This window comes from Syngnathus acus, chromosome 1, assembly GCF_901709675.1.
Source record: "Syngnathus acus chromosome 1, fSynAcu1.2, whole genome shotgun sequence".
Taxonomy (NCBI): Eukaryota; Metazoa; Chordata; class Actinopteri; order Syngnathiformes; family Syngnathidae; genus Syngnathus; species Syngnathus acus.
In genome coordinates this window covers 12,405,290-12,549,468 of record NC_051087.1, presented here as the reverse complement: position 1 = coordinate 12,549,468, position 144,179 = coordinate 12,405,290, and the positions used below count along the sequence as shown (strand labels likewise).

Sequence of the window (144,179 nt, the reverse complement as noted above, 5' to 3'; positions counted from 1 at the left end):
ATTGATTCTTAAAGATATTCTCTATTGTACACAGGTGGATGATGTCTTGTTTTATGGGTGTTTGTTTAGTGCTGGTCACTGAATTAGAAACGTTTGCAAAATAGCAGTTGTTACATTTTTTAACGCATTTTCATTGTACAAAAAGCAAGTCAGGTAGTGTTCACTGCCTTTGTCCTACTTGTGAGAGGTCATTACCTTTAAAAAAAGGCCCATTTAAGCAATTTAACTGTCACACTGTTTCATTGAATTACAATAATGGAGAAACTGTTTCAATGAATTAGAATTAAATGCATTATAACTAGAATAAACATTTTCTCAGTATTTTGAGGCTGCCTTCTTGGCTCGTATGAATGCCTGAAGTCTCCGCGACATCGATATGACCAGCAGGTCGCAAGTTTCTGTGCTCACAGCTTCCCAGGCAGTGGCAATGTCCTGCTTGAGTTGGTTCAGAGTACTAGTCGGCTTACTGTGACGAATTTTCTACTTGAAGATGGCCCAAAGGTATTCAATGACATTGAGGTCAGGCAAGTTGGTCATCCATGCCAAAACTTCAAGCTGTCTTTTGGCAAAACAGTCTTTGGCTATTAGCTAGTTCATAGAGAGATAGATAGAGAGATAGAGAGATAGAGAGATAGAGAGATAGATAGATAGATAGATAGATAGATAGATAGATAGATAGATAGATAGATAGATAGATAGATAGATAGATAGATAGATAGATAGATAGATAGATAGATAGATAGATAGATAGATAGATAGATATTTTTTGGGAAGGGGCCGGGTAGTGGGGTTGCGAATCATGATGCAGAATCATGAATAAAAGATGATTGCTGAATGAAACAAATGTTCAAAATTAATTCACATTTCAATGAAAAAAATTTCTCCCCAAATACACTCATTTTGCATTTCCCAATTTAATTATACTCGTTCATCTCATTGTGAAACAAAGGCAACTTAATACTGTATATCAAACTGATATGTTTGTTTGATTCATCATCGTTTCACTTCACTTAATATGCAACTACTTGCTGTGGCGATATCAAATGTATTTATCAATGATCAAAATAGAACAGTAGGAGGTTCAATGGTCATGACTGTTTAGGACTTCATAGAGTTTATGTTAATCTTGCTGAAAACGACCAGCGCCCACAACAATAAAAATAACAATCAAATAGTAAATAAATACATATACAAATCAATTAACAGATACATACATATAATCAATAAGTTTACTTGTTTTTGTTTGTCTTTTCCATACAATCCACAACTAATTCTGTATTGAATGGGAAGAGAATGACTCCTCCACAGCTTTGACGTAAACATGTAAGAATGGAGACAGAAATGCAGAAAGTTCAAAGTGCAACAGGAAGTGAGAGCCAAGGGGGTGGGATGACTGGTAGTAGGCAGCTCCGGGGAATAGCAAAGACTCTTAATCATGATACAAGCTAATGAGGACCAGCGACATTCCGTAGACACTATACGCTTTAATTGCATAATTTTATTCTGACCTCTCCACCAAAGTCAAGGTGATAAATGAAGTATTTTCTTGTGATAATCGGCATAAGAAAAGCAACCCCATGTGAGGAGATGGTGCCATCTACTTTGACGCGTCCCCAAACATCAGTCTTTAGGGGGGCACATGAAATCCATTATAATTATGACCCTACAAACAACTGTGCGTGCGTGCATGTTTGCGTGCATGGCTTGACTGCGGCAAATTCTTTGAGGGGAAACACTATAATATTAATCATGTCTGTCTTCAGATAGGACCGCTCATAATTTTTGTAAGCACGACAAGCTTAACTATTCACTGTCTGGTTTCAGAGTCTCTTTTTTCCAATCTAAAATGCCTAAAAATAATAGCACAAGATTCGTTATTCTTTGGCCAATGAATCTGCCAAATTGTGTTTGTCATTGGCTAGCTTCAGTTACTGTACCTCAAACATCATGAAGTGAGCTTTGTTTTTGGTTTTAGAATTCAAGTCATTAAAAATTAGTTGTACATGCAGTTTCAAGCAGGGAAAACCTATATCGTTGATTATGATATTAATCACCAGAATAGTGACCAATCATTTCAATAGGGCCTACTGAAAAAATCAATTCCAAAATCTACTGTCATATTTCAAATCTGAATGTTTCAACTGCACTCAAACGCTATCTCTTGGCAACGTCTCAAGCTTTACAAATGAGTTGCTGATTACATTTATCCATGGGGCGGACTTGCTAATACTTTGCCGTTTTTATTGATAAAGGAAAATTGCATGATTTTGTCTGATTGAAGGGAACATAATCTGTAACAGACCATCATGCTGCAAAGTAGGCTTGAAGTGTGTTGGCAATGCTCATGTCCTGCTGACCCCTCTAATGCTGTTTAGATTTGCTGTAAGGGCTGAACCATTTATCATTTTTAAAATTGATCATATCTAGATACTTTTGTTAAGATATTAATATGCCATGCAACAATGTGTTACAGATCCAACACTTGCTACATTGCATGCTGTACGATCTTAATTATTAGATTTCTCTTGTTATCATAAAATTAAAAAGAACATTAAAAAGAAAAGCCCATGAGAGAAAGATGTAGGGTGAGAACTGGTATTTCTATATACAGTATCTCCCTAATTAAGCCAAGTGCTGGGGGAGAACTGGTTTAAATTCATGGACATTCCCAAGCTTGGCTCGTTTGACGCACCTCGACAGACCTTGTGATAGAAACAGCATGCAGCAGGAAATTGAATGCAGCTGCATCCCTGTTGTTTGTTTCAGAAGATTTTCTTCCCTGCGCTTTTTTTTGCTCCCACACACTTGAAATGGAGACAAGGTCAAAGCATCAAGACTTTATACCCAGAAACATCACAAGCCTCATGTAAATCTCTGCATTTTCATGGCGTCATCTTCTCCACAGTGAGGAATGTCTTGGTCAGCCATTGCTGGGAAACAGGGACTTTCACTGTGGAAGTGGACAGTGGTTCCTGGAAGCCAGTCAGTGGTACTTAGTGTGACGTTCTGAGGCAGTTTACGGGGATGTATTTCATTATTTTAGTCATTATATTCTCATGTGACGTTTGCTTTGACATTCCTTACTCAACTATTACACATCGTCTGTTGTTTGACATTAAAATGAGATTAGATAACTTGAAAGAAATTTGCAGTAATGTTACATGCACGCACGCACACACGCACGCACGCACACACACACACACACACACACACACACACACACACGGTTCTGCTCAACAGTACGCCTAGAAAACCTAGAAAAAAATAATTCCTTCTACCACATGTCAGCCTGAGACAGAGGGTGCCATCACACCAAGACCTCCATAATTTCATTTTTAGCTGTCATGCTCATGACCTCTTTTGACTTTGACTTCAGTGTTTTTGTTTATATTGCCGAATAGAGAATAGGATAAAGTGAATGGGAGAAAAACAAGGTCAGTATACAGGATTAATATATTGAAATATCACAAATTTCATTGAACTTGCAAATTGGCACCTGAATAATGCATTCATAAAAGATATGCTGTACATCATTCTATATACAGCCATCTATTTTCTGTACTGCTTCTCCTCCCACTGACTTCGGGCAGTAGGGAGGGGACACCCTGAACTGGTTGCCAGCCAATTGCAGGGCACACAGTAAATTGTAGTTTCTCAACAATAACAATTATCTATTATGTGCCCCCCCAATCACCCTTCAAAAGCTGCTTTTCCTCTACCCTCAAATATATGCTTACCCGATTTGCTAATAGCGGTGTTTACATTTTTGTAGTATTGGTTTGTAGTATCAGGTGCTGTGCCGGCTAGAAACAGACAATCAACTAGATTATCAGCAAGCATAGATTTTACCATTTACCTGCCATTTATTTTCATGCACAGACCCCAGTGAGTCTATTTCTGTTGCTGCATGGTGTACGTGTGCGCACTGCGGCTCTGACCGCCCTGATGTTGATGCAAATGAGGGATGCCGCAAGGATTCGCCTGGAAAATACTACTTTTTACACCCGTCTTAGCAAAATACCAAAAAGAAGGAAACTCCATCCACGTGGACAGCTAAACTTTGTTTTGCACTAGACTTGCGCTTTGAATGGAAATGGGACCCTCAGAGTGCTCTCAGGGCTGCTACGACCATGAAGGTGGACTTCAAAATAGTACAACTGAGAACCACCCGCTGACCTGGCTGATCAGTGTGTTTTGAGTGTTTGCTAGGTGGCCATGAGGTCGCTGGGCAACACCATGGAGGAACAAAAAGCTGCCGTGGCCGCCCCAGAGTGCACTGTGGCCTGTGCATTGTTCTACAACTGACAGTCTGAATTTCAACAAAGCCAACACAATTAAGAAATACAATGGCCACAAGATGGCCACATATTAACAACTATGAGATTGGAACAAAGCTTAAATCAATATCATCTCAGGCATTTAAAATAAACCAAAATAGCTTGAAAATGGCATCGTGGCTATTTCCAACCCAAATCATCTTGCAAACTCTGAAAAGTTTTCAAAATAACTTTTTTCAGGCAACAATTAAAAAAATGACAACTATTTACATTGTGTACAACGGGGCCAGAACACACACTATTCCTTTTTATGATAACCTAATTTCAACTTTTCTTCATATGAACACCTGTATAAATTGGGTTTACATAAATAACTCCTCTTGCATTGCAGTGATTGTAGTCTCTTCCAAACAGGTAGTATCGCGCTCTCTATTGGAACTGTACCTCAACTGCCTGTGAGTCACTGTAACCAATGCAGCCTTATGTTGCACCTAATGCATTGTGCCATTCAGTCATTTTGTGGCCGTGCAGACTGAGCAGTTTCACCTTGCTTGACTATTCAGAGACAGAGGAGGGTGAGCTGACATGGTCGCTACACTGAAATGCTGATAGGAAAATCCCATTAGCTGCGCTCCCACGAAGGCAATGCAAACACAAATAAGGGATGCCAGAGCAGTTGGGTGGGTGGTCTGTCACTTTCACTGTGCACATTGGTAGACGAAGCTTGTGCACCCACACTACTCTACACAAAAAGCTGTAGAAGTACCGGTGGATCACTGTCACTCAGTGTGTGTGTGTGTGTGTGTGTGTGTGTACGCAAATGTGTTTGTGTGAGTGTGTGTTTGTGAGTGCGTGTGTGTGTGTGTCTATACACTGAATCCGATTTGGTCAATTATTACATGACACGTGATGGCATTAAATTCAAATTTCATCATACGGAACATATTTGCATTGGTCAACTACTTTTAGTGGAAACGTGGTGAAAATACACAGAGAAACAAAATGAGGGAAAGATAAAAAGAAAAGAAAACTCATCAAAATTGAGACAAAAGCAATGTCTACTCCAACGTGGCCATGAATTTGACATGGTTTTTGGTTGGAGGAAATGGCAAAAGCAAATGCCCAAATTAGAGCTCTTCCAGTTATGTTTTAGGAAACAGCTATCCTCACTGTTTAAGCATTCCGAACAGTAAGGCATGGGACAGAAAACACCCAGACAATATTTGATTCAGCCAAGATGGAAGGACCTGCTTTCTTGCAGAACCCAAAAAGCCACAGGATACTTGGCAGATGTCTGCTGGGAAAGTATTGATCATAGTCTGGACTGCATGTTGTCAAACATGACAACACTTACAATAGTGAAACATTACATTATTCCCAGTGTTAAATATATTCTATATGTGATACAAATTTAAGCAAAAGGGCATGGACCTCAACACACTGTAATCAGTGGTGTCTCTTTGTTGGTTTGAGCACTTCACTTGTTATCTTGGGCTTTTTTCTGTAAGTGATGCTCATGCCGGCAAAAAGTACTTCAGTCAAACCTCACTTCACGAAAGCCTTGAGTCGTGCCAGGAGGTGGCCAGGAGGTTGATTTTTGGCCTGCCGGTTAGAACAACTCAACTCCCATTCCAATTTGGGATGGTGGTTGCATTGTTTTGAGCAGGGCCAGACTGGATGGCCACTGTCACAGGAGCAAAACTGCCCAGAGCCAATCGCATATCACTGACGCTGAGTGGAATCCATGTCCCTCCAAAATCATTATTTTTCAAGAGACCAAATATGGGTCGGTACTATAGATGTGGAAAAAAATTTACAAAATTTCGACATAGTAGCCAGCCATATACAGTACAGGTTTACTGTTAAAATGTTGAGAACATTTTTCTTTTGGACATTATTATTATTTTCAGGCACTTAATCAAATGTTGCCGGTCTGTGCTCTGTCCATCGTCAGTTTGTCCATATTATAATCATCTGTCTATTCTGGTAATATTAATAGCACTTCCGTCATCGCTTCTGTCACTAGTCCGTCCGTTTGTCAGTCCACCATCGGCCATTTGCGGTATCCTAAACCAAAGCAGACGTTCTCTCAGAGGCAAACAACTTTAATCTTTTTGCCATGCGCAACGGTGTGCATAAAAGAGCTGGACCAGCGTGTCCGGACCAGTGTTGAAACAAACCCTGGTCTGTTTAAAGCGGACAAAACAGTGTGCAGGTGTGAATACACCCTAAGATTGTACAGCAGGGGTCTCAAACTCAGTTTACCTGGGGGCCACTGGAGGTAGAGTCTGGGGTGAGGCTGGGCCGCATTGGGTCTTTTTTGGCTCAGATAACTTTAAACGGTTATCAAATATAAGAAAAATAATTATCAAACAGTAATAAATAAATAAATTGATAATAATGAAAATAATAATAATACAGCAGATATAGAAAATTGAAGAAACCACATATACTCACTGACTGGAGAAATGTATTATTATTCACATTCACGTGTCTGTATTAATAGTTCTTCAACCCTGGAAGGAACATTGTTCTGGCTTCTGCCTACTTCTTGCTGCTAGCTGAGCCACATTTGGCGTGAGAGAGGAAGCAGTTGCGACCCTCAGTAGGGTTTGAAGATGCTCCTCAATAAGTCTGGACCTGTACTTGGACCTATTGAAGTTCAAGGTAGAATAGTGCTTTTCGCACAAGTATATATGTGCGCCCAATTGTTAACTTTTGAATCGGGTGTGTTGTAGGACAGGCCTACTAAAACAGGTCTACTACAGCTAAACTATAGTTTTTACAGTTAATATGATGATATAAGACAGGCCTACTAAAACAGGCCTACTATAGCTACCCTACAGTTTTTACAGTTAATCTGCTGAGATGAACTGCTCTGGTTTAGCACATGAACATATTGTATATATTAGTGGAAAATGCCTTTATTTGCAAGGCGAGAGTGAGCTCATCCAGATGGAATGAGATTTAAACCAAAGCCAGATCAAAGGAACAATAGCACAAAAGAAAAGGCAGACAGCTCTTGGAAAATGAAAATTATATCTGCATCACAATCAAAAGATTCCATGAGACTAAAGACTAACTACTGTCAGCTCTGCGCTGGTTTCCCGTCAAGGCTCATGTGTATAGATAGATGCATGTACACACATAGTTCACACACAGTTTATTTTCCAAATGACAATCACCACTTTAAACAGTCGATCAGAACAAAAACCACAACAAGCTCCTCTCCTGATAGGTCTGACAAGGAAGGTCATTGTCAAGGTCAAGCATCATGTAATGAGACCAACTTGCCAAAGACATTTAACAGTGTATGAGTCAGCCAGAAAAAAAACAACTTCCACCGGAATGAACCAAATCGTTGTGCTGTTTACCACTACGGGGCCTTGATTTGCCTGCGGAAAGGAACGAGCACTAGTTGTAGGGATGGGAGGGGCATGCTCATGTTATCTATTAGGCTTTGCCGGCACATTACAAGTCTCACATCACTCATCTCATGGTAAGTGTGCTGGAACAGATTATACATGGCTGCTACAAAATAACATGGGAAAGAAGCAGCAGTGACTTCATCTGGGTTTGTAGTCAAAAGATGAGCAGCAAAGTGAGCGCGCTACAAATTCCTATTTATTTACACACCTACATTATCAAAAGATTTATTCACAAACTTATTGATTTAGCACATCTATCATCAATGTATTACTAAATATGAAATTTAATATCACTCATTTAAAGTGGGAAATGATGTAACACCACACACAGCACACGCAAACACACACACACACACACACACACACGCAAACACACACACACACACACACACACTACTGAGTTTAATTGAAGAAAATCACAGATTTTGGCCAAGCCTATAATTTTTAGGTTTCTGAATCCAGTCCTCAATGGATGACTAACTAAAATTACAAAATATCATTAATAAAGCTTGATTGATAAACAAAATACAGTGGCATCTTCAGATACATACGCCTGATTTTTCGGCTGCATTTTCCCCACTTGATTTCTTTTAGTATTCCCTAAAGCAAAGAAGTTGGCATTTGAAATGACCAGTTTTGTGATTTGCTTTTTTTTTTAAACAACTGAATGAATATACTCTGAGACTGGTGATCCCATAATTTTTGCTAGTGATGTCCATCAATCACAAAACAATAATTTTGTTGAACATAAGCTATCAACCATGTGTTTGAATGATCATGTGATCAGTATGTAGCTTCACTACTCTTTTTGTGCAGCCAGCTGTTTCTCACCATGCACCTCCAAAATGCACATCTGAAACCATTTAAATCAAAAGCAGTCACAGTCTCCACAGCATTCCAGCATGGCCTTTCTCTTTATGCTGCAGCCTCTCTCAGCATGGACATACGGGTATGAAGGGCAGCACAAATATGTCACCCACAGTGCATTCCCCGCAGGAATACTAAAGAAGGAAAAGACCAACAAAAGGAAGGGTGCTGGCAAGCTGAATAACCTGTGAGCTCCTTGGGCTTCAATATTTTGCTGCTTCAAATAAGAACCTACAAGCAGACAAAAAGTGAGATCACATTTACAGTAGTCCCAATCCTTGAATATTATCACTACTAGTTCTACTACTACTTATTATCATCCATTATCCGAACCGTTTTATTGTACTCGTAAGGGTCGCAGGCATGCTGGAGCCTAGCCTAGCAGTCTTTGGGCAGTGCCCCTTATCATCATCATCATCATCATCATCAGACACAAACACAGCTTCTTCCCCCGGGCTGTCCCTCTGATGAACTCACACCACTCATAGAGACTCACAGACATCACTGTGCAATAACGTCCTGCTCTCGCCACTTAAATGTTGTTAGTTGCCTGAATGTTGTCAGTCACTTAAATGTAAACAGAGGCTGAGATCAACCGGAGTCAAATTCCCTGTTTGGCATGCCAAACTTGGTCAATGAAGCTGATTCTGATCATCATTATTATTATTTTTTGGGCAGCACGGTGGACCACTGGTTAGCACGTCGGAGCACTGGTTAGCATGTCCGTCTCACAGTTCAGAGATGGAAGTTTCGATTCCGTCTCCGGCGTTCTTGTGTGGAGTTTGCAAGTTCGTCCCGCGCCTACGTGGATTTTCTGCGGGTACTCCAATTTCCTCCCACATTCCAAAATCATGCGTGGCCGGCCGATTCCGACTCCAAATTGTCCGTAGTGAGTGTAAATGGTTGTTGGGGTAAATATTGGATCGAGGTAAATATTGAATCGATTAAAATAGGGAATACATTTTTTTTTTAACTATAGGATCTCTAGTTTATGTAATAACAGAAGAAGAAAAAGAAACAAAGACGTGTATGTAAATAAAACAAGATGGATTTGTTACAAGTTTTGAAAACCCATGGCTAGAATGTTGAGAAAAAACAGCATTGGTCCTCTTAATTCCTACTATGCTAGCTTTCTGTTTGCAGTTATTAATAGAACTGCTCCACTGGGAGCTGCACACACCTCTCACCTGCACAAACTAGTTATGTAGCTGCAGATGACTCCGATTGTAATACACTGGCAAGTCACTACAGCTAATCATGAGAAATTTGCTTATCTGGTAAACAGGTGCAAACCTTGACGTGCTAACAAATAACTGAGTGCAATATTGGAATCCTTCCATCTATCCATCATCTGTACTGCTTGTCCCCAATGGGTTCGCGGACGTGCTGGAGCCTAGCCTAGCAGTCATCGGGCAGCAGTCGGGGGACACCTTGAACTCGTTGCCAGCCAATCGTAGAGCACACAGAGATGAACAACCACCCACACTCGCACTCACATCTATGGGCAATTCGGAGTGCTCAATCGGCCTACCGTGCATGTTTCTGGGATGTGGGAAGAAACCGAAGTATCCGGAGAAAGACCACGCAGGCATGGGGAGAACATGCAAACTCAACTTAGGGAGGGCCGGAGGTGGGAGCGAACCCACAACCTCTGAACTGTGAGGTGGACGTGCTACCCAGTGCGACACTGCATACCATATTTTTTTTAGTTTAGTTGGCCCCTCTATTTTTTCCCCAGTTAAAGGAAACAATAGTACAAGACATTGTGCATGTTTTTTTCCCCATTTACTACAGACATACGCATTTAAAATATCCGTATCTTTATGCCAACATCAAATAGTGAAGTATGTGAAAAACATACATGCATCACCTGAAATTTTCCAGTCGGCTCAGACTCATTTCGATCAGTACTTGCTTCTATTCTTGTTTGTTTGATTGTTTGTTTTTCAGCGGGGAATTTCAAGTCATTTACACATAAAGAGGTTCTATTGGTATGAAATCACACTAGACAAGTGTTAAATATATACACGTACACATACGCTGACAAACAAACATGCAAAAAAACTCCCTTGCCTCCACCTGCTGACAGTGTGGAGAAGAGATAAGGCTACATCAAATGTGCAATGCGGTATTGATTTCCATGCCAACCAATCTCACCCAATCAAAAAAGGTCACACTGTGTAGAAATCAAAAGGAAGCCTCTTTGTTTTGGAATTGCATACTGGATAGCCTTAGGCACGTACACTTAGTTTGAAGCGTAACGGTTTTCATCTGTGGCTAACCACCTTTTGCAAAGGACAAAATTGGAAAACAACATCACTATATGACCAATGTAATGGTGTAAATACTACAATGAAAAACATTTTTTTCCTTGTCTTTTAAGTCTGTGCTATCATTCTTACACACAAAATAAGACAAGTACACACGTTACATACTGCCATTGGATAGCACCATGGCTTCCAAACTCAATCTCCAGCCTTTGTCCAATTCCGCAGTTCCAGGAAACAAGAAAATCAAGGTATCATTTCAAATCTTTGGGTTTCTGAGAAGGTTTCACAGCTAATGTTATGTTGGTCTTGATACCATAGTTGATGTGTTGTTTTGTTCAGGGAAAGGTCACCACTGGCATGCATTAATGAACTGATGCAGCATTTAATGTTGGCCGTCAATTATCCTTTTGAGCTCAACCCCGTGTTGTCCTTACCTCACCCCTTCACAAATACTCCATTGCCAGACATTATCAGCCTTTGCAAACAAAATTATGAACACTTGCCTTAATGCCAGAGAAAAGGCTGGACTTCTGGTCTAAGGCTAGTTTCACTCTGCAAGCAAATTCGACCCATATTGGATTATTTCTTTTGTCCATATATGACCTGTATCAGAAAGGCTTACTTGCTATGTTATCAAATCTGACCTGGGCCACGTTGACTGCAGGTTAATTCGGATAGTTTGTGTGGAAACTTTCCCATCATTTTTCATCAAAATGGGCGTCTGTCAATGACTGATTGACCGATCTTCCGTCTGTCAGGATGGAATGCTCACCCTATTGCGCGTAAGACATCCTAACTTCATTGGTACCAACAAAGGACAACATGTTACTGGATATGTTATGCATGCCTAATGTTTGTGTGTAGGCAGGAAATATAGGATGACAGCTATGAGAAACCAAAATGAGAAGTAATCAACAAACAAATGTTTCCCCCCCCCTCCCTTTTTTGTGTTTTCCTCGTCAATCGCAAAGTTCCCTAAACCTTCCACGCCCCCATTTTGTTAAGGGAGCCAGGACAGCCTTCCAAATGCACAATTGCTTTCCTCTGTGTGCTCTCCTTTTCTCGATATGCCAATTTTCTGTGTTCATCAGAAGGACACTAGGGATAAAAGTGTTGTGATTGAAGCACTGTAGTTTTTATGTTGTTGCCATAGTAACATGCAAAAAAGAAAAACAATGGAGATTAATACTTCTCATATTGCACCACCCCTGTCCTTCATGCTTGGTACACGCTTCCCTTAAAACCACCCAATCATGTATTGATATGCAATTTATAATTTTTAAAGCTCTTTTACCATCTTTAAAATGTGTTGATCTTTTCTTTAACACCCTCATGTTTACCTACCACTCTCTACCCTTCACTTGAAATGCCCCCTGCATCCTCTTGACTCTCCTTTGAAGCTTCCATGGTTATAGAGCAAAGATTGCGCAATTCAAGTTGCCTGCAGAGGCAACATCACTACAGCTGAACAATTTTCATGGCGAAAACATGAATGCATGTCTTCATTTGATATATATTATAAACCCTTTATTAAAAGACAAGATTTGGCCATTTAGTTTCATATAAACAAACAAGTTGATAGAACAGGTCAACAAACCCAAGCCAATTAAAATCTCTTTGCTGTTGGTAATTACCAATCCATAAATTCTGCAGCATTAAAGACTCCATTTGTCTCCTGTGATGTGTGCTTTTAATGGTTTTAAGCAATTATATGACTTGGAGACAATTTTATGCATTGCTGGTATGATATCTTGTTTATATGTACATAAAATTCATATTATTTATCCGTTGAAATGCAAATTTCCCCTGGGCTGTCCATAATGAATCCATTTGGGAGTTTTCATTTTTGAAAGAAAAAAAAAACAACACTTTACCCAGAGCTGTAATTGTTTTTCATAGGTTATGTAACCAAAAAGATAATTCAAACATTAACTGTAAACTAACTACCATAAATGCATAACGGTAATTGGGGAATATAGTATTTTCGATAATTTTGTGGCAGGTGGACCTTTAGTGAGTGCTTATTATCAAAATATCAAATTGCTTCGAAGTTTACTATATACGCCAGATTTACTGATTTAGAGCCATCCAAGTCAAGTGAAAAAATGACAACAGTGGTCCCTTTCGCAACATTCTTACTTTCTGGAGGGAACAAGGGCCAAGTCGATTTAGCCTACTGTCATCAGTGTATTATAAGTCATCAGTGTATTATTATAAATCTGTCAATAATAATTGTGAGTCAACAATTGTGAGTGGTGACTTGGAACGACTAAAATGAATGTTATAATTTATGAAAATGTAATTGTGATGACTGCTTCTAAATTTGTAGGCCTATTTCCAAATTAGAACAACATACGTAGCAATTTATTGAAACATGGTTCTAAATACATTGAAAATACAAGTTGAGGTTTGCTTATTGGCTTGGTCCTCAGCTAGCATTCTAGTTTCTTATTTGGCCCTTTTGAAACACGAATTCCCCATGTTGTTGACCCAATTACAACTTTTTTCCCAGTTAGACCAATAAGAACAGAAGCCTACTTCATAAAATACATCATAGCACAATAACAGTTTTAGCAACAGAAACATACAATTACATTTCAACATATTTCAATCCTGTATTTGATTTTCAAGCAATTAGGTGATTCACACCTACTCCGCTTTGTAACATTGACGATATTCCACTTTAATTAGCTACTCAACTTTGCATGTTCACCTCCTGCTTGCGTGGGTTAAATCCAGGTAAGTCGGTTCCTCCCACACCAAAACAGCATACATCGAGGTCGGTTCAAATTTGTCAAAAGACAAGAATCTGCGAGGGTTAATGATTGTTTGTATTTGCCACTGGTATGGGTTGGTGACCCTGTAAGTGTAAGCTGTCTCTCGCATTGTCAGCTGGGATAGGTGCTGGTAAATTCGCAGCCCCATTGAGTACAGGCAATACAGAAAATGGATGGATGGACAGATGAATCTGCACATTTTGTGAATGACGAATATAATATACAAATACTTATACTGCTGTTTTGATTCATCTCCTTTGCCTACTTGCCCCTGTAGAGATTCTACACGTCTTCATCAGCCATGTGATAGACATCTTTGGTACTTGTGCATAATTTTTGTTTTTTTCCTCCCAGAATCTAATTCACAGCCACACAAGATGAGAGAAGCCTGCGGCGTCACAGCCAGCCAGAAGAAGAATGGTGAAAAGAGCAATGCAAATACAAAATAAACAGATTTCAAAGCACTTTTATATCAAGACATCAAACGTCCCAAGTGATGAAACAACATGCTGCAGCTCTCATTAATTGACACACTGACAACCTCAAAATCAAACTTATGAGAGAGAGAGGGACAGCCCAACTAGGATGGAAGACGAGGAGGGGGGACAGAGATAAGAAAGACAAATCAGCCTGAAGTAACAATAATAATGCAGTGACAGAAGATCTTAATTTTGGCTGACAGACGGTGCTTTAATCAAATTGTATTCCTTGAACTAAACTTTGATTAATTATTTAATAAGGCGGCCTGCTCTTCAGCTCTGACTCTCATTTGATGCATCCACAAATTGTCACGTGCCCGCACCACCTGCCACCCAGCCGGTAACTTTGCCTGACGCACATCGCTCACAGCCACGCCCCTGCAATAATGCTAATCACCGTCCGTCGCCTGCTCCCAGCTAGTTAACTTCCCTGGACCGCCAGTTACACCATGTCAGCTCGTCCTGTTATCATGCCCGTGTTGCTCTCAGTTCCTGCTAGACCTAATTTTGTTTTGCGGATTTGCAATGATGTGCAAGACAAGCATACTCCTTCAAAAATATGAAAATTGCTTACTACCAGTACAGCATGAACACAATATATTAAGATTTGATATAAAAACAAAAGGAAAATGTACAAAATTAGTTCTTGCACTTAATTTTGCTTTCTTGTTCAGCAGTTGTGTACTGTCTTTGAATGATTTATTCAGTGAGGCTGAAAATATTCTTATTTCCTTCCAGAGCAGTTTTGCGAATCAGTGATCTCATTTGAGGAGCAACTTTCTAATTTCATCGAGCTGTTTTTTTTAGGTTCATCCAAGCAATGGAATGGAATGGTGTTTAACAAGAATACTATAAAAATATAATGAATGAGATTTTTTTTTCTTTTTTATTTATTCAGAAGTTCATATTTTTTTAGATGCACATTGTGTATATCAGCAAACTGTACTTTATCGTCTAAGAAAAGCTAAACTGATTTAAAAAAATATAAGATCTACTATTTTATAATTTGAGAACATTTATTGTGCAGACCTCAAATGTGAAAATCAAACACCCTTCTCATTCACCTCAAACTTTTCTTGTTCCAGAAAGCAAATAAAAGCAAGCTGAGATAAACAAGTCATCTCTTAAGCAAAGACTTTGATGCAGTTTTAACTAGATTTTTTTTTTTTTTGGGGTAAGTCCAGTTCGTGGCTGCTTCGCACAATAGCTAATTGTGAAGAGAACTAAAGAGAACTGGAAATGATCTAATCAACGCTCTCTCAGAAGTCTGATCGAGATGATGAAGAAGAAACATAGCAGAACAAAAATCTGTCACTTTTGATGTCAAAACAGATGCTGGCTTTGCCTTATCTGATATATGGTCCAAATTACTATGCCCAACTAAAATGAACACATCAAACAAGATGACTGAATTGTTTTAATTGCATTGCACACCCCCACTCCACTTTATTCTACAAGCAGACCTCTTACATCTGTTCAAATATACACACAGGCATTTTGAAGAACACACTACATGGGCGACTGAAGCCTCAATTACCAACAGCCATAACGATGCACCATTCAAGAACAAAGCAGTCTTCACTGATGTATATTTTGGTATTCTTGCACACAATCAGCTAGGATGAGCTCTAGTCCACTTGCAATCCGAACGAAAATAAGCAATATGGAAAATTGCACACGAGATAACTTTGGGTTGTGAAAAATAGGGAGATTTTTTGTTTCATGTGTTTAGGCCCTAGATTTTTTGTGCTAAAGTTCCAAGTTTTTTGCCTTATATTTATCACATACATTCAATAAATGACAAAAATCGATAAATGAGCAGTTATTTTATGAAATGAGTCCCGGATAAGGCTAAATAAAAAGGATACACTGCACTGCATTTATTACCCAGTATTTATTGCACATCAAATTAACATTAACTGACAGATTTGGTGACGACCAAGCCAGTTGGCTTTAGCACTAGTACGAAGATTGTCATTTGGACCGTTCTCAAACTTTGATGTGTTATTACTCTGTTTAGCTAGATAAATGAGGTTTCTTGCATTTTGAATTTTTCTGTCTCTGTATACATGTTCTCATGCTTCATTTTCATCGCATTAAAACATCTAAAAATATTTGTGCCATTACTGCTTCAACTACTTGCAGCCGTCAATTTAACAACTCTATTCATTTCAATGTAAATCTTTTGCACTGCTCGGCTGTCGCCGCCAGGCTTTCATAGCAACCAACGGCGGCTGATTTTTAAGAAAAGCTGTGGGTAATCTTCTTCAAAATGTTAATGAGGTTGTGTTAGAGGATGAGAGGTTGTTGGGTGTGTTAGCAGACAGTGAGTCCAACTGAGCTGTCTCCCCATTAGGGAAGATGAGCTGTGCCCATCCATCCATCCATCCATCCATCCATCCATCCATCCATCCATCCATCCATCCATCCATCCGTCTTCTACCAGTTTATCTGGGGTCGGGTTGCGGTGGCAGCAGCTTTAGGAGGGAAGCCCAGACGTCCCTCTCCCCAGCCACTTCATCCAGCTCATCCCGGGGGATCCCAAGACGTTCCCAGTCCAGACATAGTCTCTATGTCTATATATATGGTTCAACCCTGTCAATATGCAGAGTTGGTGGAGGAGGCATCCCTGTAAGGCCTAATGAATATTTGCCTTATGAACACATTATTTCAGTCTGAGGCTCAATGACTAGTACAGTAAATGTACTGCACTGTACACAATTAAAATTAAAATAATAATAATTAAAACAAAACATGTACCTGGTTAGGAAGAAAACCAATGATTTCTTATCATCAGCAAGCCTGCAAAACTTGCTCCATTATAGTAAGAGTTCAGATATCAGGCACAGTTTCAAAGACAAAGCTATGTGCAGAGACTGACTCATGACATCCTCCGACAGTATCTAAGGAACTATAAAAAGAAGATTCTCAAATGCCACTGTGTGATTTTTTTAAGAACTAATCCATTCTATTTAATGTAGTTCAGAAGGGCCCCCAACTGCACAGTGAAGACACGAGGCAGGATTAGTCCTCATTCAGTGGTAGGAAGATGAAAAGATATAAACCACTTACCGTGGTTCTTGGATGACTTTATATATTTCTTTCTTTCGTCTATTCCCAACTGTTGAAAAGGGATTTAGCAGAAACGACACTTAAGACTCTAGAAATGGATATTTTTTTCACTCTCATTTAAATAAGTTTTTTTTTTCTCTCCTTGTAGGGTCTTATAAACATTTAACAGTAGCTCAGGAAGGATTAAAATCCTGCACTGAACAACATTTGAAATGTTTATTTTAACTGTCATGACAGCAGATTGGGCAGATTATATAATCCAGAGAATACCTTTTCTGTTCCTTAATTTCTAAATGGAGTTATAACATTGATACAGATTTTCTGCCCTAGTAAATTTCTTGTCTCTACATGTTTATGACTTTAGAACTTTTGCATACAGACAATAACATTGTAAAAATAATGTACATTCACTAACACGTACACACAACTAACTACAATCACTGGCAGGGCACCCCTAGACAACAATCTACACTCAGTCACTCTAAAGCACAATTTAAAGAAACTATTGGACCTAGCTTTTGAAAGTAAATATTATAGCCCACTTGTGAATGTCACGTTTGCTGTTCAAACCCCCACCATGATTGTTTTCAAAAACTCTGTCTGAGACCCTTTTCTCCAAAGATTATATGCACAAACAAAGGACCAAAACAAACTTTTTTTTGTCTGCTTTTGGGTAAAACAGTCTCGTGTAAACTATTCCTGTGTCCACTAGCCTTCAAGTGTGTCAGAGAATCTGACCCATCTACTCTCAAGTGTCTTCCCACTGCTCTCTTGACTCAGGAGACCCTATGCTTCCAGTCAAGTCCACTGAGGGGGGGCGACCCCAGGATTTGCCCTCTGCACTTCAAAGACTCCTCATGGAGGATGTTAATATTTGCACAGGTGCATATTGTGGGTCTCCCTCTATGAGCAGAGGCTGCTGTAACATACAAATATATCAAAGGCCAATAGGACGTCTGGCCACGCAGAGACAGACAGAGAGAGAGAGAGACAGCCAGAGAGACAGAGACAGAGAGAGAGAGATGACAGCATTTACTGTCGCAAAAATCATTCACAGACAGCCTTCAGCCATTTTCAAGTCTGTAGCCTGCATTTGAACTTGCTCACCTTTGTCTTCTCTCTCTTTTATGTGGCCGTCTGACCTGGTGCTAACCCTTGGTCGGTGGGTGGGGATGACAAGCCCAGGACAGCTGGGCACAACAGAACCCCTATCCTCAGCAAATCACCCCCTGACCTCTGACTTTTCTATCCCATGACGCTTTTATCGCCTTTGAACTGCGGCCTGACTTGCAGGCAAGATATTCCTCCCGTGATGCAGACTGTTTATTCAAACAATGAGTAACAAACCCCAAAACTGTGTTTAAAACAGAAGATCTGCAGCTCTTATCTGTGCTGATTCCATCTTGGTATTGCTGATTGTAAAACTGCAGCGCTATTCAAATGCTAATTCAGATGGGCCAAATTTTCAAATCAAGAAATTTAGCCGGGTCATACATTAGGCACACAATATTAAAGTGACTGGGTTAAAGGGAAATTCGAATCTTATCCAGTCTGAAAATGAATTTCCAGAGGCTTGCAAGAAAATCCATTGTGTACATTTTAAGTTTTAATCATTGTGAGTAATAAATAGTCAAATGAAAAGACTATTGTAAAGATAGTTTGGGGCGAAATCCCATCTTTAAATAGACAATTTCCATTGTCAATTTGACATTTCAAATTAGAAACTGACATGTTTTATTTCCCTCTCAGTACCTTACCACAACTCCTGTTATTAGCGCCGCTAGCCACACTTCGAAACAACACCATCAGCAACGTGGGTAGGCGCCGCGAGTGTTTTTGAATTTTGAACTCTCCCAAACCTAGATACCCTTTGCATCTCTTAAAAGCATTTCAATTCAGGCAGGCTGGACCAAAGTTTTAGTTCCATACCGCTATATATCTATTTCAGATTGTTCCTTGGATTTGGTTGACTTGGCTCACTGTGACTGGCTTGTTTATGCTGAGCTGTACAAATTAGATCTAACACTCAGCAGTCTGTGCTGTCAGCCAACACAGATAGATAAGACGTGGAATCTAGAAATTCCAGAATGACACCAAAGAGACTGGAAGGCAGTCAGGATCTATGGAAAGAACAGTCTGACTGTGAGATGGATATGTTTCAAAACTGGCTCACTGACAGCAGATATATAAATGGATCTGGTTAAAATACAACGCATCTGGAGTTTGGATCTTTTGCAACAGAAGTCCAGGTGCTGTCTTCTGGGTAAACTCTATTACTGTAGGTTGATGAACATTTTGATGATGATTTTTTTTTTATTTTGCCTTTATACACCATCACACTGGATTAAAAAAGAATATATATCAGGATGTGCCTGAATTAGGGATGTTGGACACCACTTTTTTTTAGGTCGATTCCAGTATAAATACACAAATCTTGAGTAGCCATCGATACCAAGTAAAGATACCACTGGTACTTTTGATATATAATATTTAACCCCCAAAACAACAATCAATAATTTTAAAGAAAGCCCTACAAAGCATTATTCCTTCAAATTGCATGAAATTAATGGCAACTGTCTTTTCTAATTTCAACTTTTTTTTACCTGATCGTAAAACTGCCATAAGAGGGCAGCTGATACTAGTATCTAGTACTAATATACACTTATAGTATACTGAAGACCCCCTAAAAAAATTAAAATGGCTGCAGTAAACTTTTTCTTTTGACTTTTAATAACTTTCCACTGTTATTAATCATTATTGTATTTGTGAAATTATACCTGCGACCCTAAGAATTATAGTAATTAGCATATATTGGTACAGTATATAAATTGATGATGATGTCGATGATGATAATTATTATTAAGAATGTTACCACTCAGAAATAGATCCTCTTATCAAACATCTCACCAATACAGGCTGCAGAAAATCAATTCGTGCTGTTATCATTGTCAATGTGGAAATGCTGAAAAAATCATTTGCAATTACTTTTCTATCGAAACACAGCCTCAGTCCAAGGACATGTGCAGAAGGAAATGTCATTCTCTGATACCATTTTTCATGCTCCCAGAGAATGATGATAAAATTGCCAAATAAAATCAATCCAGTACTGTTAAATATTCAGCACTATTGAGCATCAGTTCTTATCAGTAATCCCCAGGACTTTGACTTTCTGTGTCCTTATTACTTGTGGAAATAATTTATATCACAATGATGTCATAGGAAGGATTCAGACAGGTAATATAAAAAACAATTTGCATACTAAATCATCTTCAAATCTTGTCAGTTATTTAGATAAGACTGGGTGAATCAATTATGTACCTCAAAAAGTGAAGTTTAATCTATGTTATGGTAACCTTCTTTGTCTGTTAGAAATGGTCAACACCAATGATCCTTGACCCACAAACACGTGGTTCATTGGTCATTCTGAATGTGAATCTTACCTCTCTGCCTGCAAATCAATTGCTCAGCCTATAGCAGGCAACAAGAGGACAGAAGTGCCACTTTCTGACCTACACTTTATCAGTTAAATTCAAAATAGCATTCAGGCCAGTTGTAAAAGTCACTGACACAAACTCACACTACAACCCATGAATTCGAGATTTGTTACTATTAATGGTCTGATCTAGTTTGCCCTTACAGTCTTCATCCCACTTCATAAGTTTTCATTGTTTACCCACCACAAAAAAACAGTACAGCTGTATCTGTTCTCAAGTCACATTTCTACTGGGTGACGTCCATCACATCTTGTGCCTCAGAACAATTCTGGAAAGAATTTACACAGTTTTACTACTTCTTTTACATGTTGGCAAACTTTACCCCAAGCAGATCACACATAGCATAATCACAAAACATATAACTGCTTAAGTCCTATTTCAATATTTCGGCAAAACAAGCAATCACATTGGTATTTTTTTTGTTTACTTGTTCACTCATCTGACTGAAGTTTTTAATTAAAAAAGACATACCATGGTACCTCTACTTACGAACGCCTAACTTTTCGAGATACGAACCAGAGCCTCACGTTTTTTTTGCATCTACTTACTAACCAATTTTCGACTCTCGAACCTACCACCCACATCTCCCCCGCCTTGTCTCGTTTGTTATGCCATTCCCTGTTCATCTCGGCGCATTTGTGGTATAAAAAACAAGTAGTATAGTCAAGTATGTCTTCAAAGACGATCAATATGAAACACAAAATGATAAAGGAGCATCGCAAAGGCATGCATATCATCGAACTCGCGACGGAGTATGTACTATCCCCTGCTGCAGGAGCGCCCACGCATTGAGTGAAAGGCAGAAGCTGTTGCCGGTTGGCAGACAGTACCAGCTTGTTTTCAATAATAACATGAAGAACACAACTTTTTGTTTGTCAATTTTCATCTTTGGAAGCTAGGTTCCTTTTCTTTAATTTCTTGTTTTAAGTTCTAACTCGCGTTCTTTTGAAGGTACTTTCAATGACCACTCACACAGTCGGAAAAGTCATTAATCCGGGTTATCATATTGCCTTTGAGCAAGATATTGAACTTTATTTTGCTCCCAGTAGGGCCTGGTAGCACCGTTTATGGCGGGCATCGCTTTACTGTCTCTGTGTGTTTCCACCAAGTGTAGCAAATTTGAATAGGTGCCTCCCTCTCCAAGCAAAGTTACAGGAGTACTCATTCTAACAGCAGCCTTTTTAGAATAAGTCAACCCGTGAGAATATCCCATTTTCAAACTGATTCCAGGCCATCAACCGTTTTAGCCAATAGTGATTCCTGATTGTCGTAGAGTGAGTCTCACAATTTATAAGTGGTGGATTCAATTTTTAAATGCACCAAAAAGTAATGACGAGTATATAAGCAAAAATAAAACAGTCATTTTGATTCTCTGTATGTTTTTCATGGAAAACGAGGGCAAAATGTGTGTTCGGCACACATTATTTGCTTTTACATTGATTCCTATGAGAAACGTTGCTTCTACTTACAAACATTTCTACTTACAAACCTGATCGCGGAACCAATTAAGTTTGTAAGTAGAGGTACCACTGTCAATGAATTACGCATTTTCAATGATATTGCACACTAGTGTTGCAGAAGAGAGATAATTGAGTCGTCCTAAATGCTGGTTGGGGGCTTGTCGTGCCTCGTCTACCTGAAAGAAGACAGAGAAGAAAAGGAAGAAGGCAAAGAAGAAGACGAAGAAGAAAAAGCCAACAGCTAGGTTGGGTCTGTTCATTATAACTCATTGGATTTTGTGATTTTGACGCGGATCGGGTTGTTATGAACAGACGTGCAGGTATGATCCAAGCAAACGACAAAGAAACAATTGCAGGAAAGGCTCTATGCATTGAAACAAAAGCTAAAGAAATACCTCCCTGACATATTACATATGATTAAAAACTCTTTGTCAAATATTTATCACCTCTCCTTTTTCTTCTTTGTTTAATTCAGACATCCAGAGCAATAAATGCATTATGGCATTAATCAATAAAAGGAAAAATCCAACAGGCTCTCAGGGGATGGATGGAAATCTTGGCAATTTTCATGTGGGTGCTCAAGAAGAATCAATTAAAATGTAGAGGTGTCATATTTATTATTCATATACGCATCTTTTTTTTATTCTTACATGGAAAAAGTCAAGTAGGTTACGACTACAGCAAAGAGGGAGACGAGAGATACCTTCTTGCCTGCAGGATTTTCAAACCTGTCAGGTCAATGAAGTAGTGGTCAGTTTATTCAAGCATGTAATTCACACCTTTGAAAATGATCTTTTCATATATGTATTTTTTCTCAATTTGAAACTGTTTAAATAAAATATAAACTATTAATAAAATATTGTTGACATTTTTCTGTCAAAACATAGAAAAGATAAAGGATTTGAGCACACGTAACATTCACTTGCATAATAATTCAAATTATCTTTTTTTTTGATGGAGGGAGCGCTGTCTCATGCAAGTGCAGAGTAGAGCTTACATGATGAGCATGTGCGGTGAAGCACCTGACTTTTAGTTACTTTTCCATCTCTCCTACTCTAAGTGACTAGCAACACGTCTAGCAACTTTTTGTGGTGTTATTGGTGATTACTGGTGACTTTGAGACTCCGTCCAGAGCAGAAGCTGTTAACTCCTTTCCAACTCAACCCCCTCCCTATGCATGCCTGTAAATAGAGTTCCCATAAAGATTTGATTGCTTATTTACTCCTAAAGGCACCAATGTAAATTAATGTAATTCAGTAGTCCTCAACCCTTTTACTTTTAATAGAGCAGCGTACGGTTGGTTGGGGATCCCTGGTGTCGATGGCTCAATATTCAAATACAATAAAATTTAGGCTTTAAGAAAAAGACTTTTGCCCTTGGCTTTCACCCTTGCTAATTAAAAAAACTGCACTTTAATTGTGGATTTTCATGCCTGGATGACGCTAGGTGTACGAAAGAGGTGTAGCCAGTGAATTAAACGATGGACAGAAAAAAGCCAGGTGGGGCTGAAAAAGCTCCGATACGTAAAAGAAAGGCTTTACAGGATGATGCTGCCAAGTGTGCAAAGCTCACAAATATGTTTTTAAGAAGACCAACCAAAGAGGAAAACGGTAAAGAGCCAGGGTTAGGGGCTTAGGGCAGAACACGGGCTAATATCAGGCACAACACTAATTAGTATGCTAATATCAGGCTTGGATGCTCTGCTAGCTATTCATCTTGCATTTTAGAATATACGTATACTGCATATTTTAATAATGGGAGATAATGATAATGCAACATAAAACATAATTCAAATGCCACAGTAGCTGTTAGGAAAATGTATATATATGTTATCATGCGTTCTCTAATCAATGCTTTACCGCAATATTACTGCAATATATGCTTGCTGTTTTGCCTTGCTGTTTTTATGATGTACCACAGAAGAGAAAAGGTACGGCTGGGCCAGGAGAGAGGTCAGACAGGACGCAGCTGACAACTCAGCAAAAAGAAGACATCTACCGAGACAGTTCCTTCTTAACAAAGACCACTTTGTTAGACAACATGCCTCATTGCTGTCTTGCACTTCAGATGAACCTACAAGTGACCATCAAAGTCTGGGTTTTCCAAGCTATCTTGATCGTTAGATTATGTTTGTGCGTATCCAGTAATTAATAACCTAGCTTGTCTCATCCTACACAAGGTCGTAAAACCTCCCTTGCTAGAGCTCAAGGACTTTCTCTTCTCAACTCAAACTCCTTTTTCTCACGTTCTTATTATTTTGCTTACGAGGCAAAGCCCACGTGCTCCCCCCTTCCTTTAGGGGCTTTCGTCTCATAATTGTGGGCAGGGCAAATCCAAATAAAAAGAGCGGGAGTGTACACAGATATTTAGTGTTGTGAGATTGTTGTAAACTATCTGTACTGCACTCCTCGCGAGAAAAGACTTGATATTCTGTCTCACTTGTGGTTTGTTTGCTGATGCTCTTCTCTTAATAGTTGTTCAGTCAGCGATTTAAACCTGACAGTAGCCTACTTACAATCTTAATTATGTGTTTTATTATATATTTTTTATTTTATTATCTATATATTATGTAATCTTTTATTTTCTGTTATAGTCACCCATTGTCAGCACTTAAATAGTGGAGTCAAGTGACATAGCGGTAGGGATAACAGAGGTATTCTATTATTCTGTGCGCCTACCATTGGGCCGGTTGGATTTGAAACTTCCAGGCTGAAAAACAGTCCCAGCACGCCACTGCATCCATCCATCCATCCATGAAATTTGGGAGTCTCCCACGTGATCAAGAAAGTTGGCAAGTATGAAATGGATGGATATTTTCACTTAGTAACTGAGTTTATTTGAGTGTGATTTAGGGAAATAAGAGCATTCACCCAGCGTGGAAAAGACTGCAGCCAAGGCTGACCACTTCTGTCTTATATGTCATAATCATGCAATTATTTAGTCCACAACTCAAACTCAAGGCCCGGGGGCCAGATGTGGCCCGCCACATCATTTTATGTGGCCCGCAAAGACAAAATGTGCATCAAATTGTCTTCACCTTTAAAACTCATCTTTTTAAAATGTTTGAACAGTTTATTAGTCTGATTTGAAAATTAGTTATTTGTCAGTTTGTTTTGTAGCTTACACGATTATATCATATGAGGAGTTCATACATTTATTTAGGTTGACAGTCATAATGGCCCTTCGAAAGAAACTATGACTACAATGTGGCCCGCGGCAAAAATGAGTTTGACACCCCTGATTTATTCCATCCATCAATCAATCATTGAAAAGCAATTCTATCTATTTTCTGGAGCAATTTTTCCTACTAACAAATAATCTAAAAGGTGATCCCTGATGATCGTGGATTGATCACAAGTCAATTGCAATGAGCATATGAACAGTCGAGCATCCACTCACACTCATGCCTGATTGTGTGGTGTACCTACTGATAGGAACATTGTGAAATTGGAGACCCTGAGGTTCAGGTTAGAAATTTATGTTTATATATTGAAGCTTTGCTATGTAGTCACGTCACTTGCATTTTGTTTAGAGGAGCCAAAGGCGGACCTACACACATACAATTGAAGTGAGTCAAGGCTATCTGAGATCACAAATTCGTATGTGGGCGTTTCATCTTCTTAGATCCAAGAATGTTCAAAAATGCTTTTGAAAAAGTTTCTTGCCAAGCAAGCACATTGGTAAAGGCCGACTTCTGAGAAGAGCAGCCAAGTAACACACACATGCCTCATGTTTCACCTCCATAAAAAGATATCCTTCCACCTCCAATCACAGTTATTTAAGTATCAATCTGTGCAATATTTTTCAGATATCTATTCTGGGGAAGGGCGGCTCGGTGAGCACTGGGTAGCACGTCCGCCTCACAGCTAGGAGGGTGCGGGTTCGATTCCACCTCCGGCCCTCCCTGTGCGGAGTTTGCATGTTCTCCCCGGGCCCGCGTGGGTTTTCTCCGGGCACTCCGGTTTCCTCCCACATCCCAAAAACATGCTTGGTAGGCCGATTGAAGACTCCAAATTGTCCCTAGGTGTGAGTGCGAGTGCAAATGGTTGTTTGTCTCTGTGTGCCCTGCGATTGGCTGGCAACCGGTTCAGGGTGTCCCCCGCCTACTGCCCGATGATGGCTGGGATAGGCTCCAGCACTCCCGCGACCCCCGTGGGGACTAAGCGGTTCAGAAGATGGATGGATGGATATTCTGGGGAAAACCTGTGGACCCTTATGGGGGATCAGTCAAAGCAAATTACTCATACTCTGTTGCGGGGGTGAAACGTATAGTTGAGCAGATGTTTCATTTAAAGAATATACGTATTTGTGTGAAGCGATGTTTCTGGATGTGTTGAGGTGCAGTTTATTACAGATTCCAGGTGCAACCCTGTTCCTGAGTTCCTTCAGGCAGAAAGCTTCAGAGGAAGTGCTGTTTTATTACAGTGACTGATAGATAGCAGTGCTTAAGGTGAGCTCACACCTTGGCTACGCTTCTAGCTATTAAATATTTGCCTTAACTTGATGATGGTGTCCATATCTTAGCCCATCTGTTATTCTGCATACGTATTCCTTTTATCTGTGGGAATTAAGTGTTGTGATGATCCCAGATCAAAAGTGGAGGATGGGGAATATCAAAAATCTTGTTTTGACAATGAGTTCATCCCCTTTTTCTGTGGTAGAAGCTGCTAATGTTTAGACTTTATACCCCTAGAGGGCGCATTCTCAACAGATGCTCGATTTCTTTGGATGCAGCTGGATCACAGAAGACTTTCACAAGTAAAGCTTTGCAGTTTTCACTTTAACAAAGTAGAAAAGGTAAGAACCTGAATTATTCTCTTAGTCAAGAGGTATAAAATGGTAAAAAAGATTACCCGAAATCTCAGAAGCAGTAACATTATGGCGACAAGGCTGCAAGAAAAACCGGAGCAAAAACAGACAATGATCTGCTGAAACATATCTGACAATTCGTTCTGGCTCTTTGCCACACATTTCAAGCTTCTTCTCACTTTTATTTATTTCTGTTCTGGCAGTACAACAGAAGTTTTTTTGAAGGTTAGAGATATTGAGGGTTACTGTATCCACGCACACACACATGCACACACACACACACACACACGAGCTTTATCTGGTTTGTTAAAAGCACATCCTAGACAAAGGGGGAGAACTTGGATGTTTCTAAAAGCACTGCTTTACAGAGATAGCCTGAAAGGTATGAGCAGGAAAAGAAGATGTGACTTTTGACCTCAAAGAAGGTGTTTATTCAAGTTCCCAAGGAGGTTTTGGAAATATGGCCATAACCAGCACTGAAACACCCTTTAAACGTACTATGTACGTGTAATATGAAACTACAGTGATCCCTCGCTACTTCGCGTTTCGTTTATCGCGGCTTCACTACATCGCGGATTTTTTTTCCACATTAAAAAAAACATTTAAAAGTCAAAATAAAACTTCTAAATTGAGCAAACATGTGTCTAACCTTTAGGACAATGTAGTATTTCTCCAAATGTTCGTTTACATTCCTTTAGAAGTCTGCTTTCGCGTGTTAGCACGATCGCGAATTAGCATCTTTCCGCCAACTCGTTAGCCTGCCCAGTACTTCTTGTTGGTGACCGTACTTCGCGGATTTCACTTATCACAGGTGGTTTTTGGAACCAATTATCCACGATAAACGAGGGATTACTGTATATGTTAACCAAAAATAAATGTGTTAACCATTTCACAAAGCTGCCAATGTAAACTGGAAAGTGTAACATTGTCACCCAAGGATATTCACACATAAATATTCCCACACACTCACAATCACAAGAGAGCACACAAACGCGTACATGCCCACTCAGACTTCCAGCAGCAATTACAGGGGTATTTAGAAAATTGTGCCCTCTTTGACCTATTTTCTTTTAATAGTATCACTCAAAGACTGTAAAGTTGAGAAAAGAAGACTTTCTCTCTCATTTTCTCGTCTGTATCACTCTGTGTCCTGCCCTTGACAAAGACAAGGACAGGCTCAGACAGCCTGGGAACGGCCAAGTACTAAAAGATCCGAGCAACACAACTTCAAAGGCCAACCCTTTTGCACAGCAGCTTAAACACACCCACACATACACAAACTGCGGCTTACATATTTGGGGTTACTTCCTCTGAAGTTCATTACGAGTGACAGAGCTATTAATCTCTTTGACGGCATGCATTTGCGTCAACTACAAAGGGAACAGATCAGTGCATAAATAGCTACCCAACAAGTTCAAAAATATATATATTTTTTAAAGACCTCGAGTTTTAAAACACAGTTTCAAAGAAGGGTTTAAAAAGTGAAAGGTGTCACCGTGGGTTGGTGAGTTGCACCCCTGGCTTTGGATGTGGGTGGGAGTGGGCACTGAGACTCAGATATAAGTTTTGAACTTAATTTTGTAACAACTGTTAAAAATGGGATGCATTCCAAAAACACCCGCAATAAACAAAAATCTGCAAAGTAGGAACGGTTTTATTGATGTAATATTAACGCTTTATAACAACCCCCTCCCCCATAGTTTTATGCTACATAAACCTTTCCCATTCCGTTAATAACTATTCCTTCCCACACTGTTCTGTGCGTGTATAGTACCTTTGCAGTACAAATAAAAGAACAATCACAAACTGTCATACTTTATTGTCAAACAATACAGTACAGAACAATAACTGTAATTGTATAACATTTCTTTACAGTTAGAATTAATATTAGTACAGAAGTCCCTCGTTTATCGCGGATAATTGGTTCCAAAAACCACCCGCGATAAGTGAAATCCGCGAAGTACGGTCACCAACAAGAAGTACTGGGCAGGCTAACGAGTTAGCGGAAAGATGCTAATTCGCTATCGTACTAACACGCGAAAACGGACTTTAAAAGGAATGTAAACGAACATTTGGAGCAATACTACATTGTCCTATAGGTTAGACACGTTTCCTCAATTTAGAAGTTTTATTTTGACTTTTAAATTGTTTTTTAATTTGGGAAAAAAAATCCGCAATGTAGTGAAGCCGCGATAAACGAAACGCAAAGTAGCGAGGGATCACTGTAATATGTTTTAATACATTGGGCTTTTTTCATGTAAATACACCGTAAATACGTAGTACTACATGCACTATTTACGTACTGTAATTCATATTAATTTTACTAATAAATATCTTTATTATTTGAATTGATTTTGGTAAAATACTTTTATACACTGGGCTTTCTTCATGTAAAATAATAATGAATAAAATATGTATTTTCCATTGCTGGAATTTCACAGAAAATCCGCAAAGAAGCGTTCCATCCATCCATCCATCCATCTTCTTCCGCTTATCCGGGATCGGGTCGCGGGGGCAGCAGCTTCAGGAGGGACTCCCAGACTTCCCTCTCCCCAGCCACTTCATCTAGCTCATTCCGGGGGATCCCAAGGCGTTCCCAGGCCAGCCGAGAGACATAGTCTCTCCAGCGCGTCCTGGGTCGTCCCCGGGGTCTCCTACCGGTGGGACATGCCCGGAACACCTCCCCAGGGAGGCGTCCAGGAGGCATCCTGAAGAGATGCCCGAGCCACCTCATCTGGCTCCTCTCAACGTGGAGGAGCAGCGACTCTACTCCGAGTCTCTCCCGGATGGCCGAACTTCTCACCCTATCTCTAAGGGAGAGCCCGGACATCCTGCAGAGAAAACTCATTTCGGCCGCTTGTATCCGGGATCTCGTTCTTTCGGTCACGACCCATAGCTCGTGACCATAGGTGAGGGTAGGAGCGTAAATCGACCAGTAAATTGAGAGCTTTGCCTTTTGGCTCAGCTCTCTCTTTACCACGACGGACCGGTACAGAGTCCGCATTACTGCCGACGCTGCACCGATCCGCCTGTCGATCTCGCGCTCCATCCTCCCCTCACTCGTGAACAAGACCCCAAGATACTTAAACTCCTCCACTTGGGGCAGGATCTCATCCCCGATCCGGAGAGGGCATTCCACCCTTTTCCGATCGAGGACCATGGACTCGGATTTGGAGGTGCTAACCCTCATCCCGACCGCTTCACACTCGGCTGCGAACCGCTCCAGTGAGAGCTGGAGATCACGGCCTGAAGAAGCCAACAGCACAACGTCGTCTGCAAAAAGCAGAGACGCAATGCTGAGGTCCCCAAACCGGACACCCTCAACGCCTCGGCTGCACCTAGAAATTCTGTCCATACAAATTATGAACAGAATCGGTGACAAAGGGCAGCCTTGGCGGAGTCCAACCCTCACTGGGAACGAATCCGACTTACTGCCGGAAATGCGGACCAAACTCTGGCATCGGTGATACAGGGACCGAACCGCCCTTATCAGTTGGCTCGGTACCCCGTACTCCCGAAGCACCCCCCACAGAACCTCCCGAGGGACACGGTCGAACGCCTTCTCCAAGTCCACAAAACACATGTGGACTGGTTGGGCGAACTCCCATGCACCCTCGAGGATCCTGTTGAGGGTGAAGAGCTGGTCCACTGTTCCACGGCCAGGACGAAAGCCACACTGTTCCTCCTGAATCCGAGGTTCGACCTCCCGACGGACCCTCCTCTCCAGCACCCCTGAATAGACCTTACCAGGGAGGCTGAGGAGTGTAATTCCCCTGTAATTGGAACACACCCTCCGGTCCCCCTTCTTAAAGAGGGGAACCACCACCCCAGTCTGCCAATCCAGAGGCACTGTCCCCGATGTCCACGCGATGCTGTAGAGACGTGTCAGCCATGACAGCCCCACAACATCCAGAGCCCTTAAGAAATCCGGGCGGATCTCATCCACCCCCGGGGCCTTGCCACCGAGGAGTTTTTTAACTACCTCAGTGACTTCGACCCCAGAGATTGGAGAGTCCGCCTCAGAGTCCCCAGGCCCTGCTTCCACAATGGAAGGCGTGTCGGTGGAATTGAGGAGGTCTTCGAAGTATTCTCCCCACCGACACACGACGTCCCGAGTCGAGGTCAGCAGCACGCCATCTCCACTGTAAACAGTGTTGACGTTGCACTGCTTTCCCCTCCTGAGACGCCGGACGGTGGACCAGAATTTCCTCGAAGCCGTCCGGAAGTCATTCTCCATGGCCTCGCCAAACTCCTCCCACGCCCGGGTTTTTGCCTCAGCAACCGCCGAAGCTGCGTTCCGCTTGGCCACCCGGTACCTGTCAGCTGCCTCCGGAGTCCCGCAGGCCAAAACGGCCCGATAGGACTCCTTCTTCAGCTTGACGGCATCCCTTACCGCCGGTGTCCACCAGCGGGTTCGGGGATTGCCGCCACGACAGGCACCAATGACCTTACGGCCACAGCTCCGGTCGGCCGCCTCAACAATGGAGGCGCGGAACAAGGTCCACTCGGACTCAATGTCCCCCGCCTCCCCCGGGACGTGGGAAAAGCTCTGCCGGAGGTGGGAGTTGAAGCTCTTCCTGACAGGGGATTCCGCCAGACGTTCCCAGCAGACCCTCACAGAACGTTTGGGTCTGCCAGGTCGGACCGGCATCTTCCCCCACCATCGGAGCCAACCCACCACCAGGTGGTGATCAGTTGACAGCTCCGCCCCTCTCTTCGCCCGAGTGTCCAAAACATGCGGCCGCAAATCCGATGACACGACTACAAAGTCGATCATCGAACTGCAACCTAGGGTGTCCTGGTGCCAAGTGCACACATGGACACCCTTATGTTTGAACATGGTGTTCATTATAGAAAATCCGTGTCGAGCACAGAAGTCCAATAATAGAACACCGCTCGGGTTCAGATCGGGGGGGCCGTTCCTCCCAATCACGCCCTTCCAGGTCTCACTGTCATTGCCCACGTGAGCATTGAAGTCACCCAGTAGAACGATGGAGTCCCCAGAAGGAGCGCCCTCCAGCACTTCCTCCAGGGACTCCAAAAAGGGTGGGTACTCTGAGCTGCCGTTTGGTGCATAGACACAAACAACAGTCAGGACCCGTCCCCCCACCCGAAGGCGGAGGGAGGCTACCCTCTCGTTCACCGGGGTGAACCCCAATGTGCAGGCGCCCAGCCGGGGGGCAATAAGTATACCCACACCTGCTCGACGCCTCTCACCGTGGGCAACTCCAGAGTGGAAGAGAGTCCAGCCCCTCTCGAGAGGGCTTGTACCGGAACCCAAACTGTGCGTGGAGGCAAGTCCGACTATATCTAGTCGGAACTTTTCTGCCTCGCACACCAGCTCGGGCTCCTTTCCAGCCAGAGAGGTGACATTCCATGTCCCAAGAGCCAGCTTCTGCAGCCGGGGATCAGACCGCCAAGGTCCCTGCCTTTGGCCGCCGCCCAGCTTGCAATGCACCCGACCCCTTTGGCCCCTCCCACAGGTGGTGAGCCCATGGGAAGGGGGACCCACGTTTCCTTTTTGGGCTGAGCCCGGCCGGGCCCCATGGGCGAAGGCCCGGCCACCAGACGCTCGCCTTCGAGCCCCGCCTCCAGGCCTGGCTCCAGAGGGGGGCCCCGGTGACCCGCGTCCGGGCGAGGGAAAACGTGATCCATTAATTTTTTTCATCATAAGGGGCTGATGAGCCGTGCTTTGTCTGGCCCCTCACCTAGGACCCGTTTGCCATGGGTGACCCTACCAGGGGCATAAAGCCCCAGACAACATGGCTCCTAGAATCATAGGGGCACGCAAACCCCTCCACCACGATAAGGTGACGACTCACGGAGGGGCAAAGAAGCGTTGATCCACAAATTATTTTTCACATTAATTTCTAATAAAAAAACAACGATGTAGCTAATCCACAAAAGGTGAAGCGTGACGTGGCAAGAGATCACTGTATTTGAATTTTAATACATTTTAAAACCACTGTTAAAAAGGACCCTGCATGAAAGCCAAATACTCCTTTAAAGGGGACTTTTTCAAAACCAGAGGTCACTCATTTGAGCGTTTTTAACTCGAGCTGGTTGGTGGAAGAAAATAGAAAGAATTGATGGATTAGTGGACATCACCTCCCACTTTCTCTGATCTTTCACAGTCGTCTCATGAGAAGGACGCCTCCCTCCACAGTCATCTAGTACACTTAATCTTAAGTGGCAATATTAGAAGCATGAGCTTGTGCCAAAACAAATGTGGCTCGCACACACAACTGTTCCCAAAGGATAAAGAGTACAGGCCTGATTCTCACAGTGCAGGAGAGTGCAAATGAGTGAGGCAAAAAATGGCCAGAATAACGTGAGAATAGAGGAGGAGAGTATCATGTGTGGGAGGGACAAATGATGGATACAAGATGTGTGAAGATCCTTGAGCACGATGAAAGAGTTAGAGAGGTTATTTTGAGTTATTGGAACAAGACTTGGAGCAATGTGAGAATAACAGCTTTAGCAAGGCAGCGTAGGTCACTGTGACATTAAAACAGGGATACATGTGAAGCTACACCTTGAAAGCAATGGTGGAATTGCCCTTCAAGATGCCTGTGGCACTGACAGTAAGCGAGTAAGTGCAGATCTGGTTAAAACATGATAATTGAGCAATGATTGGTCAGGATCAGTGCTGTGGTGGTTGAAACGTTCCCTTTTATACAAACTAAGTAGAGTTAGCATTCCAGTATCAATGGTCACTATATGCACGTCATCTTACAACATGTGGAAAGCATTATATACCGTCATGTTGGAATGACCCCAGCCTAAAATTAGTCCCACAGATGATATTCTGATAGAATCAGGGAAGGTACTACGCTAAAATGCAAAATCAAGACTTGATCAAGATTTTACTGTTATAAAGGTAATCATATAAATGCAGCCAAGGGTGGGGCTGGAGGAGCTGCGTGAACTCTGCCCACCCCAGGAAGCTGGCCCGTTCAATGCCATGCAGTGCCTAGGGTCTGCCCGTCAAGGGTCGTCCCCATTAATTCAAAAACTCTTGAAGATGATCAATAAATATAAAAAAAATCATCATGTTACTTGGTGTTAATTTATGTAGTGAGTCATTCAAAGGCAAAGTGATATAGCAACACAAGTTTCCTCCAAACAGGTTGGCAGGCAGCCTTTTTTGTCAAATATTCAAAAAGCAACATTAGTAAGCTCATCAATCAGTAATTTATTTAACTAATTGTTGCATTATTGTACTTTCTTCAGGTTCTCAAAAATAAACCTCTTGTGAAAACTCTAAAAATCTAAAAGTAAAAATACTGGTTAAAACATCCCTTTGAGTAACTCAGTAAATTTCACAAACAGTAAAAAAAAAAAAAAAAAAAAAGAAAGAAATGAAAGAACAGAGAAGTTCATACAATTTGTCAAAAAATAACTTCTCCTTCATTGTTGTTGTTGAGAAACGGAATTGGTAATTTAATCGTCGCACCACAATCGGAACCGGAATCGGACAAATTCAAACGATGCCCAACCCTAGTAATACAATTCCTCAATCAACAATGAAACTGGGGCCAACTCCTATGGAGACTACTTATGTTATGATTATGTCGTCATTTGAGGGCGTCGGAAGCTGCGGAAATTGGAGCGTCTACATGCAGACTATAGGCTGAAACGGGTTCTCTTGGTTGCTCACTAAATGGAGCAACACATTGTGGTTCCCCAAGGCCATAGGTGTCAAACTCAAGGCCCGGGGGCCAGATACGGCCCGCCACACCATTTTATGTGACCCACAAAGACAAATTGTGCATCTACCTCATGTGTCAATACAAAAATTGCTAATTGTCTTTAATTGTCTTTTTCAAAATCTTACCAGTTTTTACTCGTCTCTGTTTTCAAAAATGAATCCGTTTGTTGTGTAACCTACACTATATACTATAAGGCATTGACAATCATAATGCCCCTTCGAAGGAAACTACGACTACAATGCGGCCGTGACAAAAATTAGTTTGACACTCCTGTCCAAGGCTGACCTGAGCACAAAAAGGGATAGCGAAAGCTATGTAGCAGTTGCTGGGGACAGGTGGATAAGGGTTTCTCATTGTACATAATGTGTCAAGAACAGAAAGAGCATTTCACATGTCATAGAAGGATTAAGTAGCCATAGAGCTATGACCGCAGGCATGTGTAGGATGCAACTACATAAAACAGTCAGCAGCAGCAAAGGTTCTGTCAGAGGTTTTCCAGTAACCCAAGTTGCGTGTACAGTATGCTTGGTTATAAAGCTGAAGAACTGAGCCACACAAGGATTAAAAGCCAAGCAACATTAAAGGTGTTAACCACCTGTTTCAAGCCTCTGAGGCCTGAATGGGACCACAGGGAGATTCTCTTCCTCAAGCACACCACCTGCTACCGCTACTTCCTCTTTAATGTTGGACAAGAATTAAAGGGTCTAACAATGGCACTTTATAAAACTAGCATTTGCAAAATCACAAACAAGCTTTGTGTTGATATCTGTGGACCAAGGGTGTCAAACTCATTTTCTTTTGCGGTCCGCATTGTAGTCGTAGCTTCTTTCGGAGGGCCATTATGACTGTCAACCCAAATAAATGTATGAGCACTAGGGGTGTAACGATTCATCGATACACATCGATTAATCGATATAATGCTCTACGATTTGTTGGCATCGATGCTAAACGTAAACATCGATCTATATCGCCCGTTTTTGACCTCGGACATTAGACGCGACTTTATTTTGAAATCCAGTTCATTGTTGCTTGCTTCCTCTTTCCGGGAGCAGTGCGCGGCGTGTTGTGTTGTGAGCAGAGCAGGCACGTGAAAGGGGAGCCGACAAATACGCGGCTCATGGGCTGGTGCTATGGCTAGTGTCCAAGAAGACGAGGAAATTCGCTCCCCTTTGGGCTTCAAGTCATTCGTTTGGAAGCACTTTGGATACCAAAGAAAAGATGGCTCAACGGACAAGACACGTGCAGTTTGTAAATCCTGCCATGCGGTGATCAAATATTCAGGGAACACCACAAATCTCGCCGCACATTTAAAGAAAAAATGGTATTACAAAAAAAGAAAGAATATTCATTTTTCTTTACTTACTTATATGAGAAAAAATATAGGAATTTGATAAAGTTCAGTGTTAAAATAAGCACTTTGTATAAAACAATACTCTTGTAATTTCCTAAATAAAGAGTTTGCAGTCCCTTGTTGATTTTGCGTATGAATTGTTATAAATCAGGATATTGTTCTATATCTTCAGCACCCCCCTTCGGAACTGGCTGCTAGACTTCCTCACCAACAGACCTCAGTCAGTCCGGGTCGGACAGAACACCTCCGATGTCATCACCCTCAGCACAGGCTCCCCTCAGGGCTGCGTCCTGAGCCCCCTGCTGTTCACCCTGATGACACACGACTGCGCCCCCAGGTTCACCACCAATCACATCGTGAAGTTTGCAGACGACACAACGGTGGTGGGCCTCATCAGGGACAACAACGACCTGGACTACAGAGAGGAGGTGGAGCAGTTGGTGGGCTGGTGCAGAGAAAATAGCCTGATCCTGAATGTGGAGAAGACGAAGGAGATCATCGTCGACTTCAGGAAGAACCAGCCTCACCACGCTCCACTGATCATCAACAGCTCAGCTGTGGAGGTGGTCAGCAGCACTAAATTCCTGGGAGTCCACATCACAGACGACCTCACCTGGACTGTGAACACCACAACACTGGTCAAGAGGGCACAGAAGCGCTTGTACTTCCTGCGGAGGATGAGGAGAGCCCACCTGCCCCCACCCATCATGAGGACGTTCTACCGAAGCACCATAGAGAGCATTCTGACAAGCTGTCTCTCGGTGTGGTGTGGAGGTTGCAGCGCCTCCGATTGGAAGAACCTGAGGAGAGTGGTGAGGACAGCAGAGAGGATCATCGGGGCTCCTCTTCCCTCCATTCAGGACTTGTCATCCCAGCGCTGCGTGTCCCGAGCCCGAAATATTATCAGTGACCCATCACACCCCCACCATGGTCTGTTCTCCCTGCTGCCCTCTGGGAAGAGGTTTCGCAGCATCCGCTGCAGGTCCACCAGGTTCTGCAATAGTTTTTTCCCTGCTGTCGTCAGACTGCTGAACATTCAAACGTAGCATTCCTCTGCACACTTGTAAATACTGTTTTTGTCTCCTGCACTGTTCACATACTTTATCACTGCTGCACTTTGTACTTTATAATTATCTTATCTCATATTTTTATATAGAATGTCACTTTTTTTAACCAGCCGAAATACCTCTACATTGCTGAAAGCCGTATGCAACGAAATTTCGTTTTGTACACACCTAGTGTTGACAAAATGACAATAAAGTTCTGTCTAAGTCTAAGTCTAAGTCTATATCGATCGTAGAGCACTATATCGTGATGTATCGTGAATGAATCACAGCAGGCTTTAAGATATCGGCAAATATCGTATCGCGGTTCTTTGTATCGATATGATATCGTATCGTGACAAAACCCGCGATTTACACCCCTAATGAGCACCGCATATTATATACAGTAAAAGCTACAAAACAAACTGACAAATAACTCGTTTTCAAATCAGACGAGTAAAAACTGGTCAAATATTTTTAAAAAAATGATATTAAAAGTGAAGACAATTTGCAATTCTAGTCATGACACAAATTTGATGCACAATTTGTCTTCGCGGGCCACATAAAATGATGTGGTGGGCCGTATCTGGCCCCCCGGGCCTTGAGTTTGACACGTGCTGTGGACAGTTCTTCAAATTTGCCTCTCTATTGCGCTTGCTGTAATATTCAGTTTTATAATCTGAGCTTCACATGTTGCTTCTCTACAATATTTATGTTGAATAGATTGAGGGATATCAATAATATTTGTCAAGTGCCGGTTCGTGAAGCACTTTGAGACTTTTCTATGAATAAAAACAAGACAAGACAAATATGCTTGATTTGACTTGAATAGGCAAACATCAATAATGTGTAACTAAATACTAGGCCAGAAAGTCCATTGAAAATTAGAGGCTATGTTAATGTATTAGTGATAAGTTGTTCAAGTTGTAGCTTTTGGTAGCTGATATTGCTGTGGATCAATGGTAGCACCGTCTTTTGTATAAATTAGAGGAAAAGACAAAAACGGTTCCATTAAAAATGAAAATGTATTTGAGATTACACACGTTTTTTGCAAGACATCAATTTTCTTCTTGACAATAGATTATAACAATGATTTTCATCCAAAATGAAGTATATAGCAAAGTTGCATTTATCCATTGAAAGAAATTAAGTGTAGCCAACCCAACAAAACAGTGTTAATAATAAAAAAACAGAAGGGTAACTGAATCTATGCCAATGTACAAATCAGTGGGTTTCGCAACTTTAAAGACCACATTTTGCTGCTCTATCTCTATTTCTACCTGATCATTAAAACTGGCCATACGTTGCATTTTGACTGATTTGTGTAAAGAAAAATATTCTAGACCACTCACTGGCATGTAGGTCAGTGTCAGTGAATCAGATGTAACATATATTAAGAGGAACAAATACAAATCTGGAGCCAGACTAAGGCTGGCCATCTGGCTGTTTTGGCACAAAAATTAAAAGCCAGTCGACTTTACAAGAGATGATGAATTGTAAAACAGTTCACAAAGACTATGAGAATCCCATACTGTATTTGTGCCAACCTTCTGCCAAAGTGAATAACAAAGCCCAGAATGACTTTTTTCCACTTCAGATAGATTGTTAGTTGGCTCCTAAATGACTGGTTATTAATATTGTTCTGTATATATTACATAGGGCGGCTCGGTGGTGCACTGGGTAGCACGTCCGCCTCACAGTTGGGAGGGTATATTACATAAATAGTGGCCTCTACTCTAAAAGGTGCCCTATCTCAATTTGTCAATGCATGTGTTGCCCAATTGAGTAAATAAACATTCCCTGATTCTGCAAAAACAACAGGTGGTTGCTTTAATTTACAGTACAGCTACGGTACAGAAAGGTACAGGTTGGCTTGATATGCTAAAACGTAATTTTACTAGCATGGGTGTGTAGCTGAAGTCGGATCAACACAGCGGCAAGAGCTATGTTAAAACTGTGAAGAACAAGTAAACAAACCCTCTTACAGGGTCGCCTAGAATGACTATAATTCGACTAAATAAATTCACTCTATCCAATAGTCATTATTTTGTTTATATTAGATTTATTTAGGTTTTACAAAGATATATACGTATATATATGTACTATGTAAAATGATCTGCTTTGCAAAATAATTTTTAAAAACACCCAAAAAAGAAGGAATGGGAGAGAAACAGTAGAGCATACTGAATAATCAAGTACTTCTGCCTTTCTGTTCTGTATTTTATTTCAAGCACCAAACTAAACTAGTCCAAATCAAACCTCGGTGCGACACAAAGTTTTCATCTGTGCTAACATAAAGCTTAGTTTGATCTGAGATATTCTGCTTGATTTATCAAAGGTTATTTGATCATTTTTAGGCTCTCTGCTGAGATTAATCACTGACATGCACGATAATGACCAAGACGTGCAGAACCATTGATCCAGTGCTGCCAGAAATTTGACACAAAGGACGTGACCGGCATTTTCAGATTTCAGTTTCCTTTTAATGTGATTGGTGTGTCCAGCCAGCTTCTCTCGGGAGACGCCAACTTGACACCATGGCCTGATTTGGGAGCAGCAAACAAACTATTTCGGGGCCTTTATCCAACTCTGGTGGGCTCCATCTACTTTATCACCCTCATTGAAATAGAGTGTTAGGTTCAGAGTATGGCAATTTATTAGGGGTGTAACGATTCATCGATACACATCGATTAATCGATATAATGCTCTACGATTTATTGGCATCGATGCTAAACGTAAACATCGATTTATATCGCCGTGTTTGACCTCGGACATTAGACGCGACTTTATTTTGAAATCCAGTTCATTGTTGCTTGCTTCCTCTTTCCGGGAGCAGTACGCGGCGTGTTGCGAGCAGAGCAGAGCAGGCACGTGAAAGGGGAGCCGACAACTACGCGGCTCCTGGGCTGGTGCTATGGCTAGTGTCCAAGAAGACGAGGAAATTCGCTCCCCTTTGGGCTTCAAGTCATTCGTTTGGAAGCACTTTGGATTCCAAAGAAAAGATGGCTCAACGGACAATTAAAATTATTGTAAATAAATAGTTCAGTAATGCACTTTAAAGTTAATGGTATTACAAAAAAAGAAAGAATATTCATTTTTCTTTACTTATATGAGAAAAAATATAGGAATTTGATAAAGTTCAGTGTTAAAATAAGCACTTTGTATACTACAATACTCTTGTAATTTCCTAAATAAAGAGTTTGCAGTACCTTGTTGATTTTGCGTATGAATTGTTATAAATCAGGATATTGTTCTATATTTTTTATTTAAAAAAAAAAAAGAAAAAAAAAAAAAATCGATCGTGGAGCACTATATCGTGAATGAATCACAGCAAGCTTTAAGATATCGGCAAATATCGTATCGTGGGTCTTTGTATCGATATGATATCGAATCGTGACAAAACCCGCGATTTACACCCCTACAATTTATGTATTATAATCACTTAAAAGGTATGTCACTCACATGGTCATGGATGTTCAGGGTACAGAATCAAATGTACGAGTGTCGTCTGAGCAGAATCTCCTCACAGGGGTATGAATGGTTTTAAGGTCATTACAGTAGATCTGGGCAACATCCGAAGGCCCACTGAGCCCTCTATAGTTTATTTATCTCTATCCCATTGTCAAATGCAAGTATGTCTGCATTTCCTCTTAAACTTGGTCATATCCCACGCAAGGCTGTGTGGGGAGTTGCAAAGCCTCACGTCTGCAGCCGATTAGGAAGTGAGATTAAGGACTGCCAGGAGAAACCGGGCCATGGTGGAGGTGTGGGTACTGGAGGTGATGGAATGAATAAAAGACAAGTTGGAACCAAATCAGACTTGCTGCGCTTATCCGCCATCTACTGCACAGTGTTTGGACTTCCTTGATCAAGATACAAGGAATCAAGTTTGGGTTGGTTTTAAAGACCCACCTGCCATCCAAATCTCATGCAAAATACTTCCTGCCCTTTTATTCGCATCTTCAATGTCAGGGACCCAATGATTCTAGACTCTAGAGCAGAGGTCGGGAACCTTTTCGACTAAGAGAGCCATAAAAGCAAAATATTTGGAAATTTGTTTCAGTGAGAGCCATATAGTAATATATTTTAAAAGTAAATTCAACTAAATGTCAGTATAATAAGCCTCTGAATTTTTTTATTTATTTTTTTTTAAATAATGTTATAATACTCACCATTAATGAGACTTCTGGTGCTGCATGGATTTGCTGATGTCTTTGTGGTCTGGTTGGTACTTGGTGAGGTTAAGCTTCATGCAAGCGTTGAGACTTTCATCCATTAAACGTGACCGTAGATTGTTCTTGATGTTTTTAAGATGTGAGAATGACTGCTCACATGCAGATCCAAACAACACCAGTACTCACACGCTGCAGTGTGCGGTATGTGACAGGAAGCGCGTTCCAAGTTTGGAGAATCAGCTGGTCTTTGGGTTGAAGTTTTTTCATTTCTGTCCACAGGTACTTGCTCGCCAACTCTGCTTTCTGTCGTGCGATTCTTTCCAAATCTTCATGAAATCTTCATTTCTTTCTGCTGTCTCCCGCAGGTTATTTTGATGCAAAGGTAGCATGGCGCGTATCGGAGTGCCGCTTTACATTCGTCCGTTTCATCGATGCAATTTTGTCATTGCAAATTAGACACACAACCTGCTCTCTCCACAAAGGCGAATTCCTCAGTCCATTCAGTCTGAAATGTACGATACTCGTTATCTTTTATTCTTTTCGCCATCTTCTTTGTCGAAGGGGAAGCAGACTGATTCAAAAAGGGGCGCTTACCTGTACGATTATCCAATTAAAACAATGGACAGTTGCTCCTCAGCTCCTGAGCTAATGACCGAGCAAACTAATTCTAAAGGGGGCGTTTACCTGTATGCTATTATCCAATTACAACAATGGACAGTTGCTCCTGCAGCCAACTGCAGCCCTCAACAGGATTTAGCCGCGGAAATTCGATGGCTGGATTAAAACAAGTGGTTTTATCTGAAGAGCCGAAATCTCCAAGCCAGATGCAATCAGACAATTTGGACTGGTCAGTCATGCATGTCTTTGGAATGTGGGAGGAAACTGGAGTACCTGGAGGAAACCCATGCAGGCATGGGGAGAACATGCAAACGCCAGACAGGAAGATCGGAATCGAATCCTGCACCTCTGATCTGTGATCTGCTATAACCAGTGCTGCCCTAAATTGAATATATACTAGTCAGTTAGTAAAGACACAATTATTCGGTGGAGTTGTCAAAGATGATTAACAGAAAAAAAATCATTTGCACTTTTAGAAAGTACTGCTGTTTTACATTTAAGTGCTTGGTTCGTGTGGAGTTTGCATGTTCTCCCCGTGCCTGCGTGGGTTTTCTTCGGGCACTCCGGTTTCCTCCCACTTCCCAAAAACATGCTTGGTAGGCCAATTGAGCACTTCAAATTGCCCCTAGGTGTGAGTGCGGGTGCGGATGGTTGTTCATCTCTGTGTGCCCTGCGATTGACTGGCAACCAGTTCAGGGTGTCCCTCACCTACTGCCCGATAACGGCTGGGATAGGCTCCAGCACGCCCGCGACCCCTGTGGGGACAAGCAGTACAGAAAATAGTTGGATAGATGAAAAAATACAAATTATAATTGTAACAAATGTTTTCTACTTGTATGACCTTTCTGACACTAACTACAGTTTCAGCAATGGGATTAGCCCTTGGACATCCAAGAACTCCTCATGATACAGCAATTGTATTTTGCGAAATGTTAGCTGAATTTTTCTTGTTCCACACATGACTTTACCACTGTGCCTAGATACAGTTAAGCATCATACCGGTATGATGACTTATTTACTTGTGCTTTATTTCAGTCAAAACTTGTACTCTCTTTCTTTGCAGTCTATTTGTATCAACTACTATGTAAATATTTGTTTTCCGTTTGAATAGATTGGATAGCTTATGGATGTGTAGGTAAAACACTATTACACACATCTGAAAATAATATATATATTTTTTTGCTGTCAGTTCCTCTTACACTTCTGCCTGGTTCTACCATCTAGTGGTGAGAACTGAGGAGTATTGGCTGTCTTCATTTTCAACCACTTTCATTGGTAGTACCACAGTCTCCAACACAGAAAATGAAAAAGTACTCATGTTGCTTCTATGGTAACACAAATAACTGGAAGCCAGTCATTTGAAGTTCATCCATACTGCACTAATGAAGCTAATAAGGCTAATGACAGAGGATCCTCTGTTCTCCTTTCATGTCAGCCATGAAACAAAAATATCTGCCCTCCTTAGGACCGAATTGAAAGACAAATTTTAGCTTCTCGGGTCGATCGGTTAGCTTTGAAAATCGAGAGGTTTTTTATCATGAGAGGAAGCTCTTGGAGCAGGCCAAAGAAGCGGGAGGGGGTTGTTTGGCACCGCCTGATGTCTCAAGTCATTAAGGACAAACTCTTCAATCAAATCAACACGTCTAATATATATATATCCAGGAAAATGATCTGACATGTTTGTAGGTTTAATAAAATGCAAATAAGTTAAAGAAACAAAAAAGGTTTCTTTTATTTTATTTATACCCCCGTGGCCGCGTGGGTTTTCTCCAGCAGTACAGAAATTGCATGGATGGATGGATGAATTCTGTTAGGGAAATTGGGGGACCACAATGTAGATGTAGATGGGAATGTTAGACCGAAGATGTGGATTGGCATGAAGACCAAGTAGGATTTAAAACTGGATGGCGGTATTGTTGTAATTTAATTTTAGTATTAATAAAGAGGAGATTGATGGTTGAGACCTTATTGAAAGCCGCATATGACCGTCTCAGCAAACGAGAAAGGACATGAACGGGGTCAGACAAAACTGGGAGATGGCAATGTTTTCTTTGTGCAACTCTGACATCTTGTGGCTGATCAAGACATCACAGTTATAATATAACCTGTGCAAAAAAACACGAGCATCTCTGAAAGCACATGAGCAAACGGTAGGAATTAAATACATTTGTGTTTTCTTTTATAACACCATTGGTATGTTTTTCCACATTGTAGTGTGAATAAAATGTTCAAAGACAGAGTTTAATGTCTATCTAATGTAAGAACTTATGAGGATATATTGAAAATTGTGGCGGGTAATTGTGAACGTGTTGAGAAATGCTCGCACCCAAACTCCTCATCGAAATGTTCCATGAACTGACATATGTTGCATGTAAGTGAATTGGTTCCTTATGCAGTGAATGAACGAACGGATGAATGAATGAATGAATGGATGAATCGGTTAATTAATTAATTAATGATCCTTAAATCTGTCTGTAAGTAAAGCCAAAAGGAAGCTCAACAAAAACATTTCATCAGGGGGCTGATGGCTTTTAAAAACCTCTTATTCTAGTTTTGTTTTAATTAATTTTCAGAGCTCTTTTCTTTGTTCTCATTATTTTGATGTTGTGCATCTATATTTGTACAATAAACCTGGGAAAAAATATTTAAATAGGTTTTGATTTTTGGTTGTATGACAGACAATGTAACTATTTTAAAGGCGTATGATGATTTTCTATGGGCACTATAAGTGGACAACAATAATCCTTGCGTCCTCACACAATGGGCAGTAACAATTTATCTCACGTTCTTAAATATATTACAATCAAAGCTAAATCGCTACAATTGTGTTTTGTTTGCTTCCACTGTCGGTAATGAAGTTGTTTGGTATTTTATGTCAATTATTTAATGAAACATGTATTTACTTATCCATCCTCTGGTGTTTGATTTGGGGAGGGAGTGTAGCCTCCACCCACCACCGTAAGAGAGAGCGAGAGCGAGGGGCGGACAAAGCCAGAGAGAGAGACAGAGAGAAAGAGCCGGGGAGAGAGAGAGAGAGAGAGAGAGAGAGAGAGGATTGTGTAGCGTGCATGTGCGGCGCGTCTCACCTTTCAGTATCACGCGCGCTCCCCAGCTCTGGATAACGTGCGTCATTTGCATTAACATGGAGGGCTGCATCCGCTGAGAATCAGTGTTGTTGTTTTTTTTATTTTTTTTATTTGTCTTTATTTTGTGGACGCTTTAATTCCACGTCCGGGACAGTGTGAACTCCGCCCCGCCACCACCTCCACCCCAAACCTCTCTGGAGGGGATTAGAAACACAAACCCGCTCGGTAAGGTCTTTAACTCTCATTAACAAGACTGAATAACAACTACACTGTAGGAAATTGCAATACACTGTTAAAAATAAAATAAAAATTATTGCGCGGTTGTTCTTAAATTCTGCCAAATTTCCGTCTCGCCTTGAGGTATACAGTAGTACACGTTAAACGGAGCTGATTGCTAAGAAAAAAGGTACAATACAAATTAAACAGTAATGCATTTGACATTTTATTATGTTGTTTCCTAAATCTTAAAAGTGCAAGGCGAGAGGAGCATACTCCTTTGAGGGTACTCCAGCACAGCAGCCAACTCTCTGACAATCCATTAAATATGTCAATAAACCATATGCCTTCCACCAATGTGTGCAATGGATGCTGTATATTCCTCAAAAGTAGTTACATAACGGACAGCTAATCTACCTCAGACCTACCCGAATCAAAAACAACAGTACCATCAAAGTTGTAAATAGTGATTAAGTAGCTACACCTCCACTCATAGGTAACACATGCAAGAAAGTCTTGCCACTGCTCAACTTTACATATTTAGATACACTAAGTGATTTGATGAAAGGAATGCACAGACATAACGACGATGGCGGTTTATTTGAGGATTTCTAAGATTAGAGACAGTCTGACAGATGGGTGGTGCTGAAAGAACTGGAGCTCTATAAGAAAAATGAACTTAATACCCAAGATGTCTCACTGCTGACAGGAGAAAGAAAACACTCTACATTCTCTAAAAGTAGCCAACGTCTTTATTCAGCAACTTCAGAGGAATTGATGACTACACAAATAAATCACAGTCAGTTACAAATCAATAGCTTCATTCAGTGACCAACTGTATCTCAAGTGCACACACGCTCTCATGCATTTTATTGGACAATGTTACTTTGAATATTTTGCTGCATCATTCCTCCCTGAACCAGGCAACTTTTATTATTGCTATTCCATGTGCTCAAAGGACGTGTACATTTTTGTGCCACAAGCAGTGTATATAACCCATGGCCGGATTTGGGATCAAAATTACCATTGAGACTTGAGAAGAGATCAGATGAAATAAGATGAAATGAGTGCTGCCAAGTTCGGAAGGCCTTCTCATGCTTTATTAATTTATGATGTTATTTTTAGGCTCGGATACATTTTTGATGCATTTATCAAGTTTTCTACTCGATGAAGGCTCTCGGTGTGCATATCACTGTTTGCATGATGTTGCAACACCATTTTGCTGATGATGATGATGACGACCATTTTGCAAACATTTATACATAGACACAATACAGCAAGTAGCATTGTTATTAATCGGCAAATTTAGCTCAGCTGAGTGCAAAATGTAATGGAAATTTCGGTGTGCTATTGCTTGGGTGAATGTGTTGCACAGTGTAACACGGTGCCGCAAGAAGGTTTTGGTACGAATGCAGGTTGCCTCGGTTCTGACCTTTTCAGCTCTAAAATCAGCAGAAAGACTGACCCTAATGATATGAAAACGAGTGCATCATAGATACGCAATAATATGAAAGTGAAATACGGTTGATTGTTTTTGTCATCTCAAGCTTACTGCGGGCGGCTCGGTGGAGCACTGGGTAGCACGTCCGCCTCACAGTTAGGAGGGTGCGGGTTCGATTCCACCTCCGGCCCTCCCTGTGTGGAGTTTGCATGTTCTCCCCGGGCCCGCGTGGGTTTTCTCCGGGCACTCCGGTTTCCTCCCACATCCCAAAAGACATGCTTGGTAGGCCGATTGAAGACTCCAAATTGTCCCTAGGTGTGAGTGCGAGTGCAAATGGTTGTTTGTCTCTGTGTGCCCTGCGATTGGCTGGCGACCGGTTCAGGGTGTCCCCCGCCTACTGCCCGATGACGGCTGGGATAGGCTCCAGCACACCCGCGACCCTCGTGGGGACTAAGCGGTTCAGAAAATGGATGGATGGAAGCTTACTGCTTTACTGTGTCCGTCGTTTCCATAGATTGAAGGAACTGAACCATCAATGAAATAAAGTCTTTCGGCGAATCCTTCTCTATACTGACAAAAGATTTCTGAAACACTCCTTAACAAGCAGGATTTTGCCCACAAATGTGAAAAAACTGCTTGAAAAATGAAATTTGACCAGGCACTTCTTTGAGGTTCTGATGCTGGGGGACGGTGCAATGAGTTGTGTGGCTTGATGCATCCAACAATTCAACATTTTGATCGCTCCACTTCGGCATCCTCGTGTTGTTTGGACTCCAAAAATCTCTCCGAGTAATAAAGATGGTGGATTTGCGAAACCATCTGGCCACACCCATTACCTTGTTTGGTAGTCCCGCCCCAACGGATGTGATGTAATAGATAAAAATACGTAATAGAAAACGGAGAAAACTGAATGGAGTAAAAAATAGCCCCTAAACAGATCATAAAAGTATCTCTGCAGCACCTGGAGGGATAGATTACACTTTTCTACAATCTTGGTGACTCCAAGTACACAATAAAATGAATATAAAAGCAAAAAAAGTGGATTTTCCATGATATGCCTCCATGCCATTCATTTTTAATTAATTTTGAACTTTAATCACAGAACGAAAACACACAGAAAACATAATTATGATTATGAGGTGTGGTTACTCCATCGATGCAAAAAATGTGATGCATTGGATTAATGCGAGCGGCTCGATGGATTTTCGGGTGCTTGCATCACAGCTGCTCAAGTGACGCACAGTGCCAAGGATACACTCACATGCAGAACACAAGCACATCCAAGCACTTGAACAGAATGATGCTAAATGTTACAACTCATTAGTACATTTTTGACTTGAGTAACTGTTGTTAGAATTATTATTATTGTTTATACAAGACTGTAGTTTTAATACATAAAATATGTGTTTTTGACATTTTGTCAGCAGCTGATCCTTCATTAGTTGTTCCTACGCATGGTCTGAGAATGTTTAAAATTTGTTTGCAGAATCCGCACAAATTCAGGTACAACGATATTGATAAACCACTCATTATATCTGTACAAATTAGAAATAAAAATAATATTTAATTTGTCGACTTGACCCTCCTGGCCTCTTGGAAATTCCTGATAACTGTGAGCAGGCTAAGTCAGTCAAGGGAGGATTCTCCAGGGGTTAGTCACAGTTGACCAGTCCTTTGTAAACACAACTAAGAAATTCGGAAAAAGCACTTGAGAACTGGTCCATACATACATAAGAAATCAGATGGTCACAAACTGGCTGGTCACAATTGCTGCATATGAAAAAAGTCTAGTTACTACATGAAATTACTTGAATACCAATTAAAGCTGATGGCGCGACACAAAAATATGTCACAGACTTGAAATTATTTGTTGACAGCGCTATACAGCCAGTTCCAAAATGCCATCTGCGCCGATGCTTCAGGGTGACCCTAGACACTCGTTTCTGCCACCATGATGACCTCTTTGTCACTACTCAAAGCTTGCTAGCATAGATGAGGGTGAGAGAACATATTAAATCTATAAATATGGTGAATACTTCTCTTCACCACAAAACTACAATTGTGATGGCATTTTCTCCTTAATTGTAAAAAAGATGCAAAATATTACAAATTCCTATGAGCAAATCTCTTCTTTTCTCAATTGTGAAAAAGATGCAAAATATTAAAACTCCTATTGAGCAAGTCTCCCTGCAAGTTTCAAACAGAGGCAACACATTTGGAATATTGACATTTTTTAACATTTATATTTATTTTTTGTTTTCGTGTGAATGAACACTGTGTTCTTTGGAACCTCATATATTATGTCTCCCTCCTTCCACTCTCAGTGTCTATCCTCGTCTGTGCGCTGACATGTCTGTAAATTGTTGGCAAAGTGAAGCGGCCGCATTATCCGAATACATTATTAATGTGTGCAGCCCCTGACGAGGACACACCCACATTGAAACACTCAAACACAAACACACTCTAACTCACCAAACCTACATTCACAAAAAAAAGTCACATACAGCATGGCCTTTTGTGTTCAAATGCTAATGCTTGCTAGATGGATGAGAATATGATTTGTTGAGTGCAGCGTACATGTCAAGTATTATTTTATGTTAGTTTCCAGCATCCTCACAGCATGATGTTGCCACCACCATCTTTCACTGATTTTGGGGTAATGAGATGATGGATCAGTGTTAAGCCCCCACTGAACTATTTGCTGCTCAACTGATTAATAACCTCCTTTCCTGGTTTATTTCACTTTAACACAGACAATTTTGTGCATATCCATCATATAATTTTTGATTAAAAAAAACATGTTAAATTGGAGGTTGTAATTTAAGAAAGCCAATTTGGTAAATCATTTTTCAATGTACTGTAAATATTAATTTAAGAAATAGGTTTAAAAAAAAAAGCCAATTGGGTAAATCATTTTCCATTACACTGTAAATATGATCAAGTCAAGCAATAAAAGACAACAGAAAAATTGACTAGAGTGAGAGCTAGAGTGAGAGCTACAGGAAAGAAAAGTCTTGAGTCAGTATTTGACAGTTGGGCTGATGGGACTTTTGCCAGGGCTTTGCGAGGTCCTCATTAAATATGCATGGTGTTTGGAGCTGGGGCAAGTGGGACTCAACAAACAGCACAAAGCGCCTAGCCTGGCAGGACCATCATTTTTTCCCCCCCTTCTCGCTTGTCTCCCCAAGCTGTCTCCTGTTCTTTCTCCAAATTCCTGATTCTTTTCCCTCCCTGATGCCTTTATTCGTTGATTGGTGGTCTATCCCACTATTTCTACATTAATTTCTGCTGAGATGTTTCCCATTCTGTTTTCTCTTTTTGTTGCTGCTTTTTCCAAATGTGTACTGCTGCTCTCTCTCTCTCTCTCTCTCTCTCTCTCTCTCTCTCTTTCTCTCTCTCTCTCTCTCTCTCTCTCTCTCTCTCTCTCTCTCTCTCTCTCTCTCTCTCTCTCTCTCTCTCTCTCTCTCTCTCTCCCTCTCTCTCCATCTGTGTAAGCACAAAATATTTGAGTAGGGACGTTTGCAAGGAAGTGTTACTATTGTGCGGCAGTATGCAATGGTTTGTGCTGGAGACAGCTTTCTATGTAAGTGGAGTTACTATGCTAGTCACTAATAGCCTATTCTACATTTAGAATAAGCTTCCACCTACCTCACAAAACATTGAATTCATAATCAGTTCGACTACAAGACTGGACCATTGAATGTCGAAATGGGAATATTGTTTTTTGAAAAATAAAAAAGGCACTTCTAAAATGCTGACTTAGTTACGGAAGAGGATTAGGGCCAGTGAAGAAAAAAGAATGAGGGGTGACAGGATTCTGACTTTTTTTCTCAGAATTCTGACTTTAAAGTCAGAATTCTGACTTTATTCTCAGAATAAAAAAGTCAGAATCCTGTCACCCCTGTTTTTTTTTTCTTCACTGGCCCTAATCCTCTTCCGTACTTAGGTATTTTGAGTTTTGCTCAAGTCAGGTTTAAAATGGTTATGATAGGTAGTAGCTACACATAAAAAAAATCAAAGACTTGGAGGATTGCATTGTTTTGGCGCCTTTTAATTTATTGATGTTTGATTTCCTATGCACCATAACTGAGTTTTATGAATTTGTGTTTGTCATTAGGTAATGAAGGCTGGTCCTCTTCAACATAATGATGGATGGAGAAGTAGGATGGGACTTTAAGTGGCGCCCACGTGGAGCCCTGACACAAAGGGCTGAGAGCAGGTGTGTTGGTCTGTGAACCCGAAACCTTTTATAGCTATATATAAAAAGCCAAATGACAAGATTAGACTATTAGCAGAATGTGGGATAAGTACTGGATGGGACAGACAGCGAGAGGGAAGTGTGTAGTGAACCACAGACTGTCTGTGATCCCGTTTAACTTTGTCCATTGCCCTAGCCAGACCTGTAAGGTTAAGGCGAAACACATTCTAATCTGGCTAAGCGTGGGTGACGCACAAAGTCCCTGTCATTGCCTGCAGACATACACTACTTGGTAATCTCATTTGCCAGCACTATGACTTTATTGCATTCAGCATATATAGCATAACTTTAATTATGCTGGGTTTAACAAATGGTATGATTGCTGAATAGATTTGTTAACAATCTGCTGCTGTCAGAAATCAACATTATATTTAACTAAAATAACATGCAAGTAAGTAGTATTTTAAATGGATATAAGGACCTCCTGGTTAAATGACAAGGTGTCTGTCTATCAATTGCATTTATTGGTGAATAACACAAAACAACATATCTACAATAACAACAACAGAGTATGTACAACAACAAGAACATATTTACACTAGCAAAAACATATATGCACTAACGTTTGTTTTTGTTTTATAGTAAAAAAGAAAGTAAGTAAGTAAAAAAAAAAAAAAAGACGAAAGAAATATGACCATCGGTGCAGCATTTAAAAAAAAAAAGGGCTTCACGACCCTGGCGAAAGCGCGCAAAAAAAAAAGTATTCCTCCATAAACGTGCGTTTTCGTTTCGGCATTGTTTGTATCCAAGCACTCGCCTACTTCCTCCTCATACACACACACACGCAATCAGCAAAGCGGCTAGATTTGAGGAGAAGGGTGTGACTTATTTGCGAAACCTGGAAGAGAGTCAAATGGAACGGAGTGGCAATTCTATTGACAATGTACTGTACATGTGAGGGAGTCCAACAAAATCCAATTTTTGAAATTCGCCCCGGACATATTTTTGGGGCTGAAAAGTTGGATTACAAGATTTAAAAATATGGTCGGTGTTATGACTATAGGTAACGTTGTTGATGTAATTGTTAACTACCTCTACATGTTTTTTCCCAATTAAGAAGCTTCTCACACCAGTTTGGGAGAGAAGATACATGTGCTAAAAAAAAATAATCCTCTCCCACTGAGTCATCTTTTTTTAATAAGGCAGCCAAGGCCATATGAGTGTGTGGCTGTCCTCTGTAATACAGGAAGCATGTTTATTACACCCCCCTGCCCCCAGAAAAATTATATTTTTATGAAAATTAATCAGCTCACCACTTGCCTATCCCTGCTAAATGGTCTTTAAGTGTGAATGTGAGTGTGGATGGTTATTTGTCTTTATATCTACAATGGCCTGATGTCATTTCATGGGTGTACCTAACCTCATGCCCTGAATCAACTGGGATGGGCTCCAGTTGCCCACAACCCTAATGGCAATAACTGTACAGAAAACAAATGCATGGGCACTCTACATTAAGGCCTACAAGACTATGATCAATATTCTAGTAATATTCATAAAAATGTGATGTCAGGAATAGAAGTAGCTTTGTCACAGAAAATCCATTATAAGAAAAAATATGAGATTCTTCTTCTTCTGTTTTTATTTCTATCACAACATTCATTGGTGGTAATCTTCCATTATGGTGTTGTATTAGTGGCTGAATAATGTAAGCTCAAGTAACCATGATAAACACATTTTGTGACTCATGAGAGGGGAGTCAGAAAATATCGTGGCTGATATCAGAGGCAATAAAAGATATTTGTCTTTATCTTCTTAACCTGTTACCATATTTTCATTTTCTGTCCTTCTTTCTTCTATGCTTTCTTTTTTTTTACATTGGCAACTTACCCACTGATTTCCCGCCTCATCTGCTTGTTCCTTCTAATGGATGGTGCTAATGCCATCATCAGCAAAGCACGTCTGCCAGAGATTGCTTCCTGCAGCTGTGGAATACATCACAGCCTAGATGGGATCGAGTCATCCTTTATTTCAATTATTTCAAAATTATTATACCCTTATTATAAACTACTATTCATGAGTATAACATATCCAACATGTATTACTGTGTATGTGCATGTTAGTTTTATTTTATGCCAATTTTGCCTTGTGGAACTTCTGATCAGCATTAGGGAGCTGTTTGATCCTATTTAACTGCCAACAGGGTTTTCAGCTGATCTATTTTCCTCTTAATGTATGTGATGGTCCAGTTCTTTTTTTCTTGATGTCTTGATTAAAAACAACCGGTTTTTTTTTATGCATTTGATTTTGATTGAATCAGTAACACATATTTGTGATTCTAGCAAACTTGACCTCTTCTCAGGTAAATGGAAGTGCAAGACAGGAGTCGCTCCCCTTCCCGCAAGACCAGCAGGGTGGAGCAGGTGGTGGGCAGATTGCTGAGACGTTCACGGGAGTTGGGCAGCAGGTCTCATTCGTTGGGCAGGTAAACTTTTGGATATAAAATGTTATATCGGAAGCGACCCCGGCCGGGTCATACCAAAGACTATAAAAATGGGACCCATTGCCTACCTGCTTGGCACTCAGCATTAAGGGTTGGAATTGGGGGGTTAGATCACCAACTGATTCCCGAGCGCGGCACCGCTGCTGCTCACTGCTCCCCTCTCCCCCAGGGGATGGATTAAAATCACACGGGGATGGGTTAAATGCAGAGGACAAATTTCACCACACCCAGGTGTGTGTGTGACGATCATTGGGACTTTAATCTTTAATCTTTAATTTCTAACCAGTAGTTCAAATGTTACAAATAATAGGGATGTACATGTTCGGCCTGGGTAATAAATCAATGTCAGTATATGTTGTGAGATAAAAAATTAGCAGTAAGAAAACCCTCATCTCAAGCTGTGCTACAATTGCCACAATTACCATCGAAATGTTGAGCACAGAAATGTGCTTTGAGCGCACTTGCAAAACTCCTTTGAGCATAGTCCTTATCTGCTGAGTGCCAACTGGAAGAACTGCAAAGTGTGTGTTCTGTGGCATATGCGTATATACAATCTAAAGTGTGCCTTGACTTTTAAGATAAATGACCTGTCACCTCAATGCAGCACATGCAATAAGTTTATGTATTGCAAAGAGGGTTGCATGACTAATGTAATTAAACTCAGTGTCCGGGCCATCGGGTGCCTTCATACTGGTTGTTGGAGACTTCACTCTTTCTCCACCCTCCCATCTACTACTACTAATAAATCCTCTTTAAATGAAACGTTTTAGTCTACGGTCTGAAAACTGAGTTGCAGTTAAAAGTAAACTAGTGAAGCTTATTAAATTAGCAATAATCTAGTTGAACAGGCAAAGGGGCTAAAAGTGATTTATCGCTGGTGTGAGGTGGAATAATGAAAAGAGGTAGAGGAATTGGATGGATGGCTACATTGTATTGTTCATTTCATTCATCGGAGCATTTACTGCTTTTGTTTGTTGCGGAAGTTACAGCTAGCAGTTTGCTCTTTTTGTGCGTGCTTCATTTTGAATGTTGAGCACTATCACTTCAACGTTTTACATACGTACATCATTCTGAGAAGATAAAAAGAAATGATTTTCACATCTCATTGATCTTGTTTCTGGCCTCCAGTCGCTTTTTAAACTGATAGGGAGGGACTGAAAAGGGAGATGAGAAGCAGGCAGTGCTCAAAATCGAAGGAATTAAAACGCTGATCGTCTTGACTCGCATTTTGGAAAGTCTTTCATGTCATATTAGTAGTTTAATTTTCCTACACACAGTTTGTGTGAGATGCTTCATTTTGCAATAATGTGATAGTTTTTCGCACTCTTAAAGGTGCTAATTAACAACTTGATCACAACTTGAGCACAAGGCACAAAAAGGACAATGGGTACCAAATTGACAATGACTCACTCACTCGTTTCTGTCCACTTGCAGAGACAGAGTTGCAATAGATGGGAGGCCAGCAGAGTCCTCTGGCGCAGAGGAGCGGAACTATCCCTTTCGCGTGAATGTTTTGATCCAGCGGGACCCAAAGCTCAAATCTCATGGCCTCACACTTTCTTCCCAGACACCTATCGTGGTTCAAGAAGTCACCCAAGGTATGACAGTGTGAAATGTGTCGCTTTTGCTCTTTGTTCATCAATACAATTGTGTTCAGAGGTTTACTTCCCCGCATCATGTTGATGTCATATCCTGTAAGAGTGATCTATTTATGCAAGTGGCACATAGAGACAGAACAGTTTTAATACATTCTGCTTCATTAGATGACAAGAGACAAGAGGTGCCTGCATTTCACACTTTTAATTCCTGGGTTGTTTGCAAATGTCCTTACCTATTTTACTTTCCCCCGAGGATGATTCTTTGCCTATTCTACTTCCAAATCTGGTCAAATCCAAATAACTTATTTGCAACTGATGATCTTGGCATCTGTAGTTGTTTAGAAATGGCTCCAAACAAAGACAACTATTAAGCTGACAATTCTCCTTCTTAAATCTTTAGGTCATTAGACTTCCTTGTTCACAGTATTGGCCAATCAATTAATTGCCTGAGGCGCTTGATTGTTTGTTGTCTGCAATCCAGTGCTGAAGTCAGGAATGCGTTGACTGAAAATGAAACAAACAAATCTTTTCAATGCTATTCCCCTCAGTGTTTGTTGACGAGGTAATAATTACAATTGAAACAGGTCGCACTTCCTAAATTTCTTTAGTGAAATGAAAGAGCCTGAAGTTGTGTAGGAGAATACATGATGCTACCTACACTAACCCCTACAATTGTGATAGTACAAGAACATTTTATGCATTCAGGTGGTCCTGCAGATGGCCGTCTTGTCCCTGGCGACCAGCTTGTGAAGATCAATAATGTTGTTGTCGATGACCTGACACCGGAGCAAGCAGCTGAAATAATCAGGTCTGAACTTACACTGGCAACTTCATTCAACCACAACACACAATGCATGCATGAGTAGCAATGTAAACACCTAATTTAAATTGAGGTACCTGTATTTCTTTATTAATGTATGTCTTTCTGTTCTTTTTCATAGAGAGTGTCAAGAGTCATTGTCTCTGACTATACTCAGAACAATGCTGGTAAGTCACAGTGTCTCACCAATGTCATACACACATATTTGTAAGCAACAGGCATTGTTGAAATTTGACTTATCAGTGTGTAAAATGTATGTGAAATTTGTTCTGGTTTTAAATTGGGTTTTTAGCGCAAGACAGTCACAAATATTGAGTGGAGGATACCCCATAGCACAAAATGATGATTTAGCATCAGGGTATAAATACAACCATATTAAATGTGCTTTGCGATTGGTCCCCTGCCTATTGCCCAGTCAGCTGGAATAGGCTCCAGCATGCCCGCGATCCTCGTGAGGACAATCGGTTCCGAAAATGGATGGCTAGATTAATTAATATGAATAGTGTGTGAATTGCCACCAGAGCTAGACTTTAAATTTCATATGGACAACTGTCTACATTGAGTGACAAAAAGGTGAAAAAGATTGACAAAACATATACTGAGGTGGCCAGTTACAGAAATGTTGTCGGTCCGTCGTCCATCATTCGTCCACGACTTAGGGACCCTTCCATCCTCATCCGTCTGTCATGCATTCATAGTTGTCCTCATCTGTCCCTGTCATTGTAAAGGGCTTCTATCAACGGTCCGTCCATCCACCGTCAGTCCGGGAAAAAAAGTCTGGGACAGAATGCCCACCTCTGTGTACAAGCTGTATCACAAAAGTTCCGGGACTAGTGTCACAAAACAAAATTTCTAATCCTAAAAGTAGAATGTAAAACTATTTGAATGTTAAATCTTCCCTTTCAAAGAAATCCCCCTGGAGTCGAACGAACTTTCCCAGTCTTCTCTGCCTCACATTCATCCGCTCAATTATTCTGGGAATCTCCGTATTGCAGTCATCCCAAACATCTGAAGCAAACGCTGCAGAATGTATGACTTGTTGATTGTCTGCCCCACATTGAAGAGGAAAACACATGGTTTGTAGTTTGCGTTGGAAGACTTTTGTGAAACAAGTCCTTGAACTTTTCTGATTTACTATATACTGCATGTGTGTGTTCTTTCATATCGTGTGGATGCAATGAATAATGTTCAGATGTATGCTCTTATTGGGAACAAACCTATAAATCATCATGTTATCAAGGCTCAGGCTGAACATCTTACTGCACAGCTCTCCTGTCACCAAGATCCTGCTGCTACATATATCCCTCTTAATTGTATGTGTGTATGTTGGTTGTACTGTATATGTATGTCGGTGTGCAAGTGTCCAAGCATTGCACTTCAATCAGTATCCAAGTAGCAAATTTATGTCTTCACTCATGTGAAGGGGATCACTAAATAAATGAGAATGGGCCTCAATAATTCTCTGCTATGCCGTTGCTGATGTAGTAGCAACTCTGATCTCATTTGGTTCATAGCTATCAGCTTCTACGTGTATAGTATGTTAGAGTCCACGCACTCTGAGTTTCAGTGGCATGTCACTGAAAATATTAAACTGAATTGAATGTTTCACATTAATTGACTGAAGACTGTAAAAGTACCGTATTTTTCGGACTAAAAGTCCCTCCGGAATATAGGTCGCATTAGCCATAAAATGCACAATAACGTGAAAAAAAAACATATATAAGTCGCTCCGGAGTATAAGTCGCATTTTGGGGGAAATTTATTCGACAAAATCCAACACCAAGAACAGACATGAAGGAGCAACAACAGGCTAAAGGATAGGTATGCTAACGTGACATAAACACAAACGAACATTGACAGTTATCCAAATAACTATAACATAAATAACACCTTTATCAAACCATCTGTGTCACTCCAAATCATTAAATCCATCGATCGTCCTTTATGTCAATGCCGGGTGCGAGCCGCTGACGGCGGTTGCACTTCAAAATATTCCGCAGTCCCATATAATTATAAACAACAATTTTATCAAACAATCTTTGTCACTCCAAGTCATTAAATCCCGTGATCGAATCCTTTGTCCTTTATGTAAAACACCGCCGCATATGCGCCGCAGTTGCAGTTCAGATTACAGTAATCCCTTGCTACATCGCGGCTCGTTTATGGCGGTTTCACTACATCGCGGATTTTTGAATTTTGAAAATTGTGAATCATTTCACATATAAGTCGCTCCTGAGTATAAGTCACCCCCCCCCACCCAAACTATGAAAAAACCGCGATTTATAGTCCGAAAAATACAGTAATTATTGTTCATATTGTTAGTGTCAATCGCGTTGGTAGCACAGAGGTATCGTCGTTAGCTCAACTGCTTCACAGTTTTGAGGTTGGGGGTTCAAATCATGGCTTCAGCCTCCTAGAGCTTGCATTCGTTTTCTCCTGACACTCGGGCTGGCTCCCACATTTTGCAACATGCATGTGAAGTTAATCAAGGACATTTTGCGTAGCTGTAAGTGTAAATGATTGGTTTTCTATAATGTCCTGTTATTGACTGGAATAGGCTCCAGCACACTCAAAACCCTAATGAAGACAAATGCCCTAATGAAAGGTGTGGCTTCACCATAGCAGTATGTTTGTACACAATCCTTGCTGAATGCCCACTTTGAAGAAAACGTCTTACCTCTAAATTTTAGTTTGTTATTCAAAGTACATACTATGACTTGCATCATATTGTCTGCTGATTAAATTATGAAAATATCCCGCAATTGTTTTAGTACCTTGTATATCTTTCAGGGCCCTAAGTCATCATTTATCACGCCTGAGAAGAGGGCCAAGCTCAAGTCCAATCCCGTAAAAGTTCGCTTTGCTGAGGAGGTGGAGTTCAATGGGCACGCTCAGGTTAGTGTTAACACAATCTCCGTTTACAGTACTTCTATGCCGACGCTGTTCTCTGTGAATGTTTGTTGTCGGATCTGTTTTCACAGATCTGCATGGCATAGTGCTGACGTCTGTTCATGTGAACTCATCTGAGATATATGGGCAAAGTCAGAGTATATTGAAACACCTGGTTGACAAATATCTCAGTTGGTGGTCATGTGGACAGACCCCTGTTGGATCTATTTTTAGCATGAGGATTATATTTTGAATCAACATAGTTATGTATATCGATGAGCAGGATGTAGCAAGTGTCCTGTAAATTGTTCGTGTTGTTTTGTGAATATGTGCTCTGACATATACTTACTTGTGTGCTGTCCACTCAAGATAAGTGATGTCTTTTTTTATCACACAAGCCTGGCTTTGGCTGCTTCCATTCTGTTACCGGATGTGAAATTAGCTGTATGGGAAAAACCACTGAGGCTGGAGTGCCCATTACTAATCCCAGAGAAAATGCAAGTCGATATTTGCCTCATCGCCCAATAATGACTGTGATTAATGTGCACAACAAGTAGATCCATGTTAGGGAGGGAGCACAACCAGTTCTGGGTATTGTCTACTTTTGCCTGAACTCAGCTGGACAGGATAAGCGGTGTTGAAAATGAATGAATGAAAATGAATAAATAGTTCCGCATGTGAAAAACTATGCTTTTGTCTAACTCCTTCTTTATTTTCAATCTTTGTATGGTTTGCAGGGCAACTCACTGCTATTCCTGCCTAATGTTCTGAAGGTATATCTGGAGAATGGGCAAACCAAGGCTTTTAAATTCGAGCCCAGCACAACAGTCAAGGTAAGTTTAAACATACATTTATATTATTACATGTGTAAATGAGATATTTCCTAAGCAAGAGATGAAAGAACATAATGGCAAATGGTGGCAATGGCCACACCTTGTCAGTCTCGAGCCATCCCACTAACCATCCCACATCTAGCCAAGGGCGTCACCAGGGGATGACCATGGCCACCCCTGAAAATGTACTGTTATTAGTCTGTGCATCATTAGTAACAATAACACAGAAACCAAAGTGAGGCCGAATTATCGGAAATGTAACCTATTGCGAAATTAGTGTTGCAATCATGACAAGCCATGTCCAATGGCTTCTGCACCAATGAAATTTTATCATGACACTTTTTTTTTGCCAAGTAACCATCACATAAGCCATGCTGGTTCCCCCATCACTAAACTTGCCACTGCAAGGTTGATCTTTATTTATAAAGTACAACAATGTTTATCAACCTCTTATATCGTGTATTTCTATTCCTATTTTTGTTGTTGTTTTCATCAGGATATTGTGATGACATTGAAGGAAAAACTTTCTCTGAGAAATATTGAACATTTCTCCCTGATGCTCGAGCAGCTATACAGTGTCACTAAACTCCTTCTGCTACATGACGAAGAGAAGATACAGCAGGTATTGCTACGACACGACACTCTTTACACGCTTCGCCGAATGGATGTATTGAAGTTTTTTGTAGCAACATATCTTTGACCTCTTTGCAGCAGATTGAATTTCTCATTTCTTTGAACAAGTTGCACATCTTTGGCACATCCATGCTAATTATATCAATTCTCTGCTATTTCCAACATTATAAATTACTAATTTGCTGTTGCTCAAAATTTATATTATAATTATAATATATTATAATATAATTTATATTATAATCTCAGTTGAATTGTCTCACGCCCCACAAAATGTTGACATTAGTTCATCATATGTCTTTATATGGAAAATGCTTATGTCATTATTGCCTTATTAAGATTATTAAGCATAATTAAGATTATTTCTATGCATTTCCATTAGATTTTTTACCCAAGTGAATCTTGACTTTCAAACAAAGGGAAATGTGCGAAGCATTAGCTCACCCAATGATAAAGCAGTTTTCTGAAATAGCTCATAGCAAGTGAAAGTAATGTCATGTGGATGAGAATTTGTGGCCCAAAGGGAGTAAGAATTTCTACAGTGATGCATGTACAATTTGCCCTGGGGAAATTGTCCCATGCTTACATAATGTCTACATTTTCTTTTTTTTTGAAATTAGTGTGTTCTTTATGCTATGCAGTGCTCTCTTTTGTTTTCTCTATGACAATGGCCTGGTTTGTCAAGAAATTATAGTGGAAAGATTAAAAGTGAAATGTGAAACTTGCCCAGTGTCTTGCAATCAGTTTTCCACAAACACACACAAAGGAGTAATTTTCAATTAAGAGTGTTAATTTTGTCGTCAAAACTTAAGCATCGGTTTAAATTAGAATATCCGTCCAGAGCACATTGTACGATGACATAAAGACTTGTTGTTCTGATGGCACTGACAAGTACAGTGACACAAATATTTATTTTCACTTTTGGTTTGAGTTCAGGTGGTCCAGAAGAAGGAGTCCCGTGACTACAGATGTCTATTCCGTGTTTGTTTCATTCCAAAACTACCTGAGACTCTGCTACAAGATGATCCGACTGCCTTTGAGTATCTTTACTTGCAGGTATATTGTGGAAACAGTAATCTCTACTGCTAGCATTTTAGCTTCTATATGCCCAAACTGACATATTTGATATACATTACTTTAATTTGCTTGTCAATATTTTCTCTCATATTAAAGGTACCACACTAAATATGTTTATAGGTGTGTTGTATTTTGAAGCTCTTCCTATGATATAACACTCAAGTGTACTCACTTCAACAGTTATTTTCATGACCCTGCCAACCATTGTCCACAACTAGCTGTATGTACTGTATGTACGATATGGTCATGAGAGTCCGTAAAGTGTAAATAGATTTTTTCATAAATGGGAATTAGGATTAAGATGTAATGTTACCATGTTACACCACAGGTGTCAAACTCAAGGCCCGGGAGCCAGATACGGCCTGCCACATCATTTTGTGTGGCCCGCGAAGACAAATTGTGCATCAAATTCGTGTGTCATTACTAGAATTGCAAATTGTCTTCACTTTTAATAATATCTTTTTTTTAAATATTTGACCAGTTTTTACTCGTCTGATTTGAAAACAAGGTATTTGTCAGTTTGTTTTGTAGCTTTTACTGTATATAATATGAGGTGCTCATACATTTATTTGGGTTGACAGTCATAATGGCCCTAAGCATTTTATCCAGGTCAGATGACCCTGTTATTTAGCAGGGTAATATGATACAGGGTTGGTTTTGAGGTAGGCAAAAAAACAAAACAAAACAAAACAAAACAGGTAGGTAACAGGTTTAACGCCAATTAAATGGGATGAGAAAAGGTGCTTGTAGATTTGGTTTTATGCACATTGAAACAATCCTGCAGGGGTTTACGTATTCTTCAGGTTTGAGCCGGAGACGTGAAAGGAGTATTTTAGAGAAACATAATAGGTCACGTTCTTTTACTAATTTAAAATCAATAGAACGATATTAAAATTACATTTGTGGGAGGCCATTGTGAGCTTGTTGTTGTTGTACTGTACAATCTACAAAATGTGATACCTTTCTTCCACTGGACAGAATAGCCTGGCAATAGTCCAGCCTGTTTAGGATAAAAGCAAATGGGTGTAAATCAGAAAATATGAGGCTGACTCATGTGTTTCTGTTTGTGTTAGGGAGTGAATGATGTCCTGCAAGAGCGTTTCGCAGTGGAAATGAGGTGTAACACGGCTCTACGACTTGCCGCACTGCAAATTCAGGAGAGATTGGCGAACTATGGACTGTCCCCAAAGACCAACCTGAAGATAGTCACGTAACGATGCACATATTACGTCTTTACATTGCACCACATCCAATGCAACCGCTATATTGTAAATCAACAGTGGAGTTTTAAATTTTATTTGAAACTTTTTTAAAAATCTGTGGAGTATGTATGCAACTTTAATTCTCCTCACTGATCACGTTGTGTGTTAATGTGTTTGCTGCAGTAAAACGTGGGGTATTGACAACTTTGTTTCATCTACATTGCTGAGAAACATGCGAGAGAAAGATTTGATGAAGGCCATTAGCTTCCAGCTGAAGAAGAGCCAATCACAACACGAATCCAAACAAAAGGGCCTGACAGTCAATCAAGCGCGCATCAATTATCTGGAAGAACTGAGTGATCTCAAGTCTTATGGCGGGAAAACCTTTAGTGCAACAATGATGGTAAGAATTTTACATTTTTATGTTACTCATTCATTCATTTATATCCTGATTATTTTCAGCACAGTGACCTAGTGGTAAGTGATTATTCTTATTATGGTTATTATGTTCCCTGGCCGGCAAGGAGTCCGGGGTAAAGCCCCGTCTTACACAAAGTCACATTGTGGCATAGCCTTCAGTTCACCCGGCCCTTGAACCTAACGAGTGGTATAGAACATTGATATACAGTACGCATTAAATATGTATCTATATGGTTAACAAGCTCTCTGCCCTCGCTCCAGCTCCAGGACAGAGAGTCCACAGTTACACTGTTGGTGGGCGCCCGTTATGGAGTGAGTCAGGTGATCAACCACAAACTGAGCATCCTTTCCAACCTCACAGAGTTTAACAACATCACACGCCTCGAGCTTGTTCCCGAGTCTGAAAAGGTCGGCTTGGTTAAAATATACCTGCAGGACATTATGGTAAGACCTGGAGCATTTACTCACACACATTGCTATTACTTTGTGTAAATGTGGATGCGCATACATTGATTCTGATTCTGATCACAATCAAGTCTCAAAGAGCTTCACATATACAAAAACTGACAATTATTCTCAAACATACCATGATCCCAGGAGGGCAAGGAAAAACGGAAAAAAAAAAACTACTGGGGGAAAAATGAGAACCCTTGAGAAGAGATCGCAGATGGGAGGATTCCCCTTCTAGGATGACCAGGCTGCAAAGGATGCAGAGAGGGCACATAGAACACATAATATAAACAATCCAAGAAAAAAATGGATGTCCAATTAAAAGTGAAGAGCTGCAGGAGGTGCGCTCAATTGTCCTGGCAGTGTCTTCTACAGCCTTTATCAGCCGTGGAGGGGGGGGGGGGGGCAAAAACACAAACTGTGTCTTTAATCGTGTCTTAAATATTCCTATTGAGGTCGCAGTTCTGATATCTATCGGTGGGTCGCACCCCCGGCCAAACTATAAAATGTACTCCATCCATCCATCCATCCATCCATCCATCCATCCATCCATCCATCCATCCATCCATCCATCCATCCATCCATCCACCCATCCACCCATCCGTACATACATACATACATACATACATACACTGATACATACATACATACATACATACATATCATAAAAATCATGAAAAATCCCTAAACAAGCCGCCGCACTGGACTGTAAGCCGCAGGGGTTCAAAAGCCTGTGAAAAAAGTAGCGGCTTATAGTACGGAAAACGGTGTGTGTGTGTGTGTGTGTGTGTGTGTGTGTGCGTGAGTGAGTGAGTGCGTGCGTGCGTGCGTGTGTGTGTGTCTATACGTATATGCATACATGCGTATAGTTAAACATGGAAAGCTTAAAAATACAATACAGATTCTTTAAAGTTCAAAAAGAAGATAATTTATTTATTGTAACTGTATTGTATTGATTATAGGTATTTTTTGAATTATGTATATCTGCAGCAGCTGGGGAAGAGTGATTGCATACAGCGCACAATGGCTTATGTGTGTGTATACACGTATATTTTTTGTGATTGATTGAGTTTGTGTTCTTATTTTTCTACCCCCCCCTACTTCTTTGACCCGTTATTGCTGCTTTCTCTCATCCTCAGCCGATCACACTACTACTGGAGACAGCTGCAGCGAAAGATATGTCATGCCTAATAGCAGGATACTGTCGAGTATTTGTTGACCCCAATGTCAACATCTTTCCCTGGATGGACGTCCCAAAAAAACACAGAGTGTCTGCTGAAGAGGGTACACGGACAGCTCATATAATCAAATCAAATACTGTATATTTCCAAGAAGTCCCATTAGGCTTAGCGTAATAAAACCTGGAAGCAATTCAAACAGTTTTGAATGCATTCAGCTATTGAATGTCATTTTTCATTTTGGTCCACAGGTTATGTTTCACGTTGTGGTAGCGACTCGGACCACTCGTCCGACTTAGACATGGAGCCGCCTGTCACCCATCCGTCTTTCAATGCCAAACGCCGCCCACGTGTCAGATCCTCTTCAGAGCCAGAGGCAAGGAAAAGGCACGTCAGGAGAAACAAGCATGACAGTGAATGTAGAAATAACAAATCGTCAGACAAAAGGGGAAAAGACAAGAATGATGCTGATACAAAAACAGAAAATCATCTATCTGAGTATGAGAATGAGTGTAACAAACTGCTCAAGGAGAAAGCAGCCCAAAATGTTGGACAACCAGAAATGGATTATATGAAACTTGAAAATGAGCCACAGGAATCTAGGTTGGGAAGTGGAGTAGCAGAGGACCAACCATCACAATCAGATTCATGTCATACTGACTCTCGTATTGTTACCAGCCCTTCCAGTGATTCTCTCGACCTTCTGGAGGAAGACGACTTGATTTCATGCTCCTCTTCCTCTTTGCATCCAATTGTGTCAACACAAAATCATGCTCAAATCTATTCACCCCTTGAAATTCATCCCTATTCTCCCCCACACTCTGAAGCCAACTCACTGGTTCCTCCCCCTGCTCATTCCCATCCTCTTCTTCACTTGACATCCTACAATAATGATGAAGGGGACAACAGAAGGCCTGATGACCTAGTTGATCCCCAACATTTGGAAGCTGCCCCCATCTCACTTGACATACACCTTACCAATCAGTCCACCAGCTCTTACACCGAAGAGGACAGCATATGTTTCGCTGAACTCTCTCGCCTTGTGGACTTCCTGCCGAGCCCTCCGGAAGCCAGTGACGATGAAGAGGCTGAAGAGAAGAGCTTGAGAAAAAGGAAAAATATGGTGATTGACAACAAAATTTGTGAAGGTTATGTTTCCAAACAAACAGGCAGGAAGAGCAGTATTAAGGGACACCCACAGTCCCCGTCCTTGTCCTCGGCCTCTTCCCACTCAGATTTTGTGTTTAACTTTGACCAGAGAGATGCCAGCTGCTACTACAAACTCTGCTCCAACATCACCCCTGACAGTGCTCGTAGCCTTTCCCAGCCTGTGAATGATACTCAGAAAGGAGAAAGAGAGAAGATGGTGGAAGAGCAGCGTCAAGTTAACGAACATGAGTCAGCTCCAGTCCTACAGCCACCACCCGGCTTTGGAGACAGCAGCTCCGATGAGGAGTTCTTTGACGCCAGAGATGGCTTCACGTCACCTGATGACCCAACGTCAGGCATGGAGCTAAAAGGTGACAGTTTCCATTATTGGTTCTCAAGTATAATTCAGTGTGTTTGGGGTGTATAACAGCTGATGAGAAGCAAAGTACACCCTCTACCGGTCACCAGTCAATCGCAGGGCATAGTATAAAGACAAACAACCATTCACAGACATGAAAAATGTTGGGTGCTTAATTAACCTGACATGGTCATTTTTGGAATGTGGAATAAAGCCAGAGTTCCCAGAAAAATATTTGAAATTTAAAGGCCGGAGGTATGATTCAAATCTCATAACATCAAGGCAGATATGCTAACCAGTCATGACTGTGCTGTCTGTTCCAATTCTAACTCTTGTTAATAAATAGTACCATGAATATTTGATACTAACTCAGCATCAAAGCTGTTGGGTTTGATGTGGATTGGGCTAGCATATAATGATTTTGCATGTTTTACTGTGCTTGTGCACAGACACACATATGACAAAATTCATATTAAGATTCTAAATTGTCCCGAGGTCACTCTGTATGAATGCTTGTTTGTCTATATGTGCTATGTCATGGGTGACCAGCCCAGTTAGTACTCACATCTCCCCTCAAGTAATAAGTAATAGTATACATCTCACCAATGACAATGACTAGGATAAGTGGCAGCAAAGATAAATGGACAGTTAATATGACCCGAAATATTGATTGGATGATTAATAGCTATCGAGATATCATATGAACTACAAACAATGGAAAAAATCCTCAACAATTTTTAAATGTGAATTATCCAGCATGCCAAATATTTTAGTATGTGTGTTTTTAACTGTGTATGGCAACTCTGTGGTTTGGTTTATTATCCCATTGATTTTGAATCTGGAAAAACAGTACTGTATTGTAAGAGTAGGCTGCAAATCTACAGGATTCTGCCATCTAGTGGTTGAAGCTTATACACCGCATGATTATTATTATATACTAGTTATCACTAACATGACAACACACAAACACATATGTTGGATGTCGCATGCATGCATTGAGGAGACAATTTTGTTTTGTTTTCAATGAGAAAAGGTTAATTGTGTGAGTTTAAAACTTACATGTAAAATATCTATGGTATTTGGAGTTAAGTAGTTTATGTATAGTAATGGATTGAAAACACTTTATAAAAGTTTGTCTGTTGTTGTTGTTTTTCTTACAGATAATAGCACTGAGATGAAGTTGGATTCTGTAAGCTCACTCAACCTGAGTGACATCAGCGTCTCTATGGCAGATACAAAGACTGATGAAAAATCAGAGGAGGAGCAAAAACAAGACAAGAAAGGAAGTGGCAAGAAAACATTGTATGACCTGAGAAAAAGACACCGAAAGCGTCGTTCCTTCATGGAAACCGATTATACCTCCAGGGTGTCGTATCCAGAACCCCGCCCAACATCGATGCACGACCAGGCCCATTCCACTCTCAGTAGGAACTTTGTGACCGAAAGTAGCAATGCCCACAGACCGAGTTCTGAGCCTCAACCTTTAGAACAAACTGATAATCCAAGTTCTTCTGTACTGTACACCATGACTTATTCTGAAGGGGAACCAGCACAGCTTGAGTCAAAACCCATTCCCTATTATAGTGGAACCAATGAGCAAACAAGTGACCTCCTGGAGTCAGGCACCAGGAACAGGAAACAAGAAATGGAGATGGAACCTGATGCGATGGAATCAAAATCTGTCACAGATCACATTAAAATAGTCGCCCCTTCCATCACTGTTGTGCGATGTCGGTTGGATCCAGAAGCGAAGGAAAGTGCTGACTGTAGAGATGAGAGACCAGAGACTGTAAAAGATCAGGAGGAGGAGGGAGAGAAAAAACCAGAGGAAGAAGAACAAAGTGTGACAGGGAATGGCCCATCCACTTCAGATAAGCTCTTGTCGAAGGTTACTGAGAACCAAGACAATTCAAATGGTCCAAAGAACTGCAGTGAACGTGAGGTCAAAACTTTCATCATGACTACATGGCTGACAGAGTTGAATGACAAGAGTGTTCACCCGATTGCCCATGTTCAAAATTCACATGCAGAGGATGATGCAACACTTTTATCATTTTGCCCCCCACCACCTCCACCCCCATCCCCTCTGCCCCCAATGCCACTTTGTCACAATTCCCAAAGTGGTTACTTACCTAAAGAATGCCCAGAAAGCCCGACCGAAACATCTTCATCCAACTCTGAGGAGAAACAAAAAGTCAACAGCTCACAGTTACATTTAGAAATTACACCAAGTGAAGATGAACCTACTGATATGATTACAGTGGCTATGACTGCTTACGGTGAAGTCACTGACAGCATGAATTCTGATGTTTTTGATGATAATAACTTGTCAACTGCTTATATTGGTAACAATGTTGACAGACATGATTGGACAACAGCTATAACTTGCACCATGGGTGTCGATTCACCTACAGGCAAGGATCAATCTGAGATTAGTATTCAATGTCGCAACAATTCAACCACTTCCACCCATATAAAAAGTAATGAATACACTCACACTATAAACTCCATCACAGCTAAACTTGGAGTTGCAACAAGTGTCATCAATCCTACAATTAATTCAGGGACTGGATTAAAACCTGATATTTCAAATGCTTTATGCATGGCTGAAACTAATAGAGAAGAATACACTTCTCCAAGTGTTGGTTCTAGCTCACTTCAAGTTAACACTGCCGTGGCCCATGATCCAGCCAAAGAGCCAATTCTGCCAACTCACTTCATCTTCCAATCCTGTTCCCACAGCATTATGGGCCGTTTGTCTGCCTCCACCCTTCGAGGGAAGATTCAAAAGTTACCTCTTTATTTGTCACGTTCCCAAGAGACCCTTAACCAAGTTGGGTTGGAAAATGAAGCCCAAAGTCCTACTAGGGACGGTGAGGGCAACATTCACATTTCACATACTGTAAATAACATTCATGATGTCAAAGAAATTAAAGAGACAACAACGGAGGAAATGGAGTCAGATGATTCAGATACAACTGTTACAGGATCAGAGGTTGAGTGTGAGTTCTTTGTTGAAACAGTCTCAGCCAATAACTCGACTGTAGAACTAAAGGAAACACCAGCCAAGGACTTAGTAGATCACGAAACAGCATCCTTACCTGTCCAGGTTGAACCTGAACCACAACATAAAAATATATTTCTCCCTGAAATAAACGAGGATACTCTGGATCCAATAACAGAGCCTCCAGTTTCCGCGTTGAGTAGCCTCCGAAGAGATTTTAATGTGGACACTCCTGGTCCTATAATTGTACCTCCAGAATCAAAGATGAGAGATACAAAGCCCGATGAAAGCATACCAGGACAACAAGTAAGCACTCGCTCAACCAGCAGCCCTCCTCCGATTGTGGTGACGACACAAAATCTAAATGGGCCGTGTCTGCATTTTCATAGTCAGTCACAAATTGCGCAAAGGACCAGCAGTGACAGGCCCTTGATGGGTCTTTGTAGGTCAGCAGAACAGACAACAGACTCATCGCACCCACTTTCTTCAGGCTGCAAGGTGTTTACCTTCTGGGAGGAACCATCCCAAGTAGGGGAGGAAGGGACTACTCCAAACTTGAAACCCGAGATTGGGTGCACATCTGTGCTGACGTCCAGGTGTGAGTCAGTAGTTGAAGGATTAAATATGGATGCTTGTGGTTGCCCAGCAGTCTACACCAACTGCTTCAGCAGAGAGGGCAGCTTTGATGAGGACTTGACCGTCTATGAGTTCTCTTGCCAAGGCAGTGGCGAAACACAAAATTCAAGATTACCTCTTCCACTCATGACCGATCCTCCAACATCATCTCTTCTTACATCTTCTTCCATAAACCCTCCCTACTATCCACACATTTTACCGTTCTCAGCAACGTCTGAGCTGAGTCCCCTCCTCTCACCTCTATCTGATGCAGAGTATCTTCATACTCAAACCCAAAAAGACACCATTAATCGCCTTAGAAAGCAACGTTACCCAGAAGCGCCCACTGGCTTCCAAGTTCTACGTGCGGATGTAGATCAGCTCCTGTCTGTACTGGAGAATAGTTGTGCTGATCGATCTGTAGTTGGTCGAGGAGGTTTTCACCCTAGGGAAACGTGCGCTTCCCACTTTACAGTGAACAAGCAAGTGCTCCAAACTGAGGCAAGGCGGTTGACAACATACTGCCAAGAAGTGGTTGTCATTGGCCAGAGTCCAGAGAAAATGCTCAACGCTCTGGCTGATAGTTTCCGGACCCTGGTGGAGTTGGCTGGCGCATGCATATGGTTTTCTAGTTGTGACAGGTGTAAACAAAGGAATGCAGAAGCAGTTGCTGGTCTGCAAGACGTGGCCCGCTCATTCAGGGACTTTTGTCTGGCAGCAGAGCGAGCCGGCAGAAAGCATAGCTGCCATGACCTGAGCACCAAGCTGCTAGCCAAACAGTGCACTGCACTCACTGCATCTGTCTTCTGCCTCACTCAAATCTTCCGTACTCTCACTGCACTGTGAGGCGGTAGGTAGCAACCCGTGGTGCAAAACCTCAGCTGGCATGGTGATGGGTGGAATGGTGATGTGCATGTTTTTACTGACTGTATGATGTGCACAACCCCAAAAGTTTGCCAGTAACCCACCTGCACTCTGCCTAAGCAAATCTGCTTGCGTTACAGTGTAGATTTGTACTAGAATGTATGTGTCATTACGTTTATTCAATAATTTCCCTGATTAATGCTACGAAAGTGTTTTAAGCAAGGAATGTTTAGCACAGGTGTCAAACTCAGATTGGCCCACCACATCATTTTATGTGGTTAAAATACCAAAATTGCAAATTGTCTTCAATTGTAATCATGTTAAGATATTGCAATTTTTATTTTTTTACCGGTTAATCGTGTAAATGTGAATAGTTGTTTGTTTATATGTGCCCAGCGATTGACTGGCAACCGGTTCAGGGTCAGCTGGGATAGGCTCCTGCGTGCCTGCGACCCTCATGAGTAAAAGCAGTTAAGAAAACGGATAAATGGATAATGTTCCTGGATTCTGATTTTAAAAACTAGTTATCCATTAGTTTATTGTGTATACGTAATAATATGTTGTAATCAAAATGTTTAACCCTCCTCCGAAGGAAACCCAAGCTATGATGTGCCCCATGATAAAAATGAGTCTACCACACTGATAAAGTGTAACAACATACTGTATTTGTAATTGTTTACATACTTATATTTACTCGTTGGAGTTTTGGGTTGCTGTCGTGGTGGGCCTTTTACTTGTCGCTCTAAGATCCAAAAAAATTCAACAGTGTTAAAAAAAACAAATACAACACCAAATGCTTCACAAAATGTATATACTACACATTTTGGGATGGTTTTACGTTGGCCATAATATTTTGTTCAATCTTAGAATTTAAAACTTAGGGCCAAAATATTCATAAAAAGATGTGTACTGCAAGTTACATATAGTATGTTTTTCCATTTAGGGCTTTCGGTAAGAAATTTCTAGAATGTTATTGTTTACAAAACCAAAAACAGTGAGATGTGCTTCTGTGAAATTACTACACAGATCAAGCCTACCAGTATTTTTTTGTGATTTTTTTTAACCATTTTGCAAAATGACTGCATTAATGATTAACCTACTATCAAAGTGAGGTTGTAAATTTATTTAAATGATCTCTAATTTAATTGGTATGACTTTGGAAAGATTAATATCATCAGTTCAGTAGTGGTTGCTTTTGCTACCTCCAGTTGAAAATAATGATCTTGACTGTCATGTTCGTCAACCAATTTTTGATTTAAATTGATAGCACTTTAGTGTGGGGGCCGAAGGAATGACTATTTGCTCATTTTAACAACAATGTCATTAACACTAAGTGCATTTTTAGGATTGATTTCCTAGTATGGCAACAACTCTTGGCAACCTCGTGGACTGAAAATGGTCAATCGTTGAGCCCAAATAGAGCAAGCAGTGACTATTAGTTGTATGCTTTTGCAATATTTAATTTACAAAGAGCTCAAGGGGTTCAGAGAACACCAGTCACACTATTCAGCCACTGGCTGTTTTGAGGACATGTGAGCTGATTTATTTGTCACGAAATTGTATGCAAATGTGACTGGAGCATGCCTAAAGAATGTCTCACCGCAGAGGCACTGGGAACATAATTGTATACAATGGCTCTTGTACCTGAATACTGTATTTGTATAACTCCACTGTAATATAATAGAGTCTGACTGAAACTGTTACTTTCATATTAAAGACAAAGTTTTTATTGCTATCGTATGTGCTCCAGAAGCATGCAGTTAAGCCATACTATGCGTCATTGTATCAGGGATTGTGTCTGAATGGCTGAATGATAATTTATTGCCCTTGCTTTGTACTGCTCTATTGTACTATTAAAATTACATTCAGATGTTTTTTTTGTAAAGTGTTTCTGACTGTGATTTAATTTAAACCATCAAACAATTTAAAATTCAGTATACCGTATTTTTCGCACCATAAGGCGCACTGGAATATAAGGCGCACCCTCATTGAATTTTTTATTTTAGAAATTGTTTCATATAAAGGGCGCACTGGATTAAAAGGCGCATAAAATAGAAGCTATACTGCAATAAACTGAGGTTGACTAGGGTTGCGGTATGCATCCACTAGCCAATAACCAATGAGCCCTCTGTAAACAATCGCGTTTCTCAAACTATCTCCTATAAAATGATCGGAACTGACTAAAGTTCGATCTAACACATTGTTTCCCTTCCATATCATTCGTAAATTTACTCAAAACATTAACAGAGGAGCCTATTTTGAAATGAAATAGCCTCGTGCGTATAGCAGCTATCATTATAGCATTAGCCACCCGCAAACTCCCATGAGCCTCAGCTCGCAGACTCCATGAGCCTCAACCAAGTGTCGTGGCAGCCCCCTGCACTGTGGTTTTTCGAGTAAATTTTAAGTTTTTAAGTGCGCCTAATAGTGCGGAAAATGCTTTTTTCCTTAGGGTCAATAGCAACCAATCTAAATGCAGTTTCAAATACTCAGTATTTGTTGGACATCTTGATACATTTGATAAAAATGGGTACATGTTTACACTGCATATTGTAAATGACAAACAGAAATAAATATTTCTCTGACATTCTTCATCAGAAGATGGCCAGAGAGTGGTCACCATGGATCTGCAACTGAATATGGACCATTGGAGACTCTGAGACTAGCTCCAGACCAGATGTGTCCTTCCACTGTCCTTTCAACAAATGAATTGCACTTGCACAAAGCCACCACTACATAATTTAACCATATTCTAGTCCCAGTGAATTTTCACTCATGGGGGTAGCACAAAGCCGCCAAATTACACTTATCAATTAGAGTAATGTGAAATATATGGCAGACAATTAAAGAGACACAAAAGCCAAGATGGTTCATTTTTCACAAATTTGCCCAGTTTATGTTTTTTTTTTTGCTAGGAAAATAAAAAAAGTTAGCAGTTTCTATTTCCCCCATTCATTTTGGAGAAACAATGAAATAACAAATGCCTTTTGAAACGTCCACTTTTAATGAGGAATTGGGCAACACAAGGAAGCGATCACAATTGCCCCATTGGAAATTATTGTACAGACTATCGTTTAAAATGTGCAAAAACAGCTATCAATTGGCACCAAAGGTTACATGAACATGGACTACTTATGACTACTTCAACAAATCACAAGGATTAATCTCTCTGTGGCTGATTTAAGAGATATGAGCAGCCTCTCTGCAGCTGAAGTGCTCTGTCACGTCTGTCTGTTTCCTTTCACCAGTCACCAACATACACAAACACGACGCATTCCAAGAGGCTTTATATAAGCTGAATTGCTCATACGTCGTTATAGTATATTCAATTGAAATTGGGAAGGGTTCATTTGACTTACGTACATTTTCCCAGAAGTCCACGTATAGGGTACCACCTCCGCCGCCAATCCGAAAAGTATGCGCTTCAAACGGCCACACTCAGCTGAAGGGTCGACCTTCTTGCTGGAAGTCCGGTGCTCCTAATCAATAAGTCCACTGCCACTCTGTTCCAAAATACCATTAAATCACTTCTGAGTTTTTTTTTTCCAGGGGGAAAATGCTCAGCATAAGCAAATTCATGTGAGTGGCTAATCTCATGCATGGATAATCGGTATTGGCAGCATAAAACCTTAATTGGAACCCCTTTAATTTGTCTAAAAATACCAAAGCACTCCATACTATTTTTTGGTATCTCACAACATGTAAAAAGTCAGACAAAAAGTCAAGGTCACATTTTTGACCTCATTATGTATACAAATTGTGACATTTCACCTGTTGACTTTCGGACCCTATTTCCATGCCTGTGAGGTGAGTCTCTTCACAGGAGAATTGTTCTTTTGTATTTCTTTTATATATAATGCTCCCCTCAAACTTAGATTGGGAGATCAATGGCTTGCTCAAGGGTACCTCAACAGTAGTCAGAAAGCAGACTAGCATCTCTTTTTTTTTTTTTCTCGCAAGGGTTAGGGTTATTTGTTTAGTATCTAACGCAGGGGTGGCCGATTAATTTTGCAAAAGGCCACATGAGAAAGTCAAGTGAGAAAAAGCATGTTGCAATGTCCCGAGACCCGAGTGAGGATGAACAATTCAGAAAATGGATGGATGTTGTGTTTCAATAAATTACTATGCGTAGATTTGATATCTATTGTTACAATTAGTAAATTAAAAATATATATAAGCAGGCGTTTAAAAACAGCTGTACACTTTAAAAAATTATAATGTTAATTTTGTGTCCTAAACGCCAAGTCATATTAGCTGTTCTTAATCAGGAATCCCAAACATAATAAGTGGAAAATTTTGATATATTGATTTAGTAGTCCAAATTATGTTGGCCTTCTTTTCCCTCCAACATGCAGGAAATAAGAATGTTGCTCACATTTTGGACACATTTGTGTTTGTCATATTTGAGGGGGGAAATTGTTGCTTGAGCTGTCGAAAACAAATCGCAAAATCCAGCCAAAACGTCATTAGATTGTATTGCAGACACAATTTGTAGCCTTGCTCACGACCTTGCTTGTACTTCTGTTCACATGCGTGAACTTAAAATAAAAGTGCAACTTTTAAAATACAATCACAGCACAATTTGCACTTTTCTTTCACTGTGGCTGGTGGACATGGCGTATGTGTCCCCCGTGGCCGCACTTTGTCCAAGTCTGGCCTAATGGGACAGCCTTATGTTCATTTGATTTATGTTTCTGGGCAAGGGATATTTTTCAGGACAACTCTGGTTGAAGTGAGTTAGGTGGGTCCAATTTCCGTTCATACACATGTAGTTGAAGTAAAACAATTTATTATGTTGATTATTTTTAGATAATCTTAAAATATGCTTTGGAAAGACTTCCTCCTCTCTGTTATCGAGTTTTCCCATAATTCAGCAATGACTGTGTACCTGTTTCCTTAACAGATTGCCTTGAGATCATCTGTTTGTTTGCATAAATCATTCACAGCACAGTAAATAGTTTGCTCACTGAAGGATGGTAAGTGAGCAACCAAAATGAGAAACCTGAGAGTCTCGGGATTGTCAACCTGTGGTCCGCGGCCCTCTAGTGATCTGTTGCGGCATTACAATTGGAAATGGAAAATAATTGTAAAATTTTTAAAAATAAAATTGATTTGAGAAAAATGTCAGATTGTTGAATATAATTAAATTCAACACTGCATTCATCACAGCTTTCCATAAATAGATTTTTATTGATTTATTTATAAAAAGCTTTGGCAGCTCATTCTCAGAACAGCATCCTCAAATTTCTTCTTAGATATAAGATTTACAATACAGAGAAAAAACAAAAGGGGAAAAGGGACAGGTAAATTTAAGCTTGCTATTTAAGTCTTTAGGCCTAGCATCACACCTATTAACATTCGTTTGAAATGGTTATCAACAACAGACTAAACTAGACTTAATATAGTGTGTATAAGTTTAGTAAATTATTCTCGTGCGTATCAGCCGCGCTGGATATGTAAATCAGCCCATCTAGCTGCGGTGAATATCTGATGGCACTTGTGCCAAAAATCCAGACAAATGTCACTTGACCAATGAGCAAATCTGCATTAGATGAGATCATAAGTGCATGTGCAGTGTGTGCAGTGTGTGCACTGTGCGGTGCGTTAGCAAGAAAAATGCAAGTGATGGACAAAAACGTGCTCGTGACAGAGTTGATGTGCATTAATGATATTTGTCGCATGTATACCTGCACATAAATGGTTAGTAACACATGAGTACTGTCGAATATATCTTTTACTCAGCTAAATTGAGAGCGGCATTGCACTCATTGGGAGCAGTGATGCTCACTTTCTAACTTTCGCTTCTTTGGTTCTGCCATGTTTCATATCTTGGGGTACATTTCTTCTTTGTCTACTTTTGTCCTTTTTTGGTGGAGCAACTGCCTTGATCAACAGTAGTACGTAATAGAGCGGTAGCTCTCTCTGGTGTTAAAATGAAAAAGTACACACTAAATACACTCAGGCAAGCATTGAAGTGCGAACCATATTCTATTCTATAAAATTTCTTGCGAGCCAATTAAAAATTGACCAATCGCGGCCCATGGGCCGTAGTTTGGACATCCCTGTCACTTTACAGCAGCTCCAGTCCAATTTCCTCATTTCAACAAGGACTTTGCTCTCGACTGTTGTTTGCTTCCGTCAGCTGTCTGGAATGTTTGCTTGGCTTCATTATGTCAAGTGAATGGAGCTGGGCAACCGAATGCAGCTTGGACCAGGGTTTATTGAACAAACTCAAAAGACCAACTATAGATGTTCGACTAGGGACGTGAATAACTGAACAGAAAACCTAGAACAGAACAGACTGGAGACTAGAAACAAGAAGACATGAGACGAGAACAATCCGACAGGGAGTGACACGCAGACAGGACTTAAATACATGACAGGTAATGAGAGGCAGGTGACGACAATTACATAGATTGTGAGCACAGGAGGGGAGGGGCGAGCACACAGACACGTGAACCGAAACTATGACATTAAAACAAGGAAGCAAACTGTGACAGATCTTGACACATTAATGAGGAATTACCAAGGCAAACTTGTGAGGCATGTAATTTTAGAGTTAGATAACCTTCATATAGTGCCTTTGGAAAGTATTCGGCCCCCTTTCAACATTTCGCCACATTTCAGGCTTCAAACATAAAGATATAAAATTTTAATTTTTTGTCAAGAATCAGCAACAAGTGGGACACAATCGTGAAGTGGAACGAAATTTATTGGATAATTTAAACTTTTTTAACAAATAAAAAACTGAAAAGTGGGGCGTGCAATATTATTCGGCCCCTTTACTTTCAGTGCAGCAAACTCACTCCAGAAGTTCAGTGAGGATCTTTGAATGATCCAATGTTGTCCTAAATGACTGATGATGATAAATAGAATGCACCTGTGTGTAATCAAGTCTCCGTATAAATGCTCCTGCTCTTTGATAGTCTCAGGGTTCTGTTTAAAGCGCAGAGAGAACCATGAAGACAAAGGAACACACCAGGCAGGTCCGAGATACTGTTGTGGAGAAGTTTAAAGCCGGATTTGGATACAAAAATATTTCCCAAGCTTTAAACATCTCAAGGAGCACTGTGCAAGCAATTATATTGAAATGGAAGGAGTATCAGACCACTGCAAATCTACCACGACCCGGCCGTCCCTCCAAACTTCCATCTCAAACAAGGAGAAGACTGATCAGAGATGCAGCCAAGAGGCCCATGATCACTCTGGATGAACTGCAGATAACTACAGCTGAGGTGGGAGAGTCTGTCCATAGGACAACAATCAGTCGTGCACTGCACAAATCTGGCCTTTATGGAAGAGTGGCAAGAAGAAAGCCATTTCTCAAAGATATCCATAAAAAGTCTCGTTTAAAGTTTGCCACAAGCCACCTGGGAGACACACCAAACATGCGGAAGAAGGTGCTCTGGTCAGATGAAACCAAAATCGAACCTTTTGGCCACAATGCAAAACGATATGTTTGGCGTAAAAGCAACGCAGCTCATCACCCTGAACACACCATCCCCACTGTCAAACATGGTGGTGGCAGCATCATGGTTTGGGCCTGCTTTTCTTCAGCAGGGACAGGGAAGATGGCTAAAATTGATGGGAAGATGGATGGAGCCAAATACAGGACCATTCTGGAAGAAAACCTGTTGGAGTCTGCAAAAGACCTGAGACTGGGACGGAGATTTATCTTCCAACAGGACAATGATCCAAAACATAAAGCCAAATCTACAATGGAATGGTTCACAAATAGACGTATCCAGGTGTTAGAATGGCCAAGTCAAAGTCCAGACCTGAATCCAATCGAGAATCTGTGGAAAGAGCTGAAGACTGCTGTTCACAAACGCTCTCCATCCAACCTCACTGAGCTTGAGCTGTTTTGCAAGGAAGAATGGGCAAGAATTCCAGTCTCTCGATGTGCAAAACTAATAGACATACCCCAAGCGACTTGCAGCTGTAATTGCAGCAATAGGTGGCGCTACAAAGTATTAGCGCAAGGGGGCCGAATAATATTGCACGCCCCACTTTTCAGTTTTTTATTTGTTAAAAAAGTTTAAATTATCCAATAGATTTCGTTCCACTTCACGATTGTGTCCCACTTGTTGTTGATTCTTGACAAAAAATTAAACTTTTATATCTTTATGTTTGAAGCCTGAAATGTCGCGAAATGTTGAAAGGTTCAAGGGGGCCGAATACTTTCGCAAGGCACTGTATATGCAGAGCTGCAGAGCTTTTTTAAATTATGTATTATGATGTACAGGAAAACTGGTCACCTAACGTGTGAGTAGATGAGACATTCAGTACATGTAGTTGTTTGTGACAACTGATGTAATTGGTTGTAAAACACAAGACTGATACAGGCCAATCCCACATTGTTTAATATTGAAAACATGGTCTGCTTTGTGTTTGTATGTCATCATGTAATTTATGATTGCAACCCAGTGTTGGGATTTTGTCAACCGTATGTAATCTGCCCTTACTGTGGAGAAGACTTGTGTTACAGGTCTTTCCACATGCCCAAAGACCAAAACACACACATGCGCGCACACACACATGCGCGCACACACACACACGGCCGCGCATTCTCTACACTTGATTTGCTATAACACCTGACGAACACCTAGTGGGTGTGGAGAGACTGTGCCTTTTATATCATTGGCCTGCCTCTTTCTGTCTCATTGTTCTTGTCTTGTTCTAGTAATGAGTCGCCGAGCAGCCTCAGCCGCCAGCAGCCATTGTTGTTGATTTATACGACACAATCATGATGGCAGGAGAGAGTGTGCCCGAGGGGCCTGACCTGAAGGGAATGGGTGAAGAGGAACTCTGGGAACTTATCAATGACAACCGCCATCGGCTGTCCCTGGGGGTACGGCCGTGCATTCTGATCCCGTACCTTAGGCAAGCCAGGGTTCTCACTGAGATGGACGAGGATGAGATCCTCTCCAGCCACAACCTCACCAATCGCTCAATGAGAACAAGTAAGATGCTGCTGTTGTACAATATACTATAATATATACATATATATATATATATATATATATATTATGTAATATGTCTTGTCACCATGGGATAGTAGGAAACGCAATTTCGATCTCTTTGTGTGTCTTGACGTGAAGAAATTGACAATAAAGCAGACTTTGACTTTGACTTTTATTACCTGGTAAAGTAAACATTGTGCTTCATTTTTATAAAATGAACATTTCACCTCCTCCCTACTTAAAACTTAGACAGACTTACTGTAAACTTATTATGACTTGTAAGTGTAGTTATTGCAAATACATTCTAAAATTGCTCTTTTTTTTCAATTAAATTAAAACTTTATTTTCATCTATTGTCTGCTGCCATGAGAATTTATTCTCAATTGCCTGACCTGTATAACAAAGTTCAATAAAGTCAATCAGTAATCATTATGACCCCCCCCCCACACACACACACACTGTTTGCTGTTTGCAGGCCATATGATGGATCTGTTGCGGACCCAGGGTAGGAACGGTGCAGTGGCTTTGCTGGAGAGCCTGATGATCCACTACCCAACACTCTACACTCAAATTACTGGACGCAAACCCAGCTCAGAACCCTCAAGATTCAGTGGTTTGTCAAATGTCCGCTAGTGCCAATGAGTTTTATATTCCATATAGCTTACTTACCCTATGTCTTGGTTCTCTGCGCAGGCCTGATAAAGTATTCTGAACTGACTGAATACCTTATCAGAGCAGTAAGCGGGATGCAGAATGAGCTTTGGGAAGCTCGCTCTGAGGCTGGAAGAAAGAGTGCTCGCTGTGCCTCACTTGAGTCTGAGATTCAGCAGATAATGGAGCGCGAGGAAAAGTCCAGATGCCTTCAGTTGGAATATGAGCGCATACATAGACACTTGTCTTCACTGCAGCGTGAAGTTACACAATTGAAGGACGAGAAGTGTGATTTATATGTCCGCTATACTGCAGCTATTGAGGAGAAATCAGCTGTGAGCATGCGTCTCCATGACCTCAACTTGCAGGTTGGTAGTCATCACTGTTTTTGGTTAAAATAGACCAACCCTATCATACACCTCATCAAGGTTTGTGATGTCACTGGAAAGTTATCAAGTTAACTGAGTATTTGCCTCCCACAATTATGGTCTAAGAATAGCTTTTTGGTTTTGGGCCAATTCTTCTGCATTGTAATCTCAATAATGATACATTTGTCTATAAATGCTGTAGCAGTACAAATTTGAGTAGTTGCTCAATTAATGAGTTATTTAACATGATGACAATGTTGTTTTTCTCAAAATACATGGCATCTAAAAAAAGCAAATGAAAGTATGTTCACAACACTACCAAGAGCGCAAGTGCCAACCCCCTTAAATAATCAACATAATATTATTTAATAATTCACAATAAAACTACTGTATTTTCCGGCCTATAAGCCGCTACTTTTTGCACAAGCTTTGAACCCTGCAACACTCTTTGTGTAGCCCGTATCGCATTGCCAACTTTAACCCTGTAAGTCAGGGGTGTCAAACTCATTTTTTTCGCGGGCCGCATTGTAGTCATAGCTTCTTTCGGAGGGCCATTATGACTGTCAACCCAAATAAATGTATGAGCACCTCATATTACATACAGTAAAAGCTGCAAAACAAACTGACAAATAACTCGTTCTCAAATCAGACGAGTAAAAACTGGTCAAATATTTAAAAAAAAGATATTTTTAAAAGTGAAGACAATTTGCAATTCTAGTAATGACACACGAATTTGAAGCACAATTTGTCTTCGCGGGCCACATAAAATGATGTGGTGGGCCATATCTGGCCCCTGGGCCTTGAGTTTGACACCTGTGCTGTAAGTGATCCCATTTTATTCATAATTAGTTGTGTGTTGCTAGTGTTCCCTGCACATAAAGTTTATTATAATCTTCGCTGAGCTTTATACATGTTTGCAGAGCTCCTTCATCTCTGTCAATAAATGTTATCTTGATAAAAGGTATGCGTCCCCCAAAGAACCATCTCTTTCCTGACAATCCTCTTTGTGTATATTCTCTTACAAATGGTAATTAAACATTAAAAGACCTGCGGCTTATAGTCCAGTGCGGCTTATTTGAGCGAAACAAGATTTTCCCCTAATTTTAGCTGGTGCGGCTTATAATCAGGTGCGATTTATAGTCCAAAAACTACGGTATGTTTTCACTACCCGAGTCTGATTGTCAAAATCCTGAGGGAGTATTCGCCAGTAAATAATGAATTACGACGATTTAATGTAAAACTAAAAACAATGCACTGATAACACAGGTTGTCATTTTGCCTTGCTCAATAGCAAAAGTGCTGTATAAACCTATCTATGGGCGTTCTGTCATTTAAACATCACGCTTTAAACTCGAATGTCGAGCAAAAATGTACACTTCTGAAGCCAATTCTGTCCAAAACTGTTCTGTGTTTTATCGTTTCAGTCAACTTTTTACTCATGTCTGAAAAAGTGTTTTTAACAAAGTGGCTCTTCAGAAATTTTTGCTGTGCATAGCATTCCGCGCACATCATCTTTTGTGATTGCCCCAGATTATGTACTGTGATAAAAAGGTCTCTTTAATTACAATGTATTTGTCTTGCATGGGCTTCCCTACTTGCATGGGTTTTTTGTGGGTACTCCAGGTTCGCCAACATTCCAAAAATTGTTGTTTGATTTAACGTCCCTCGGATTGGATAGCAACCAGTCCAGGGACTCCCCTGCCTTTTGAGTCCGTTCTTCCAAATGATGTCAAATCAAAATTTACTACAATTAAGCTGTAGGAACCTTCCATATATGATCACTGGAAGCACAATAAGCCTCCGTGGCAGGAGCTGTGAATAGCTCAGTATTTTTTTTTATTTTATTTTAATAAAGAGACTATTTGCTGAAACAAATGTAGTCAAGTAGTAGAACAGTTGTTCTTAAAAAAAAATCGATAAAACTTATTAATTTTTGGTTTACAGATGCAGTCTGGACAGTATGTGTCAAGTGGATAATCACATTGAAAAGTCATTTGCGACTACCACTGCTGTTGTTGTTTTGTACCTTGAGATGTAACAGTGATGTATCACAATTGTCAACATTTTGTCTCATCCCTACTTACAACAGATATATCAACTGCAAACAGAACTGCAAAAGGCCAAAACAGAGAGTGACTTGCAGAAACAGCGCTCTCTGAAAGCTTTCCCTGTAGCTGAGGAGTCTCAGCTGCAAGAGGAAGTCAGGAGTCTGCGCTGCCAGTTAGGCAAGATTGAGAAACTGAACCCAGTGAGAAAAATACTCAAAGATTCTATTAGAAGCCATCATTATTTTTATGTATCTGCAATGTTGGTGTTTCATCGACTCTCACTCTGTCAGGCTCATCAGGATATTCTGGCTCAGGACCTGGCTGAGGCGAAAGATAGCCAAGTGGAGCTCGTAGATCAACTCAAGCGATATACGGAAGAAAATGAAGAAATGTACAGAGAAAAACAAGAGGTGAGTTCAATTACTGTGACTGGAACTAGTGTTTAGAAATTTGACGCCTTCAGAGGTTTCGAGTTCCAGCTAACATGTTGTTAGTCGATATTTTGTGGCTTGTGAGATGGAATATGTCAGTCAGGATTCTAGGAGTTCTTGCTTAGCAGCTACTTTGTTTCCTCGAGACAGACAGCAGCTTTCTGTTTTGAGGTAGGCAGTGAACACTTGACTCTGCAGTAATGAAATGTGGGAACTTGTCCTGCAAATACATTTGTCACCAGTTATACACTAATGAAGTTTCTCTGTGTATAAGCATTGTCTTGATTTAGTTATCAAATGTTGTGTCTCTATAAAGTGACAACTACATTTTGTGTATCATTGTTCAGCTTCTGGATCAGAATGAGTGTCTGACCCTCCAAGTGAAGCAGCTGACCCAGGACTGTAACATGCATCAACAGACGAGCACTACGATCCAGAACCAGATGAGAGAGCTGCAGACAGAGAGAGACCAAGTAAGCAAGACTCAACAATGTAACTCTTTATTGGACACTGTAAATTAAGCTGAAATAGAGATGACACTTCCCAGGAAGTAGGCTTCAGCTCACCCGGCACACAAAGAGTTTTTAACACTATTCCTTTTCTCAAATACAAATTAAATTGATTTCTTTCCTTTTTTAATGTTTTTTTTTTTTTTTTGCTTCATTTGCTCTCACTGTTTACATGTTCAAAATAAAGGCTTATTCAGCCAATCAATCAAAAAACACACTAAATTAACATATGTAATTACAATTGGTAACATTTTTCCTACATGAGTGAGAATTATAGAAAGAAGCAGCCAGCGACAGCTTCAGATTTGGGACAATTATGTTTGCAGGTTTGAATAATACAACACTTAAAATCACCCAAGAATTACTCAATTTTCTAATTTGATACTGTGAATCAAAATACAATAACTAATTGATGCAGCAGTCAAAACCATAAACTAGCAGTCTTCATTAAATACCAGCTGATTTCATCAAAACCATGGTGAAATCTGTGATTTCCAGCAAATAATCAACTACTCACTTCAGTCAGGCGAGGTTCACTTGAAAGCAGCAGCCATTAAACAATTTCTAAACAAGAGAACACTGGTTAACAAATTGTAGACCCATCTCAAATCATCCCTTCTTAAGAAAGATTGTCAAGAAACTGTTCAACTCTGCATTTTTTTACAACTCGAATGGGCTCTTTATCAACCTTCAATCTAGTTTCTGTCATCATTGTATGATAAACGATTAAACACTGACGCTGGGAAGGTGTCAATGCTAGGCTTATTGAATGTTGTTTGATACTGCTGATCATAAGTTACGGTTGAAAAGGTTGGAAACCTTGGTAGGATTGAATGTAACTGAGTTGCAGTGGTTTCCCTGCATCCTAGGCATACCTTTCCAGAAACGAGGCCCAGACCCAGATCGCCCGCATCCTGGCTGAGAAGGACATCTTGAGGTCTCAAATGATGGGTCTCCAGGAGAGAGCCTTTTATGTGAATGCCAAACACAACATAGAACGGCAGAGCTCTCATGTAATTTTGGACTACAAATGCACTCGCAGAGCAAAATAACTTCTAATGACATGCCATTTTCTTAAGCAGAGTGCTGCTGGCTGGAAGCATCATAGAGTCCGCTCTGAAGAGTCACCATTCCGAAACAGACGAAGACTTTGTCGCATGGATGCAATTAGTCCTTTACCTTTGACTTCACTGAATCCCTTTACATCGGAGGTACAGTATGTGAATGAAAGTTAAGTTACTGTCAGAATTGGTGTTCAAAATTACCCAAGGGTTGTCAATAGGGTAAGCTAAGGGTAGTAAGTAGATTGGTTAAGTAGATACCTGACTTTGGTGGGCCTTTAATTAAGCATATATACCAGAGTTTTAAAATGTTTATGTTTATTTATATGTGTGCACATATCAACATTTATCTTGAAGTGTGAAGATGCAGTGGCAAGTGTCCGATCTCGAAATGCAGAGCCTCCCAGTCCTCAGTCTCTCCGCAAAAGAGAAAGATCTCTTTTTGTAGACAGCAAGTAAGTCTGCGTCTGTGATTAAAATTTTACTGGGTTTCGATTATTCAAAAGTAAACTATTAGTTCAAAGGCCCCTGGCAAAGTTTTACAAACACCTGACAAAGGGCAGGAGTTCAGCATGTCTTCTTTATATAATGACAAAGCAACGTGTCAATGACGTGAGAAGATAATTTATTTTCCTCTCCAAACAATGTGATTGTTTCTTGGCCAGTCAAACCTGTCTGAGTTGCTGCAAATGCCTCAGACTCAGCACGCACGTGTTCACCAAACTGAATTCAGTTTTACATCTGGAGGGCACTATCTGAACAGCTCAATTCAGATTGTTTTCAAATCCGCTCGCTTTCATACTATGTAGTAAATACATTTTTTCATCACATTTTATCTGCAGTCTTTACAAACTCGTTGCATAAAGAATCATCAAATGCCTGGTATGAGCTCCGCGCAGAGTCAGAAAATTGGTGCATTTGTGTTGCCTATGTGACAATGTGTAACTCCACGGTCAACTCGAGTCAACATACATATGTGTCCAGAGTGCTATATATAAGGATAGCCAAACAAGGAGAAAAGTCTCAGTAGCACAGTGGGCTAGCTTGAGTCACCTATTTAATTGTGTGCCAAAGTGGCCTAATCTAACAGTATGAAGTTGAACTTCATTGTGTCCGTGTGTTAATATGTGTGGGTCTGTGACTCCCAAATCTGATATCACCTCATGTGTTTTATTATTTTGTAGCCTGGATACAGTGGAGACTGATGATTCTTCATTGGACGATTTTGAGATTCTTCCCACAGGTGTGTTTTGTGTGTTTACATTGACATTCCTTTTGTAACGCATGTGATTTTGCATGGACGATATCAATCTTGTTTGGAAAGTTTCTCATTCTTGAAGCTTGAAAGTTTTGTTTGACCTGTGGTTTTTCAACTTACATGCAAGAACCATATTTCAAAACTAAAACCTGACTACCTACCCCCTCCCTTCTGCCAATCTACTGGCCCCAATGTCCATGCAATATGTCAGAGGCATGTCAATCAGGACATCCCCGGGTGGATCACAACCGGGTGGTTACTTGCCACCGAGGAGATTTTTACCTTTAGACCCCAGATTCTGCTTCCTCATGGGACGGGATAACAGTGGAATTGAGGAGGTCTATGATAATATTTTCCCCACGGATTCACAAATGTACTATCTTGAGGTCAGCAGCACCCAATGCACCAAAACAGTGGGTATTCTGAACTGCATTTGTTGCACGGTCAACCTGTCCACCCACTTGAAGGCAATGGAAGGCAACCCCTTGTTCACCCACGGTAAACCCCAATGTATTAGCGCTAAGTTGTGGGGCAATGAGTATGCTCACACCTGCTGAATGTCTCTTACCTTGAGCAACTCCAGAGTGGATGAGAGTCCAACCTCTCTCAAGAGAACTGGTACGAGAGCCCAAGCTGTGTATGGACTCAAGCTCGACTGTAGCTAGTCCCATTTTCTCTGCCTCGCACACCAGCTTGGGCTCCTTCCCTGTCAAAAAGATGACATTCCACACCCCTAGAACCACCTGTTTTCGATGGATGACCCTTCCATTGTTATCAAGCCACAACTTCTAGGATCACTGAGACACGACCCTTCCACCAATCCATGCAAAGTGTACAAACATGAAATATAGCAGCACGGTGCATCATATCGCTTCACATGTCTGCCTCACATTGACGAAATCCAGTTAGTGGGAATGTCTCTATGGAGTTTGCGCGTCATCCCTGTGCTTGCACATGTTTTCTCTGGATACTCCAGCTTCCTCCCACATTCCAAAGACAACATGTTAGGCTCATTGAACACTAGAAATTTGCTATATTTGTGCATGGTTGATGGGCTTTATCTGCACTGCAATTGACTGCCGACCAGTCTAGAATGCACCTCACCTCTCACGAAGAGGGGATAGGCTCCAGTTACCCATGACCCTAATCAGGACAAGGTATTGTTTTGTAATGGTCTCTAATTATTGTAGTAAAATATAAAATTATTAACACGTCTTCCCTTGATGACAAGTCTTCACGAAGATACATTTTTTGTCCCCACATTGAAACAACATTGGTGTCAAATCTTTAAACACCATCTCTTCTGTTTAGTGCTGACAGAAGACAAAAATTCAACAAGAGACAACCAAGAGACATCAAGACAGTGTGCGTCTGCTGGGAACAAAGGCACATACAGGTGAGGCAGTCCTACAACAGTCACATGACTCTAGGCATCTTTTAACCATTGATTTTATTGGTCAGTCACCCAACTACAAAACATATTGTAAGAATTGAAATCTAAACTTTGAATCTTGAAACTAGGCTTTCCACAAGGCAGAGCATGGGGTAATAAATAAACACTTCACAGTTTGTTAAAAGGCAATTCTCCCCAGTAAACGTTTTCACAGGGATTATTGAAATGATACAGTAGTCAGAGCCTTCACAGCCTTGATAGAACCCCTTCAATAAATTAGCATACAATGGGGCGGCAATTGGCCTCCCTTCAGAGAGCACATTTACAGACTGCACATTGGGGTCCACCCCAGTGAACAAGAGGGTAGCCTCCCTCCGCCTTCGGGCAATAAGTATTCCCACACCTGCTCGACGCCTCTCACCATGGGAAACTCCAGAGTGGAAGAGAGTCCAGCCCCTCTCAAGAGGACTTTTACCAGAACCCAAGCTGTGTGTGGAGGCAAGTCCGCCTATATCTAAGATAAGATAAAATAAGATAATCCTTTATTATTCCCTCAATGGGGAAACTCCTATGTTAGCAGCTGTACACTTAACATATACACACAAACACGCATGCGGGGAAGGGGGTAAAAGATTTAAAAAAGTAGAAGGTATATATAATCAAAAAATATGGACAGTATATACAAAATACACAATACACAATATACAGTGGAGATAAAAAAAAATATTAGATAAAAAAATAGTGCAAAGGAAGAAAAAAAAACTGCAAAAAAGCAGGTAAAAAGAGTGTGAGGTAGACAGATATTGCACATAGTATGATTGCACATATGGTTATTGCACGTTATTGCATGTTATTTTGTCCGTTAGCTACAGTCTGGTTGTACAGTCTGATGGCAGCAGGGAGGAAGGACCTGCGATGCCTCTCGGTGGTGCATCGTGGGTGACGAAGCCGGTCACTGATGGAGCTCTCCAGGGCTCTGACAGTCTCATGAAGGGGGTGGAAGACATTGTCCATGATGGAGGACAGCTTAGCCACCATCCTCCTCTCCCCCACCACCTCCACCCGGTCCAGACTGCAGCCCAGGACAGAGCCGGCTTTCTTCACCACCTTGTCCAGCCTCTTCCTCTCCGCTGCAGTGATGCCGCTGCTCCAGCAGACCACCCCATAAAAAATGGCGGACGCCACCACAGAGTCGTAGAAGGTCCTCAGGGGGCCGTCCCTCACTCCGAAGGACCTCAGTCTGCGCAGCAGGTGGAGTCTGCTTTGGCCCTTCTTGTATAGGGCCTGAGTGTTAACAGTCCAGTCCAGTTTATTGTTCAGGTGAACACCCAGGAACTTGTAAGAGTCCACAATCTCTATGTCCGTTCCCTGGATGTTCACCGGCGAGGGGGGGACTTTGCGCCGGCGGAAGTCCACCGCCAGCTCCTTTGTTTTTCCAGAATTAACTATTTACTAGTTGGAACTTTTCTGCCTCGCACACCAGCTCAGGCTCTTTTCCTGCCAGAGAGGTGACATTCCATGTCCCAAGAGCCAGCTTCTGTACCCGGGGATCGGATCGCCAAGGTCCCCGCCTTTGGCCACCGCCCAGCTCTCTTTGCACCCGACCCCTTTGGCCCCTCACACAAGTGGTTAGCCCATGGAAAGCGGGACCCACATTGCCTTTTTGAGCTGTGCCCGGTCGGGCCCCATGAGTGAAGGCCCGGCCACCAGACGCTTGCCTCGAGACCCAACTCCAGGCCTGGCTCCAGAAGGGGGGGCCCGGTAACCCGCGTCCGAGCAAGGGAAAACGAAGTCCATTTGAATTTCCCATCATAAGGGTTTTGTTTGAGCCGTGCTTTGTCTGGCCCCTCACCTAGGACCCTTTTGCCATGGGGCATAAAGCCCCAGACAATATGGCTCCTAGTATCACGCAAAACCCTCCACCACGATAAGGTGAAGACTCACGGAGGGGGTGTTTGAAACCACACATCAAATATGTACAGTCCAAAATTTCAAAAAACATTGCCGTCATAGACAAAACAAAACAACAACTGGATTACAATTCACTTCGCACACTTTACTGTTCAGTACTGTTCATATGTTCCATATACGTATGTATTACCATTCTGAGTTTTGGGGCAATAATTACAAAACCTCACTAGTCATTTATCATCCTGAGGAAAATAGCAATAGGGACTATTCATAAGGTCAACCTACTTAGAACACACAAATCCACTTTTTATACAATCAAAACTATTGAAATTTACTGACATGGTATCTTACCAAACAGCAATAATTATATACACGTGTGTACATGTATACATAGTATCAACTATGTATAGTTATACATATATAGTAATCCCTCATTGGTTCCAAGACCAAAAAACAAACCCGACCTACTTATGAGACACTGTATGAGTGTCAACCACGCATCCGCAGTGCTACCTCGGAAAATGGATGGATGATGGACATCTCTGGTTGCACGATGTGCCTCAGAAATAAATTTTAGCCTCTTCGTCAAAGCTCAAAATTATCAATTTTGCATCTTAGTTTGCGAGTCGAAATTCACATTTTGCGCCTCAAACAATCACAATGTTCATGTGGCAAAACACAGAGACCAAATTTGGCATGAATTCCCCCATTTGTGGAACAGCCTTCCGGAGAACCTCAGGGCTGCAAAGAATGTACTCATTTTTAAGAACAGGCTCAAGACCCACCTTTATGAATGGATGAATTAATGGATGATTGATTGATTGATTGATTGATTGATTGATTGATTGATTGGTGAATGTGCTTTACTTTTTCTTATTTTCTCTAATCTTTCAACAGCCTGGATAAAAATGCTGTACCTACATTCCTCGTGCGTTCACGTCCAAAAGCAGTGCGCATTAGTGGCCGCATAGTCACCATTGCCTTCCAGGGAGAGGCACTGCTAAGTCAGATTGCAGTGGTAGGAGGTAATAAGACTGGAGTCTTTGTGCATGATGTAATAGAAGGGAGTGCGGCACATACTGTGGGTATCACCCATGGAGCACAAATAGTGGAGGTGAGAGAGGTCTATTTAATTTATTATTTTAATTATTATTAATTATTTATTATATGTTTATTTATTATTATTATTATTATTATTATTATTCCATCCATTATTATTACTGTATCTGAGGTGTTTAACAACACACTGATGAATTGCAGGTGAGATACCAACAGGACGAGAAAGCTCTAAAGATGGTGTTGGAGGATTCCACTTTAGAAGAAGCTCTGTGGGCACTTGGTCAGGTCACCGGTCTCTGCCATCTCTCTTTACGTCCAAGGCAAGATGGTATGTCCCACAGCATGTGCTTGAAACCCGTGGCTTGGCATTGTCTTGTTTGCCTTTTTAGTAATAATGATGCCTTCACAGATGTGCAAAGCAATGCAATGCCACTCTGGAAGTACATTGTGAACCATCATCACCAACCCTTGCTTGTTTTGTTGAATGTACAACCCAAATGTATTCTGACATTTATAGTATTACTATGCAAATGTGGATCTGGTATAAAAGTTAATCCACCAAACGGTGGATACATCCGTGACACAGTCTCAAGTACAGTGTTTCTGCCATTATCTTTTTAGGTACATAGGTAAGTATAACAAACACTATGGAGAGTCGCTGAAACGTCAACAATTCTATTAATTAGCTTCGACTTTGTTTGCCATTTTTTTCACAACTCAGCTCACTCATTTTATAGAACTTTGTTTTCTTTCTGCATTTTGTCCAGACTATGAGGCATTGCTTCAGCAATTGCAGGAGAGTGAGATGTCATCAGGTGACTCTTTCTACGTGCGCGTCAACGTGACCATCCCTGCAAGTCACAAAGGGACACTGAATGTATCTTGCAACGACATTCTACATGTGACCAACACAAGACCGACAGACACCGAAGATTCGTGGTATGCAAATCAAGTTCATCCTTGCCAGCTTCTGGCCCTCCACAGTGGATTAGTACCCAACTACAACAGGTATTTATGAGCCATATGCAAAGGTTCTGGACATCAAGCGTCATGATCAGTTACCACCTTCTTGGTTTTCTGATATCACAGAGCACAACGACTTCTTATTCGAGCTATTGAAGAAATGAACTTTCAAACATCTAAGTCTCAAAAGGTAAGAGTGATTGAATAAGTGTAAAACTGCACAGCTCACTAATATATACTACTTCCCTCTTCAGCAAAGGCACATGATGGATCAGAATACTCAGAAAACAGTGAGGATTGTCAGCACGGGTTGCCAAGGCCAAAACCCTCTCTGGGTCAGTGTAGAGAATGAGAAGAGCATGAGCACAGAGTCGGGTACAGAAACACAACATTTTACATTTTATAACAAAGGAGAATTTATACACTTATAGTTTGTAATAAATGTTTGCATAAAAACACTGTATACTCCCTTACACCTAGATAAAACATCAGCACCCAGAAGTCTAACCCTCATGCCCTACACACCGGTCACACCCCACTTTCCACCCATCTGTCGACCAGTCCTGTTACTACCATCAATCCTGGGGCGCATCCTGGATAAGAAGGTGGCAGAATGGCAGGGCTTTGAGATTTGTGAACCTGGTAAGAGCCATTTATTACATAATTCATTAAAAAAAAAAATTCGAACAAACTCCGATTCCCAAAGATCATCGGGCAGTAGGCGGGGGACTGGCCCTGAACCGGTTGCTAGCCAATCGCAGAGCACACAGAGACGAACAACCATCCGCACTCGCACTCACACCTCGGGGCAACTTGGAGTGCTCAATAAGCCTACCATGCATGATTTTGGGCAGTGGGCAGAAACCGGAGTGCCAGAGAAAACCTACGCAGGCATGGGGAGAACTGGGGGTGGAATTGCATCTCTGTCTATATATTTAATGTGTTTGTTGCAACTTGCAGAGAAGTTGAGTTCCACTGAACATTCAGCCCGAATGCAAAAGTCCGAGCTCCTGGAGGAGTGTGAGCAGGGAAGCAACTGTTGCTACACCTTGCAGTGTGTGGAAAAAGTCATGAAGAAGGTTAGTGTGTGTCTGTGTATACAATATGTATGTATGTATGTAGACTTCATCTTTTAGGCTGACTAAATTGCGTGCATTTACTGTATCTCCGTCAAGGTTTCCCTGCTGGGTCTTAGATGTATTTAAAAAAGTAACTGGTGAACAAACTAATGATGACTAGTGATAGTAGGAAGAGCATAGGCATGACAACAACTCGCTTGACTGACTTAACTTCCCTGAGTTTTCAGAGGGTATTAATAATGAATCTTTTAGGAGAGTTTGTGACCCTGTTGAAGAAACTGCTTACACACAATATATCAGTAAACACACATATGCTAGACTCCAAGAAAGGTACGTATACAGATCCATCCAAAGAATCCTTCATTAGCCAATGTTCCATTGTTTGTTTCTTTTTTTCTTCTTAGGGTATACATTGCGTCTTACCTCTTGGGCTGGATTGTGTACGGCGTCTGCACAGGGCAGAAATCTTCCCTATTATCATCTTCATCGGCCAGTCAGCACGCAGCGCACGCAAACTCAAGTACCGTTTCTTCCTTCTTCATCCAAACTAAGAGTATTTAAGAAATGACGTTAATTTTCAAAGTCAAAGTCAAAGTCAGCTTTATTGTCAATCCCTTCATATGTCAAGACACACAAAGAAACCGAAATTCCGTTTCCTCCATCCCACGGTGACGAGACATACAAGTAGGCGACACAAAACAAAAACAAGAATTGATACCATTACACTGGACATGGGTTATACTAACGCCAGATATTCAAATGCATATTTACACAAATGAGTGTTTCAAGGTCATTTAAAGTTCATCCATCCCTCATCCTTTTGACAGCCAAGGTCACACGATAAATTTGGTATTAATTATCCGGCTGAAGCCTCCACCTCAACTAAAAAAAGAAAAATCATCTGATGAACATGATTTTAGCATAGTATCAACATTCTATGTTTAAAAACCATGTAAATTCAATCTATTATCAGCATGTCATTTGAAAACGGTATACTGTATACTTTAATACTAATGTTAACTATGATCTTGATTGATTGATTGATTGATTGATTGATTGATTGATTGATTGATTGATTATGCACCTTCTAGGTCAAAGCTTCACCGTCTCAACTGGTCTGAGGAGCATCTGCTGGTGTGTTCCAGAAGTGAGGAGACGCTGTTGGACAAACTGCCGTGTTTATATCACCGGGTGGCTCCTGACTCATGGTGTGACCAAACTTCACTACTGGCCAGGTTGCGCACCATCATCTGGGAGGAGCAGAGGAAGATTGTATGGGTGGAGCCTGACCTGTGGTAAATGAAACAATAAACAGGGGAAGATTTTAAATTTGTATTTGCTAGTTCTAGATAATTACAAAAATATATTCTACGCATGAGTATTTATCTACATGGTCAGAGGTACAAAACAAGGTGTGCTTCTCAAATGAGCACTAGATCATTTTTTTCCTCAAGCCACAAATTTCATGAATAAACTATTCTGCCATGTGTATGAAAGGCGTGCTGCCACGCATTTTTTGGTCTGTGCAGATTCTCCAATCGACTTAAGCGTATCACTTACGCACTCATGAAATATAAGAACTCTGGGTGGAGCAAAGTCCCCTGTCAAATGTAGCAGTGCACACATTCTCCGAAAGACTTAAGCATCTTTCCGCTTGTCTGTGCGCTAGTCAGGGGGTTGTGCTCAGAACTAGCACCCCTTCAAACATAATGCACGTAATGAATTCCTTTTGTGGTCCATTGATGACTGCCAATGCTGACTCGTGCTAGTCGTTTGGAGTTTGTCTGAAAGCACAGCTCACAACATCTGTAGTCATTCAAATAGTGGCAATGAGTTACATTTTGAATAACTTAGTTTCGTTTGACTGATAAGATGCCAGACATGAAATCCACAGTTCTGTGCTCGCATGCGTGGTGGGAAGCATCGGCAACGCTTAAACAATGGCAAGCTCACTAACTGTGAAACTAAACGGAACAGCTCCAAATAAATTTTATTATGCCAAAAGGTTATAATTTTTGTGTTCACACAGTGTGCAGCTGCTCAGAGGAGTAGGTCGGGCTAGGGCTACGTAATGTAGAAGTATGTACTATTCTCCATTCACCAAGTTTAGTCGGCATTGTTTTGTATTTTACCTTCTGATGTACCGCTGTACAGTATATTGTTGTTCATTTGTGTGAAATAAGTGTACCCTACATTTAGTAAATGTTGATTTTTTTGTATGAGTTGTATTTGCTTAGGCGGCTCGGTGGCGCACTGGGTGGCACGTCCACCTCACAGTTAGGAGGGTGCGGGTTCGATTCCACCTCCGGCCCTCCCTGTGTGGAGTTTGCATGTTCTCCCCGGGCCCGCGTGGGTTTTCTCCGGGCACTCCGGTTTCCTCCCACATCCCAAAAACATGCCTGGTAGGCCGATTGAAGACTCCAAATTGTCCCTCGGTGTGAGTGCGAGTGCAAATGGTTGTTTGTCTCTGTGTGCCCTGCGATTGGCTGGCAACCGGTTCAGGGTGTCCCCCGCCTACTGCCCGATGACGGCTGGGATAGGCTCCAGCACACCCGCGACCCCCGTGGGGACTAAGCAGTTCAGAAAATGGATGGATGGATGTATTTGCTTAAACTGTAGTACATACCACAGAAGTGTCAGTGTGATGTTATCAAAGAGTGATTAGTCTCAAAACTTACTATCATCTATAACTAAAATATATTCTTCATTGTATTTTTTATTTATACATGTTGGTATTATGGGTTTGATACCCCACCCCCCTTGTAGTGTCCCTGACGACCTTCTTGCTTGGGGCCCCAGGGGACTCCTGCGACGCCACTGCACATGCTCCTTCAATGTAGCTCAACCACGAACCACATAGTCAATAGGGACTATCGCTATATAACTTCCGAATCCATACACGTCAGTTTCAAATTTAAAGTAAATTTATTCCAAATAGTAATTCTCAATGTTTGAAAATCTATACAATTCGAGATTTGTGTTCACAGAATTCAATGGGTCACACCGGCTGTGTGTTTTCGCTGGTTCCGCAGCTCAGTTCCTTGAAAGTGCGTGACTGAATAGAGGCGTATGCCCCTCAGTGACACACACAGCACATCCGGGCAAAGTAGGGCCCACGGACCACATCCAGCCCGTCCCTAATCCCTGCAGCCTTTAAAGTATATATAATAATGATTCAAACAAAAATCAAATGAGTACTGTTTTTCCTCTGATGGGGCAACAGTGCAAGCAAACTGTCTTCAGTGTTGACAACTTGGATATTGTCACTGTCAAGTGCCTTTTCTAACCATTATAGCCACTATTTAAAAAGATAATACATTTAAAATAAGAAGAGCCCCAAGGCCAAGTGTTGTCCTTTAGTTACCAGCAATCTTACTTTCTTCACAGTAGCGGAAAGAGACGAATTTACCCTGGTAATGATTTGTGAGTTCACTGGTTCGTGATTTGTGCTCATGTCAGCATACTACAAATATATGGTACACTTTGATAGTGATTTATCAAAACAAATATTTCCCAATTACAACAACATATTCTCGATGTATACCAGGGTAGCACGGTAAAGCATTCCGAAAATATGCACGGTAAATCAATTGGCACTCAAAAATTGTCTGTAGGTGTGGTTGTGGGTATGAAAGATTGTTTGTCTATATGTGCCCTGCGATTGGCTGGCGACCGGTTTGGGGTGTACTGCACCTACCTGCCAAAGACTGCTGGTATGGGCTCCTGCACACCCGCGACCGTCGTGAGGAAAAGACAAGTTTGAGTAACAAGTGTCTACGACATCTTTCTGACAAGCAAGTCATGGTCACCAGCAAGCCAGGGAAATTGGCGTTGGTAAGCATAGATATAACAGTGTTAAAATGATTGGTGTCATGTGATTAGCTTACTCGATTTGATAATTCAAATTAACATAAAGCTTGATAAAATCAGAATGTTTACTTCAACAGAATGGGCCATGGAAAAATATTTTAACTGGGTCACTAGAACCTTGCAGTATAAGTGCATCCTGACATACAGTAGTTCTTAAAGTCTTAAATGAGTGGAAAGCCATAAGCCGTGCCTCGCTGAACCCTGAGTGTGCGCCCTTACAAAAAAAAAAAAACATTAAGGCCGTGTGCAAACCCTCGCTAACCTCCGCTGCTCAGTTGTAGCTGTAGCTTGGAACACCTAACCACAATCCACAGAAAGTGTTTCCATAAATCATGTTTTTATTATTGGTTTACAATAGTTTGATATATTCATCAACCCCTCATTCTCCTGTAGTACTGTTGTTTATTTTATTCCACTCTGTTGATGCCTCCTTCTTCAAGGTCTGTAAATTCTGACAGTGACCGCAGCACTTTCCAGAGTGCTCCCTGGTACTTGGGCATTTCCACCCAGACACGGTGGATTATATTGTTGATCATATGTAATCGCTCTGTCTCACCCTGCAGAGCAGCTTCAAGTGAAGTAGTGGTTGATGGAGTGCCATCAATTATCTCCTGAATTTTCTTGGCCTTGTTCTGAAATTCATCCTGTGATGGACAATTGTACACAATCATAGGAAAGCTGACAGGACCAGAAATCTTTCACTTCCATTTTATAATGTAAAAAAATCATTAGAACAATCCAGTCTTTACGAACAGTGAAAACAAAACGTTGTAATTTCAGTTTAGAAATAATCTGAATAATTTATGAGAAACAAGGAATGCTCAAGTGATTTACCTGACCCTCTTGAAGCTCTCTAATCTCCTGGTCATACTCTTTCACCAACTGAAATATTTAAACTGTATGTTAGGTAGTTGTACAATGGCCCTCAATGTATACAATGTAGTATTCCTCAATTCACCACCTTGTTTGAATCTTTGATCTTTCGCCGCAAGCCATCATTCATCAGATTGAGCTCACCCTTAACGGTGGGCTTTTGAGTACTACGGGCCATGACCTCGTTGCGCTCAATGATGTAACCCCTCCTTTCCACAACTGCTACACTGTCTCGTAGTAGCTGCTCACGCTGCTTCATCAGCAAACTGAGCCAACGCTGTAATAATAAACACATCCACGGTACAGTACTCCACAAACAAGCATCTCAACATTTGGAATCCATGTTTGCAAAACCTAGTAAGTTTTAGCAAACTCTGTGGCCAAAACAAACATTTAGAAGTTGAACGCTTTCATTTTATTAAGACTTTTCTGGGCATTTTTTTATTCCTACATTTTACATTGATTTGAGGGGATCAGTAAAGTATCTCTCGCCATCCATCCATCCATCCATCCATCCATCCATCCATCCATCCATCCATCCATCCATCCATCCATCCATCCATCCATCCATCCATCCATCCATCCATCCATCCATCCATCACGATGTGAGCCGCGACAAAAATGACTACATGTTCTTATGGAGCCGTCTTTAAAAGAGGCCTCTGAGCTGCACGTGAATATTTACAAGTGGTCAAAGTCATACATGACAAATACACAAACAACAATAAAAGAACACATGAAAATAATTCTGATGCATTGGGTTTATGTTGCGCTTTTCCGTAGAAACCTATACTCAAAGGCTCACAGATGATGCAAAATGCTCGCGCATTCGCACTCTGGTGGTGGTTAACTACGTGGAGTAGCCACAAGTGCCTTGGGGCAGGCTGACAGAAGCGTGGCAGCAGTTCCACGCCTACGGCTCTTCCGACCACCATCAAACATTCATACACCAGTGAGTGGCACTGAAGGCAAGGTTGGGAAAATGTCTTGCCAAAAGACACAACGACCAAAGACTCAGGTAGAGCGGGAATCAAACAGCGCACCCTCTGGTTACTGCCCGATTCCTCTACTGGTGAAGAACAGATACCCAAATGATCGCGAATGTATTTGTGTATTAGAAAAACGTGATAAATATATTTGTAGATCTCAAAAACACGCAATAATCACGGATGTGTTTGTGACCTGCCCTAACCACACTGCAACTCCACTTGTTTATATGGAATACAGAAGACACTGGGACAAGTGAGAAATTTGAAACTTGACACACTTTGATGATTACACATCTCTCAGAAGAAGAAAGTGTCTGTACCTCCATACGGTGAACATCATCCCTCATTATTTGGACTTCTTCTTGACCCTCTTGTACAACTAAACGTGTCTCTTTCATAACATGCGTCTTCTTTTCCCACAGCATAATCTGACGCCTGTCACATCAAACTCAGGCTTAGTTGCATGCATTGTTGACTAGGGCAAAATAGGAATTGATATTGAACAAACAACTGACTCAGCTTCCACCAGACTGCTGATAATTCTCTCTTTTTCCTCCTGGGTTTTCTCCAGTTTGGCCTCCATCTCTATAGACTGCCGTTCCGCCTCCTAAACATTATGTTAGGTTACATAAGAATCCAGCAACAATATGTTAGAAAAGACTGAGAAGTAAGGGTATACTCTGAGTTTGTGAAGGAATTCTGTCTCCATCACAGAATTCTCCTGCTCCAAAGCAAGGCGCAGCTGTGAGTTCTTGCTCAGAAGAGTATTGAGCTTTAGCAAATCTCTTTGCAGCATCTTTTTGCTCTTCTCCACCTCATTTTCCTCACGGTGCAAGACTTCAAGCTGGCCTGGAAGCAAGCATGCCAACTCGGGAATTATGTTTGGCAAATATCTATAGCTGTGTACCTGACAATTTATAAGTCTTTGCTTCATTGAAGATGTAACATACGTTCCAGGTAAAGCTTCTTCTGACAGATCACAGTGTACTTTGCCTGCAGTGTGTTATATTCCTTGTTGTGTGACTGAATCTCCAGGGTTATTCCTATAAGTGTTCCTTGATGCTTTAGCCACATGTGCTGATCATTCTTCATTTTCTGTGCTAATGCCTCAATCTGATTCTTTATCGCTTCTACCTTGATTTGCAGCGGACTGAGGTCTTCATGCTGAAAACACATGTGCACACACACGTCTTTACTGGATGGCAAAGATAAACTGTAACATGCAAGGGAGAGTCCCAATCAATCTGTGGGCATCATCTGGGTTGTTATGACACATCAGGTATTTTAGATCAGTTTCCAGAAAGTATGCAGATGTAAATATAAATATTTATGATGCTAAGAACTTGAATTTGATGCGAGGCTGAGCTATTTTTAATCATAAGGAGGTAAACAAGATTCCTTACCCCAGTTCGAGCTGCAATGAGCTCAATTTTCTTGTTGATGTTTGCAATGGTGGTCTGCTTCTGTCCGATGAGTGCATCAATCGATGAACTGTTAGTCTCGTTTGATGCGACCACCTTGTTGTACTTTCTTATTTCCTCATCAAGCTCCTTCTGCGTTCGGGCCAAATTTTCCAGTTTCTCGTTGATCACATTGCTCTCCAGGGCAGCCGCCATTACGGAACTCTCCAGCTGCCACAGCTGGAAGACCTAGATGACGAAAGGGAATCAAGAATATAACACTGCCATTTTCCCCACTGCTGTTTGCATAACGAATATCAAATGACTCTGTGGGAAGGGGAAGTTCAAATCAAATAATGTCCTAGGCTAACTGTAATTTGTTATTCCAATGCTAATTTTGCAGCAGTCTGTCATACATCAAGCTTTATTGTTTGGTCATGATATAGTGCACTGCCTATACTACTAAGAGAAAACCAATCACCAATCTCAAAATCTCGCCAGTCAAAATCAGGAATCATATCATTTTACTTTTAACTGCAGTTTTCGTTTGATACCTTTTTTATGTTGCCTGTACAGAACCCTAGATTGGAATAAATGATCAATTCCATGATTTTTTTCACAATAGTAACTACAAAACAAAAACGATGATGGAAGAATGGATTGTGTCTAATGTTATTTCCCTTTACAAGATTTACTTTGGTTAAACTGTACCCAAACAAGATTGACCAGTGATCAGCAAAAGATTGTGTTATGTAGACTTTCTAGTGGGACTTGGATGTGAGACTTGATTATTGTTATGCTCGCTAGAAATTCAGTTTACCTTCTCTTTCTTGAGCGCGGCTTTTTTGTTAGTGAGTCGCTGGTAATACTGAGCCGCCTTGTTGTCCATGAGCTTCTGCAGCATTTGAGTCATGATTGAATTCTCGATCTCCAGGTGCCTGTTTTTACTTTTCTCCAGCTTTCGTCTCTGATCAGTCGCATCATCCTGAAGGCCGTTATCCGTCTGAACAAGTAGAACCCATATACACATATTAATAATAATAATCTGTTTAATAAAATCATATCTGCATCCTTGGAAGTGGTCTGTCAACCTCAGTGAGTTCTTCGAGTGTCCGCTCCGTCTGCCCCAAAGCACGAAGGAAGATGCTGTATTGCTCCTGCAGAGCTTCATGCTGTGCCTGCTTCTGAGCAATCATCTTTTTTGTCACATCGCAGTCCATCTGCGCGCAGTTCAGCAACATGGTCAAAGTCTCACTTTTCTCTTGCAGTTCAGAGAGATATTTGTTGTTGCCATCAATCTCTCTGTCCATCACGATCACTTGATGCTCAGCGATGCTATGGGACACATGGCTAACGTGACTGTATTGAACCAACACAGCTATCATTTAATGTACTTTAGTTGCTGGGCTTTAATATATAGCAGAGGAAATTTAAATGTAATTATTTCTTCATTGTGGCACTAATTCAAAGCAATGTCTGAACTAAATGCAAATTATAACAAGTGCAAATGTTGTGCAGAGAAATTGAAAACACTCGTGTAGTTCAGGAGATAAGGCTACACTTTTTCTCACGTACTTTTTTAGAACTGGACTATAAAAATGAATCAATAACTGAAGCAATCTTCGCAAAGACTGAGGAGATATGAAAAAACTGTGTTCGAGATTCTCGTTTTCTTTCCTTATGAACCGGAACATGTTATTCCAGTGTTTGTAATACATCCTTACTTTATAGCCTGCTGCAATGCCCCAAATTCCTCCTCTTGCTTCCTCATATTAAGCAGGCTGCTGTTCCACTGCTGCAGCAACTGTTTTTGTGCCATCGCCAGAGAATCCATTTGCATTTCAGCCTGAACACACATTTGCATGAAGACAAAGGAGTTACTCCTTCACGGGAATAATGAAATTCCGTACATCTATCGAGCCATCCATTTTCTACACCGCCTGTCTTCATTAGGGTAAGAACATTTCCCTGCTGAGTAAAGGAGAGAAGCTGGAACACCCTAGACAGGTCGCCGGTCAGTCGCAGGGTTAATACAAGACACACATTCTAAGACTCACATTCACAATTACAGTGAATTAGCAGTCTTTGGCCAACCCTCAAAAGCATCTTTTGGGATGTTTGAGGACTGTGGGTATTATGTGCAGTACAGACCTCAGAAAGAGCCTCTTTGGTTGCTTGTGTTGTCTCTGCCTGGGCATAGGTTTGGACCTCATATAGGTCCATCTGTTGTTTCAGTTTGTCCAATTCCGATGTGAGGCGCTCCACATACAAATCCTGTTGGTACAGCAATTTGTTAATTATAATCAGCATCTGTTGAATAATTCCTTTGAACAATAAAGCCTTTGTTAACCTGGAAATAAATTGCTCCTCAAAATGAGAAAGTTGGTCCTCTATTGAAGTCATTGATTAGCAAAACTACTCCCCAAAGAAAGAAAGTTATTTAAAGCCTTGGTGCAATCGACGAAAGTGTCTTCTGATGGCAGAAATCTTACCCTTGACTTATTACTTCCACAAATTCTAATTAGAAAAACTATCTTATATACGTACCTGAACATACTGAAGGTCAAAAACCTTCATAGAACAGATTGTGGTCAAGTCCTCTATATTTCATGAGCCAGTTTACCTGCTTGAGTTTCTGGTCTTCAACTTTTGATTTGTCCGTTGCGACTTTTTTTGTCATATTCTTTGTTGCTTTTACATTAGCTTGCAGATCTTCACTGATTTCTTGTGTGAATGTAACATGCAAATTATGTTTTTCTAATTCGGTCTGCAGCTTGGATGCTATACAAAAAAAGAAACAGGCATGTTAAAGTAGACTCTGACATTGATGTTCAATATCTGATGCACAAGAGAATTTAGTTGAGTCCCACCATATCGTCTTGCATATTAAGGGTGGAACAGTTGACAAAATCCACGGTTCAGTTCGTATCTCGGTTTAGTGCTTACACTTCACGGTACATTTCCATATGCATTGACTCTTTAAAACTATCAATGATGTTTTCCATCAGTAGGTTAAAAGTGAAACTACATGTACACTGCATTATTATGAATTCATTTACTGTCATTGGATAAATGGGGGGGGGTCTCACCATTGGCCCTGGTCTTGGCGCTCTTGTCCTTAATGTTGGAATTGCGAGCCCTCATTGCCTTCAGTTCCTCTTGTGCTAGTCTTTGTTTTTCTTCGCCCAAGAGCTTAGACTTTTGTTGGTCATCTAGTCGAGCCTGGAGTCCTTTTAGCCTTTCCTGTTCCCTGAACACCTGTACATATAAGTCCTCTGTTTGGCCTGCTTCTATCCTCTCCAAGCCCACCTGGACAGATAGCACAAAGAGCAACATGATTAGACTTCTACCTGATTGTGCGTGTGAGCAAGGGTAACACAGCAACTTAGATCTTGAAATTTTGGAATTGGAAAAAAATACTAGTATCCCACTTCTTGTCTTAGTTGCATGGTAAGCCTTTCAAGTTCTTTGTCGAGTTGAATCTTCAGTGCTGCTTGTTTCTTTGCCACCAAAGGCTGTCAAAAAATGAAACAAAAAAATCTGAGCCGTTCTGGTTTGTACACGGAATTCAAGAACACGCTTTGCTATTAACATTGTTCTTTACATCCCAATACATCTGCTTCAATACTAGACAGTATGTGCAAATGTATAACCAGCTGTTACAATATCTTATGTATCACAAATAATAATTGGGAAAAACGAAAGAAAAGCCACACATGTTCAGCGTCAAGAACAAGAAATTCCTCCTCGTCCTCATCTGTAAATGTCTCCCCATCCTCCTTTTCCTCGATTGTATTCATTAGCTGGGGAGGAAGATGTTCCTGCTCTGAAACAAAAAGAGGGAGGGGGGCATTTAAGCCTCATCAATATCCATAAAACCCAGTAGATTTTGTAATAAACAGACCAGAAAGTGTGTTCACAACAGGGTCTGCAGCACCACTGCTGTCTGGCTGTGAGCCCACATCAACTGGCTCAAATCCAGGCTGATCCTGTGAAAACAATGACAATGACAATTAATCTGGCAGTGATGTTTGTGGTGGTTTGGTTTAAAAATGATTTTAAAAAAAAGAAAATATCCCAGCGTGTCCAAACCTGTCCCTCAACGGTTTCAGCTGTTTCCTCCTCTAGCATACCTGATTCAAAATGATCAGGATTGTTATCGCTTGCAGATGAGCTGATCATTTGAATCAGGCGTGTTACATGAGGGAAACATTGAAAATGCGAAGGATAGTGCCTCTTAAGGACTGGAGTTAGACATCTCAGGTATTTTGAAAGTCCCATTTACCTGAGGAAAAGGGGACACATTTGCAGTTTGGTCATTTTCATCCTGCTGTTCCATTTCTCCCTCTTTTGCCTCCATTCCATCCACATCCTCTAACTGGTCTACTGAGGCTGGTGAAATAGTAAAATTTCAAAACAATCAGATTGTGATTCCATGTACAGTTGGTTGCATTATAATTCATGCTAACATGTAAGAAAATGGCTGTCTGGCTGCGAGTCAATATCAACAGGCTCAGGTCCAAGCTCATCCTGTGAAAACAGTGACAGTAATTCTAATGGTGAGTTTGTGGTCATCATTTGTCTTAAGAATGAAAAAAAATAAAAATGTTGACAGTACGATACATTTACCTGCGGAATAGGAGACACATTTGGTTCACCATCATTTGCAGCTTGGTCATTTCCATCCTGCTGCAAGGTTTGCCCCTCTTCTGCTTCTAACTGGCCTTCAGCTGTCTCAACTGAAGCTAGTGAAATAGAAAAGTTTCACAACACTCAGATGACAATGTGATTACATCCTTCCATATAATTGGTTGGATTGCTATTTATGCTAACATGTAAGAAAATGGCTTTCTGGCTGTGAGTCCACATCAACCGGCTCAGATCCAGGGTCATTCTGTGAAAATGAAAGTAACTCGTTAAAGACAATGATTTTGCATTCATCATTTGAAACATGACGGTTTTTTGACAGTACCAGATTTTTACCTGAGGAAAAGGAGACTCATTTGCTTCACCGTCATTTGCAGCTTGCTCGTTTCCATCCTGCTGCTCATTTTGTCCCTCTTCTGCTTCCATGTCCCCCACGTCTTCTAACTGGTCTTCAGCTCTGTCCATTGAGACTAATAAAATATTCAAAACAATCAGATGACAGTGCGATTAATAAATTCTCATGTACAGTCAGTTGTATTCATATTCAAGCCATAAGAAAATGGATGTATCCTGCATATATCTATAAAAAGGCAAGAATTACAAAATGCAGAACTGACTGCCTTATTTTGAATCCACCGTGAAAATTCACATTTCTATTAATTTTGTATGGTGACGTTAGGATAGTTATTATTTACGACAATTTATCTAACGTCTAATTATTTCGTTACCTACCAGTGTATTTGTTGATGGTTCGGTTAAAAGGTTCAAATTTCTAATCTTCTGACCTCGGGCTGCAATATTGTACAAAAGGCACACATTTAGGGGACATCATAAAGAGAAAGAGAGGGGGGGGGGGGGGGGGGATTCTTTGAACGCAAATCATTTTCCATTGTTTGATTATGACTGATGACTAATAGGAGCGTTATCAACAGTCATAACACATCACGCACCTACGCAGCTACGCCATTGACGGGCGTTCATACCACCAATCACATACAAGGCAACGCAACTCTTTGTCAATTGTGTCCTAATGCAAACGTGTATTCGTGCTGACGTGGGTTGTGAGATGAATTTAATTGAATTCCTTTATTGTCACGTTAACGCAGTGTTAACTGTGAAAATTAGTTTGGCAGCTCCACATGGCAGATCATGCACATACATATATATAATAGTATAAAATACAGATAAAATGCAATACAAAAATAGATTAATAAATTAGAATCAAGATGTTGCTCTTGCGTCTCCCTACCTTCAAGTAATTTAGCGTTGCACGCTGCTGATTGCCGTCATAGCAGTCATAAAACGCAGAGACATGATGTGTCGAGCTGATGTTGTCTAGTAGGCTTGGGCCAAGAAATACATTTTACATATCTTATCTCACAGGTAACCTCAGCCAAAACCCATTTATTGTTTTCGATTAATAATACTGCTCATACGTTGCAGAGCACATTTATAACACAAATCACATCACAATCAAGACACTTTTTACATTCCATAATTTTATTATTTTATTCATTGATATATATATTGTTTTTTGTTTTTTTTTGTTGTTGTTTTTTTAAATTGTTTTTATTCTTTAAATCATGTTCGAAATAAAGATTCATGCATTCATTAGACTCGCCCCTTCCTAAAAGGAAAATGTGTAATTTAGTCCGGCATCAATTAAATGTAAAGCATAAATTTTTGCAGAATACGAAGGAAGGATAAAAAAAAATACCTTTGAATCATTTTTATTTTTTGTTGTTGAGGAACTAAATTGCTAAATGGAAAGCCGTGACATTCAAATGCCACATCGGGGCAGCAGAGGGACGTGACTGCGTGAGTGAGAGTGGTTGAGTGGCTTCAGTATGGTTCCATTTGGAAAAATAGGCAGCAATGGCCTGTTTTATTGCCTTACTCATATTATGTGCAGCAGAAAAGAGGGCAGCCAATTCTTTGATGAAGGCCTGGATTGAATCACTAACCTCCGGTTTTATATTGTCAACTTTACAGTAGGTTGCAAAACAATATCCAATGTAGGTTGCCAGGCGTGTATGTTCCACATCAACCACCATGTGTACCTGAGTGTTTTCATTTAATGTATTATCGTTTGATTTTTTTGATTGTAAGTGTAGAACTGGCGATTGAAAATCATTTCCTTTGCTCCAGATATGGCTAATTCCTGACATAATCAAGACGAACATATTGTGCTCCATGGAGGTTATTATGGAACCCACAAGGCAAAAGAAGCAGAGGGAGACCCAAAAACAACTGGAGAAGGAGCACAGAGCTGGACGTCAACTGTCGTGGAAACAGCTGGAGAAAATGGCACAAGACAGACGAGGGTGGAAACTCTTCATCGATGGCCTATGTTCCGAAAGGAATGAAAAGGCCTAACTAACTAACTAACTAACTAACTAACTAACTAACTAACTAACTAACTAACTAATGGAGGTTATTGGTAAATATGTGTAGAAATGCATAAATGGAAGTAGTAGTTTAGCTGCAGTTCAATCTTTTTACATGTAAAATTTATATTTAATATAAAAGTGGGTTTTATTGCTCAAAGAATATTAAACTTTTGTTCAGCAATTACTGCATGTGCAGCATATAGCCATTGTTTCCAATGGGTTAGGGATAGACAACTTAAACTTAAAAAACTTTTCATTAGCAATATATTTTAATGATGAAATTCATTTATAAACGCACGCACACACAGACGCACACAGACACACGCACACACATACATACGCGGCAAACATGACAACTTTCACTCCTGCAACACAGGAGTTCGTAAATTTCGTATGAATAAACATTTCTAATACATGACTCCACTGTCATGCTTACTTCCCCCACAAACCAAAACAACACACTTGTGTGTTATTATCAGACTGTGTAATGTTGCCTTGACCCATTACAAAGGTGTGAATTCATCCTCTATTTAAAAGCACAGTACTCTGCTGCAACAAATGTGAACATGAATGCTCGTGATTGTACCACACAAATCTGATCCTGGCTTTGTCTCTATTGACAATTGTTCTCCAGTTAGTTAAACAATTTGCAATGAAATGTCATTGTTGTTGTCCACGATGGGGTAAATTTGCCATAAGTTCATCAGAGCAAAAACATCAAAAGCCACACGTGACAGTGTTAAAACCATTTTCAAGATGTGCACCTAATTTTTTCAGTTTGATCTTAGTCGTCATGATTTTCTCAGTGGGATTAAAAATTAAACTGAAACAGAACTATCATGTTCTCTTGCCAAGTTAACCTTCTTTGGACCCTGCATGGAATGTAAACATGGGAGTGGCTGCAAATCCATGTGAGAGACCATTTCTGAGCAAGAGCTGGATAGGGCATGGGTTTATGCCCTCATGTGACTGCCGCTTAAGAATGGCATCAGTAACACACGTCAGAGCACAGTTTGTCTAGGTGCAGCCCCCACCTTTTGCTCTGGCTCTTCTGAGTTTTGTTCTGTTCTGTAATCCCTTATGGGCTCCCATAGCACAGGCTCCTGGCAGTTTTCAGCAAAACAGAATTCTGAAGTAATACCACGTGGAAGGAAAACATATTCTGTCAATCAGTCCCACCAGTCAACCCTCTACTCAGGAAAGTGAGTCACTTAATGCTTTTTATTTAATGAGAAAAATATATATATGTGCAAATGAACAATTCATGAACAAAATTAACAACTGCTCTGTAACTAAAACCAAAAATACAATCTTTTTATACAAAAATAGTCCTCCCATTCACGACCTTCAAGTCAAGTTTAAGTCAAGTCAAGTTTATTTATATAGCCCTAAATCACAAGCAGTCTCAAAGGGCTTCACATATACAAAACAAATTGACAATTATTCTCAAAGCATCCCCTGATCTTCAGCTCCCAAGAGGGCAAGGAAAAACTCAAAAAAACCCTACTAGGGGAAAAATGAGAAACCTTGAGAAGGGACCACAGATAGGAGGATCCCCCTTCCATGTATCAAGTCAAGTCGCTGCAATGCCCTGAGATGCAGCCCAAAAGCCTTACTCCTTTTAAAGCGCCATACAAGCATAAGCGCCATGCTAGTGTAAGCGCCATGCTGACGGAAGCGCCATGCTGGCGGAGGCACCATGCTGGCGGAAGCGCAGCTAGCATTGGCCACCAGTTGATATTCCAGTCACGGTCTTAACGTAAGCAAGACTCCTGGGGCTGACAGCTAAGCAAGGTTTCTGGAATTGACAGGTAAACTTCTCAAGATGATGGAGAGAAAGGTATGAATTGGTTTTGGAAGTTAACAATTGGTCAGAAATAATAGATAATTTCAAGAAAGTAGTAAATGGGAATTTTACGGTTTGCAGATAGGTGACATACACAGCCTTGCCTTTTTTGAAAATCTAATTTTCTGTCTGCCATTTATTTATAGGCGAAATAAATTAGTTTCTTAAACTTACATTGAAGTGTTTGGGTATCAAAGTTTTGGGTATATTCAAGGTTTAATTACTAATATTGGCAACAATAAACATTTATGGGGCGTGAATTATACGCAGGTGGCATGGTGATGCACTGGTTAGCACATCCACTCCACAGTTTGATTCTGGCTTATGTGACATGTCCATGTTCTACTCATGCCTGTGTAGCTTTCCTCCAAGTGCTTCGTTTTTTTATTCCTACAAAAATATGCATGGTAGGTCGATTGGCCACTCCAAATTGTCCCGGTGTGAATGTTTTTTTGTCTGTGTGCCCTGCGATTGGCTGACAACCGATTCAGGATATCCCCTCCAACCCGAAGTCAGCTTGTATAGACTCTAGTATCCCCGCGACTCTCGTGAGGATAAGCGTTTCAGAAAATGGAAGGATGGATGTATGGACATGCAAAGAAGCTTGCAATTCGAGTCCCTAATCCCTCCAAATAGCAAGGATTCACAATATAGTATTTTGGAAAAAGGTTTTTCTTATTAAACGACTTTACCTTTGTTTGAATTTATTGTTGTCGTATGCTGAAATTCGTTACATATTGGTCCTTTTCTATTGCACAAGGTCCTACACAAATAACGATAATTGTTGTCAGACTTACATTTGATGGGCACATCGGCTACCTAATTGATCTTATCTGTGGAAGATGTGTGGGTCGAAAGCTTTCTCCTACCTCTAAATGTGGAAGCACCATCTATTAGCTGACCTGCTTCGCTCAAGTAGAAGACAATCAATACCCTCCGGTAATGATGTCATTTAATTGCCATGGAACTGACAAGACTGGAGGTTTCCTGTTATGACCCCATTTAATGGGGTTTGTCAAATTGCAGGTGTGAACATGATTTTCCTAAAATATGTCAATCTTCTGAAAAATCATGTGGGCTATTCATTGTGATATATGGTTTTTAATTACCAAGACAGGAAACAAAATGGAACAGTCAATAGTCATATTGTCAACTTTATGGAAACATGCAGAGTAAAGATAAGAAATAATTGCCTCAAAACAAGTTAAATGCAATGATTGTCATGTTTCTATTTTTATAGTGAGCTTTGTTAATGTTAAAAGGGTGTTCAAGCAATGCAAATTGAGGCCACACCAGGTTTCTCTAAGGTTCATCTAATTCTAAGCGCCCTATTTTGGTAGACTGGCAACCATTTGATCGACATAAAAACGGGCGAAACATCATTTTCGTGCCAGTGCAAGTCCAGTTCAGTGTTTGTGGATTTGGTATATGAGATATGCCTCACTGGAATATGCAAATTGGGTTACAAAAAATAGACTAGATTTTAGACTCACTAAAATCAGGTGTAATTGGATGCAAAGGTGGTCTAATGTGATTTTGGTGTACGGTATTCACTCGAGGCACAGGCAGACAGATTGTGCTACAGCTGCCAGCTTCCTCCAACATGCCAATAACATGCATGTTGGGTTGACTGGGGACTCTAGTAGATTACCCCTAAGTCTGGATGTATGAATGGTTCTTTTGTCTATACGTGCCCGTGAAATGACTCGTGACCAGTCTATTTACTCTGCATATACAAATCTGCAACTCTTAAAATTGTGGGCCAGGTGAAAAGAAATGGAAGATTTCCACAAATTGAAACATTTCATATAGTTAAATTGAAACAGTTCCTAAAGTTTCATGTCTGTGGCGTGCTTTGTACATGTCTTTCTTTCTTTCTTTCTTTCTTTCTTAATTTCTTTCTTTCTTTCTTTCTTTCTTGATATTTTTTTCTGTCAGGGACAGTGCATATGAATTAAAAAAAAATCTATAAAAACGCCATCTATAAAAGTGCTATTTTTCATCTGCAGCCCTTAGAGGCCTAGACAGATGGAGTCACCCTAAAAGAAAAAAAGAAATATACATAATAACAATACATTTATTGAAACTACGTTTCGACTAAAAATGCATGTTTACATAAAACAATGTTTACATATAAAATACTAAAAGGTTTCTAAAAAGCTATAATATACAGTATAGACACGACAGAAAAATAACTATACAAATGCCCCAAACAAACTAACAAACAAACAAACAAACAAACAAATATGAGAGCATTCAGATGAAAAGATGCCAGCAAACCAGTGAGAGTAGGTTTTGTTATTGTTAACATTTCTGAGTAGTCAGTTCTTCAGTTGAAATCTAAATAAGGTATATGTATATTTAAATGTCAGATGGTGATGAGGTGAGATTCCACTCAGTGGCATCCCTAACAGAAAATGCAGCTTTACGAATTTTTAAGGAATACTGTAAGCTCATATTTCATGCTCTTTGCACAGTTCTCTTGAAAGCAGATCATTTTGGGGTTGTGCCAGGTGGTCCTCTCTCATGATCAAGAAAGAATTTTTTTAAAATGAGACAACACAAAACAAAGACACACAGCAACATAAATGCAAGAATCTGAGCAGAAGATTGATTTGTACATCTCTTTCACCCCAAAAAAGTCTTTATCACCATACACAATGCGGATGTGGCCGGAACGTAAACAGTCTGACCTGTGCTAAAGATTGGGTTGCAGTGGTTGCTGATGTGTTAGGCTTATCTTAGCATGGTGAGAATTTGGGGCCAACGCAGCGAGGTACTTTGCAAATTCTGCGTCCTATAGGCGTGCCCTCAGGACACAGAAGCCAGTTTGGCTGCCACCGAAACCACAGTATGCTCGGCTGCCCCCCCCCCCCCCACACACACACACAAACAAAACCAAGCAAACCCGTCGACCAGGTAGCTCCTGCAAGTCCTAAAATCAAGCTTAACTCCAATTAAGCTTGTCTGTATTATCATGTATGCATTTACTACAAAATATACCGTAATTTTCGGACTATAAGTCGCACCGGAGTATAAGTCGCACCAGCCATAAAATGCCCAAAAAAGTGAAAAACCCCATATATATGTATATAAATCGCTCCTGAGTATAAGTCGCCCCCCCACCCAAACTATGAAAAAAAACCGCGACTTATAGTCCGAAAATTACGGTAGTCATCTCAATGCAGAGGATAAATACATTTTTTTAACAGTTTCTGTGCCTGGATTTTATTATAGCAATGTAGCTGCCTGTGTGTGTGTGTTTGGGGGGGTGATGTGTGTACGTGTGTGAGCGTGGGTGGATTGGTGTGTACGTGTTAGAAAATCATGAGGAGGTGAGGTCTTTGCCGCAGGTTGATCTCTGGCAAGAAGCGCAGGGTGTCAGTGTTCCTATCTATCTGCCTTAATCCAACTGCACCCTCTTCCTTCTCTTGTACAGACATACACACACACGCTTACACAAACATGCACACACACACACACACACACACGTGCATAGTACCTAGTTCATGCCCCCATGTCTTTCCCCCCTCCTCCACATCCCCTTTCCTCTCCAGGATCCAGGTAAAGAAAGACAAGCAGCCTGAAGTGGATGTCAGTGGGAATTAGGTACTAGCAGAGAATTTGATTTCTTTGTCTCCAAGACCTACTTCTGCTCCATACCGACATTAGTAAAACAGGTCCAAGACAGAAGTATACTGCCAGACGGACATGATATAGGGCAGTGAAAAGTATTTGTCACCTTCCTGTTTTCTGAAATATTTTATCGACATGTTTACACTTAAACCAAGATTATTTAATTCACAGACAATCCAACTATTTTTTAAATGCATTTTAAAAATTAAGTTATATAATCGAAATTGATCTGACCTCATGTGAAAAAGTGTTACAAGTGCCACCCTTGACAGAAACAACTGAAAACAAGCATTTGCATTAATTGCTGATGAGATTTTGCTAGATTCTGACCCACCCTTATGTAGAGATTTTCAACTTAATATAATTCATTAATATAACTCATTGATGGTGGCTCGGTGGCGCACGTCCGCCTCACCGTTAGGCGGGTGCTGGTTTGATTCCACCTCCGATCCTTCCTGTGTGGAGTTTGCATGTTCTCTCCGTGTCCGCGTGGGTTTCCTCCCACATCCCAATAACATGCTTGGTAGGCCAATTGAGCACTCCAAATTGCCCCTAGGTGTGAATTCGAGTGCGAATGGTTGCTAGTCTCTGTGTGCCCTGCGATTGACTGGCAACCAGTTCAGGGTGTCCCCCGCCTACCGCCTGATGACTACTTGGATAGTCTCCGGCACGCCTGCAACCCCGTGGGGACAAGCGGTACAGAAAATGGATGGATGATGTCAGGCTAGGAACAAGGAGAGGACTCGGATGCAGAGTGACAAAAAACACAGGAATTTATTTCGACAGGCGAGATCCGGCAGAAATCAAAATCACATCGAAGAGGGAAATCCAGGCAAAAAAAAAACCAAACAAACTAAACAGTTCTCTGGGTAAATCGAGAATGAGGGTTCTTCAAAAAAAAAAAAAAAAAAAAAAACTAGACAAGATATTCAAAAGTATCTCTCAGCTTACGTGATCACTAGTTCTCCTGACACGACAAGACGCACTAGCACAAGACAAGGGGAAGACGCTGACTAAATACACACAGAAGGGTAAGGGTGCACACAATTAGGAGCAAGGGCACACAATTAGGATCAGGGAAGACAATCAGACTGATGCACAGGAAGGGCCTACGAACTGAAATAAGAGTTACTTGTCAAAATAAAACAGGAAGTGACAATACAACAAAAAAGACTAGCTAACAACCCACAAACCCTAACGGTATGACACTTTCTTTCATCTAAGATGGATGTGATTGCAATTCAGGGCCTGTTTTTCGGGCGCCGAAAGGGAATGAAGGTATGGTGGAGCCGGGAAAGAGCTCAATGGCGCAATCGAATGGGCAATGGGGCGGTAGAGAGGTAGCCTTCACCTTACTGAACACACCTGAGAGTTGGTGATAAACTGGCACTCCGGTCAGGCCTGGGGTTTCTGGGTCTATGGCGGAGGAAGCATAAACATGGTCAGGTTCACTTTTAGAGGCCATCAGGAGGTTAGATATGAGACATGAACTGTTGCAATGTAATCCCCACCCCCTTATCTCTCCGGTCTATGGTTGGGTTGTGCGGTTTTAACCATGGGTATCCGAGGATAAGTGGGTTCATGGGAGTGTTTACTATATACAATTTTAATTTCTCATGATGGTTGCCAAAAGACAGGGTGATGGGCTAAGTTATGTGAGTGATATCAAAAAGCGCTTTTCCATTGAGGGCCTTAGCTTTCACGGTAGTGTTTAACAGTTCAGACTTGACCCCCAATCTTTGAGCAAATGACCAGTCAATCAAACTCTCGTCGGCCCCAGAGTCTATTAGCATCCCAATGTCAGTGTCTTTTCCTAAGTGAGTAATAGTGCCAATGGGTTGGTCCCGAACCTTCTGACTGGTGGGAGAAAAATTACTCCCCATCCTCACTCGGCAGGAGGATATGTCCTTGCGCCCCGCAATAAAAACATCTACCCTCCTGGTGTCGGCGCTGCCTTTCCTCCTCTGTTAACCGGGCTCTGCCCAACTGCATGGGTTCAATCCCGGGGGGTGGTTGAGTCTCATTCGGCATGTGGAGGTGCGCCCCGAGGAGCGATGGTACAGCCACAGGTGTTTGGGGGGAGCGCAGGTGCGTATCTGGATGCGCGCTGCCTCTTCCATTCCTGTAGGCGATTATCGGTGCGAATGGCTAGAGCAATGAGAGAGTCGAGGTCGGTGGGGAGGTCGAGGGGGATGAGTTTATCTTGGATGGGCCCCGAAAGGCCCCTGAGAAAGAAGTCATACAAGGCCATGGGGTTCCACCCGCTTTCCGCGGCCAGAGTGCCGAAGCGGATCGCATAGTCCCCAACAGACTCACTTCCCTGGGTCAGCCGGCATAGTTCCCGAACCTTCTCCCGGTCTGAGGAGATCGGATCGAACACCATACGCAGGGCCTCGAAGGCGTGGAGGGAATGACATGTGGTGGAATCCCTAGCCCATTCGGCGGTCGCCCACACCCGGGCCCTTCCCGTTAGGTAGGAGATCATAAAGGCCACCCGGGAGCGATTCGTGGGGAATTCGCCTGGAGAACGCTCAAAATGCATTTTGCACTCAGTAATGAATGATCTACAGCGCCCGGTTTCCCCGGAGTAGCGTTCAGGAGGAACCAGTCTGGAGCTTACGACAATGGGAGCGATGGCAGAACGGGCCGCAGGGGGTGCGGCCGGCGGACTGGGTGCCGCCGCTGCGGCTGCTGATCCCGCCGTCAAAAGCGAGAGAACTTCCTGCATCTGTTTGCTCAGCAGGCCCAGCTGAGTAGCCATCACCCCTCTGAATTCTTCCTGACTCTTCACGAGTCCTTGGACTCCAAGACCCAGAGCCTCCACTTGCTCCTGGTGGTGGGCGAGCCGCGATGCCTGGGAGCGTAACGCAGCGGTCAGCTGCTCCGACTCTGCCGAGTCCATGCCTGGCCAGTGCGTACTGTCAGGCTAGGAACAAAGGAGAGGACTCGGATGCAGAGTGACAAAAAACGGCAAAAATCAAAATCAGAAGAGGGAAATTCAGGCAAAAAAAAACAACAACACTAAACAGTTCTCTGGGTAAATCGAGAATAAAAAGGGTTCTTCAAAAAAACTAGACAAAAAAACAAGGTATTCAAAATTATTTTTCAGCTTACGTGATCGCTAGTCCTCCTGACACGACAAGACGCACTGGCACAAGACAAGGGGAAGACGCTGACTAAATACACACAGAAAGGTAAGGGCACAGGTGCACACAATTAGAATCAAGGGCACAGGGGCACACAATTAGGATCAGGGAAGACAATCAGACTGACGCACAGAGGAAGGGCCCACAAACTGAAACGAGAGGAGAGTTACTTATCAAAATAAAACAGGAAGTGACAATACAACAAAAAAGACAAGACAATAACAACCCACAAACCCTAACGGTATGACAGATAACTCATTAATATAAAGGTTTATGAGCATAAAGTGCCCTGCGGAAAATAATGGTCGAAAGATTACCTACAGTATCTTCTAGTATACAGCTGAGTACATTGTTCCATGAATCACAGCAGGTTGTCCAGGATCTGGAGTAGCAAGTCCTTGACTGAGGCCAATGACGTCTGTATTTCTTTGGACCTCATTGTGGGTTCATTTGTGATCAGTCATTATTGCAATGTTGGTAATTTTGATTGGCTGACAACTCCGAGGAATGTTTGCGTAAGTACCAAAAGCCTTGGAAATACCATTGTACTTTTTCCCAGATTGTAGCCTAGTTCTTACTTTTTACTGAAAGGTACTACTAAAGAATTATTGATTGAATAAATCTGAGCATAATCAGGCCTTGGTGTGGCCAGTTATATTGAACTCGGCTTTTCGATAACGATGGTTTACCACAGTTGACCTGTTATTTAAAATCTGCATTTTGTATTTGCTTGGGTTGTCTTTGTGAGATATCAAAATCGACCAAATTAATGATTTGAAACATTTAACTGTAGTAAAGAAGCAAAATAACTTGGGAATGGGGCAAATACTTTTTCACAGCACTATAGGTACCATGCGTAGGAAAATGGTAGATAAGAAATAAAAAAAGCTGGCAGTTCAGTAAGCAAGAAATTGAGCAAGATAATAGCGGAGGCCTTCCAGTCCATCCACTTAATCCACCCACTTGCTGCTGTCCAAATGGGCAGATTGATGGCTGTTAGCTCCTTTAATAGCTCCTATAATGGACCACAGTCAAGGTAGGCGGCATGAGTGGGACACAGGCTGTCCAAAGTAACTCAGTGGTCTTTTTCAGCGCATTTTCTGCTTCTTCTGGCTTATGCTGATGCCAGTGGTACGTGTGTGTGTGTGTGTGTCCACACTTACACAGCAGTCGACGCTTTTGACGCAGACGAATGATGTATTATTAGTATTAAAATGTATTAATTTATATTACCTAACTAATTCATACCACGTTCAAAACTAGATTGAGACATTGTGGCAAGATTCAGATTTTTCTGTGCAGCCTGCAAGATATCTGCTTCATACATGACTGCTTTGTTTGTAAGTTGGTTTAGCAGAGGTGTCAAACTCATTTTTTTCACGGGCCGCATTGTAGTCATAGCTTCTTTCGGAGGGCCATTATGACTGTCAACCCAAATAAATGTATGAGCACCTCATATTATATGCAGTAAAAGCTATAAAACAAACTGACAAATAACTCGTTTTCAAATCAGATGAGTAAAAACTGGTCAAATATTTTAAAAGAAAAAAGATATTAAAAGTGAAGACAATTTGCAATTCTAGTAATGACACGAATTTGATGCACTATTTGTCTTCGCGGGCCACATAAAATGATGTGGCGGGCCGTATCTGGCCCCCGGGCCTTGAGTTTGGTTTAAAGCATTGTTTTGCAGTACTTTTCTGTGGCTGCTTCTGCATGAAGTAATCTTGGTCCTTTGAGCTTAACTCCATGGTGCTGTAAAAACATGGATTCATGAACATAAAGTAATACATGTTGTCTCGTGACTGACTAAAATCTTATAGTTTGTACATTTAACCAAATGCATGCAAACACTGTCAGTGTCTGTGTGCTCGCCCCTCCCTTCCTGTGTCTACTCTCAATCTATGTACTAATCACAGTCACCTGCTTCTCGTTACCTGTCGCGTATATAAATCCTGTCTGTGTGTCACACCCCTGTCGGATTGTTCTCGTCTCTCGTCGGCGGTCCTGTCTTTATCTTGTCTTTTGTTCAGTTAGTCTTGTTTCTGGATACACAATTTAAAATTTGCATACTTTGGCTCTCCAATTTTTATACATTTGTATATTGAAATTTGTTTCCAATTTAATACTGTTTCCACATTATACATACATCTATTAGCATACAACTTATGATTTATGATTTTTGGATATTCTAATCAACAGTCAATTTGTAGTGTACATATATTATTTAAAATGTCAGATAACTATAGTACACTAAAAAGTGTTAGCTTGTGGAGAGTGTGGTGTCACTAACAGTATACTGTGTACTGTAGTGAGGGACATATGGCTTTGATAGAGACCTGAAACCAGCTGAGAAAAAAATACACTCATCTTAAGCGCACAGATAAAAGGTTGACTTTTTTTTATTGTTATGGTAGTTATCATATGACATATAGACGAATGCAAGCTATGGCCTGTATATGGCCAATATACTATAGGAGTACGATTTTTACTTGTAAAACATCATTGGAAAACTGGCAATAAAATGTATGACCTAATATTTTTTGGGGTTTATTTCTCATATATCCATGTTTTGATTCTGCATGGTGTCATATTTAGTCATACACTGTTAGGCAAATAAACATAGATTGTACTTACAATTTACATATTAATGAATACAGTACTATATACAGAATAATACAACCTCTGCAAGGCTGTCTCTACTGCCCAGTAAATTTGACATGCCAAGGCGCACAATCTGCACCCAAAAGCAACAATGCAGTGGTTACATGTTGGCTTTAGCACCAGTTTATAGTCACTCGTAGTAGGGAGCTTTCCTTGTCTCTACTCTCTAGTTTGTTGTCTGTCAGTGGTTTTGTAGAAGCGGGGAGTGGGGGGGTTTCTTGAGGAGAGATTGCATTTGCCGCATACTGCAAACCCCCACACAAAAATGAGTTGTTCAGTGTTAGTGTGCCCCAAGCCCAGAGGCTTTATTTTGCACAACACTATCTTGTTTACCTGCTTTCCCAGATGTAGCTTGCCAGATCGTGGAAAGCACATGCAGCCTAAAGGAGGTCTGAGGCTCCAGCAGCGGACTGCTGCCATGCTGGGTCGACTTATTATCTCCAGATGACATCAGTCTGAGCAGCAGATGCCTTTTTGGCCATAGGGACGGCAAGAAAGAGCAAGCAATATATGCGTGTGTGCGCACATCCGTGCATGTACGTGTTTGTTTGTGTGTGTGTTTCTCTGTCTACATGCTGTTTATAAAAAAAAAAATAGACTATTTATTACCTCATCCTTATTAAGGCACCCCATGCTTTGTAGTTAAAAGACTGCATAGGCTTACTGGGCCCTATATTTGTGTCGAGTCCAGAAAGATTTTTTTCCTATCCCTCTTTATGACAGACGGGAGACTCTTTTTCTGACCATGTGTGTGCATGAGTGAAAAATGTTGATGTCAACTTTCAGCCTGCCCAGTGAAAATTGACAGTTTTGTTCTTTCCTTTTTTGGCCACACACAGGTGTGTGTTATGCCTTTGAAAAAGAAAATCACTTTCTCCATAGAAGTCTCAGGCCCAAACAGCCCTGTCTCATTATAGTCATGAAGTGGAAAAGCAGCATCGTTCCAGTGATATTTTTCCACCGAGGCAGAGGGAAGATGTGGCACAGCAGAACACAATTTGAATGCAAAATTCTTTTGTCTTGCCCAGTGCTCTTTGTCTATTTCATACACAATGTGAATTCCCACCGAAATATTTAATATAATATATAAATATATAAGTATAAAAGTAATATAAAATATATTTATATATAAAATATAAATATAAAATATAAATATAAAAGTCCTTACAGAGCTAATAGATTCTAAGATTTTATTTAAATACAATAATCCCTCACTTTTCGCTGAGGTTACAGTCCGAAAAGAACCCGTGACAGGCAAATCCGTGAAGTAGAAACCTTTATTTTTTTTACCATTATGTGTAACACTGAAATCAGAGAACAAAACTAGTTTTCAGACCAGACCCAAGCATTTGTTTAACAAAGAGAAGTAAACGCTTTCTTACAAATAACTACAGTAAAATGATCATTTTAATCATCAATACGAAGTATGTACTACGTATATAGTAGGACAAATCGTGACTCACGTGTATTTCTGACTGCCTCTGTTGCGTCTTTTACTTCTGAAGCCATAAGTCAAGTCAAGTCAAGTTTATTTGTATAGCCCTAAATCACAAGCAGTCTCAAAGGGCTAACACAACGCTAACACAATGCACTGAAAAAAATCCGTGAAGCAGCGAGGCCATGAAAGGTGAACTGTGATATAGCGAGAGATAACAGTACTGTCTATATTTTTGCATACTTAGAAACATATCCTTCAAAACAAAAGTTTTGTGTCACGCACGCACACAGGTACAATTGGGATTTGCAGGAATTATGTGCAAATATTTTAGTCTTTTTACAGTTTCTTTGAAAGATGTTAACTAGCGGGGTCAGTTTAACGCATTATTAACGTGATTAATCCAACATAACTGTTCATACTCTTAAAAAAATCTACCCACCCATCTATTTATTTGAACAGAATCCTTCTTCTATACCAAACTTCCAAATATACACCATAGAGTTCATGTTCCTTAAAGCAAAAATCTTTCAGCACTTTTATTTCCCTTTTTCAGTAGCATTTAAATATGGCCTTGCCTGAGCAAGCACAGCTGAGGCAGCCATTTTAATGGGTATTGACAACCGGTTTTAGTTGCATTCCCCACCTCGCTTAAAAGCCCATGTTCAACTGATTAGCTAATTAAAACCTCCAGCTAAAGCCATCGACCTATAGGAAGGGCACTTTGTTTTTTTCTCACTTTCTCTATCTCACATATGCACAAACACACACACACTTGCATATGTTCGTGCACACACACCCACACACAAAATCACCTGTTACATTTTTAGCCAAGCAAATGTTCTCAAAATAGAGGCAATAGCTCTCCCCAGTGCCAATATATTGACTTGCAAAAGGCCTTGGTAATGATTTTAAGCAAGCCTGGGACTTGTGGGCCAAAGCTGGAGACTCTGTCCTCTTCTGGCTCTCAGTAATAGTGAATATTTACTTATCACTTGTAACACTTTTCTATCTTTGGTACTCAAAGCTCCTTCACCTACTGATAACACACCATCCGGAGCAACTGGGGGTTCAGCATCTTGTGCAAGGACACTCTGACATGGTCACAATAGCTGGGGATTGATGACCACTTGAACACAAAGCCGTGTGGCCCCAATCTTTTACACTTGCAACACTTATTTTGATTTTCGTTTTAAAGTTCAACAAATACAAGGGTAAGGTTGCGATGCGATGTGATACAATACAATGCAAAACAATACATTACAATACAATACAACTTTATTTATATAGCGTATTTCACAACAGCTGCAGCTGTAACAAAGCGTATAAATATAACATAAATTGGTATAACCATAACGAAAGTGAATAAAATAGTCTATTGTGAAAAAATGCAGAGGAACAAAAGTAGCAACGGTGATGTCAATGTTCTGTATTGTTCTATTTGTGGAAACAATAATAATCATACAAATATGATTTACAATGGTCTCATTTTTTTGCTATAGTATTTTTTCTTGTTGTTTTATGGGAACATAGTTTATTTTTACTTGTGTTTGTCTTTGGTTTGAAAAACAGTTAATGGAAAAAACACACAAAAATACCCAAGATTCTAAGTGGACAAATAGGTGCACAGAGTTGCAGGCAACACAGCCAGATGAGGTTTAGCGCAGGTTGGTGGACAGTGACTATGTGACTATTTCACTGATGCACTTATGCAACAAGCCCACAGTGTAAGTGGAAAATAGGCCAGTTCGGTTGCATAATCGCACACATAATGAGTCTTATCTAACCACAGACCCTATTTTCAAAATGGCTTTCATTTTAACACAACAAATAAATCTTTTGTGGCTACTGAATATGTGTTTGGATAATTATGAATCTTTTGCATTTATAAGGCCTTGTACACTTGATTCCATGGAAAACAAAGTGTTTTGCAAACTTGTATTTCTTTCTCTGTATTCATTAGCCTCCTGCTCATCTCTCCTGGGATGCAGGATTAGGCCGAGCGGGGAAATGAATGCTTTCTGGGTAGTCGGCCTTCTATGTGCCGACAGCAGGAGGTCCATTGTGTGGTTTGATAAGCGCGCAGGACACGGGACATTTGATCTGGCAGAACTGACGCACATGAAACAGTTAGTTAGCACAGGGTTGGAGGAGAACCACAATCTTGTTGGCAGGAAGTACTGATGTTTCCATATGAGGGCTACAGTGTGAAGGAGCGTGTTTGTGAGATTTTACAATCTGTGAGACAAGGCCGCTTTGTTCTGATCCAAACGGGGTGCAGAGTTGGTTTAATTTACATGCAGTCAGCCACATAAAAAATAAAAAGGAGATAGGTTCCCATAAAATGCAATTGCAGCTTCTTAAATTATTATTTATCATCAGAAAATAATGCAACATCTCCAATTACATGTTTTAGTCCAATATTATCATTCAGCTTTGGCGACACTGCACACTGTTCCCCTTCTCTCCACGAAACCCATCAAGGGTATTTAAGTCACGAATAATTACTTCCCTATCCCCATTGAGGGGAGGAAGCGAGTGAGAGGGAAATTAAGGAAGGGAGGAAGAGACTTTTAAAACAGCTAAAGCTTTGCCGTGGCACAAATCCTCTCAGCCTAACAAAACCAAATCAGTCTACAGCCTACAGCAATCCACAGACCACTCTATGTTCACACACACACATGGACGCCCTAGAAGATGATCCTGTAAATCTGTGGTCTCAAGGGGCTTTTTGAGTGCTTCTCCAGAGGGGGTGGGGGTGCTGGATGGTCGTGACAACAGCCTTCAGGGATTGAAGGAAAGGCGTTAATGTCCCCCAATTGCAGCTAAAATGTTACATTAGGATACGTTTGCCCCGATCTGGGGTATAGTGTTCCTCCGCACTAAACCGCAGCCCTAAATTGGGACAAGCCATTAAGTCAATACAGACGAGATTACCTGAAAAATAGAAGCTAGCTGTCTAGTCTGACAGACTCAAACCCCCCCAAAAGGCCACGTCAAAATTACACTCGAAGCCAGGAGTCCGCCTGTAGGCAATCATCAGGGTATACACTGCCATGTTGACCTCCACTGGTTAGAAATAAATGTGTATACAAAGACATTATAGTTGGTCACAAATAGCAATGCAGTGTGATTCTAAAACAGGTGAGTGGTCTGGTGGTCCGGAGAGCATATTACGAACCTTGCATGACTTTCATGACAAGCCAGTGGAGTAGAATAAATGTCAATTAAATTATGGCACTTAGATCCTTTTTTAAAAATCACTTAAGCAGCCTTACATTTCATCCCTGAACTCCAAATAATGGCACGACATGCTGACTGAGTTAAAACACCAAGTTGCCATATCATTAAATAATCTTCTGAATCAACTAATATATATTCTTCTATTCACATTTCTGTTTCCTGTCTAAAAAAAATGAATTATTGATATTGTTATCCATTTATGCATTTCAATACCACTTCTGGGTCACGGGCTGCTAGAGCCGATCCCAGCTGGCTTCAGATGAAAGCTGGACTACACCCTGAACTGGTCACCCGTCAGTCACAGGGCACGTATACATAGAGACAGCCAACCATTCACACTCACGTTTGCACCATTACTGAGTGGGAAATGAACCCACGCTGCCTGCCCACATGTCAGGGAAAAGCACCACTTTTGGGCCTAAATTTAATTATTTCAGCAGTGATGTAAGAAAATGTTATAATATTGTTTTGTTGGATTATTGGAGATCATGATTTCTTCTTTCTAAAACAAAACTCTTGATTGAAGTTGTTAGGCCTCTCGTGATTCATTGGAATATTACGCATTGTGTTGCTTGTTTTGCAACTGTAAAGCTGTCCAGTAATTTACAGCATTTTGATTGTTACTTCTATAAATCATGTTTAAAATGTGTACAAGTATTGACACTTTCTTCAAAACAGTTTTTAGTGTATGCCACGAACCCAAACCTAGGCAAAGATTTAATAGAAACTGTGGGTACAAAGAAATGAAGTGGTATACAGTTCTCATAAAACTCCCATTGTTTCCAAGCTTGCAGTTTCGTTTTGTGACTTACAGAAAACTGTAAACCACTCCCATACATGTTTACAAGAAGTTCTAAAAATACTGTTATTTCCTCCTTCATTGAAGGTGTTATCGCAATTGCATTGTCTTGAATGATGTCTTGAATGATGTCTTGAATGACGTGAGATGAGTTGGTTAGATTACAAACCTGTATTTACAGTCAGGCGTGTCTATGTCTTGCCTATGTCTTTTGTATTCAGCAACTGAATGTGCAACATTTGCCAATTGCCACATATGTTTGAGCGCTGATCAAATTTCATTTCAGGTTGAACCCTAGAAATAACCTGAAATAACCTAAAATAATAACATTAACACTCTTGCTGAGTTTATTAAGTAAAAACTTAATGTTGATTTATTTTTGGTTTGTTTTGTCGTTCAGCAGTTTTCTGTCATCTTTGAATGGTATTGTTTTTATGCAAGAGAGCCCTTTTTTATTACACCATGTGGTTATTTTGTTATTTGCTTTAAAGCTTTTGTTGTTGGGTCAAGATGTGTTTTATACATGCATTGATTTTTTTTTTATTTGATATATATTTTGCACATATATGTGTATTTTGTCCATATTTAAAGTCGCATTTTTGTCATACATCTGGTTAAGTGCATGGTCCTATGCGCCCAACTAAGTAGCACTGATGAAAAATTGTGGCCACTTCCACCATTTAAGTTATCCATCCCTGGAGTACATTATGACTCTGAATATTATCTATCCATTTCCCTCTCTTATTCCTTTGGGTTGTGAGTAAGCTGGAGCCAATTCCAGATGTAGAGCAAGAGGTGGAGTAGACCATTTACTGATGATCAGTCATCTCCAGAGCACATAGAGACAGTAAGTCATTGACGCTCATATTTAACCAAACAGGCATGGTTTAGTGATGTGGGAGGGGCCGGCGGCAGAACACGTTAAGTCCTCACAGGAAGGCCATAGCCGTGATTCAAACCCAGAACCTCTTGATTGTGAGGTAAACGTGCTAACTGCATTAGGCCATGAATATTATTCTGTCATGGTTTTATGTCATTACACTTGTTTTTTAGTGTTTGAATCTGTGGTGCATCGCCAAACACAAATTGTGTGTGGCTTTCCTACTGTGAACAGATAGTGGTCGAGATGGTGGGAGGATGTTTTAAAGCACTTCAAAGTGGCCTCATTCTACACAGCTAAGCTCAGGGGTACAACATCTACTGTTTATCCGCGTGTGTGTGTGTGTGTGTGGGGGGGGTCGTCTTCTTCAGTGTAGCAGAGCTGTCGTGGTTTCTGTTTCTGCATATATACATGTCCGTTTTGGGTTTTTGCTGTATTCAAAACACTATATCTCATTTAAATTGGAAGGAAGAAGGAAAATGGAGGGTGGGGGTGTCAGTATTTGATGTGATTCAGCCATAGAGTGAAAACAAGCTGCTCTCTTGTTTCGATTCATGCAAGAGGAAAATGCCATCGTCCAACAAAGACTTCTCTATCTAAAAGAGCAGAGATAGATGTTCTCTGCCACCGAGCGAGCTGGATGAAGGAGGGAGTGGGTGAGCGCTGGAGTATGTCAGGTTTCATCTGCTCTGTGCTCTGACACACCCTGCTCTGACAGCTCTGCCACAGTTTCGTCACCTAACTGCCTCTGTCATTTGCCATACATACACTCTTCCCTCTTCCTATCCAGTGGTTTCTTAGTGTCATCCCCTCTGGGCTGCCCTTTTACAGCATATGGTGCTCCCACACCAGTGTTGTGTTTGCTCACACATATTCACATGCAGTTTCCCTCCGTCACTTTGTCTTGCTTATAATAATCTGATTTTGTGTCTTATTGTTGTGATAATTTGGTAAAAAGGACAGGTGAAAACCAAACCAAAAAAACTACATAACTAATGTAGTATTTTATTTTTTTTTGCATTTCTCCACACCACTCCAATGAGAACAACCAGCTCCTGTATCATCACAATGAACTGGACATTGGAAAAACCATAGTTAAATTCATGATGTAACAACAGAGACAATTACTTTTTCACAAGGTCATGCAGTGATTTTTTTTCTTTAATAAATAAAATCACTGTTTATTTCATTTTATCCTTTCATGTTTACTTGGGTTCTCTTTTATACTTACCATTGTTTGATTATCTTAAGCATCAACGTGGAGAAACTATCGTAAAGCATCGTAGCCAGAGTTTCTATCGGAGGCCCATTATGACTGTGAACGCCTTATATTATGCACAGTATGGGCTACAAAACAAAGTGATGAATAACTAGTTTTGAAATCAAAAGTGAATGGTAATAAAAATTGCAAGTAATATCTCTATTTTTTTAAAGTAAAGACAATTTGTACTCGATGCACAATTTGTCTTCGAGGGCCACATAAAATGATGTGGCGGGTCATATCTGGGCCTCGAGTTTGACACCTATGATTTAGAACCTTCAACAAACCAATCATGAATATTTTGGGAATTTGAGGGGAACCCAGAGGACCTGTTGGAAACCCACCTAATCACAGAGAAGGCTGGAGCCTTGATTCGAACCTGAAGCCTCAGAACTGGAAAAAAAGATGCACTAACCTAACCCCTCCTTCCACTGTTCCACTTCTCTGATACTGATTGAATAATTTTTCTGGTTTCTCATTTAAACATTAGTACAACAAATCTGCAACACAAATACAAACACATCTGGAAAGGTTTATGGTAGTTTCGGTTGCAGCACAATATGTTCCTCGTAATGAGGAAATTTCTTCTGTGCCACCCACATGCAGTACAATACATTCTGCATGCATTCATCAGTTCGCTCTGGCTAATCAGTGGAAGCTGCGCCTCCGTACTCCTTTCTGTATAATTACATCCCACGTAGCATATCAGACAGCAGACTGAAACCTCCAGGTCTCACTAAACGAGTTTGAAGAACATACCGAGAAGGAGCTGAGCCTCAGCAATCATTTCTGTCTGTCTCCCGTCCTTGTCGTTTCCCCGTCACAGAGTATGACAATTTGGATTTCTGTTATGACAGCGTGATTAAACATGTACGCAAATACAAACACATCTACACACACTCAAGCCTTGTACGATAACATGAGTTATCACAACATTACTCGTTTGCTTTAATTTTATTGGGCAAAAAATGTTTTGTTGTATCACTTTATGTGGGTATAATTAGGAAAGGCATTTGTGGCCACTTAAATAGGCCATCTCGTGAGATGTTAATGGACTCTGCACAGACAACAATGCAGCCATTGGAAAAGCATCTCCCTCATTCCTAATCAATAAAACATTGGACTTGCTGCCATGCCTATGTATTGATTTGCCTGAATTAACGTTTGTGTCTCTGTGGTTCATCCTTAGGCGCTGCTTCTTCAATGTACCTCTGCTTTGTCCTCATCGCTGCATGTCTCCTTTTAGTATTTTGATATTTCCATGGAATCTTTTGAAATATCACGGCACAGACATCTTAGTATATCCAGCATCTCATTCTTTGATGTCTACAAACTAGCGTCTAACATTCAGAAACAAAATACAATCTGTTGATAAGCAGTGATAGTCGTAGAAAAATACAACAGTGGGCTGATTGATCCGCGTATCAATATTATTGATAGCAAAGTTGATACTGATATTGATCAACACCAGTGTAATTGGCTCAACACTTTAGTTTCACTTGCACTCATGTATGTATGCACTGCTACTTATTTGAAAGAAAGATTTTGGAACTTGTAGTTACCAATACTTTATTATTGTATGTACATATGTATGTAGTAAGTGTATGTATGTATGTATGTATGTATGTATGTATGTATGTATGTATGTATGTATGTATGTATGTATGTATGTATGTATAGATGTATGTATGTATGTATGGATGTATGTATGTATGGAAGGATGGATGGATGGATGGATGACAGATTGATGGATGGATGTATTTATCAATCCTGCTGTCTATCATTCATTCATCGTACCGCTTATCATCACAAGGGTCGCAGGCATGCTGCAGCCTATCTCAACTGACTTTGGGCAGTAGGCGGGGTACACCCTGAACTGCTCGTAAGCCAGTCGCAGAGAACAACCATTTGCACTCACAGGCAATTTGGAGTGCTCAATTGGCCTATCATACATTCTTTGGGGATGTGGGAGGAAACCGCAGTGCCCGCAGAAAGCCCACGCAGGCACAAGGAGAACATGCAAACACCGGAAGGCCGGAGCTGGAATTGAACCCTGCACCTCTGAACTGTGTGGCAGACGTGCTCACCAGTGCGCCACACTGCCACCTAAAATAAATGTGTTCAAGAAAATTGCAATTATAGTACATCATTTTTGGCTGGACAAAAAAAATTAACTTAAAATGCTTTAGTCTTTCCCAACATTTCATGCTGCTGACCTACATAATAATTTTCAAAATTTTAAAATAAATGCTTGGGGTGACATGTAACAAGAAAACACTCAATAAATAAACTTCAATACAATAATATAATACAATGGTATACTTTGTGTGGGAGCTCAATTACCTGAAAAAAACTGAGTGACATTGTCATGTGGGTAAGTGGAGGAGATTGCTCGAGACCATTTGCAACTGGAAGAAAAATGAGCGAATATTCAATGGAAAAAAATGAAAGTCAAAAACCAAATTGTACAAAAAGTAGGGCATACAAAAGTAGGGCATAATTGCACTGCATTTCTGTCTTATGTCACAGCAGGTAACTTTCCTTCAAATACCAAAGTAGTTTAAGCCTGAAATAGATGGGCTCAATTTCCACAATGAACAAAAGAAGGAAAGCCAAGAAAATCATAGTTCAACCCATTTCAGAATGGATCTTGCTCCAACTGTTTCTCCATACACCATATTAGTCTTTTTTCATTTGTTTCTCAATTTTCTCTAGATGTTTGCAATAAGGAATCACTTACGTAAAGTGTGCATTTCGTTTAAGTGTCATCTATAGGTTAGATACAGCGATGTGTGTGTGTGTGTGTGTGTGTGTGTGTGTGTGTGTGTGTGTGTGTGTGTGTGTTTGTACGCATGTTGGTGAGTTGGGGATCTACTCCTGCAGTGCAATTGCAGTGACCGCTGTGTTATTCCTCTTTAATTATCAATTACAGCAGCCCCCCCATCTTCCTGAGCGGAGTGGGGGTGTGGAGGCGTATGCGGAGGTGATTATGAATACAGAGCTGCCATTAGGATGGTAACCGGGCTCCCCGTCTGGAGCCGGGGATTCAGTGAGAAGGAGGAGGAGGAGGAAAGCTGGCTGATGCGTTAATGAAACAGGCTGCAGCTCAGACAAAAGAAAAGCCCCCGCCCCTTTCTTTTACATCACGATCCCATTTTGATCATCTTTTATTTCATCTCGTGTATTTTCTTGCTCATTTTGCATCCTACGCCTGTCACTATTACAGCTACCCCAACCTGTATAGATATAATGTTCAAAAGCAAATTCAAAAACGCCCACGATGACCAGCAGATCCTCTGTGTTTGTTTACTGTGTGGTCATCTTTGAAGCTGTGTGCTCATCCATTTGAAAATATTTCTGTATATCATTAGTTGTTTTGTCATGGTTGTTCCGCTCTAGTGTTTTTCAAAAGAGAGGCTTTTTATTTTTACAAACATGTTCATGCAGTTTAAAGTATATTTGTAAATCATGTAATTAATAAAACTGTTCTTTAGTAAAACAATATCCAGGTGCAGTTCAATAAATTAGAACATTGTGAAAACATATCTGGGTAGTTCTCTGAAAGTGTGGAGGTGGAGTAATTTGAGAGCTCCAAAATAAACAGGTGTAAAGTCAACGCTTGACCATCAAGTTGGCCTCCACTTTCTGAGAACCACCCATCTCAGTTCTTAAATTCATTAAAATAAACTATTTTTTTCTGTAGATTCACAAAGCAAATATTTCAAGAGGTTATTTACTTTAATTGTAATGATTATGGATTGCAGCTAATGAAAAAAATATAATGTTAAAAAACCATGGTTCATCTGAAAATGTTCAATGTAAAGTATTGCACTTCAATCATGTAATGACTTGGAACATTGGCAATGGACTCAGAGTCTGATTCAGCAGCCAACACAATCATGGGGCTGCTAGGTCAGTCAAACACAACCCCAAAAAAATATGGTAGAAAAAGGTGCACATTCAGCCTTGAATGGATTGTAAAGCAAAACAAACGCATTCAAGAATTTGGTGAACTTCATAGGGAGTCGACTGAGGCTGGAGTCGATGCATCAAAAGCTGCTGTGCATACAGTAGATACACCAAGGAATTTGGAGCCACATTCCTGGCCATCTGAACCAGAGACAACATCAGCAACAGCAGCTCTCCCATTGGCCGGGGCGCAAGTCGGCTGTGTTCACTCCCACATCGGTAAAAATGCCCGTTTCAAACTCGGCGCGTCTGTAAAAATACTTTAAGAAGGAAAACTCCAGCACAGTTAGACTGCACTTTGTGGGTAGACATGTACAGGGCATGAAACTAGGGCCCAACATCATTGTAAATACATTTTGTATTTGAACATGGCTTTTCCGGTGTTATATTTTGATTCATTAACCCCACCCTGCAATTTATTATTGGCTCAGTCTAAATATGTTAAACAAAAGAGAATAGAGTCTGTGTGACTAGAGTCTATGAATGCCATGGAAAGGTCAATCATGTTTAACATGACTAATCATATCCTTTTCTGATCACGCTGTATTGCACCTTCAAATGAGAATACTTGATATTGCTTACCTCAAGTTATATGTGATCATTGAATTCAGGTTTCACTATGTAATGGGGCAGAAAGTTTCCTTTGAAAATGACTTGGCTGTGTTATTTTTGCTAACGTTTCACATCATCATGGTGTTCATTAGCTGTATGAAATGCATGTTAAAATATTCATGTTTGTACCAATAATCGTCTTTTTGGTAAAATCCTTAAATATATCAACAGTTGCAAGACCGAGTTGATTTAATTGTGCTTTTCCATCCACAAAGAGTCACATGCCATTTCAGCTTCTGGATTATCACACGAAATGCACAATTTAACACACCACCCTGAAAGATATGTTGCTACTGAATCACTGCCTTCCTACTGTGTCTATAAAGCAGTGTCCCATGACATTATATCAATAGCACTGCCATGTAAATAGGATGATTTTATATGGCTGACGTGCCATTAAGGCAGCAGAGCACAAGAACAGTGAGGGGATTTTTTTATAATAGTATGAGCCAGTAGTAAATTTATTATGCTCAATAATATATGAGGAATGTGTTATGAACGGGGGGAAAACAGCCAGGAGGCAGTTAAAGGCTGCATCTTTATGTGGAAAAAAGGAAGAGGAAGCTTACAAATCTGTTTATCACAACTGTGCAAATTGGAATATATTGGGAGCGTGACAGAAAGTCAGCTGTTTCGTCACGTGTGTCTCAACCTGACCGGCCAGCCGCATTGCCTTGCACTGCCGCACCTGTCGTATAACAAAGTCACTGAGAGCCGTCTTTGTCTTCCTCCTGTCCACTGAAACCAGCAAAATCTTCCTCCTCAGTGTCCGATTGGAATATGCATGTAAAGTCGCCGCATGATCGCGGAAGGTTTTTAATGTTTAATTCCCATTTGTAAGAGAATATACACAAAGATGATTGTCAGGAAAGAGATGATTATTTAGGGACGCATAACTTTTATTAACATAACAGCACAACAGCGGTCCACAGCCTTTTTATGAGTATATAAGTGTAATAGTCATGAGAAAATTCATGGAAAATAACCTGTATAAGCCGCACCGGACTATAAGCCGCAGGGTTCAAAATTTGAGAAAAAAGTAGCGGCTTATAGTCCGAAATTTACGGTATATTCGTACATATGTATATTGCTGAAATCACAATGAATATCCCTGGGTTGAAATGTATAAAAACAATGCAATACCTTGCGATGTGATACAATGCAAAACAATACATTACAATACAATACAACTTCATTTATATTTATGTATCTGCTGCCACGTTACAACACAGAGATGGCAGATGGAAAGGTGGGTAAAAATTGACATACAGTTTGTAGGTGGATTTTACGAAAGATTGCTGCACAGTTTTCACACAAAAAAATGTCTAAAAACATGCAACCTCATGTTGCATACTCACCCTGAGTATGAATTTGTGTTGATGTGAGCCAAAGTGATTGCACTCCAAAGTATACATCTTGTTTGTCAGCTTGACAGTCCAAAAGACGGTTCTTCCTTTACCAAGTCATCCACTTGAAGCTTTTGGCCATTCAATTGTACAATTATACACTTGATGTTCTGCATCCATTCATCTTTTCCAACATGAGTCAGCTGGGATATGAATCACCAATTCAAATAAATTTATATTCATTTGTTGTTCCTCATATTGTACTCTCTGACAACAAATATCATCGACAATATGAAATTATTTATAGAAAATATCAAATGTATTTGCCCGCACAACCCAATAGAAGTGTCTTAGTTGATTGAGAAAGCCAGCAAGATATTTAATGTGTTTTTGGTACTTGCTATCCAGTATTTCATTCTTTCTTAATCCCCAGTTGTGTAATTTGGAAAATGTGGTTCAAGTAAAACTCTGTATTATGTTGTATTTTTGAGCTGACAGGGCTCGGGCGTTGCCATAATCGAATAAGAAACATCATTCGACATCAACACCCTGATTTACGAGAATTCCAAAAGCGAGTCAATGTGTGGTAAATTTGCTGCTGACTCACCAAAGCATGACACCACGTGAGGTTTGTATTTGGAGAGTGTGTTTCCACACACTTATTTAGAAGACACAAATATAGACAAACATTCTCCACTAACCCTTTGGGGAAAATTGTCACAGTGTTTAAGATAGTGATTGATTTCGTTTGGCTGCAAAACTAAATATTTCCAGAGGCCATTATGACAATTTTACTCAATGGTAAGAAGTCCTTTATTTGGGATTCATTATTACAGCAGTCAGTGTAAAGTGGGGAACACACCTACCGATTGACACTAGTACAAGTTTGTACTTACTATTCTTAAGGTGTGTAGTGTACTACTCGAGATTATCAACACAAGACACCACACACATAATATTCCACTATTTCAGTTTTCCTGCTTTTGTTTGGTGTTGTGGCTACAGCAGGGCCCGGGAACACGTTTGGGCCCCTTGCTATACAAGAACTTAAGCAGCTTTGTTCGCATCAGCATTTATCTATCAAAATCATAAGTAACATTATTAAAACGTAAAACTACCTCAGCAGCATGCAGTTACTAGCTAGCTAGCCACCCTGAAAGTGCATCTTCACTGAATACCACAATTTACAGAACAAATCTCTGTCATTACTTAATTTAAAAGGGTTCTCTGTGGTGTGTCAAATTTAAAAAGACATTCATTTTCAATTTACAGCGACTGCAAGGTTTTTTGGAATTAACAATATTTATTTACAGTACATAAGGGATGGGCAGCTTTAATAGTGGAGGAACCATCATTTTTCATCGGTCCTCCTGGGTGGCTACATAGGACCACAAACGTTTTAACCAGATTAGAAAAATAATTACATACAGGCAAAACACACGCATATGTAAAAAATATATTTATATTTTCTATTACATTATATTTCATTTCATTACAATGGAACCCTATTATTCGCGAGGGATAGGCCTGAAAATAACGACAATGTGCGTATAATTGACATCCAGTAAAATGTAATATACATTGATAAAGCTCCAATATACATTTTCTACAAAAAAGGAGGGTTTGCTTCCCATAATAAATAATAATCTTTTTTTTTTTTTTCAAATATTAAAAAAAAAAAAAAATGTGTCAATTCAGGGGTTTACTGTAGCAGAAGAAAGTATTTGTTATGTTTAAGTCCCAGTGCAGGAGAGTCTAAAATTAAGACGTGCCGCTGCGTACTGGCCCACTTAAGGCACTAGGTTTAACAAAAAAAAAAATCATATTTGGCATCATACTCTGCAGCGTGATCTTGCTCCTAGAAGACAGTATGAAACATGCTACACAAATCTGGTGGAATTAACAATCGTATGATCATGGCTGTTTCCACTGATTCCACTGGCTTAAGGAAACCTTTTTAATCACAAACAGACATTTATTTTTTGTTTATACATCACTCCATTTTCTAAAGCGCTTATCCTCTATGGTCGTGGGCATGCCAGAGCCTAATCTTTCTTCACAATTATGTTCCAGGTATTGCTGATGTGTAAGAGCAAGAAACGCAGACTCCAAATTTGCAGGTTTTTTTGCGAATGGAGATTATCACACTGACAGACCACACAGAGGATGCAGGTTGCCGCTCATGTCCCCGGCAGACAGCACCTCGACCCTCCTGCCAAGGCCGACAGGCAGACAGATTGGGCAGCCAGGGTGAGGGGCTGTGCGGGGGTGGGGGGTTAGTTGCAGCGGTGTGTAGAAATCTGGTTGTGTTGTCATCTTGCCAGCCAACAGCAGATGTGCAGCGTGAGGCAGAGCCCCCACCACCCTTGTCCTCATCTGTCTGCATCTCTACTGTCTTCATCCCCACCGTCCCTCCTCTCTTCGGATTGATTAGCTGCTCACATGTCCTCTGCCAATCACCTCCTCATGCATCATGGCATCAATTCCCTTTTATCCACGCCTCCTCTGGCTCCCCTCCTCCACCCCTCTCACATGTGCAGACAAAAATACCCCCTCCTCCCTCCTCTTTATCTGAGAAAATAGATGCTCACGCTTGCCAAAGTGCCTACGGAAAGCCTGAACAGGGCTTTCACTAAGCTCACTGCACAGTAATAGACAGACAGAAAAGGGGGAAATACACGACAATTTGGTCCATGTGTCCTGTTTCAGGAAATTGCTTTTTAAAGGGCAAAGGGGTCTCTTTTTTTCATCAAGGTGAAAGGGTAAAGAACCTTCACCCACACACTTGGTTATTTGGGAATATCCAACTGTTTGTGTGTGCTTTTTGTGTGTTATTTTCAAAGCCTTATGAAGATTCATCGTTAGAAGTCCGAAGAGATAAAATCTCCAGACGTTCCTCACGCAGCACTGACGATGTTGAGTATCTATTCATCTTAAGGCCTAAAGTCATGCAGCAACACAAATGATTGCCATGTCTAAGAGCCTATTTTTTTTTTGTGATAATCGTGCATTTCTTTTCCCACTACAGTTTCTGTTCCGGTATTTGTGACTCAATGCCCGCAGGCCAAAGACAAAAGAAAAAAAACAAATTAGCATGCAAGCTATTTGCTGGGGAAACCCATTTTCACTCACATCATTGTTTTGCCTGTATGGATGGTGAATAAAGCCATAATGCCCCTAATGTCAGTTATTTGTAACGCTGTCTTTGTTGGCAATGAATCGGGTGTTTAGGGAATGTTGCCAGCATCGCCATCGTCATGCTATCCATCATTGGCACGCGTGCCAGGAAGCACACATGATTCTGCACTCTGGCACAAGCATGCCTAGTCGACAGGGATCACACTGGGCCCAAAGTGCGTGTGAACGTGGGCGTATGAGTGCACCTTTTTTCTCTTTGAAAGCTGTAGTGGTGTTTTAACATGACACATTTGCAAAGTTTCCACCAAAAAGTACAGTTCAACTCGTATATATGGCAGTATGGAACAGACGTTCAGCAATATACTTCAGTTTTTGCATTTTTTTTAATTTCCTTTGCATGACGTTTTGCTTTGCTACTTCTTACCTAAAGGTACCACAAAAAAAAAAACAATGAGACTATTTTCAATAGTCGTACAGCTATATTTTCAGCCCCTTTCTTTTGGCAGGGTTCCTCATCCACTGGACACAGACTTATACTGGGCCACAGCCCATTTGGTACCGGGCACATCGATACACTGAACGAACAATATATTATTGACAGCTAAAAAGAGTTTTATTTTGGAGATCTATTAACGTTCAGGTTTGTTGACTCATTCGTAACAAATGAAGTAAAAGGTAATCCCTCCAAACTGCAAACATGCATTAAAAGACACTTTTTGAAGTTCTTGAAAGGAAAAAAACATACCTCAACATGGGTCCAATTCATTGAAGTTGAAACAAGGACTGGTCTCCCGCTAATTCCACCAAATTATATTTGGTTGTGAGGTACGTACATATTGCACCAATTGCAATAACAACAAACAAAATGGGTAAAGCAAGATTGATTACAGTCAGTCGATTGGATGGCAAACAATTGTCATCTTAGTCCAACAATGGCAGTGGTGCAGAGTTGTTCTTTAAGTAGGCACAATTTTAATAACTATCGTATTTTTAACAAAATACTTAATAACATACAAGTCACTCTTCAAAATAGATATACAATTATTTTGTATGATCAACAGACACTGTGGTGAAAGTCACAGTCAGGCTCAGACCTTAACGTTTAACTGCCTCAGCCCTCTGAATGGATGGTTTATGCTAGCACTGACCCTAATGGCATTGTTCACATTTTTTGGCACTGCCACTTGGTCCACAGTATTCAAAACGGTTTGCTAAAACATTTTTATCATCTAACATTTCAGTGGCCATGTTGGCTTTTTTTCCCTGTTGGGTTGGATTTGTGAAAGGAATAAATAACAAGCAAAACTTGAGCTGACAGTGAATGGAAAAAGCTTGCTATAAAATAGACACTTGCATGTGTTTACATGACTGTTATTTACCATGTCAGCATCAGCTTTACTGCAAACAAAACCCACGTGATTGTCTGAGCCTTAAACGCCAGCAGTCAGGAATTTATCTAATCCAGACGGCAGCCAGCAGCAGTATTTCCCATCCGCCTGCCAAAACACAGCCCAATTCAGACGGATGCATATCCATTTGTACCTTGCTGCTGTGTGTTTTCTTCTTCTGTGTACACATTTGACTGCAAAGACAATTAAAAACATCCAGTAACAAAGTATGCAGGAATACAATGTACAGAACACCTTTTCAATGATCTCAGTTAGCTTTGTGTTTGCTACAGTCATATATTCCTCTCAAGTGACACAGTCTGGATGTGTCAAGGTAGCTTGAAGACAGATGCATTTAATCGGATAGCGTCAAATCGGAATCAGCAATCTTCCAAATGTGGATAAAAATCAATATGAATATGCATCAAGCACGAATAGATGGATCATATATACTGCACTGATTTGAGCTTGGAGTCATCCAAATACATAGATCCACCTGTGTCTGTTCAAACAACAGAAAAAAGAAGGAATGCAGACACTGAATATAAGTACAATCAAAGCATACAACATTAAATATGGGCTAATTGGAGATTTTAGTCATGTTTATCATTAAAACAAATTGCTGCCCATGGTGAATAGGAAAAGACTAAGCACTGCGAAGACTGAGAAAATTTGAGTTTGTACTTAAATAATTTTCTCCACTTTAAGATTAATAATCTCTCCAGCGACAAAATGGAATTTAAAAAAAGTCTACTTTCAGCCAGTTAGAAGATGTTAAAAAAAGACAAAAATCCAGTATAATCCCTCTCCATACGTATGTGCACATGCTACAAATCCTGAAGTGTCTGAAAATCTTTTTTTTTTTTTTTTAAAGAATGTAACCCATCCATTTTCCTTTCATTGGGTTTGTTCTCATTAAGGTCACAGGGTGATTGAGAGGTAGGGTCCAACTGGTTGCCTGTAATGTTGCAGGGCAAATAATGTCAAAAAACAAATATTCACGCTCTCATTCACAACTATGGGCAATTTAGTGTCTCCCATTAACCTAACGTACATATTTTTAAGTGTGGGAGGAAGCCACATTGCCCGCAATCAAGAGGCGAGTATTTTTCTTGTCTTCCCTTTACACTGTGAATTTTAAATGTCACATGTAATTATTTGTACATAAATGTTTTAAATAAGGCAAATTAAAAAAAGACTTAAAATGAAGCTTTCCTGTGCATAAAAACATACAGACACACCATCTCCGCAGCTGCAGGCGCCAAATAAGACAAACCAGCAAATTTGGTCGCGTAAAAATCGGCTCATCCTCGGCTTCAATTCTGCCTGTTCCCCAAAGGAAATTAACTGGCAGATTCCTCCTGACAGACAGCTGTTCCTACCGCAGTGGGAGTTTTTCATAACCTGCTTCTCTCTGACACACACACACAGACACAGACACACACACACACGCACACACAAGCACGCACACACAAACACACGACTGCCTCCCAAGAGAATAAATCTGCAATCAACTGGGTTTATAAATAGCCATGGCACACTTCACTGCTGCTGAGCCCCTCTTTGCTCTTCCCAAAAATCTGCTGCTACGCTTCCCAATCCACATTGAAAGTGTCCTCTATGCTATCGTTTTCTCCTGCTGACGTTATAACATTTCAGTAAACACATTAACATCTTCTAATTAAAGTCATTTGTCCTTCAGGTAGCTGTGCATTTGTACTAATAGCTTCCAGGCAATTAGGCTTCTGGAGCAGCAGCCAGATTAGCCGTTCCTTAATTCTGACTCACTGTGCTCGGAGACCCAGAGAGGGCCTCGAAGCCCTGCTAGTTATTGGTAGCTTGGGCTAATCACCTCATTAGTTGGTAGGATTAATGGCATGTGCCGTTTTAAGTGTTACTGTACTGGGCAATAAGAGCACCTCTTATTTTGGAGCAAATACAGTGAATACAGAAATATGAATACCACAGACGTACGTACGTATATGTGTTCACATTAATTAATGGCTTTACAACTATAATTCAAATCATTAATGATAAGTGTCATTGTAAATGCCTATTCGTCTGACAGGAATATACATTTAAACATAAAATGTCTCACAGTGAAACTCATCGCTTCAAGCTCAAGCAGATAACTTCTAATACTGAACACAATATTAGGTACACCCAAAGTTTTAAAGATACCCAATACAAAAGTGTGCCTTTACAAATAATATTGCTCATTGACCTATCTAAAAACAATCTATCATATCTTTATTATTGTGGTTGTAGTTTTTGCTGCATCATACTTGAAGCTGTTTCTAAAACCTGTTGACGTTTACATACTTCGATATGATACTGAAACATAAAGAATATTGTCAAATGATCTCATTTCTTTGTAAGTGCTTGTGCAGTATCCATTTAGATTCCTCAAGTGGTCATCGTGGTTCTCACACTATATTATATCTCTAAACAAAGCAAAAAAAGATAAAAATTTCAAGACAAAGTAAGATAAAAACCGTCATCTCTGAAACATGTCTGTGGAAAATGTGGCGTACAGGTGAGCCACATGTTTTTATTCTTTGATGGGAAAAGAATGTGGGGAAAGAACCGTTGGGCTAAAATATTTTGAACCATTTCCATGAAATAAATGAGTTTGACAATTCTTGACACATGACCTGCATATAATAATCGGTCAAAGGTGCAGTCAACATCAATAACAACAATACCGAGATTTTCCCTGAAAACAAGCTTTTATTTTATGTTCACCTTATTAAAAATGAAATGTAGAAATACAAATATTTTACATTTTTGAAACACACGTTGTTTCATTAATTATTTTCTAACATCATATTTTATGGCTGCACAGAAAAATTTAAGTCATTTACCAATTTCATTTGTTTATTTATAACAAGTCTATGGTGATTTGTTTTCTCTTTTGCAGCAAAAAAAATCTGAAAGATTCTACAGTAGCTAGTAAGTATCAATAGTACATGACATATCAAAACCCAAAACAACAGCAAGTACTCTTTTTTTTAAAATTTTTAGTCCCAAAAGAGAAAAAACACAATCCTTTATGGTAAACATTCAACTGATTTATCTGCAGGTGCTTTTTGTCAGCAGGTAGGTGTGTGTTGAACATGTGGGTGTATCGTCTGTGTGTGTATGTGTGTGTTTGTGTGCGTGCGTGTGTGTGTGCGCGTGTGTGTGTCTGTGGTTACTGCGGTGCTACCAGGCCCCTGACCTTTCCATGTCCTGATAGTGTCCCTAGGGAGAGACGGAGGGAGGGATGGGGAAGAGGGGGAGCCAAGAGGAGGAGGAGCTGGAGGCCTTTGTCTTTGTGTTGAAGGCCTTAATATGACTGCAGCCTGCATGTGCATGACGCAAACCAGCAGTTTTTTTTTTTTTACACACCGAACATGGCAGTCACATTACTATGATGTAACAGAAAAAAAAAAAAAAAAAGTGCATTTGTTTCTTGTTTCTTGTTAATTTAATATGAAGTCGTAAATGTATCACTTCTTTGTTCATGTGTTCTGCTGGCAGTTAACACAAGCAAGAGAGATGTGTATCTTTCCGAGGAGACGGCAAATTCAATTGTCAGGGGCGAAGGCGAGTGTAAACTGCACGCCTAGCAGACAATAAGTGCGAGTGTTACTAGCAGACTGCACGTCGTGTTAATGGAGAAGCCGCGCGTAGCCTTCACCCCCCTACCCCCTCTCGCCTGTTTCCCCCCATCTCGCATCCACCATTTGCTCATCCATCACCATCGCCTCTCGTCTGCTTCTTCCATCACTCCACCCAGCCAATTTAGTCCTCAACCATCTTTCGCTCCTCTGCAGCGTCGCAGGCTTTTGTCCTCCTTCCTAACCTGTACCCCCCCCCCGCCAGTGCAGAATGACAGCTGCATTTTTGTCTTTGTGTATGTGTGTGTGTGTGTGTGTGTTTGAATTTGCTCTTTGCAAGGTGTTTTAATGCATGTAAAGGTGCGTATGCATGTATTAATGTGTGTGTGTGTGCGTGCGTCCGTGCGTGTGTGTCTGAGTATCCTGAGTCTAGTGATTAAAACTGATGACATGGGGTGGGGTTGGGGGGCACAAACCGCACCCAGGCTTTGCCATCTGTCTCTCCGTAAACCTGATACTTCTGATCTGACTCCATCTTGTTTCCCAGGCCTGCCTCAGTCCACATACACACAAACATATCTCCCTTTACCCATTTTCAGCCATCGGAGTCAAAATCACAATATTACGTGTGCCTGTAGGTGGGCTACAGAACTTTGGCCCCAACCTATCATGTTCAGACCATTTCAAACAGCTAGACAAACACTAACCACACTTAAACACACCCGACCCATCAATACACACATATTACCCACGGTGCAGCCCATCACGTCCACCCCGCCTCTCCACCCCTCACGTGGTCCCTAGGCTCTCTTTGCCACTCATTAACCTTGTCACGTTTATGCTATGAATTAAATGATACCAGTGATGCATCCCCACGCACCGGGAGCACACAGCCGAGGAAAGCCCTACCCACCACTACTCATTCCCTCCTTGCTGGCTGCAGGGACTGCCCCGGACACCACTCATTGTGGTTGCTTGCTGCAGCACTCATGTTAATAGTGTGTTTCAGTGTGCCTTCCAAACGTAGTGTCATGTTTACACCCTCACTGTAGAGGGACAAAATAAGAGAAAGCAGGATGCATTTTCTTTAATAAAAAGATTCCATCAACTGTCCAATGAGGATTCATATTTGAAAGTATAGTCTAACACTTTAGACTGACAGCTTATGCGCGACATTCTCCTCCTTAGGGTCACATGACATACTCGATGGACCTCTTGAAGAATCGCTCTCTAGAATCTGAGCTTGTAAACAAAACATTTAACATGGTGTCCACCGAAGGGTGGTTGTCATTTGCTGTGCATTTATTTGTCCTGTTTTATATGCAGTCTGTGTACTCAATCTGCATTTATGACTGTGTCTGCTTTCTAATGCATTGTTAGTGTTTATTTATTAGGCCATATTTCTGTCGTTTGTTGCAGTGTTTGGGCCTGGCAGTTTTTGTAAATTTATGACTTCTCTCTCACATTAGTTCTCCTTTATGTTACATGGGCTTCATTGTTTTGTTATGCCGCCAACCTTGAGTCATCACCTGACTGCGGTCGAAAGATTTGTTTGTCCTGGAGATCCTAAGGGCTAAATTGTCACTAAGGGCAAGTGGGTACTCGCTAAGAAACCGCCTTCGGGAAGCAGAAAGAGAGACGTTGTTTTTGCTGGAACACCCTCACACCCCACCAAAGTGGCACGCAAAACGTCTATGACTCTGTGGTGGCCTCAGCCATCCTCTACGCCAGGGGTGTCAAACTCATTTTTTTCGCGGGCCGCATTGTAGTCATAGCTTCTTTTGGAGGGCCATTATGACTGTCAACCCAAATAAATGTATGAGCACCTCATATTATATACAGTAAAAGATACAAAACAAACTGAAAAATAACTCGTTTTCAAATCAGAAGAGTAAAAACTGGTCAAATATTTAAAAAAAAGATATTAAAAGTGAAGACAATTTGCAATTCTAGTAATGACACACGAATTTGATACACAATTTGTCTTGGCAGGCCACATAAAATGATGTGGCGGGCCTTATCTGGCCCCCAGGCCTTGAGTTTGACACCTGTGGTCTACACTGTGGTCTGCTGGAGCTGGGGCAGTACGGACCGGGACGGAGGGAGACTGAATAAAAGCTCTGTCCTGGACTGTCCCCTGGACTCCATAGAGGTTGTGGGTGAGAGGAGGATGTTAGTTAAGCTGACATCCATTATGGACAACACCTCTCACCCCCTCCATGACATTGTGCGGTCCCTGAGCAGCTCCTTCAGCAGCAGACTATTACGCCCACAGTGTAGGAAGGAGAGGTTCCACAGGTCCTTTATTCCCACTGCTGTCAGACTCTACAACACGTGCGGCACCTGATCATGTGTTGGTTTCCTTCCGTGTCGTCTCTACCACTACTAGTCGCGCTTGTCTTTGTCCTTGTTTGTCTGTAATTTATCCATTTTTACATTTGGCACTTGTTTCTTGTATTCTTGCAGTCTTGTACGCTGCTGTGACAAGAGATTTTCCCCACTGTGGTATAAATAAAGTTCCATCAATCAATCAATCAATCAGTTTTACACTTGTTAGGCTACGGATTTTAGTTATTGATCTAACTCCAAATTATGATCAACACTTAACACATGAATCGTTACGTCCTAATCCACACACTGGTACACCTAACAATTTTGCGAGTTCGTTCTGTCAAAGAGAAGACCAATAAATCAATTAGGCCGAATTTACCAATTGTTTAATCCTGACAAAGCAAACTAATACAGGCGCCTGGGTCCCCCGGGTCCCTCACACTAAGATTCGTGTGTTCTTGTGACCATCAAGAGACAACACATTCTTCCGGGTTGCCCAGTTTTAAAGAAACACAATATGAATACTCAAGCATGCAAAATATTGTGTGGTGATTGGTCGATGGTCGATGGTCGTCTCCTCCTCGTTTGGGTTTTTCCCCTGCTCAGCACAGGTGTCTGGACCACAAAGACGAGTTGTTCCTCACCGGCCTTGAGATATCCTCCCTGTCTGGACATCCTGTTCCACAATACTTTGTAGAGAACAAATTCATTGTAGCCTGCACATTCCTTTCCACATATTAATCACCACACGAGCACACTAGAAATTATATTGATATGATTATATATTTCTAACGCAGCCTTAATCTAATATGTTTGCAAACTGCCGAAAGTACATTTCCCTTTACACTCTACACTGTAGAGTCTACAGCAAACTATCTGAGTAGTCCAACTGGCTCTATTAGATGCTCAGTGTTTGACAGGCAACCATCCTAGGCTGAGGAAAGTCTGAAGTGATCTGGTACCACAGTGCTAAATAGCATATGCGGTTATGGAAACTGGATGGTTTGTTTTTGCATGTAGCATACAACAGAAAAGTTCCAGGAGTGATGTCACAAACCATATAATTCAAATGAGTTTTTCTCCTCAGTGGGTCGATTGACCAATAAACTATAAAGCGATTCTTCATTCTCACTGCGCCCATATTTGGGCTTTGCTGATGGAGCAGCCCACCAGGAAGTAAGCTCAGAGACTTTTGCTGCTGGCTCAGATGACAAGTAGACCACACCTCCTCACAATGTATCGGTAATTGATACAAAATAAAACCCCGGGCTATCCTCATTTTAGTCGTAAATGGGATAGGGGCTTTCATGTTTCCCATGTATTTTTTTTCTTTTTTATTCGTGTGATAACTGCAATGTAGGGAATTCCAGGTGTCACTAGGGAAGTCCAAACACTAAATTTGACCCTGTTCAGGCAGAATGTTATGAATAGAACTTTAATTTGTAGTCATTCTGAATACTTCTGATTAAATCTCATGTATGTTAGAGCCACAGTGAAAAAAAGTACTTAACGCCTGATTAAAATCTGCTAAACTAATTTTCTACTCTTTTCCTTAAATATATTTTAATGAGACAGTATATTTTCATCAAACACATTTTAATTATGTGCATGTCCAAATTAACAAAATCCATTCGAACAAAATGATTTTTTTTCAGCCATCTCCTGATAAGGGCTAATAAGGTGCAAGCTAATTCAGACTATATTATCATCTCCTGTAGTTTTCCTTGGTATACTGACTATGATCCTGCATGTGGGTAGCATCCCCATTTAGTGCCGTAAGATGTAATTATGGGTTAATTTTCCATAAATCCTACACAACACATTTATTGGTGGCTATGGCTCTAATTGTGGTGCTAAAGTTGTGTTTGTGGAGTTCCAGCCCTTAATTATGTTACATAACATAATATTTTCCTTGAACAAGCAAATAAAAAGTCACACTTTTTTATTAACTTCTCCTATGTTGTCTTTTTCTATGTTGACTGGTATTTTGTGTGTCATATAGTTTATCCTAACATATGCCTCTGCGTTCTTGACACTTCTTCAGGAAATAGCAATAATAGGCTTATAAATGCAGTGTGTGTGCGTGCATGTGTGTTTGCATACCAAGATAACACAGTGTGTCCTCACTATGGCCCATATCCGTGTTGCTATGGACAATGTGAAAATAGGAAGATAAAGCAGTAGGAGGAATTTATTAATGTTCGAGGCCCCTTCTCACTTCTGCTGTCTTTTTATATTGAGCAGAGAGTGTCCCACTCTGCTCACATAAACATCCAATATTGCATTCTTTACAAGAATTGCACACATATCGTCTTGCTCTTTTAGAGAAGAGCCGAGAACATGAAGGACCAGCTTGGAAACAAGCATCTAGGGGGCTGCAGGGCAAGGTTGAAATAAGAGTGCGAGCACACAAGAGACACTTGAGAAGGGGAATTTCTCAACAAGGATGAAAGAACCATCAAAACCATTTCAGGACTCGAGGACTGATTCATTTTCAATTTACGGGAACACATTCCAGAAATTGTTTTCATTTTTCACTGTGGCCTCTCCTGCAAACGAAGGTTGAGTCTTGCTTAACTTACTTTATTTGTTGTACTCAAGCAATGGAAACATTTTAAAAAGCTTTTTTAGAATCACCTCACAAGGTGAAGTGGTGAATT

At 40.8% G+C, this 144,179-nt stretch overlaps 3 protein-coding genes and 1 long non-coding RNA gene across 6 annotated transcripts; 3 read left to right on the top strand and 1 right to left on the bottom strand.

Annotated features, from left to right (window-relative positions):
• Positions 1-44,872: 44,872 nt before the first annotated feature.
• Positions 44,873-72,250, top strand: LOC119127948 (FERM and PDZ domain-containing protein 1). 2 transcript variants are annotated; one of them, XM_037260058.1, is made up of 16 exons: positions 44,873-45,143; positions 50,693-50,794; positions 53,133-53,255; positions 54,708-54,871; positions 55,577-55,679; positions 55,813-55,858; positions 58,482-58,586; positions 59,318-59,413; positions 59,910-60,035; positions 60,980-61,099; positions 62,194-62,330; positions 62,506-62,725; positions 63,004-63,186; positions 64,332-64,476; positions 64,622-65,890; positions 67,038-72,250. In XM_037260058.1, the coding sequence occupies exons 3-16, from the start codon at positions 53,137-53,139 to the stop codon at positions 70,340-70,342; spliced, it is 6,138 nt and encodes a 2,045-aa protein (XP_037115953.1). In that variant the 5' UTR covers positions 44,873-45,143; positions 50,693-50,794; positions 53,133-53,136; the 3' UTR covers positions 70,343-72,250. The 2 variants fall into 2 exon arrangements, with proteins under 2 accessions (XP_037115953.1, XP_037115954.1); XM_037260059.1 differs by lacking the exons at positions 44,873-45,143; positions 50,693-50,794 and having other exon boundaries at positions 51,583-53,255.
• Positions 72,251-79,000: 6,750 nt separating this feature from the next.
• On the top strand, positions 79,001-93,550 carry card14 (caspase recruitment domain family, member 14). 2 transcript variants are annotated; one of them, XM_037260110.1, is made up of 20 exons: positions 79,001-79,323; positions 79,799-79,936; positions 80,017-80,342; positions 82,432-82,590; positions 82,681-82,800; positions 83,169-83,294; positions 84,200-84,304; positions 84,413-84,541; positions 84,749-84,846; positions 85,576-85,634; positions 86,961-87,045; positions 89,851-90,067; positions 90,214-90,340; positions 90,780-91,020; positions 91,102-91,165; positions 91,230-91,350; positions 91,456-91,617; positions 91,936-92,054; positions 92,459-92,574; positions 93,146-93,550. In XM_037260110.1, the coding sequence occupies exons 1-20, from the start codon at positions 79,107-79,109 to the stop codon at positions 93,351-93,353; spliced, it is 2,937 nt and encodes a 978-aa protein (XP_037116005.1). In that variant the 5' UTR covers positions 79,001-79,106; the 3' UTR covers positions 93,354-93,550. The 2 variants fall into 2 exon arrangements, with proteins under 2 accessions (XP_037116005.1, XP_037116000.1); XM_037260105.1 differs by having other exon boundaries at positions 84,200-84,343.
• Positions 93,551-96,260: 2,710 nt separating this feature from the next.
• Positions 96,261-103,925, bottom strand: LOC119128073 (coiled-coil domain-containing protein 40-like). The gene is made up of 20 exons (XM_037260153.1): positions 103,816-103,925; positions 103,656-103,716; positions 103,472-103,578; positions 103,091-103,175; positions 102,903-103,012; positions 102,618-102,701; positions 102,276-102,495; positions 101,810-101,967; positions 101,338-101,460; positions 100,911-101,032; positions 100,278-100,521; positions 100,007-100,189; positions 99,190-99,435; positions 98,737-98,950; positions 98,466-98,635; positions 98,302-98,393; positions 98,107-98,221; positions 96,886-97,074; positions 96,759-96,806; positions 96,261-96,568 (listed from the first exon to the last, which is right to left on the bottom strand). Exons 3-20 carry the CDS (start codon positions 103,544-103,546, stop codon positions 96,332-96,334), a joined length of 2,715 nt encoding a protein of 904 aa, XP_037116048.1. The 5' UTR covers positions 103,547-103,578; positions 103,656-103,716; positions 103,816-103,925; the 3' UTR covers positions 96,261-96,331.
• An 8,715-nt stretch (positions 103,926-112,640) lies between these two features.
• Positions 112,641-115,080, top strand: LOC119128423. Its single transcript, XR_005099005.1, has 2 exons — positions 112,641-112,736; positions 114,900-115,080. It is a non-coding gene; the product is annotated as an uncharacterized LOC119128423 (long non-coding RNA).
• The last annotated feature ends 29,099 nt before the right edge of the window (positions 115,081-144,179 follow it).

Excerpts from the sequence above, each read along its gene's own strand:
- LOC119127948 (XM_037260058.1), top strand. The coding sequence starts at position 53,137 with ATGGAAGTGCAAGACAGGAGTCGCTCCCCTTCCCGCAAGACCAGCAGG. Across the intron at positions 55,859-58,481 it reads CTATACTCAGAACAATGCTG|GGCCCTAAGTCATCATTTAT; the intron begins GTAAGTCACAGT and ends TATATCTTTCAG. Across the intron at positions 65,891-67,037 it reads GTCAGGCATGGAGCTAAAAG|ATAATAGCACTGAGATGAAG; the intron begins GTGACAGTTTCC and ends TTTTTCTTACAG.
- card14 (XM_037260105.1), top strand. The coding sequence starts at position 79,107 with ATGATGGCAGGAGAGAGTGTGCCCGAGGGGCCTGACCTGAAGGGAATG. Across the intron at positions 84,344-84,412 it reads TAGAACGGCAGAGCTCTCAT|AGTGCTGCTGGCTGGAAGCA; the intron begins GTAATTTTGGAC and ends TTTCTTAAGCAG. Across the intron at positions 84,847-85,575 it reads TCTCTTTTTGTAGACAGCAA|CCTGGATACAGTGGAGACTG; the intron begins GTAAGTCTGCGT and ends ATTATTTTGTAG.
- LOC119128073 (XM_037260153.1), bottom strand. The coding sequence starts at position 103,546 with ATGGAGGCAAAAGAGGGAGAAATGGAACAGCAGGATGAAAATGACCAA. Across the intron at positions 96,807-96,885 it reads AGATCAAAGATTCAAACAAG|TTGGTGAAAGAGTATGACCA; the intron begins GTGGTGAATTGA and ends TAAATATTTCAG. Across the intron at positions 96,569-96,758 it reads GAGAGCTTCAAGAGGGTCAG|GATGAATTTCAGAACAAGGC; the intron begins GTAAATCACTTG and ends TGTCCATCACAG.